The following is a 144,179-nucleotide window of genomic DNA, read 5'->3' as shown; positions in this document are numbered from 1 at the left end:
CTGGACCTCCAAATAATATTCCTTTACGTGCTAAGGGGAATCTAGAGAGTGGGATAGGTTTAATAACTACACTAACCCTAACGCCTACCCTAACCCAACCCCTACCCTAACCCTAACACGTACCCTAATCCTAACAAATAACCTAAACCGAGCCCTAAACCTAACACTAACCCTAACCCTAACCCTAACCCATACACTACGCCGTACACGAAGCCCTCCCCGAACCCGTACCCTAAGCCTAACCCTAAGCCTAACCCTAAGCCTAACCCTAATCCTAGGCTACCGTTGACTGATTCTGCCTCCAATACATTTCCTAAGCACTAGTGTTTTAAGGAACAGCTTAAAAAGAGAATCCTAATGTGATTTCTTTGTAATGTGTGTGTTCCTTATATTATCTTAGTGTCTAAACTCTTCTCCATGGCTGGACCCCCAAATAATATTCCTTTACGTGCTAAGGGGTATCTACAGAGTGGGAGAGGTTTAATAACTACCCTAACCCTAACACGTACCCTAACCCTAACCGCTACACTAACCCTAACACGTGCCATAATCCTAACCCGTACCCTAAACCGAGCCCTAACCCTAACAGTAACCCTAACCCTAACCCTAACCCATACCCTACGCCGTACCCTAAGCCCTCCCCGAACCCGTACCCTAAGCCGTACCCTAAGCCTAACCCTAAGCCTAACCCTAACCTTAGGCTACCCTTGACTGCTTCTGCCTCCAATAGATTTCCTAAGCACTAGTGTTTTAAGGAACAGCTTAAAAAGAGAATCCTAATGTGATTTCTTTATAATGTGTGTGTTCCTTATATTATCTTAGTGTCTAAACTCTTCTCCATGGCTGGACCCCCAAATAATATTCATTACGTGCTAAGGGGTATCTACAGAGTGGGATAGGTTTAATAACTACCCTAACCCTAACGCGTACCCTAACCCTAACCCCTACCCTAACCCTAACACGTACCCTAATCCTAACCCGTACCCTAAACCGAGCCCTAACCCTAACACTAACCTAACCCTAACCCTAACACATACCCTACGCCGTACCCGAAGCCCTCCCCGAACCCGTACCCTAAGCCGTACCCTAAGCCTAACCCTAAGCCTAACGCTAACCCTAGGCTACCCTTGACTGCTTCTGCCTCCAATAGATTTCCTAAGCACTAGTGTTTTAAGGAACAGCTTAAAAAGAGAATCCTAATGTGATTTCTTTATAATGGGTGTGTTCCTTCTCTTATCCTAGTGTCTAAACTCTTCTCCATGGCTGGACCCCCAAATAATATTCCTTTACGTGCTAAGGGGTATCTAGAGAGTCGGATAGGTTTAATAACTACCCTAACCCTAACGCGTACCCTAACCCTAACCCCTACCCTAACCCTAACACGTACCCTAATCCTAACCCGTACCCTAAACCGAGCCCTAACCCTAACACTAACCCTAACCTTAACCCTAACACATACCCTACGCCGTACCCGAAGCCCTCCCCGAACCCGTACCCTAAGCCGTACCCTAAGCCTAACCCTAAGCCTAACCCTAACCCTAGGCTACCCTTGACTGCTTCTGCCTCCAATAGATTTCCTAAGCACTAGTGTTTTAAGGAACAGCTTAAAAAGAGAATCCTAATGTGATTTCTTTATAATGTGTGTGTTCCTTATCTAATCCTAGTGTCTAAACTCTTCTCCATGGCTGGACCCCCAAATAATATTCCTTTACGTGCTAAGGGGTATCTAGAGAGTGGGATAGGTTTAATCACTATCCTAACCCTAACGCGTACCCTAACCCTAACACGTACCCTAATCCTAACCCGTACCCTAAACCGAGGCCTATCCCTAACACTAACCTAACCCTAACCCTAACCCATACCCTACGCCGTACCCGAAGCCCTCCCCGAACCCGTACCCTAAGCCGTACCCTAAGCCGTACCCTAAGCCTAACCCTAACCCTAGGCTACCCTTGACTGCTTCTGCCTCCAATAGATTTCCTAAGCACTAGTGTTTTAAGGAACAGCTTAAAAAGAGAATCCTAATGTGATTTCTTTATAATGGGTGTGTTCCTTATCTTATCCTAGTGTCTAAACTCTTCTCCATGGCTGGAACCCCAAATAATATTCCTTTACGTACTAAGGGATATCTAGAGAGTGGGATAGGTTTAATAACTACCCTAACCCTAACGCGTACCCTAACCCTAACCCCTACCATAACCCTAACGCGTACCCTAATCCTAACCCGTACCCTAAACCGAGCCCTAACCCTAACACTAACCCTAACCCTAACCCTAACCCATACCCTACGCCGTACCCGAAGCCCTCCCCGAACCCGTACCCTAAGCCGTACCCTAAGCCTAACCCTAAGCCTAACCCTAAGCCTAGGCTACCCTTGACTGCTTCTGCCTCCAATAGATATCCTAAGCACTAGTGTTTTAAGGAACAGCTTAAAAAGAGAATCCTAATGTGATTTCTTTATAATGTGTGTGATCCTTATATTATCTTAGTGTCTAAACTCTTCTCCATATCTGGACCCCCAAATAATATTCCTTTACGTGCTAAGGGGTATCTAGAGAGTGGGATAGGTTTAATCACTACCCTAACCCTAACGCGTACCGTAACCCTAACCCCTACCCTAACCCTAACACGTACCCTAATCCTATCCCGTACCCTAAACGGAGCCCTAACCCTAACACTAACCTAACCCTAACCCTAACCCATACCCTACGCCGTACCCGAAGCCCTCCCCGAACCTGTACCCTAAGCCGTACCCTAAGCCGTACCCTAAGCCTAACCCTAACCCTAGGCTACCCTTGACTGCTTCTGCCTCCAATAGATTTCCTAAGCACTAGTGTTTTAAGGAACAGCTTAAAAAGAGAATCCTAATGTGATTTCTTTATAATGGGTGTGTTCCGTATCTAATCCTAGTGTGTAAACTCTTCTCCATGGCTGGACCCCCAAATAATATTCTTTTACGTGCTAAGGGATATCTAGAGAGTGGGATAGGTTTAATCAGTACCCTAACCCTAACGCGTACCCTAACCCTAACCCCTACCCTAACCCTAACACGTACCCTAATCCTAACCCGTACCCTAAACCGAGCCGTAACCCTAACACTAACCCTAACCCTAACCCTAACCCATACCCTACGCCGTACCCGAAGCCCTCCCCGAACCCATACCCTAAGCCATACCCTAAGCCTAACCCTAAGCCTAACCCTAACCCTAGGCTACCCTTGACTGCTTCTGCCTCCAATAGATTTCTTAAGCACTAGTGTTTTAAGGAACAGCTTAAAAAGAGAATCCTAATGTGATATCTTTATAATGGGTGTGTTCCTTATCTTATCCTAGTGTCTAAACTCTTCTCCATGGCTGGACCCCCAAATAATATTCCTTTACGTGCTAAGGGGTATCTAGAGAGTGGGATAGGTTTAATCACTACACTAACCCTAACGCGTACCGTAACCCTAACCCCTACCCTAACCCTAACACGTACCCTAATCCTAACCCGTACCCTAAACCGAGCCCTAACCCTAACACTAACCCTAACACTAACCCTAACCCATACCCTACGCCGTACCCGAAGCCCTCCCCGAACCCGTACCCTAAGCCGTACCCTAAGCCTAACCCTAAGCCTAACCCGAACCGTAGGCTACCCTTGACTGCTTCTGCCTCCAATAGATTTCCTAAGGACTAGTGTTTTAAGGAACAGCTTAAAAAGAGAATCCTAATGTGATTTCTTTATAATGTGTGTGTTCCTTATATTATCTTAGTGTCTAAACTCTTCTCCATGGCTGAACCCCCAAATAATATTCCTTTACGTGCTAAGGGGTATCTAGAGAGTGGGATAGGTTTAATAACTACCCTAACCCTAACGCGTACCCTAACCCTAACCCCTACCCTAACCCTAACACGTACCCTAATCCTAACCCGTACCCTAAACCGAGCTCTAACCCTAACACTAACCCTAACTAAAACCCTAACCCATACACTACGCCGTACCCGAAGGCCTCCCCGAACCCGTACCCTAAGCCGTACCCTAAGCCTAACCCTAAGCCTAACCCTAACCCTAGGCTACCCTTGACTGCTTCTGCCTCCAATAGATTTCCTAAGCACTAGTGTTTTAAGGAACAGCTTAAAAAGAGAATCCTAATGTGATTTCTTTATAATGTGTGTGTTCCTTATATTATCTTAGTGTCTAAACTCTTCTCCATGGCTGGACCCCCAAATAATATTCCTTTACGGGCTAAGGGGTATCTAGAGAGTGGGATAGGTTTAATAACTACCCTAACCCTAATGCGTACCCTAACCCTAACCCCTACCCTAACCCTAACACGTACCCTAATCCTAACCCGTACCCTAAACCGAGCCCTAACCCTAACACTACCCTAACCCTAACCCTAACCCATACCCTACGCCGTACCCGAAACCCTCCCCGAACCCGTACCCTAAGCCGTACCCTAAGCCTAACCCTAAGCCTAACGCTAACCCTAGGCTACCCTTGACTACTTCTGCCTCCAATAGATTTCCTAAGCACTAGTGTTTTAAGGAACAGCTTAAAAAGAGAATCCTAATGTGATTTCTTTATAATGGGTGTGTTCCTTCTCTTATCCTAGTGTCTAAACTCTTCTCCATGGCTGGACCCCCAAATAATATTCCTTTACGTGCTAAGGGGTATCTAGAGAGTGGGATAGGTTTAATAACTACCCTAACCCTAACGCGTACCCTAACCCTAACCCCTACCCTAACCCTAACACGTACCCTAATCCTAACCCGTACCCTAAACCGAGCCCTAACCCTAACACTAACCCTAACCTTAACCCTAACCCATAACCTACGCCGTACCCGAAGCCCTCCCCGAACCCGTACCCTAAGCCGTACCCTAAGCCTAACCCTAAGCCTAACCCTAACCCTAGGCTACCCTTGACTGCTTCTGCCTCCAATAGATTTCCTAAGCACTAGTGTTTTAAGGAACAGCTTAAAAAGAGAATCCTAATGTGATTTCTTTATAATCGGTGTGTTCCTTATCTTATCCTAGTGTCTAAACTCTTCTCCATGGCTGGAACCCCAAATAATATTCCTTTACGTACTAAGGGATATCTAGAGAGTGGGATAGGTTTAATAACTACCCTAACCCTAACGCGTACCCTAACCCTAACCCCTACCATAACCCTAACGCGTACCCTAATCCTAACCCGTACCCTAAACCGAGCCCTAACCCTAACACTAACCCTAACCCTAACCCTAACCCATACCCTACGCCGTACCCGAAGCCCTCCCCGAACCCGTACCCTAAGCCGTACCCTAAGCCTAACCCTAAGCCTAACCCTAACCCTAGGCTACCCTTGACTGCTTCTGCCTCCAATAGATATCCTAAGCACTAGTGTTTTAAGGAACAGCTTAAAAAGAGAATCCTAATGTGATTTCTTTATAATGTGTGTGATCCTTATATTATCTTAGTGTCTAAACTCTTCTCCATGGCTGGACCCCCAAATAATATTCCTTTACGTGCTAAGGGGTATCTAGAGAGTGGGATAGGTTTAATAACTACCCTAACCCTAACGCGTACCCTAACCCTAACCCCTACCCTAACCCTAACACGTACCCTAATCCTAACCCGTACCCTAAACCGAGCCCTAACCCTAACACTAACCTAACACTAACCCTAACCCATACCCTACGCCGTACCCGAAGCCCTCCCCGAACCCGTACCCTAAGCCGTACCCTAAGCCTAACCCTAAGCCTAACCCTAACCGTAGGCTACCCTTGACTGCTTCTGCCTCCAATAGATTTCCTAAGCACTAGTGTTTTAAGGAACAGCTTAAAAAGAGAATCCTAAAGTGATTTCTTTATAATGGGTGTGTTCCTTATCTTATCCTAGTGTCTAAACTCTTCTCTACGTCTGGACCCCCAAATAATATTCCTTTACGTGCTAAGGGGTATCTAGAGAGTGGGATAGGTATAATAACTACCCTAACCATAACGCGTACCCTAACCCTAACCCATACCCTAAACCTAACACGTACCCTAATCGTAACCCGTACCCTAAACCGAGCCCTAACCCTAACACTAACCCTAACCCTAACCCTAACCCATACCCTACACCGTACACGAAGCCCTCCCCGAACCCGTACCGTAAGCCGTACCCTAAGCCTAACCCTAAGCCTAACCCTACCCCTAGGCTACCCTTGACTGCTTCTGCCTCCAATAGATTTCCTAAGCACTAGTGTTTTAAGGAACAGCTTAAAAAGAGAATCCTAATGTGATTTCTTTATAATGGGTGTGTTCCTTATCTTATCCTAGTGTCTAAACTCTTCTCTACGGCTGGACCTCCAAATAATATTCCTTTACGTGCTAAGGGGAATCTAGAGAGTGGGATAGGTTTAATAACTACACTAACCCTAACGCCTACCCTAACCCAACCCCTACCCTAACCCTAACACGTACCCTAATCCTAACAAATAACCTAAACCGAGCCCTAAACCTAACACTAACCCTAACCCTAACCCTAACCCATACACTACGCCGTACACGAAGCCCTCCCCGAACCCGTACCCTAAGCCGTACCCTAAGCCTAACCCTAAGCCTAACCCTAACCGTAGGCTACCCTTGACTGCTTCTGCCTCCAATAGATTTCCTAAGCACTAGTGTTTTAAGGAACAGCTTAAAAAGAGAATCCTAAAGTGATTTCTTTATAATGGGTGTGTTCCTTATCTAATCCTAGTGTCTAAACTCTTCTCCATGGCTGGACCCCCAAATAATATTCCTTTACGTGCTAAGGGGTATCTAGAGAGTGGGATAGGTTTAATCACTATCCTAACCCTAACGCGTACCCTAACCCTAACCCCTACCCTAACCGTAACACGTACCCTAATCCTAATCCGTACCCTAAACCGAGCCCTAACCCTAACACTAACCTAACCCTAACCCTAACCCATACCCTACGCCGTACCCGAAGCCCTCCCCGAACCCGTACCCTAAGCCATACCCTAAGCCGTACCCTAAGCCTAACCCTAACCCTAGGCTACCCTTGACTGCTTCTGCCTCCAATAGATTTCCTAAGCACTAGTGTTTTAAGGAACAGCTTAAAAAGGGAATCCTAATGTGATTTCTTTATAATGGGTGTGTTCCTTATCTTATCCTAGTGTCTAAACTCTTCTCCATGGCTGGAACCCCAAATAATATTCCTTTACGTACTAAGGGATATCTAGAGAGTGGGATAGGTTTAATCACTACCCTAACCCTAACGCGTACCGTAACCCTAACCCCTACCCTAACCCTAACACGTACCCTAACCCTAACCCGTACCCTAAACCGAGCCCTAACCCTAACACTAACCCTAACTAAAACCCTAACCCATACACTACGCCGTACCCGAAGCCCTCCCCGAACCCGTACCCTAAGCCGTACCCTAAGCCTAACCCTAAGCCTAACCCTAACCGTAGGCTACCCTTGACTGCTTCTGCCTCCAATAGATTTCCTAAGCACTAGTGTTTTAAGGAACAGCTTAAAAAGAGAATCCTAAAGTGATTTCTTTATAATGGGTGTGTTCCTTATCTTATCCTAGTGTCTAAACTCTTCTCTACGTCTGGACCCCCAAATAATATTCCTTTACGTGCTAAGGGGTATCTAGAGAGTGGGATAGGTATAATAACTACCCTAACCATAACGCGTACCCTAACCCTAACCCATACCCTAAACCTAACACGTACCCTAATCGTAACCCGTACCCTAAACCGAGCCCTAACCCTAACACTAACCCTAACCCTAACCCTAACCCATACCCTACACCGTACACGAAGCCCTCCCCGAACCCGTACCGTAAGCCGTACCCTAAGCCTAACCCTAAGCCTAACCCTACCCCTAGGCTACCCTTGACTGCTTCTGCCTCCAATAGATTTCCTAAGCACTAGTGTTTTAAGGAACAGCTTAAAAAGAGAATCCTAATGTGATTTCTTTATAATGGGTGTGTTCCTTATCTTATCCTAGTGTCTAAACTCTTCTCTACGGCTGGACCTCCAAATAATATTCCTTTACGTGCTAAGGGGAATCTAGAGAGTGGGATAGGTTTAATAACTACACTAACCCTAACGCCTACCCTAACCCAACCCCTACCCTAACCCTAACACGTACCCTAATCCTAACAAATAACCTAAACCGAGCCCTAAACCTAACACTAACCCTAACCCTAACCCTAACCCATACACTACGCCGTACACGAAGCCCTCCCCGAACCCGTACCCTAAGCCTAACCCTAAGCCTAACCCTAAGCCTAACCCTAATCCTAGGCTACCGTTGACTGATTCTGCCTCCAATACATTTCCTAAGCACTAGTGTTTTAAGGAACAGCTTAAAAAGAGAATCCTAATGTGATTTCTTTGTAATGTGTGTGTTCCTTATATTATCTTAGTGTCTAAACTCTTCTCCATGGCTGGACCCCCAAATAATATTCCTTTACGTGCTAAGGGGTATCTACAGAGTGGGAGAGGTTTAATAACTACCCTAACCCTAACACGTACCCTAACCCTAACCGCTACACTAACCCTAACACGTGCCATAATCCTAACCCGTACCCTAAACCGAGCCCTAACCCTAACAGTAACCCTAACCCTAACCCTAACCCATACCCTACGCCGTACCCTAAGCCCTCCCCGAACCCGTACCCTAAGCCGTACCCTAAGCCTAACCCTAAGCCTAACCCTAACCCTAGGCTACCCTTGACTGCTTCTGCCTCCAATAGATTTCCTAAGCACTAGTGTTTTAAGGAACAGCTTAAAAAGAGAATCCTAATGTGATTTCTTTATAATGTGTGTGTTCCTTATATTATCTTAGTGTCTAAACTCTTCTCCATGGCTGGACCCCCAAATAATATTCATTACGTGCTAAGGGGTATCTACAGAGTGGGATAGGTTTAATAACTACCCTAACCCTAACGCGTACCCTAACCCTAACCCCTACCCTAACCCTAACACGTACCCTAATCCTAACCCGTACCCTAAACCGAGCCCTAACCCTAACACTAACCTAACCCTAACCCTAACACATACCCTACGCCGTACCCGAAGCCCTCCCCGAACCCGTACCCTAAGCCGTACCCTAAGCCTAACCCTAAGCCTAACGCTAACCCTAGGCTACCCTTGACTGCTTCTGCCTCCAATAGATTTCCTAAGCACTAGTGTTTTAAGGAACAGCTTAAAAAGAGAATCCTAATGTGATTTCTTTATAATGGGTGTGTTCCTTCTCTTATCCTAGTGTCTAAACTCTTCTCCATGGCTGGACCCCCAAATAATATTCCTTTACGTGCTAAGGGGTATCTAGAGAGTCGGATAGGTTTAATAACTACCCTAACCCTAACGCGTACCCTAACCCTAACCCCTACCCTAACCCTAACACGTACCCTAATCCTAACCCGTACCCTAAACCGAGCCCTAACCCTAACACTAACCCTAACCTTAACCCTAACACATACCCTACGCCGTACCCGAAGCCCTCCCCGAACCCGTACCCTAAGCCGTACCCTAAGCCTAACCCTAAGCCTAACCCTAACCCTAGGCTACCCTTGACTGCTTCTGCCTCCAATAGATTTCCTAAGCACTAGTGTTTTAAGGAACAGCTTAAAAAGAGAATCCTAATGTGATTTCTTTATAATGTGTGTGTTCCTTATCTAATCCTAGTGTCTAAACTCTTCTCCATGGCTGGACCCCCAAATAATATTCCTTTACGTGCTAAGGGGTATCTAGAGAGTGGGATAGGTTTAATCACTATCCTAACCCTAACGCGTACTCTAACCCTAACACGTACCCTAATCCTAACCCGTACCCTAAACCGAGGCCTATCCCTAACACTAACCTAACCCTAACCCTAACCCATACCCTACGCCGTACCCGAAGCCCTCCCCGAACCCGTACCCTAAGCCGTACCCTAAGCCGTACCCTAAGCCTAACCCTAACCCTAGGCTACCCTTGACTGCTTCTGCCTCCAATAGATTTCCTAAGCACTAGTGTTTTAAGGAACAGCTTAAAAAGAGAATCCTAATGTGATTTCTTTATAATGGGTGTGTTCCTTATCTTATCCTAGTGTCTAAACTCTTCTCCATGGCTGGAACCCCAAATAATATTCCTTTACGTACTAAGGGATATCTAGAGAGTGGGATAGGTTTAATAACTACCCTAACCCTAACGCGTACCCTAACCCTAACCCCTACCATAACCCTAACGCGTACCCTAATCCTAACCCGTACCCTAAACCGAGCCCTAACCCTAACACTAACCCTAACCCTAACCCTAACCCATACCCTACGCCGTACCCGAAGCCCTCCCCGAACCCGTACCCTAAGCCGTACCCTAAGCCTAACCCTAAGCCTAACCCTAAGCCTAGGCTACCCTTGACTGCTTCTGCCTCCAATAGATATCCTAAGCACTAGTGTTTTAAGGAACAGCTTAAAAAGAGAATCCTAATGTGATTTCTTTATAATGTGTGTGATCCTTATATTATCTTAGTGTCTAAACTCTTCTCCATGTCTGGACCCCCAAATAATATTCCTTTACGTGCTAAGGGGTATCTAGAGAGTGGGATAGGTTTAATCACTACCCTAACCCTAACGCGTACCGTAACCCTAACCCCTACCCTAACCCTAACACGTACCCTAATCCTATCCCGTACCCTAAACGGAGCCCTAACCCTAACACTAACCTAACCCTAACCCTAACCCATACCCTACGCCGTACCCGAAGCCCTCCCCGAACCTGTACCCTAAGCCGTACCCTAAGCCGTACCCTAAGCCTAACCCTAACCCTAGGCTACCCTTGACTGCTTCTGCCTCCAATAGATTTCCTAAGCACTAGTGTTTTAAGGAACAGCTTAAAAAGAGAATCCTAATGTGATTTCTTTATAATGGGTGTGTTCCGTATCTAATCCTAGTGTGTAAACTCTTCTCCATGGCTGGACCCCCAAATAATATTCTTTTACGTGCTAAGGGATATCTAGAGAGTGGGATAGGTTTAATCAGTACCCTAACCCTAACGCGTACCCTAACCCTAACCCCTACCCTAACCCTAACACGTACCCTAATCCTAACCCGTACCCTAAACCGAGCCGTAACCCTAACACTAACCCTAACCCTAACCCTAACCCATACCCTACGCCGTACCCGAAGCCCTCCCCGAACCCATACCCTAAGCCATACCCTAAGCCTAACCCTAAGCCTAACCCTAACCCTAGGCTACCCTTGACTGCTTCTGCCTCCAATAGATTTCTTAAGCACTAGTGTTTTAAGGAACAGCTTAAAAAGAGAATCCTAATGTGATATCTTTATAATGGGTGTGTTCCTTATCTTATCCTAGTGTCTAAACTCTTCTCCATGGCTGGACCCCCAAATAATATTCCTTTACGTGCTAAGGGGTATCTAGAGAGTGGGATAGGTTTAATCACTACACTAACCCTAACGCGTACCGTAACCCTAACCCCTACCCTAACCCTAACACGTACCCTAATCCTAACCCGTACCCTAAACCGAGCCCTAACCCTAACACTAACCCTAACACTAACCCTAACCCATACCCTACGCCGTACCCGAAGCCCTCCCCGAACCCGTACCCTAAGCCGTACCCTAAGCCTAACCCTAAGCCTAACCCGAACCGTAGGCTACCCTTGACTGCTTCTGCCTCCAATAGATTTCCTAAGGACTAGTGTTTTAAGGAACAGCTTAAAAAGAGAATCCTAATGTGATTTCTTTATAATGTGTGTGTTCCTTATATTATCTTAGTGTCTAAACTCTTCTCCATGGCTGAACCCCCAAATAATATTCCTTTACGTGCTAAGGGGTATCTAGAGAGTGGGATAGGTTTAATAACTACCCTAACCCTAACGCGTACCCTAACCCTAACCCCTACCCTAACCCTAACACGTACCCTAATCCTAACCCGTACCCTAAACCGAGCTCTAACCCTAACACTAACCCTAACTAAAACCCTAACCCATACACTACGCCGTACCCGAAGGCCTCCCCGAACCCGTACCCTAAGCCGTACCCTAAGCCTAACCCTAAGCCTAACCCTAACCCTAGGCTACCCTTGACTGCTTCTGCCTCCAATAGATTTCCTAAGCACTAGTGTTTTAAGGAACAGCTTAAAAAGAGAATCCTAATGTGATTTCTTTATAATGTGTGTGTTCCTTATATTATCTTAGTGTCTAAACTCTTCTCCATGGCTGGACCCCCAAATAATATTCCTTTACGGGCTAAGGGGTATCTAGAGAGTGGGATAGGTTTAATAACTACCCTAACCCTAATGCGTACCCTAACCCTAACCCCTACCCTAACCCTAACACGTACCCTAATCCTAACCCGTACCCTAAACCGAGCCCTAACCCTAACACTACCCTAACCCTAACCCTAACCCATACCCTACGCCGTACCCGAAACCCTCCCCGAACCCGTACCCTAAGCCGTACCCTAAGCCTAACCCTAAGCCTAACGCTAACCCTAGGCTACCCTTGACTACTTCTGCCTCCAATAGATTTCCTAAGCACTAGTGTTTTAAGGAACAGCTTAAAAAGAGAATCCTAATGTGATTTCTTTATAATGGGTGTGTTCCTTCTCTTATCCTAGTGTCTAAACTCTTCTCCATGGCTGGACCCCCAAATAATATTCCTTTACGTGCTAAGGGGTATCTAGAGAGTGGGATAGGTTTAATAACTACCCTAACCCTAACGCGTACCCTAACCCTAACCCCTACCCTAACCCTAACACGTACCCTAATCCTAACCCGTACCCTAAACCGAGCCCTAACCCTAACACTAACCCTAACCTTAACCCTAACCCATACCCTACGCCGTACCCGAAGCCCTCCCCGAACCCGTACCCTAAGCCGTACCCTAAGCCTAACCCTAAGCCTAACCCTAACCCTAGGCTACCCTTGACTGCTTCTGCCTCCAATAGATTTCCTAAGCACTAGTGTTTTAAGGAACAGCTTAAAAAGAGAATCCTAATGTGATTTCTTTATAATCGGTGTGTTCCTTATCTTATCCTAGTGTCTAAACTCTTCTCCATGGCTGGAACCCCAAATAATATTCCTTTACGTACTAAGGGATATCTAGAGAGTGGGATAGGTTTAATAACTACCCTAACCCTAACGCGTACCCTAACCCTAACCCCTACCATAACCCTAACGCGTACCCTAATCCTAACCCGTACCCTAAACCGAGCCCTAACCCTAACACTAACCCTAACCCTAACCCTAACCCATACCCTACGCCGTACCCGAAGCCCTCCCCGAACCCGTACCCTAAGCCGTACCCTAAGCCTAACCCTAAGCCTAACCCTAACCCTAGGCTACCCTTGACTGCTTCTGCCTCCAATAGATATCCTAAGCACTAGTGTTTTAAGGAACAGCTTAAAAAGAGAATCCTAATGTGATTTCTTTATAATGTGTGTGATCCTTATATTATCTTAGTGTCTAAACTCTTCTCCATGGCTGGACCCCCAAATAATATTCCTTTACGTGCTAAGGGGTATCTAGAGAGTGGGATAGGTTTAATAACTACCCTAACCCTAACGCGTACCCTAACCCTAACCCCTACCCTAACCCTAACACGTACCCTAATCCTAACCCGTACCCTAAACCGAGCCCTAACCCTAACACTAACCTAACACTAACCCTAACCCATACCCTACGCCGTACCCGAAGCCCTCCCCGAACCCGTACCCTAAGCCGTACCCTAAGCCGTACCCTAAGCCTAACCCTAACCCTAGGCTACCCTTGACTGCTTCTGCCTCCAATAGATTTCCTAAGCACTAGTGTTTTAAGGAACAGCTTAAAAAGAGAATCCTAATGTGATTTCTTTATAATGGGTGTGTTCCTTATCTTATCCTAGTGTCTAAACTCTTCTCCATGGCTGGAACCCCAAATAATATTCCTTTACGTACTAAGGGATATCTAGAGAGTGGGATAGGTTTAATCACTACCCTAACCCTAACGCGTACCGTAACCCTAACCCCTACCCTAACCCTAACACGTACCCTAACCCTAACCCGTACCCTAAACCGAGCCCTAACCCTAACACTAACCCTAACTAAAACCCTAACCCATACACTACGCCGTACCCGAAGCCCTCCCCGAACCCGTACCCTAAGCCGTACCCTAAGCCTAACCCTAAGCCTAACCCTAACCGTAGGCTACCCTTGACTGCTTCTGCCTCCAATAGATTTCCTAAGCACTAGTGTTTTAAGGAACAGCTTAAAAAGAGAATCCTAAAGTGATTTCTTTATAATGGGTGTGTTCCTTATCTTATCCTAGTGTCTAAACTCTTCTCTACGTCTGGACCCCCAAATAATATTCCTTTACGTGCTAAGGGGTATCTAGAGAGTGGGATAGGTATAATAACTACCCTAACCATAACGCGTACCCTAACCCTAACCCATACCCTAAACCTAACACGTACCCTAATCGTAACCCGTACCCTAAACCGAGCCCTAACCCTAACACTAACCCTAACCCTAACCCTAACCCATACCCTACACCGTACACGAAGCCCTCCCCGAACCCGTACCGTAAGCCGTACCCTAAGCCTAACCCTAAGCCTAACCCTACCCCTAGGCTACCCTTGACTGCTTCTGCCTCCAATAGATTTCCTAAGCACTAGTGTTTTAAGGAACAGCTTAAAAAGAGAATCCTAATGTGATTTCTTTATAATGGGTGTGTTCCTTATCTTATCCTAGTGTCTAAACTCTTCTCTACGGCTGGACCTCCAAATAATATTCCTTTACGTGCTAAGGGGAATCTAGAGAGTGGGATAGGTTTAATAACTACACTAACCCTAACGCCTACCCTAACCCAACCCCTACCCTAACCCTAACACGTACCCTAATCCTAACAAATAACCTAAACCGAGCCCTAAACCTAACACTAACCCTAACCCTAACCCTAACCCATACACTACGCCGTACACGAAGCCCTCCCCGAACCCGTACCCTAAGCCTAACCCTAAGCCTAACCCTAAGCCTAACCCTAATCCTAGGCTACCGTTGACTGATTCTGCCTCCAATACATTTCCTAAGCACTAGTGTTTTAAGGAACAGCTTAAAAAGAGAATCCTAATGTGATTTCTTTGTAATGTGTGCGTTCCTTATATTATCTTAGTGTCTAAACTCTTCTCCATGGCTGGACCCCCAAATAATATTCCTTTACGTGCTAAGGGGTATCTACAGAGTGGGAGAGGTTTAATAACTACCCTAACCCTAACACGTACCCTAACCCTAACCGCTACACTAACCCTAACACGTGCCATAATCCTAACCCGTACCCTAAACCGAGCCCTAACCCTAACAGTAACCCTAACCCTAACCCTAACCCATACCCTACGCCGTACCCTAAGCCCTCCCCGAACCCGTACCCTAAGCCGTACCCTAAGCCTAACCCTAAGCCTAACCCTAACCCTAGGCTACCCTTGACTGCTTCTGCCTCCAATAGATTTCCTAAGCACTAGTGTTTTAAGGAACAGCTTAAAAAGAGAATCCTAATGTGATTTCTTTATAATGTGTGTGTTCCTTATATTATCTTAGTGTCTAAACTCTTCTCCATGGCTGGACCCCCAAATAATATTACTTTACGGGCTAAGGGGTATCTAGAGAGTGGGATAGGTTTAATAACTACCCTAACCCTAACGCGTACCCTAACCCTAACCCCTACCCTAACCCTAACACGTACCCTAATCCTAACCCGTACCCTAAACCGAGCCCTAACCCTAACACTAACCTAACCCTAACCCTAACACATACCCTACGCCGTACCAGAAGCCCTCCCCGAACCCGTACCCTAAGCCGTACCCTAAGCCTAACCCTAAGCCTAACGCTAACCCTAGGCTACCCTTGACTGCTTCTGCCTCCAATAGATTTCCTAAGCACTAGTGTTTTAAGGAACAGCTTAAAAAGAGAATCCTAATGTGATTTCTTTATAATGGGTGTGTTCCTTCTCTTATCCTAGTGTCTAAACTCTTCTCCATGGCTGGACCCCCAAATAATATTCCTTTACGTGCTAAGGGGTATCTAGAGAGTCGGATAGGTTTAATAACTACCCTAACCCTAACGCGTACCCTAACCCTAACCCCTACCCTAACCCTAAAACGTACCCTAATCCTAACCCGTACCCTAAACCGAGCCCTAACCCTAACACTAACCCTAACCTTAACCCTAACCCATACCCTACGCCGTACCCGAAGCCCTCCCCGAACCCGTACCCTAAGCCGTACCCTAAGCCGTACCCTAAGCCTAACCCTAACCCTAGGCTACCCTTGACTGCTTCTGCCTCCAATAGATTTCCTAAGCACTAGTGTTTTAAGGAACAGCTTAAAAAGAGAATCCTAATGTGATTTCTTTATAATGGGTGTGTTCCTTATCTTATCCTAGTGTCTAAACTCTTCTCCATGGCTGGAACCCCAAATAATATTCCTTTACGTACTAAGGGATATCTAGAGAGTGGGATAGGTTTAATCACTACCCTAACCCTAACGCGTACCGTAACCCTAACCCCTACCCTAACCCTAACACGTACCCTAACCCTAACCCGTACCCTAAACCGAGCCCTAACCCTAACACTAACCCTAACTAAAACCCTAACCCATACACTACGCCGTACCCGAAGCCCTCCCCGAACCCGTACCCTAAGCCGTACCCTAAGCCTAACCCTAAGCCTAACCCTAACCGTAGGCTACCCTTGACTGCTTCTGCCTCCAATAGATTTCCTAAGCACTAGTGTTTTAAGGAACAGCTTAAAAAGAGAATCCTAAAGTGATTTCTTTATAATGGGTGTGTTCCTTATCTTATCCTAGTGTCTAAACTCTTCTCTACGTCTGGACCCCCAAATAATATTCCTTTACGTGCTAAGGGGTATCTAGAGAGTGGGATAGGTATAATAACTACCCTAACCATAACGCGTACCCTAACCCTAACCCATACCCTAAACCTAACACGTACCCTAATCGTAACCCGTACCCTAAACCGAGCCCTAACCCTAACACTAACCCTAACCCTAACCCTAACCCATACCCTACACCGTACACGAAGCCCTCCCGGAACCCGTACCGTAAGCCGTACCCTAAGCCTAACCCTAAGCCTAACCCTACCCCTAGGCTACCCTTGACTGCTTCTGCCTCCAATAGATTTCCTAAGCACTAGTGTTTTAAGGAACAGCTTAAAAAGAGAATCCTAATGTGATTTCTTTATAATGGGTGTGTTCCTTATCTTATCCTAGTGTCTAAACTCTTCTCTACGGCTGGACCTCCAAATAATATTCCTTTACGTGCTAAGGGGAATCTAGAGAGTGGGATAGGTTTAATAACTACACTAACCCTAACGCCTACCCTAACCCAACCCCTACCCTAACCCTAACACGTACCCTAATCCTAACAAATAACCTAAACCGAGCCCTAAACCTAACACTAACCCTAACCCTAACCCTAACCCATACACTACGCCGTACACGAAGCCCTCCCCGAACCCGTACCCTAAGCCTAACCCTAAGCCTAACCCTAAGCCTAACCCTAATCCTAGGCTACCGTTGACTGATTCTGCCTCCAATACATTTCCTAAGCACTAGTGTTTTAAGGAACAGCTTAAAAAGAGAATCCTAATGTGATTTCTTTGTAATGTGTGCGTTCCTTATATTATCTTAGTGTCTAAACTCTTCTCCATGGCTGGACCCCCAAATAATATTCCTTTACGTGCTAAGGGGTATCTACAGAGTGGGAGAGGTTTAATAACTACCCTAACCCTAACACGTACCCTAACCCTAACCGCTACACTAACCCTAACACGTGCCATAATCCTAACCCGTACCCTAAACCGAGCCCTAACCCTAACAGTAACCCTAACCCTAACCCTAACCCATACCCTACGCCGTACCCTAAGCCCTCCCCGAACCCGTACCCTAAGCCGTACCCTAAGCCTAACCCTAAGCCTAACCCTAACCCTAGGCTACCCTTGACTGCTTCTGCCTCCAATAGATTTCCTAAGCACTAGTGTTTTAAGGAACAGCTTAAAAAGAGAATCCTAATGTGATTTCTTTATAATGTGTGTGTTCCTTATATTATCTTAGTGTCTAAACTCTTCTCCATGGCTGGACCCCCAAATAATATTACTTTACGGGCTAAGGGGTATCTAGAGAGTGGGATAGGTTTAATAACTACCCTAACCCTAACGCGTACCCTAACCCTAACCCCTACCCTAACCCTAACACGTACCCTAATCCTAACCCGTACCCTAAACCGAGCCCTAACCCTAACACTAACCTAACCCTAACCCTAACACATACCCTACGCCGTACCCGAAGCCCTCCCCGAACCCGTACCCTAAGCCGTACCCTAAGCCTAACCCTAAGCCTAACGCTAACCCTAGGCTACCCTTGACTGCTTCTGCCTCCAATAGATTTCCTAAGCACTAGTGTTTTAAGGAACAGCTTAAAAAGAGAATCCTAATGTGATTTCTTTATAATGTGTGTGTTCCTTATCTAATCCTAGTGTCTAAACTCTTCTCCATGGCTGGACCCCCAAATAATATTCCTTTACGTGCTAAGGGGTATCTAGAGAGTGGGATAGGTTTAATCACTATCCTAACCCTAACGCGTACCCTAACCCTAACCCCTACCCTAACCCTAACACGTACCCTAATCCTAACCCTTACCCTAAACCGAGCCCTAACCCTAACTCTAACCTAACACTAACCCTAACCCATACCCTACGCCGTACCCGAAGCCCTCCCCGAACCCGTACCCTAAGCCGTACCCTAAGCCGTACCCTAAGCCTAACCCTAACCCTAGGCTACCCTTGACTGCTTCTGCCTCCAATAGATTTCCTAAGCACTAGTGTTTTAAGGAACAGCTTAAAAAGACAATCCTAATGTGATTTCTTTATAATGGGTGTGTTCCGTATCTAATCCTAGTGTGTAAACTCTTCTCCATGGCTGGACCCCCAAATAATATTCTTTTACGTGCTAAGGGGTATCTAGAGAGTGGGATAGGTTTAATCTGTACCCTAACCCTAACGCGTACCCTAACCCTAACTCCTACCCTAACCCTAACACGTACCCTAATACTAACCCGTACCCTAAACCGAGCCGTAACCCTAACACTAACCCTAACCCTAACCCTAACCCATACCCTACGCCGTACCCGAAGCCCTCCCCGAACCCGTACCCTAAGCCATACCCTAAGCCTAACCCTAAGCCTAACCCTAACCCTAGTCTACCCTTGACTGCTTCTGCCTCCAATAGATTTCTTAAGCACTAGTGTTTTAAGGAACAGCTTAAAAAGGGAATCCTAATGTGATATCTTTATAATGGGTGTGTTCCTTGTCTTATCCTAGTGTCTAAACTCTTCTCCATGGCTGGACCCCCAAATAATATTCCTTTACGTGCTAAGGGGTATCTACAGAGTGGGAGAGGTTTAATAACTACCCTAACCCTAACACGTACCCTAACCCTAACCGCTACACTAACCCTAACACGTGCCATAATCCTAACCCGTACCCTAAACCGAGCCCTAACCCTAACAGTAACCCTAACCCTAACCCTAACCCATACCCTACGCCGTACCCGAAGCCCTCCCCGAACCCGTACCCTAAGCCGTACCCTAAGCCGTACCCTAAGCCTAACCCTAACCCTAGGCTACCCTTGACTGCTTCTGCCTCCAATAGATTTCCTAAGCACTAGTGTTTTAAGGAACAGCTTAAAAAGACAATCCTAATGTGATTTCTTTATAATGGGTGTGTTCCGTATCTAATCCTAGTGTGTAAACTCTTCTCCATGGCTGGACCCCCAAATAATATTCTTTTACGTGCTAAGGGGTATCTAGAGAGTGGGATAGGTTTAATCTGTACCCTAACCCTAACGCGTACCCTAACCCTAACTCCTACCCTAACCCTAACACGTACCCTAATACTAACCCGTACCCTAAACCGAGCCGTAACCCTAACACTAACCCTAACCCTAACCCTAACCCATACCCTACGCCGTACCCGAAGCCCTCCCCGAACCCGTACCCTAAGCCATACCCTAAGCCTAACCCTAAGCCTAACCCTAACCCTAGTCTACCCTTGACTGCTTCTGCCTCCAATAGATTTCTTAAGCACTAGTGTTTTAAGGAACAGCTTAAAAAGGGAATCCTAATGTGATATCTTTATAATGGGTGTGTTCCTTATCTTATCCTAGTGTCTAAACTCTTCTCCATGGCTGGACCCCCAAATAATATTCCTTTACGTGCTAAGGGGTATCTACAGAGTGGGAGAGGTTTAATAACTACCCTAACCCTAACACGTACCCTAAACCTAACCGCTACACTAACCCTAACACGTGCCATAATCCTAACCCGTACCCTAAACCGAGCCCTAACCCTAACAGTAACCCTAACCCTAACCCTAACCCATACCCTACGCCGTACCCTAAGCCCTCCCCGAACCCGTACCCTAAGCCGTACCCTAAGCCTAACCCTAAGCCTAACCCTAACCCTAGGCTACCCTTGACTGCTTCTGCCTCCAATAGATTTCCTAAGCACTAGTGTTTTAAGGAACAGCTTAAAAAGAGAATCCTAATGTGATTTCTTTATAATGGGTGTGTTCCGTATCTAATCCTAGTGTGTAAGCTCTTCTCCATGGCTGGACCCCCAAATAATATTCTTTTACGTGCTAAGGGATATCTAGAGAGTGGGATAGGTTTAATCAGTACCCTAACCCTAACGCGTACCCTAACCCTAACCCCTACCCTAACCCTAACACGTACCCTAATCCTAACCCGTACCCTAAACCGAGCCGTAACCCTAACACTAACCCTAACCCTAACCCTAACCCATACCCTACGCCGTACCCGAAGCCCTCCCCGAACCCATACCCTAAGCCATACCCTAAGCCTAACCCTAAGCCTAACCCTAACCCTAGGCTACCCTTGACTGCTTCTGCCTCCAATAGATTTCTTAAGCACTAGTGTTTTAAGGAACAGCTTAAAAAGAGAATCCTAATGTGATATCTTTATAATGGGTGTGTTCCTTATCTTATCCTAGTGTCTAAACTCTTCTCCATGGCTGGACCCCCAAATAATATTCCTTTACGTGCTAAGGGGTATCTAGAGAGTGGGATAGGTTTAATCACTACACTAACCCTAACGCGTACCGTAACCCTAACCCCTACCCTAACCCTAACACGTACCCTAATCCTAACCCGTACCCTAAACCGAGCCCTAACCCTAACACTAACCCTAACACTAACCCTAACCCATACCCTACGCCGTACCCGAAGCCCTCCCCGAACCCGTACCCTAAGCCGTACCCTAAGCCTAACCCTAAGCCTAACCCGAACCGTAGGCTACCCTTGACTGCTTCTGCCTCCAATAGATTTCCTAAGGACTAGTGTTTTAAGGAACAGCTTAAAAAGAGAATCCTAATGTGATTTCTTTATAATGTGTGTGTTCCTTATATTATCTTAGTGTCTAAACTCTTCTCCATGGCTGGACCCCCAAATAATATTCCTTTACGTGCTAAGGGGTATCTAGAGAGTGGGATAGGTTTAATAACTACCCTAACCCTAACGCGTACCCTAACCCTAACCCCTACCCTAACCCTAACACGTACCCTAATCCTAACCCGTACCCTAAACCGAGCCCTAACCCTAACACTAACCCTAACTAAAACCCTAACCCATACACTACGCCGTACCCGAAGCCCTCCCCGAACCCGTACCCTAAGCCGTACCCTAAGCCTAACCCTAAGCCTAACCCTAACCCTAGGCTACCCTTGACTGCTTCTGCCTCCAATAGATTTCCTAAGCACTAGTGTTTTAAGGAACAGCTTAAAAAGAGAATCCTAATGTGATTTCTTTATAATGTGTGTGTTCCTTATATTATCTTAGTGTCTAAACTCTTCTCCATGGCTGGACCCCCAAATAATATTCCTTTACGGGCTAAGGGGTATCTAGAGAGTGGGATAGGTTTAATAACTACCCTAACCCTAATGCGTACCCTAACCCTAACCCCTATCCTAACCCTAACACGTACCCTAATCCTAACCCGTACCCTAAACCGAGCCCTAACCCTAACACTACCCTAACCCTAACCCTAACCCATACCCTACGCCGTACCCGAAACCCTCCCCGAACCCGTACCCTAAGCCGTACCCTAAGCCTAACCCTAAGCCTAACGCTAACCCTAGGCTACCCTTGACTACTTCTGCCTCCAATAGATTTCCTAAGCACTAGTGTTTTAAGGAACAGCTTAAAAAGAGAATCCTAATGTGATTTCTTTATAATGGGTGTGTTCCTTCTCTTATCCTAGTGTCTAAACTCTTCTCCATGGCTGGACCCCCAAATAATATTCCTTTACGTGCTAAGGGGTATCTAGAGAGTGGGATAGGTTTAATAACTACCCTAACCCTAACGAGTACCCTAACCCTAACCCCTACCCTAACCCTAACACGTACCCTAATCCTAACCCGTACCCTAAACCGAGCCCTAACCCTAACACTAACCCTAACCTTAACCCTAACCCATACCCTACGCCGTACCCGAAGCCCTCCCCGAACCCGTACCCTAAGCCATACCCTAAGCCTGACCCTAAGCCTAACCCTAACCCTAGGCTACCCTTGACTGCTTCTGCCTCCAATAGATTTCCTAAGCACTAGTGTTTTAAGGAACAGCTTAAAAAGAGAATCCTAATGTGATTTCTTTATAATCGGTGTGTTCCTTATCTTATCCTAGTGTCTAAACTCTTCTCCATGGCTGGAACCCCAAATAATATTCCTTTACGTACTAAGGGATATCTAGAGAGTGGGATAGGTTTAATAACTACCCTAACCCTAACGCGTACCCTAACCCTAACCCCTACCATAACCCTAACGCGTACCCTAATCCTAACCCGTACCCTAAACCGAGCCCTAACCCTAACACTAACCCTAACCCTAACCCTAACCCATACCCTACGCCGTACCCGAAGCCCTCCCCGAACCCGTACCCTAAGCCGTACCCTAAGCCTAACCCTAAGCCTAACCCTAACCCTAGGCTACCCTTGACTGCTTCTGCCTCCAATAGATATCCTAAGCACTAGTGTTTTAAGGAACAGCTTAAAAAGAGAATCCTAATGTGATTTCTTTATAATGTGTGTGATCCTTATATTATCTTAGTGTCTAAACTCTTCTCCATGGCTGGACCCCCAAATAATATTCCTTTACGTGCTAAGGGGTATCTAGAGAGTGGGATAGGTTTAATAACTACCCTAACCCTAACGCGTACCCTAACCCTAACCCCTACCCTAACCCTAACACGTACCCTAATCCTAACCCGTACCCTAAACGGAGCCCTAACCCTAACACTAACCTAACCCTAACCCTAACCCATACCCTACGCCGTACCCGAAGCCCTCCCCGAACCCGTACCCTAAGCCGTACCCTAAGCCGTACCCTAAGCCTAACCCTAACCCTAGGCTACCCTTGACTGCTTCTGCCTCCAATAGATTTCCTAAGCACTAGTGTTTTAAGGAACAGCTTAAAAAGACAATCCTAATGTGATTTCTTTATAATGGGTGTGTTCCGTATCTAATCCTAGTGTGTAAACTCTTCTCCATGGCTGGACCCCCAAATAATATTCTTTTACGTGCTAAGGGATATCTAGAGAGTGGGATAGGTTTAATCAGTACCCTAAACCTAACGCGTACCCTAACCCTAACCCCTACCCTAACCCTAACACGTACCCTAATCCTAACCCGTACCCTAAACTGAGCCGTAACCCTAACACTAACCCTAACCCTAACCCTAACCCATACCCTACGCCATACCCGAAGCCCTCCCCGAACCCATACCCTAAGCCATACCCTAAGCCTAACCCTAAGCCTAACCCTAACCCTAGGCTACCCTTGACTGCTTCTGCCTCCAATAGATTTCTTAAGCACTAGTGTTTTAAGGAACAGCTTAAAAAGAGAATCCTAATGTGATATCTTTATAATGGGTGTGTTCCTTATCTTATCCTAGTGTCTAAACTCTTCTCCATGGCTGGACCCCCAAATAATATTCCTTTACGTGCTAAGGGGTATCTAGAGAGTGGGATAGGTTTAATCACTACCCTAACCCTAACGCGTACCCTAACCCTAACCCCTACCCTAACCCTAACACGTACCCTAATCCTAACCCGTACCCTAAACCGAGCCCTAACCCTAACACTAACCCTAACCCTAACCCTAACCCTTACCCTACGCCGTACCCGAAGCCCTCCCCGAACCCGTACCCTAAGCCGTACCCTAAGCCTAACCCTAAGCCTAACCCTAACCCTAGGGTACCCTTGACTGCTTCTGCCTCCAATAGATATCCTAAGCACTAGTGTTTTAAGGAACAGCTTAAAAAGAGAATCCTAATGTGATTTCTTTATAATGTGTGTGATCCTTATATTATCTTAGTGTCTAAACTCTTCTCCATGGCTGGACCCCCAAATAATATTCCTTTACGTGCTAAGGGGTATGTAGAGAGTGGGATAGGTTTAATAACTACCCTAACCCTAACGCGTACCCTAACCCTAACTCCTACACTAACCCTAACACGTACCCTATTCCTAACCCGTACCCTAAACGGAGCCCTAACCCTAACACTAACCTAACCCTAACCCTAACCCATACCCTACGCCGTACCCGAAGCCCTCCCCGAACCCGTACCCTAAGCCGTACCCTAAGCCGTACCCTAAGCCTAACCCTAAGCCTAACCCTAACCCTAGGCTACCCTTGACTGCTTCTGCCTCCAATAGATTTCCTAAGCACTAGTGTTTTAAGGAACAGCTTAAAAAGACAATCCTAATGTGATTTCTTTATAATGGGTGTGTTCCGTATCTAATCCTAGTGTGTAAACTCTTCTCCATGGCTGGACCCCCAAATAATATTCTTTTACGTGCTAAGGGATATCTAGAGAGTGGGATAGGTTTAATCAGTACCCTAACCCTAACGCGTACCCTAACCCTAACCCCTACCCTAACCCTAACACGTACCCTAATCCTAACCCGTACCCTAAACCGAGCCGTAACCCTAACACTAACCCTAACCCTAACCCTAACTCATACCCTACGCCATACGCGAAGCCCTCCCCGAACCCATACCCTAAGCCATACCCTAAGCCTAACCCTAAGCCTAACCCTAACCCTAGGCTACCCTTGACTGCTTCTGCCTCCAATAGATTTCTTAAGCACTAGTGTTTTAAGGAACAGCTTAAAAAGAGAATCCTAATGTGATATCTTTATAATGGGTGTGTTCCTTATCTTATCCTAGTGTCTAAACTCTTCTCCATGGCTGGACCCCCAAATAATATTCCTTTACGTGCTAAGGGGTATCTAGAGAGTGGGATAGGTTTAATCACTACCCTAACCCTAACGCGTACCCTAACCCTAACCCCTACCCTAACCCTAACACGTACCCTAATCCTAACCCGTACCCTAAACCGAGCCCTAACCCTAACACTAACCCTAACCCTAACCCTAACCCTTACCCTACGTCGTACCCGAAGCCCTCCCCGAACCCGTACCCTAAGCCGTACCCTAAGCCTAACCCTAAGCCTAACCCTAACCCTAGGGTACCCTTGACTGCTTCTGCCTCCAATAGATATCCTAAGCACTAGTGTTTTAAGGAACAGCTTAAAAAGAGAATCCTAATGTGATTTCTTTATAATGTGTGTGATCCTTATATTATCTTAGTGTCTAAACTCTTCTCCATGGCTGGACCCCCAAATAATATTCCTTTACGTGCTAAGGGGTATCTAGAGAGTGGGATAGGTTTAATAACTACCCTAACCCTAACGCGTACCCTAACCCTAACCCCTACACTAACCCTAAAACGTACCCTAATCCTAACCCGTACCCTAAACGGAGCCCTAACCCTAACACTAACCTAACCCTAACCCTAACCCATACCCTACGCCGTACCCGAAGCCCTCCCCGAACCCGTACCCTAAGCCGTACCCTAAGCCGTACCCTAAGCCTAACCCTAACCCTAGGCTACCCTTGACTGCTTCTGCCTCCAATAGATTTCCTAAGCACTAGTGTTTTAAGGAACAGCTTAAAAAGAGAATCCTAATGTGATTTCTTTATAATGGGTGTGTTCCGTATCTAATCCTAGTGTGTAAACTCTTCTCCATGGCTGGACCCCCAAATAATATTCTTTTACGTGCTAAGGGGTATCTAGAGAGTGGGATAGGTTTAATCAGTACCCTAACCCTAACGCGTACCATAACCCTAACCCCTACGCTAACCCTAACACGTACCCTAATCCTAACCCGTACCCTAAACCGAGCCGTAACCCTAACACTAACCCTAACCCTAACCCTAACCCATACCCTACGCCGTACCCGAAGCCCTCCCCGAACCCATACCCTAAGCCATACCCTAAGCCTAACCCTAAGCCTAACCCTAACCCTAGGCTACCCTTGACTGCTTCTGCCTCCAATAGATTTCTTAAGCACTAGTGTTTTAAGGAACAGCTTAAAAAGAGAATCCTAATGTGATATCTTTATAATGGGTGTGTTCCTTATCTTATCCTAGTGTCTAAACTCTTCTCCATGGCTGGACCCCCAAATAATATTCCTTTACGTGCTAAGGGGTATCTAGAGAGTGGGATAGGTTTAATCACTACCGTAACCCTAACGCGTACCGTAACCCTAACCCCTACCCTAACCCTAACACGTACCCTAATCGTAACCCGTACCCTAAACCGAGCCCTAACCCTAACACTAAACCTAACCCTAACCCTAACCCATACCCTACGCCGTACCCGAAGCCCTCCCCGAACCCGTACCCTAAGCCGTACCCTAAGCCTAACCCTAAGCCTAACCCTAACCGTAGGCTACCCTTGACTGCTTCTGCCTCCAATAGATTTCCTAAGCACTAGTGTTTTAAGGAACAGGTTAAAAAGATAATCCTAATGTGATTTCTTTCTAATGGGTGTGTTCCTTATCTTATCCTAGTGTCTAAACTCTTCTCCATGGCTGGACCCCCAAATAATATTGCTTTACGTGCTAAGGGATATCTAGAGAGTGGGATAGGTTTAATAACTACCCTAACCCTAACGCATACCCTAAGCCTAACCCCTACCATAACCCTAACTCGTACCCTAACCCTAACCCGTACCCTAAACCGAGCCGTAACCCTAACCCTAACCCTTACCCTAACCCATACCCTACGCCGTACCCGAAACCCTCACCGAACCCGTACCCTAAGCCGTACCCTAAGCCTAACCGTAAGCCTAACCCTAACCCTAGGCTACCCTTGACTGCTTCTGCCTCCAATAGATTTCCTAAGCACTAGTGTTTTAAGGAACAGCTTAAAAAGAGAATCCTAATGTGATTTCTTTATAATGGGTGTGTTCCTTATCTTATCCTAGTGTCTAAACTCTTCTCTACGGCTGGACCTCCAAATAATATTCCTTTACGTGCTAAGGGGAATCTAGAGAGTGGGATAGGTTTAATAACTACACTAACCCTAACGCCTACCCTAACCCAACCTCTACCCTAACCCTAACACGTACCCTAATCCTAACAAATAACCTAAACCGAGCCCTAAACCTAACACTAACCCTAACCCTAACCCTAACCCATACACTACGCCGTACACGAAGCCCTCCCCGAACCCGTACCCTAAGACTAACCCTAAGCCTAACCCTAAGCCTAACCCTAATCCTAGGCTACCGTTGACTGATTCTGCCTCCAATACATTTCCTAAGCACTAGTGTTTTAAGGAACAGCTTAAAAAGAGAATCCTAATGTGATTTCTTTGTAATGTGTGTGTTCCTTATATTATCTTAGTGTCTAAACTCTTCTCCATGGCTGGACCCCCAAATAATATTCCTTTACGTGCTAAGGGGTATCTACAGAGTGGGAGAGGTTTAATAACTACACTAACCCTAACACGTACCCTAACCCTAACCGCTACACTAACCCTAACACGTGCCATAATCCTAACCCGTACCCTAAACCGAGCCCTAACCCTAACAGTAACCCTAACCCTAACCCTAACCCATACCCTACGCCGTACCCTAAGCCCTCCCCGAACCCGTACCCTAAGCCGTACCCTAAGCCTAACCCTAAGCCTAACCCTAACCCTAGGCTACCCTTGACTGCTTCTGCCTCCAATAGATTTCCTAAGCACTAGTGTTTTAAGGAACAGCTTAAAAAGAGAATCCTAATGTGATTTCTTTATAATGTGTGTGTTCCTTATATTATCTTAGTGTCTAAACTCTTCTCCATGGCTGGACCCCCAAATAATATTACTTTACGGGCTAAGGGGTATCTAGAGAGTGGGATAGGTTTAATAACTACCCTAACCCTAACGCGTACCCTAACCCTAACCCCTACCCTAACCCTAACACGTACCCTAATCCTAACCCGTACCCTAAACCGAGCCCTAACCCTAACACTAACCTAAACCTAACCCTAACACATACCCTACGCCGTACCCGAAGCCCTCCCCGTACCCGTACCCTAAGCCGTACCCTAAGCCTAACCCTAAGCCTAACGCTAACCCTAGGCTACCCTTGACTGCTTCTGCCTCCAATAGATTTCCTAAGCACTAGTGTTTTAAGGAACAGCTTAAAAAGAGAATCCTAATGTGATTTCTTTATAATGGGTGTGTTCCTTCTCTTATCCTAGTGTCTAAACTCTTCTCCATGGCTGGACCCCCAAATAATATTCCTTTACGTGCTAAGGGGTATCTAGAGAGTCGGATAGGTTTAATAACTACCCTAACCCTAACGCGTACCCTAACCCTAACCCCTACCCTAACCCTAAAACGTACCCTAATCCTAACCCGTACCCTAAACCGAGCCCTAACCCTAACACTAACCCTAACCTTAACCCTAACCCATACCCTACGCCGTACCCGAAGCCCTCCCCGAACCCATACCCTAAGCCATACCCTAAGCCTAACCCTAAGCCTAACCCTAACCCTAGGCTACCCTTGACTGCTTCTGCCTCCAATAGATTTCTTAAGCACTAGTGTTTTAAGGAACAGCTTAAAAAGAGAATCCTAATGTGATATCTTTATAATGGGTGTGTTCCTTATCTTATCCTAGTGTCTAAACTCTTCTCCATGGCTGGACCCCCAAATAATATTCCTTTACGTGCTAAGGGGTATCTAGAGAGTGGGATAGGTTTAATCACTACCGTAACCCTAACGCGTACCGTAACCCTAACCCCTACCCTAACCCTAACACGTACCCTAATCCTAACCCGTACCCTAAACCGAGCCCTAACCCTAACACTAAACCTAACCCTAACCCTAACCCATACCCTACGCCGTACCCGAAGCCCTCCCCGAACCCGTACCCTAAGCCGTACCCTAAGCCTAACCCTAAGCCTAACCCTAACCGTAGGCTACCCTTGACTGCTTCTGCCTCCAATAGATTTCCTAAGCACTAGTGTTTTAAGGAACAGGTTAAAAAGATAATCCTAATGTGATTTCTTTATAATGGGTGTGTTCCTTATCTTATCCTAGTGTCTAAACTCTTCTCCATGGCTGGACCCCCAAATAATATTGCTTTACGTGCTAAGGGATATCTAGAGAGTGGGATAGGTTTAATAACTACCCTAACCCTAACGCATACCCTAAGCCTAACCCCTACCATAACCCTAACTCGTACCCTAACCCTAACCCGTACCCTAAACCGAGCCGTAACCCTAACCCTAACCCTTACCCTAACCCATACCCTACGCCGTACCCGAAGCCCTCACCGAACCCGTACCCTAAGCCGTACCCTAAGCCTAACCGTAAGCCTAACCCTAACCCTAGGCTACCCTTGACTGCTTCTGCCTCCAATAGATTTCCTAAGCACTAGTGTTTTAAGGAACAGCTTAAAAAGAGAATCCTAATGTGATTTCTTTATAATGGGTGTGTTCCTTATCTTATCCTAGTGTCTAAACTCTTCTCTACGGCTGGACCTCCAAATAATATTCCTTTACGTGCTAAGGGGAATCTAGAGAGTGGGATAGGTTTAATAACTACACTAACCCTAACGCCTACCCTAACCCAACCTCTACCCTAACCCTAACACGTACCCTAATCCTAACAAATAACCTAAACCGAGCCCTAAACCTAACACTAACCCTAACCCTAACCCTAACCCATACACTACGCCGTACACGAAGCCCTCCCCGAACCCGTACCCTAAGACTAACCCTAAGCCTAACCCTAAGCCTAACCCTAATCCTAGGCTACCGTTGACTGATTCTGCCTCCAATACATTTCCTAAGCACTAGTGTTTTAAGGAACAGCTTAAAAAGAGAATCCTAATGTGATTTCTTTGTAATGTGTGTGTTCCTTATATTATCTTAGTGTCTAAACTCTTCTCCATGGCTGGACCCCCAAATAATATTCCTTTACGTGCTAAGGGGTATCTACAGAGTGGGAGAGGTTTAATAACTACCCTAACCCTAACACGTACCCTAACCCTAACCGCTACACTAACCCTAACACGTGCCATAATCCTAACCCGTACCCTAAACCGAGCCCTAACCCTAACAGTAACCCTAACCCTAACCCTAACCCATACCCTACGCCGTACCCTAAGCCCTCCCCGAACCCGTACCCTAAGCCGTACCCTAAGCCTAACCCTAAGCCTAACCCTAACCCTAGGCTACCCTTGACTGCTTCTGCCTCCAATAGATTTCCTAAGCACTAGTGTTTTAAGGAACAGCTTAAAAAGAGAATCCTAATGTGATTTCTTTATAATGTGTGTGTTCCTTATATTATCTTAGTGTCTAAACTCTTCTCCATGGCTGGACCCCCAAATAATATTACTTTACGGGCTAAGGGGTATCTAGAGAGTGGGATAGGTTTAATAACTACCCTAACCCTAACGCGTACCCTAACCCTAACCCCTACCCTAACCCTAACACGTACCCTAATCCTAACCCGTACCCTAAACCGAGCCCTAACCCTAACACTAACCTAACCCTAACCCTAACACATACCCTACGCCGTACCCGAAGCCCTCCCCGAACCCGTACCCTAAGCCGTACCCTAAGCCTAACCCTAAGCCTAACGCTAACCCTAGGCTACCCTTGACTGCTTCTGCCTCCAATAGATTTCCTAAGCACTAGTGTTTTAAGGAACAGCTTAAAAAGAGAATCCTAATGTGATTTCTTTATAATGGGTGTGTTCCTTCTCTTATCCTAGTGTCTAAACTCTTCTCCATGGCTGGACCCCCAAATAATATTCCTTTACGTGCTAAGGGGTATCTAGAGAGTCGGATAGGTTTAATAACTACCCTAACCCTAACGCGTACCCTAACCCTAACCCCTACCCTAACCCTAAAACGTACCCTAATCCTAACCCGTACCCTAAACCGAGCCCTAACCCTAACACTAACCCTAACCTTAACCCTAACCCATACCCTACGCCGTACCCGAAGCCGTCCCCGAACCCGTACCCTAAGCCGTACCCTAAGCCTAACCCTAAGCCTAACCCTAACCCTAGGCTACCCTTGACTGCTTCTGCCTCCAATAGATTTCCTAAGCACTAGTGTTTTAAGGAACAGCTTAAAAAGAGAATCCTAATGTGATTTCTTTATAATGTGTGTGTTCCTTATCTAATCCTAGTGTCTAAACTCTTCTCCATGGCTGGACCCCCAAATAATATTCCTTTACGTGCTAAGGGGTATCTAGAGAGTGGGATAGGTTTAATCACTATCCTAACCCTAACGCGTACCCTAACCCTAACCCCTACCCTAACCCTAACACGTACCCTAATCCTAACCCGTACCCTAAACCGAGCCCTAACCCTAACACTAACCTAACACTAACCCTAACCCATACCCTACGCCGTACCCGAAGCCCTCCCCGAACCCGTACCCTAAGCCGTACCCTAAGCCGTACCCTAAGCCTAACCCTAACCCTAGGCTACCCTTGACTGCTTCTGCCTCCAATAGATTACCTAAGCACTAGTGTTTTAAGGAACAGCTTAAAAAGAGAATCCTAATGTGATTTCTTTATAATGGGTGTGTTCCTTATCTTATCCTAGTGTCTAAACTCTTCTCCATGGCTGGAACCCCAAATAATATTCCTTTACGTACTAAGGGATATCTAGAGAGTGGGATAGGTTTAATCACTACCCTAACCCTAACGCGTACCGTAACCCTAACCCCTACCCTAACCCTAACACGTACCCTAACCCTAACCCGTACCCTAAACCGAGCCCTAACCCTAACACTAACCCTAACTAAAACCCTAACCCATACACTACGCCGTACCCGAAGCCCTCCCCGAACCCGTACCCTAAGCCGTACCCTAAGCCTAACCCTAAGCCTAACCCTAACCGTAGGCTACCCTTGACTGCTTCTGCCTCCAATAGATTTCCTAAGCACTAGTGTTTTAAGGAACAGCTTAAAAAGAGAATCCTAAAGTGATTTCTTTATAATGGGTGTGTTCCTTATCTTATCCTAGTGTCTAAACTCTTCTCTACGTCTGGACCCCCAAATAATATTCCTTTACGTGCTAAGGGGTATCTAGAGAGTGGGATAGGTATAATAACTACCCTAACCATAACGCGTACCCTAACCCTAACCCATACCCTAAACCTAACACGTACCCTAATCGTAACCCGTACCCTAAACCGAGCCCTAACCCTAACACTAACCCTAACCCTAACCCTAACCCATACCCTACACCGTACACGAAGCCCTCCCCGAACCCGTACCGTAAGCCGTACCCTAAGCCTAACCCTAAGCCTAACCCTACCCCTAGGCTACCCTTGACTGCTTCTGCCTCCAATAGATTTCCTAAGCACTAGTGTTTTAAGGAACAGCTTAAAAAGAGAATCCTAATGTGATTTCTTTATAATGGGTGTGTTCCTTATCTTATCCTAGTGTCTAAACTCTTCTCTACGGCTGGACCTCCAAATAATATTCCTTTACGTGCTAAGGGGAATCTAGAGAGTGGGATAGGTTTAATAACTACACTAACCCTAACGCCTACCCTAACCCAACCCCTACCCTAACCCTAACACGTACCCTAATCCTAACAAATAACCTAAACCGAGCCCTAAACCTAACACTAACCCTAACCCTAACCCTAACCCATACACTACGCCTTACACGAAGCCCTCCCCGAACCCGTACCCTAAGCCTAACCCTAAGCCTAACCCTAAGCCTAACCCTAATCCTAGGCTACCGTTGACTGATTCTGCCTCCAATACATTTCCTAAGCACTAGTGTTTTAAGGAACAGCTTAAAAAGAGAATCCTAATGTGATTTCTTTGTAATGTGTGCGTTCCTTATATTATCTTAGTGTCTAAACTCTTCTCCATGGCTGGACCCCCAAATAATATTCCTTTACGTGCTAAGGGGTATCTACAGAGTGGGAGAGGTTTAATAACTACCCTAACCCTAACACGTACCCTAACCCTAACCGCTACACTAACCCTAACACGTGCCATAATCCTAACCCGTACCCTAAACCGAGCCCTAACCCTAACAGTAACCCTAAACCTAACCCTAACCCATACCCTACGCCGTACCCTAAGCCCTCCCCGAACCCGTACCCTAAGCCGTACCCTAAGCCTAACCCTAAGCCTAACCCTAACCCTAGGCTACCCTTGACTGCTTCTGCCTCCAATAGATTTCCTAAGCACTAGTGTTTTAAGGAACAGCTTAAAAAGAGAATCCTAATGTGATTTCTTTATAATGTGTGTGTTCCTTATATTATCTTAGTGTCTAAACTCTTCTCCATGGCTGGACCCCCAAATAATATTACTTTACGGGCTAAGGGGTATCTAGAGAGTGGGATAGGTTTAATAACTACCCTAACCCTAACGCGTACCCTAACCCTAACCCCTACCCTAACCCTAACACGTACCCTAATCCTAACCCGTACCCTAAACCGAGCCCTAACCCTAACACTAACCTAAACCTAACCCTAACACATACCCTACGCCGTACCCGAAGCCCTCCCCGAACCCGTACCCTAAGCCGTACCCTAAGCCTAACCCTAAGCCTAACGCTAACCCTAGGCTACCCTTGACTGCTTCTGCCTCCAATAGATTTCCTAAGCACTAGTGTTTTAAGGAACAGCTTAAAAAGAGAATCCTAATGTGATTTCTTTATAATGGGTGTGTTCCTTCTCTTATCCTAGTGTCTAAACTCTTCTCCATGGCTGGACCCCCAAATAATATTCCTTTACGTGCTAAGGGGTATCTAGAGAGTCGGATAGGTTTAATAACTACCCTAACCCTAACGCGTACCCTAACCCTAACCCCTACCCTAACCCTAAAACGTACCCTAATCCTAACCCGTACCCTAAACCGAGCCCTAACCCTAACACTAACCCTAACCTTAACCCTAACCCATACCCTACGCCGTACCCGAAGCCCTCCCCGAACCCGTACCCTAAGCCGTACCCTAAGCCTAACCCTAAGCCTAACCCTAACCCTAGGCTACCCTTGACTGCTTCTGCCTCCAATAGATTTCCTAAGCACTAGTGTTTTAAGGAACAGCTTAAAAAGAGAATCCTAATGTGATTTCTTTATAATGTGTGTGTTCCTTATCTAATCCTAGTGTCTAAACTCTTCTCCATGGCTGGACCCCCAAATAATATTCCTTTACGTGCTAAGGGGTATCTAGAGAGTGGGATAGGTTTAATCACTATCCTAACCCTAACGCGTACCCTAACCCTAACCCCTACCCTAACCCTAACACGTACCCTAATCCTAATCCGTACCCTAAACCGAGCCCTAACCCTAACACTAACCTAACCCTAACCCTAACCCATACCCTACGCCGTACCCGAAGCCCTCCCCGAACCCGTACCCTAAGCCATACCCTAAGCCGTACCCTAAGCCTAACCCTAACCCTAGGCTACCCTTGACTGCTTCTGCCTCCAATAGATTTCCTAAGCACTAGTGTTTTAAGGAACAGCTTAAAAAGAGAATCCTAATGTGATTTCTTTATAATGGGTGTGTTCCTTATCTTATCCTAGTGTCTAAACTCTTCTCCATGGCTGGAACCCCAAATAATATTCCTTTACGTACTAAGGGATATCTAGAGAGTGGGATAGGTTTAATCACTACCCTAACCCTAACGCGTACCGTAACCCTAACCCCTACCCTAACCCTAACACGTACCCTAACCCTAACCCGTACCCTAAACCGAGCCCTAACCCTAACACTAACCCTAACTAAAACCCTAACCCATACACTACGCCGTACCCGAAGCCCTCCCCGAACCCGTACCCTAAGCCGTACCCTAAGCCTAACCCTAAGCCTAACCCTAACCGTAGGCTACCCTTGACTGCTTCTGCCTCCAATAGATTTCCTAAGCACTAGTGTTTTAAGGAACAGCTTAAAAAGAGAATCCTAAAGTGATTTCTTTATAATGGGTGTGTTCCTTATCTTATCCTAGTGTCTAAACTCTTCTCTACGTCTGGACCCCCAAATAATATTCCTTTACGTGCTAAGGGGTATCTAGAGAGTGGGATAGGTATAATAACTACCCTAACCATAACGCGTACCCTAACCCTAACCCATACCCTAAACCTAACACGTACCCTAATCGTAACCCGTACCCTAAACCGAGCCCTAACCCTAACACTAACCCTAACCCTAACCCTAACCCATACCCTACACCGTACACGAAGCCCTCCCCGAACCCGTACCGTAAGCCGTACCCTAAGCCTAACCCTAAGCCTAACCCTACCCCTAGGCTACCCTTGACTGCTTCTGCCTCCAATAGATTTCCTAAGCACTAGTGTTTTAAGGAACAGCTTAAAAAGAGAATCCTAATGTGATTTCTTTATAATGGGTGTGTTCCTTATCTTATCCTAGTGTCTAAACTCTTCTCTACGGCTGGACCTCCAAATAATATTCCTTTACGTGCTAAGGGGAATCTAGAGAGTGGGATAGGTTTAATAACTACACTAACCCTAACGCCTACCCTAACCCAACCCCTACCCTAACCCTAACACGTACCCTAATCCTAACAAATAACCTAAACCGAGCCCTAAACCTAACACTAACCCTAACCCTAACCCTAACCCATACACTACGCCGTACACGAAGCCCTCCCCGAACCCGTACCCTAAGCCTAACCCTAAGCCTAACCCTAAGCCTAACCCTAATCCTAGGCTACCGTTGACTGATTCTGCCTCCAATACATTTCCTAAGCACTAGTGTTTTAAGGAACAGCTTAAAAAGAGAATCCTAATGTGATTTCTTTGTAATGTGTGTGTTCCTTATATTATCTTAGTGTCTAAACTCTTCTCCATGGCTGGACCCCCAAATAATATTCCTTTACGTGCTAAGGGGTATCTACAGAGTGGGAGAGGTTTAATAACTACCCTAACCCTAACACGTACCCTAACCCTAACCGCTACACTAACCCTAACACGTGCCATAATCCTAACCCGTACCCTAAACCGAGCCCTAACCCTAACAGTAACCCTAACCCTAACCCTAACCCATACCCTACGCCGTACCCTAAGCCCTCCCCGAACCCGTACCCTAAGCCGTACCCTAAGCCTAACCCTAAGCCTAACCCTAACCCTAGGCTACCCTTGACTGCTTCTGCCTCCAATAGATTTCCTAAGCACTAGTGTTTTAAGGAACAGCTTAAAAAGAGAATCCTAATGTGATTTCTTTATAATGTGTGTGTTCCTTATATTATCTTAGTGTCTAAACTCTTCTCCATGGCTGGACCCCCAAATAATATTACTTTACGGGCTAAGGGGTATCTAGAGAGTGGGATAGGTTTAATAACTACCCTAACCCTAACGCGTACCCTAACCCTAACCCCTACCCTAACCCTAACACGTACCCTAATCCTAACCCGTACCCTAAACCGAGCCCTAACCCTAACACTAACCTAACCCTAACCCTAACACATACCCTACGCCGTACCCGAAGCCCTCCCCGAACCCGTACCCTAAGCCGTACCCTAAGCCTAACCCTAAGCCTAACGCTAACCCTAGGCTACCCTTGACTGCTTCTGCCTCCAATAGATTTCCTAAGCACTAGTGTTTTAAGGAACAGCTTAAAAAGAGAATCCTAATGTGATTTCTTTATAATGCGTGTGTTCCTTCTCTTATCCTAGTGTCTAAACTCTTCTCCATGGCTGGACCCCCAAATAATATTCCTTTACGTGCTAAGGGGTATCTAGAGAGTCGGATAGGTTTAATAACTACCCTAACCCTAACGCGTACCCTAACCCTAACCCCTACCCTAACCCTAAAACGTACCCTAATCCTAACCCGTACCCTAAACCGAGCCCTAACCCTAACACTAACCCTAACCTTAACCCTAACCCATACCCTACGCCGTACCCGAAGCCCTCCCCGAACCCGTACCCTAAGCCGTACCCTAAGCCTAACCCTAAGCCTAACCCTAACCCTAGGCTACCCTTGACTGCTTCTGCCTCCAATAGATTTCCTAAGCACTAGTGTTTTAAGGAACAGCTTAAAAAGAGAATCCTAATGTGATTTCTTTATAATGTGTGTGTTCCTTATCTAATCCTAGTGTCTAAACTCTTCTCCATGGCTGGACCCCCAAATAATATTCCTTTACGTGCTAAGGGGTATCTAGAGAGTGGGATAGGTTTAATCACTATCCTAACCCTAACGCGTACCCTAACCCTAACCCCTACCCTAACCCTAACACGTACCCTAATCCTAATCCGTACCCTAAACCGAGCCCTAACCCTAACACTAACCTAACCCTAACCCTAACCCATACCCTACGCCGTACCCGAAGCCCTCCCCGAACCCGTACCCTAAGCCATACCCTAAGCCGTACCCTAAGCCTAACCCTAACCCTAGGCTACCCTTGACTGCTTCTGCCTCCAATAGATTTCCTAAGCACTAGTGTTTTAAGGAACAGCTTAAAAAGAGAATCCTAATGTGATTTCTTTATAATGGGTGTGTTCCTTATCTTATCCTAGTGTCTAAACTCTTCTCCATGGCTGGAACCCCAAATAATATTCCTTTACGTACTAAGGGATATCTAGAGAGTGGGATAGGTTTAATCACTACCCTAACCCTAACGCGTACCGTAACCCTAACCCCTACCCTAACCCTAACACGTACCCTAACCCTAACCCGTACCCTAAACCGAGCCCTAACCCTAACACTAACCCTAACTAAAACCCTAACCCATACACTACGCCGTACCCGAAGCCCTCCCCGAACCCGTACCCTAAGCCGTACCCTAAGCCTAACCCTAAGCCTAACCCTAACCGTAGGCTACCCTTGACTGCTTCTGCCTCCAATAGATTTCCTAAGCACTAGTGTTTTAAGGAACAGCTTAAAAAGAGAATCCTAAACTGATTTCTTTATAATGGGTGTGTTCCTTATCTTATCCTAGTGTCTAAACTCTTCTCTACGTCTGGACCCCCAAATAATATTCCTTTACGTGCTAAGGGGTATCTAGAGAGTGGGATAGGTATAATAACTACCCTAACCATAACGCGTACCCTAACCCTAACCCATACCCTAAACCTAACACGTACCCTAATCGTAACCCGTACCCTAAACCGAGCCCTAACCCTAACACTAACCCTAACCCTAACCCTAACCCATACCCTACACCGTACACGAAGCCCTCCCCGAACCCGTACCGTAAGCCGTACCCTAAGCCTAACCCTAAGCCTAACCCTACCCCTAGGCTACCCTTGACTGCTTCTGCCTCCAATAGATTTCCTAAGCACTAGTGTTTTAAGGAACAGCTTAAAAAGAGAATCCTAATGTGATTTCTTTATAATGGGTGTGTTCCTTATCTTATCCTAGTGTCTAAACTCTTCTCTACGGCTGGACCTCCAAATAATATTCCTTTACGTGCTAAGGGGAATCTAGAGAGTGGGATAGGTTTAATAACTACACTAACCCTAACGCCTACCCTAACCCAACCCCTACCCTAACCCTAACACGTACCCTAATCCTAACAAATAACCTAAACCGAGCCCTAAACCTAACACTAACCCTAACCCTAACCCTAACCCATACACTACGCCGTACACGAAGCCCTCCCCGAACCCGTACCCTAAGCCTAACCCTAAGCCTAACCCTAAGCCTAACCCTAATCCTAGGCTACCGTTGACTGATTCTGCCTCCAATACATTTCCTAAGCACTAGTGTTTTAAGGAACAGCTTAAAAAGAGAATCCTAATGTGATTTCTTTGTAATGTGTGTGTTCCTTATATTATCTTAGTGTCTAAACTCTTCTCCATGGCTGGACCCCCAAATAATATTCCTTTACGTGCTAAGGGGTATCTACAGAGTGGGAGAGGTTTAATAACTACCCTAACCCTAACACGTACCCTAACCCTAACCGCTACACTAACCCTAACACGTGCCATAATCCTAACCCGTACCCTAAACCGAGCCCTAACCCTAACAGTAACCCTAACCCTAACCCTAACCCATACCCTACGCCGTACCCTAAGCCCTCCCCGAACCCGTACCCTAAGCCGTACCCTAAGCCTAACCCTAAGCCTAACCCTAACCCTAGGCTACCCTTGACTGCTTCTGCCTCCAATAGATTTCCTAAGCACTAGTGTTTTAAGGAACAGCTTAAAAAGAGAATCCTAATGTGATTTCTTTATAATGTGTGTGTTCCTTATATTATCTTAGTGTCTAAACTCTTCTCCATGGCTGGACCCCCAAATAATATTACTTTACGGGCTAAGGGGTATCTAGAGAGTGGGATAGGTTTAATAACTACCCTAACCCTAACGCGTACCCTAACCCTAACCCCTACCCTAACCCTAACACGTACCCTAATCCTAACCCGTACCCTAAACCGAGCCCTAACCCTAACACTAACCTAACCCTAACCCTAACACATACCCTACGCCGTACCCGAAGCCCTCCCCGAACCCGTACCCTAAGCCGTACCCTAAGCCTAACCCTAAGCCTAACGCTAACCCTAGGCTACCCTTGACTGCTTCTGCCTCCAATAGATTTCCTAAGCACTAGTGTTTTAAGGAACAGCTTAAAAAGAGAATCCTAATGTGATTTCTTTATAATGCGTGTGTTCCTTCTCTTATCCTAGTGTCTAAACTCTTCTCCATGGCTGGACCCCCAAATAATATTCCTTTACGTGCTAAGGGGTATCTAGAGAGTCGGATAGGTTTAATAACTACCCTAACCCTAACGCGTACCCTAACCCTAACCCCTACCCTAACCCTAAAACGTACCCTAATCCTAACCCGTACCCTAAACCGAGCCCTAACCCTAACACTAACCCTAACCTTAACCCTAACCCATACCCTACGCCGTACCCGAAGCCCTCCCCGAACCCGTACCCTAAGCCGTACCCTAAGCCTAACCCTAAGCCTAACCCTAACCCTAGGCTACCCTTGACTGCTTCTGCCTCCAATAGATTTCCTAAGCACTAGTGTTTTAAGGAACAGCTTAAAAAGAGAATCCTAATGTGATTTCTTTATACTGTGTGTGTTCCTTATCTAATCCTAGTGTCTAAACTCTTCTCCATGGCTGGACCCCCAAATAATATTCCTTTACGTGCTAAGGGGTATCTAGAGAGTGGGATAGGTTTAATCACTATCCTAACCCTAACGCGTACCCTAACCCTAACCCCTACCCTAACCCTAACACGTACCCTAATCCTAATCCGTACCCTAAACCGAGCCCTAACCCTAACACTAACCTAACCCTAACCCTAACCCATACCCTACGCCGTACCCGAAGCCCTCCCCGAACCCGTACCCTAAGCCATACCCTAAGCCGTACCCTAAGCCTAACCCTAACCCTAGGCTACCCTTGACTGCTTCTGCCTCCAATAGATTTCCTAAGCACTAGTGTTTTAAGGAACAGCTTAAAAAGTGAATCCTAATGTGATTTCTTTATAATGGGTGTGTTCCTTATCTTATCCTAGTGTCTAAACTCTTCTCCATGGCTGGAACCCCAAATAATATTCCTTTACGTACTAAGGGATATCTAGAGAGTGGGATAGGTTTAATCACTACCCTAACCCTAACGCGTACCGTAACCCTAACCCCTACCCTAACCCTAACACGTACCCTAACCCTAACCCGTACCCTAAACCGAGCCCTAACCCTAACACTAACCCTAACTAAAACCCTAACCCATACACTACGCCGTACCCGAAGCCCTCCCCGAACCCGTACCCTAAGCCGTACCCTAAGCCTAACCCTAAGCCTAACCCTAACCGTAGGCTACCCTTGACTGCTTCTGCCTCCAATAGATTTCCTAAGCACTAGTGTTTTAAGGAACAGCTTAAAAAGAGAATCCTAAAGTGATTTCTTTATAATGGGTGTGTTCCTTATCTTATCCTAGTGTCTAAACTCTTCTCTACGTCTGGACCCCCAAATAATATTCCTTTACGTGCTAAGGGGTATCTAGAGAGTGGGATAGGTATAATAACTACCCTAACCATAACGCGTACCCTAACCCTAACCCATACCCTAAACCTAACACGTACCCTAATCGTAACCCGTACCCTAAACCGAGCCCTAACCCTAACACTAACCCTAACCCTAACCCTAACCCATACCCTACACCGTACACGAAGCCCTCCCCGAACCCGTACCGTAAGCCGTACCCTAAGCCTAACCCTAAGCCTAACCCTACCCCTAGGCTACCCTTGACTGCTTCTGCCTCCAATAGATTTCCTAAGCACTAGTGTTTTAAGGAACAGCTTAAAAAGAGAATCCTAATGTGATTTCTTTATAATGGGTGTGTTCCTTATCTTATCCTAGTGTCTAAACTCTTCTCTACGGCTGGACCTCCAAATAATATTCCTTTACGTGCTAAGGGGAATCTAGAGAGTGGGATAGGTTTAATAACTACACTAACCCTAACGCCTACCCTAACCCAACCCCTACCCTAACCCTAACACGTACCCTAATCCTAACAAATAACCTAAACCGAGCCCTAAACCTAACACTAACCCTAACCCTAACCCTAACCCATACACTACGCCGTACACGAAGCCCTCCCCGAACCCGTACCCTAAGCCTAACCCTAAGCCTAACCCTAAGCCTAACCCTAATCCTAGGCTACCGTTGACTGATTCTGCCTCCAATACATTTCCTAAGCACTAGTGTTTTAAGGAACAGCTTAAAAAGAGAATCCTAATGTGATTTCTTTGTAATGTGTGTGTTCCTTATATTATCTTAGTGTCTAAACTCTTCTCCATGGCTGGACCCCCAAATAATATTCCTTTACGTGCTAAGGGGTATCTACAGAGTGGGAGAGGTTTAATAACTACCCTAACCCTAACACGTACCCTAACCCTAACCGCTACACTAACCCTAACACGTGCCATAATCCTAACCCGTACCCTAAACCGAGCCCTAACCCTAACAGTAACCCTAACCCTAACCCTAACCCATACCCTACGCCGTACCCTAAGCCCTCCCCGAACCCGTACCCTAAGCCGTACCCTAAGCCTAACCCTAAGCCTAACCCTAACCCTAGGCTACCCTTGACTGCTTCTGCCTCCAATAGATTTCCTAAGCACTAGTGTTTTAAGGAACAGCTTAAAAAGAGAATCCTAATGTGATTTCTTTATAATGTGTGTGTTCCTTATATTATCTTAGTGTCTAAACTCTTCTCCATGGCTGGACCCCCAAATAATATTACTTTACGGGCTAAGGGGTATCTAGAGAGTGGGATAGGTTTAATAACTACCCTAACCCTAACGCGTACCCTAACCCTAACCCCTACCCTAACCCTAACACGTACCCTAATCCTAACCCGTACCCTAAACCGAGCCCTAACCCTAACACTAACCTAACCCTAACCCTAACACATACCCTACGCCGTACCCGAAGCCCTCCCCGAACCCGTACCCTAAGCCGTACCCTAAGCCTAACCCTAAGCCTAACGCTAACCCTAGGCTACCCTTGACTGCTTCTGCCTCCAATAGATTTCCTAAGCACTAGTGTTTTAAGGAACAGCTTAAAAAGAGAATCCTAATGTGATTTCTTTATAATGCGTGTGTTCCTTCTCTTATCCTAGTGTCTAAACTCTTCTCCATGGCTGGACCCCCAAATAATATTCCTTTACGTGCTAAGGGGTATCTAGAGAGTCGGATAGGTTTAATAACTACCCTAACCCTAACGCGTACCCTAACCCTAACCCCTACCCTAACCCTAAAACGTACCCTAATCCTAACCCGTACCCTAAACCGAGCCCTAACCCTAACACTAACCCTAACCTTAACCCTAACCCATACCCTACGCCGTACCCGAAGCCCTCCCCGAACCCGTACCCTAAGCCGTACCCTAAGCCTAACCCTAAGCCTAACCCTAACCCTAGGCTACCCTTGATTGCTTCTGCCTCCAATAGATTTCCTAAGCACTAGTGTTTTAAGGAACAGCTTAAAAAGAGAATCCTAATGTGATTTCTTTATAATGTGTGTGTTCCTTATCTAATCCTAGTGTCTAAACTCTTCTCCATGGCTGGACCCCCAAATAATATTCCTTTACGTGCTAAGGGGTATCTAGAGAGTGGGATAGGTTTAATCACTATCCTAACCCTAACGCGTACCCTAACCCTAACCCCTACCCTAACCCTAACACGTACCCTAATCCTAACCCGTACCCTAAACCGAGCCCTAACCCTAACACTAACCTAACCCTAACCCTAACCCATACCCTACGCCGTACACGAAGCCCTCCCCGAACCCGTACCCTAAGCCGTACCCTAAGCCGTACCCTAAGCCTAACCCTAACCCTAGGCTACCCTTGACTGCTTCTGCCTCCAATAGATTTCCTAAGCACTAGTGTTTTAAGGAACAGCTTAAAAAGAGAATCCTAATGTGATTTCTTTATAATGGGTGTGTTCCTTATCTTATCCTAGTGTCTAAACTCTTCTCTACAGCTGGACCTCCAAATAATATTCCTTTACGTGCTAAGGGGAATCTAGAGAGTGGGATAGGTTTAATAACTACACTAACCCTAACGCCTACCCTAACCCAACCCCTACCCTAACCCTAACACGTACCCTAATCCTAACAAATAACCTAAACCGAGCCCTAAACCTAACACTAACCCTAACCCTAACCCTAACCCATACACTACGCCGTACACGAAGCCCTCCCCGAACCCGTACCCTAAGCCTAACCCTAAGCCTAACCCTAAGCCTAACCCTAATCCTAGGCTACCGTTGACTGATTCTGCCTCCAATACATTTCCTAAGCACTAGTGTTTTAAGGAACAGCTTAAAAAGAGAATCCTAATGTGATTTCTTTGTAATGTGTGTGTTCCTTATATTATCTTAGTGTCTAAACTCTTCTCCATGGCTGGACCCCCAAATAATATTCCTTTACGTGCTAAGGGGTATCTACAGAGTGGGAGAGGTTTAATAACTACCCAAACCCTAACACGTACCCTAACCCTAACCGCTACACTAACCCTAACACGTGCCATAATCCTAACCCGTACCCTAAACCGAGCCCTAACCCTAACAGTAACCCTAACCCTAACCCTAACCCATACCCTACGCCGTACCCTAAGCCCTCCCCGAACCCGTACCCTAAGCCGTACCCTAAGCCTAACCCTAAGCCTAACCCTAACCCTAGGCTACCCTTGACTGCTTCTGCCTCCAATAGATTTCCTAAGCACTAGTGTTTTAAGGAACAGCTTAAAAAGAGAATCCTAATGTGATTTCTTTATAATGTGTGTGTTCCTTATATTATCTTAGTGTCTAAACTCTTCTCCATGGCTGGACCCCCAAATAATATTACTTTACGGGCTAAGGGGTATCTAGAGAGTGGGATAGGTTTAATAACTACCCTAACCCTAACGCGTACCCTAACCCTAACCCCTACCCTAACCCTAACACGTACCCTAATCCTAACCCGTACCCTAAACCGAGCCCTAACCCTAACACTAACCTAACCCTAACCCTAACACATACCCTACGCCGTACCCGAAGCCCTCCCCGAACCCGTACCCTAAGCCGTACCCTAAGCCTAACCCTAAGCCTAACGCTAACCCTAGGCTACCCTTGACTGCTTCTGCCTCCAATAGATTTCCTAAGCACTAGTGTTTTAAGGAACAGCTTAAAAAGAGAATCCTAATGTGATTTCTTTATAATGCGTGTGTTCCTTCTCTTATCCTAGTGTCTAAACTCTTCTCCATGGCTGGACCCCCAAATAATATTCCTTTACGTGCTAAGGGGTATCTAGAGAGTCGGATAGGTTTAATAACTACCCTAACACTAACGCGTACCCTAACCCTAACCCCTACCCTAACCCTAAAACGTACCCTAATCCTAACCCGTACCCTAAACCGAGCCCTAACCCTAACACTAACCCTAACCTTAACCCTAACCCATACCCTACGCCGTACCCGAAGCCCTCCCCGAACCCGTACCCTAAGCCGTACCCTAAGCCTAACCCTAAGCCTAACCCTAACCCTAGGCTACCCTTGACTGCTTCTGCCTCCAATAGATTTCCTAAGCACTAGTGTTTTAAGGAACAGCTTAAAAAGAGAATCCTAATGTGATTTCTTTATAATGTGTGTGTTCCTTATCTAATCCTAGTGTCTAAACTCTTCTCCATGGCTGGACCCCCAAATAATATTCCTTTACGTGCTAAGGGGTATCTAGAGAGTGGGATAGGTTTAATCACTATCCTAACCCTAACGCGTACCCTAACCCTAACCCCTACCCTAACCCTAACACGTACCCTAATCCTAATCCGTACCCTAAACCGAGCCCTAACCCTAACACTAACCTAACCCTAACCCTAACCCATACCCTACGCCGTACCCGAAGCCCTCCCCGAACCCGTACCCTAAGCCATACCCTAAGCCGTACCCTAAGCCTAACCCTAACCCTAGGCTACCCTTGACTGCTTCTGCCTCCAATAGATTTCCTAAGCACTAGTGTTTTAAGGAACAGCTTAAAAAGTGAATCCTAATGTGATTTCTTTATAATGGGTGTGTTCCTTATCTTATCCTAGTGTCTAAACTCTTCTCCATGGCTGGAACCCCAAATAATATTCCTTTACGTACTAAGGGATATCTAGAGAGTGGGATAGGTTTAATCACTACCCTAACCCTAACGCGTACCGTAACCCTAACCCCTACCCTAACCCTAACACGTACCCTAACCCTAACCCGTACCCTAAACCGAGCCCTAACCCTAACACTAACCCTAACTAAAACCCTAACCCATACACTACGCCGTACCCGAAGCCCTCCCCGAACCCGTACCCTAAGCCGTACCCTAAGCCTAACCCTAAGCCTAACCCTAACCGTAGGCTACCCTTGACTGCTTCTGCCTCCAATAGATTTCCTAAGCACTAGTGTTTTAAGGAACAGCTTAAAAAGAGAATCCTAAAGTGATTTCTTTATAATGGGTGTGTTCCTTATCTTATCCTAGTGTCTAAACTCTTCTCTACGTCTGGACCCCCAAATAATATTCCTTTACGTGCTAAGGGGTATCTAGAGAGTGGGATAGGTATAATAACTACCCTAACCATAACGCGTACCCTAACCCTAACCCATACCCTAAACCTAACACGTACCCTAATCGTAACCCGTACCCTAAACCGAGCCCTAACCCTAACACTAACCCTAACCCTAACCCTAACCCATACCCTACACCGTACACGAAGCCCTCCCCGAACCCGTACCGTAAGCCGTACCCTAAGCCTAACCCTAAGCCTAACCCTACCCCTAGGCTACCCTTGACTGCTTCTGCCTCCAATAGATTTCCTAAGCACTAGTGTTTTAAGGAACAGCTTAAAAAGAGAATCCTAATGTGATTTCTTTATAATGGGTGTGTTCCTTATCTTATCCTAGTGTCTAAACTCTTCTCTACGGCTGGACCTCCAAATAATATTCCTTTACGTGCTAAGGGGAATCTAGAGAGTGGGATAGGTTTAATAACTACACTAACCCTAACGCCTACCCTAACCCAACCCCTACCCTAACCCTAACACGTACCCTAATCCTAACAAATAACCTAAACCGAGCCCTAAACCTAACACTAACCCTAACCCTAACCCTAACCCATACACTACGCCGTACACGAAGCCCTCCCCGAACCCGTACCCTAAGCCTAACCCTAAGCCTAACCCTAAGCCTAACCCTAATCCTAGGCTACCGTTGACTGATTCTGCCTCCAATACATTTCCTAAGCACTAGTGTTTTAAGGAACAGCTTAAAAAGAGAATCCTAATGTGATTTCTTTGTAATGTGTGTGTTCCTTATATTATCTTAGTGTCTAAACTCTTCTCCATGGCTGGACCCCCAAATAATATTCCTTTACGTGCTAAGGGGTATCTACAGAGTGGGAGAGGTTTAATAACTACCCTAACCCTAACACGTACCCTAACCCTAACCGCTACACTAACCCTAACACGTGCCATAATCCTAACCCGTACCCTAAACCGAGCCCTAACCCTAACAGTAACCCTAACCCTAACCCTAACCCATACCCTACGCCGTACCCTAAGCCCTCCCCGAACCCGTACCCTAAGCCGTACCCTAAGCCTAACCCTAAGCCTAACCCTAACCCTAGGCTACCCTTGACTGCTTCTGCCTCCAATAGATTTCCTAAGCACTAGTGTTTTAAGGAACAGCTTAAAAAGAGAATCCTAATGTGATTTCTTTATAATGTGTGTGTTCCTTATATTATCTTAGTGTCTAAACTCTTCTCCATGGCTGGACCCCCAAATAATATTACTTTACGGGCTAAGGGGTATCTAGAGAGTGGGATAGGTTTAATAACTACCCTAACCCTAACGCGTACCCTAACCCTAACCCCTACCCTAACCCTAACACGTACCCTAATCCTAACCCGTACCCTAAACCGAGCCCTAACCCTAACACTAACCTAACCCTAACCCTAACACATACCCTACGCCGTACCCGAAGCCCTCCCCGAACCCGTACCCTAAGCCGTACCCTAAGCCTAACCCTAAGCCTAACGCTAACCCTAGGCTACCCTTGACTGCTTCTGCCTCCAATAGATTTCCTAAGCACTAGTGTTTTAAGGAACAGCTTAAAAAGAGAATCCTAATGTGATTTCTTTATAATGCGTGTGTTCCTTCTCTTATCCTAGTGTCTAAACTCTTCTCCATGGCTGGACCCCCAAATAATATTCCTTTACGTGCTAAGGGGTATCTAGAGAGTCGGATAGGTTTAATAACTACCCTAACCCTAACGCGTACCCTAACCCTAACCCCTACCCTAACCCTAAAACGTACCCTAATCCTAACCCGTACCCTAAACCGAGCCCTAACCCTAACACTAACCCTAACCTTAACCCTAACCCATACCCTACGCCGTACCCGAAGCCCTCCCCGAACCCGTACCCTAAGCCGTACCCTAAGCCTAACCCTAAGCCTAACCCTAACCCTAGGCTACCCTTGATTGCTTCTGCCTCCAATAGATTTCCTAAGCACTAGTGTTTTAACGAACAGCTTAAAAAGAGAATCCTAATGTGATTTCTTTATAATGTGTGTGTTCCTTATCTAATCCTAGTGTCTAAACTCTTCTCCATGGCTGGACCCCCAAATAATATTCCTTTACGTGCTAAGGGGTATCTAGAGAGTGGGATAGGTTTAATCACTATCCTAACCCTAACGCGTACCCTAACCCTAACCCCTACCCTAACCCTAACACGTACCCTAATCCTAACCCGTACCCTAAACCGAGCCCTAACCCTAACACTAACCTAACCCTAACCCTAACCCATACCCTACGCCGTACACGAAGCCCTCCCCGAACCCGTACCCTAAGCCGTACCCTAAGCCGTACCCTAAGCCTAACCCTAACCCTAGGCTACCCTTGACTGCTTCTGCCTCCAATAGATTTCCTAAGCACTAGTGTTTTAAGGAACAGCTTAAAAAGAGAATCCTAATGTGATTTCTTTATAATGGGTGTGTTCCTTATCTTATCCTAGTGTCTAAACTCTTCTCCATGGCTGGAACCCCAAATAATATTCCTTTACGTACTAAGGGATATCTAGAGAGTGGGATAGGTTTAATAACTACCCTAACCCTAACGCGTACCCTAACCCTAACCCCTACCATAACCCTAACGCGTACCCTAATCCTAACCCGTACCCTAAACCGAGCCCTAACCCTAACACTAACCCTAACCCTAACCCTAACCCATACCCTACGCCGTACCCGAAGCCCTCCCCGAACCCGTACCCTAAGCCGTACCCTAAGCCTAACCCTAAGCCTAACCCTAAGCCTAGGCTACCCTTGACTTCTTCTGCCTCCAATAGATATCCTAAGCACTAGTGTTTTAAGGAACAGCTTAAAAAGAGAATCCTAATGTGATTTCTTTATAATGTGTGTGATCCTTATATTATCTTAGTGTCTAAACTCTTCTCCATGGCTGGACCCCCAAATAATATTCCTTTACGTGCTAAGGGGTATCTAGAGAGTGGGATAGGTTTAATAACTACCCTAACCCTAACGCGTACCCTAACCCTAACCCCTACCCTAACCCTAACACGTACCCTAATCCTAAACCGTACCCTAAACGGAGCCCTAACCCTAACACTAACCTAACCCTAACCCTAACCCATACCCTACGCCGTACCCGAAGCCCTCCCCGAACCCGTACCCTAAGCCGTACCCTAAGCCGTACCCTAAGCCTAACCCTAACCCTAGGCTACCCTTGACTTCTTCTGCCTCCAATAGATTTCCTAAGCACTAGTGTTTTAAGGAACAGCTTAAAAAGAGAATCCTAATGTGATTTCTTTATAATGGGTGTGTTCCTTATCTTATCCTAGTGTCTAAACTCTTCTCCATGGCTGGAACCCCAAATAATATTCCTTTACGTACTAAGGGATATCTAGAGAGTGGGATACGTTTAATAACTACCCTAACCCTAACGCGTACCCTAACCCTAACCCCTACCATAACCCTAACGCGTACCCTAATCCTAACCCGTACCCTAAACCGAGCCCTAAACCTAACACTAACCCTAACCCTAACCCTAACCCATACACTACGCCGTACACGAAGCCCTCCCCGAACCCGTACCCTAAGCCTAACCCTAAGCCTAACCCTAAGCCTAACCCTAATCCTAGGCTACCGTTGACTGATTCTGCCTCCAATACATTTCCTAAGCACTAGTGTTTTAAGGAACAGCTTAAAAAGAGAATCCTAATGTGATTTCTTTGTAATGTGTGTGTTCCTTATATTATCTTAGTGTCTAAACTCTTCTCCATGGCTGGACCCCCAAATAATATTCCTTTACGTGCTAAGGGGTATCTACAGAGTGGGAGAGGTTTAATAACTACCCTAACCCTAACACGTACCCTAACCCTAACCGCTACACTAACCCTAACACGTGCCATAATCCTAACCCGTACCCTAAACCGAGCCCTAACCCTAACAGTAACCCTAACCCTAACCCTAACCCATACCCTACGCCGTACCCTAAGCCCTCCCCGAACCCGTACCCTAAGCCGTACCCTAAGCCTAACCCTAAGCCTAACCCTAACCCTAGGCTACCCTTGACTGCTTCTGCCTCCAATAGATTTCCTAAGCACTAGTGTTTTAAGGAACAGCTTAAAAAGAGAATCCTAATGTGATTTCTTTATAATGTGTGTGTTCCTTATATTATCTTAGTGTCTAAACTCTTCTCCATGGCTGGACCCCCAAATAATATTACTTTACGGGCTAAGGGGTATCTAGAGAGTGGGATAGGTTTAATAACTACCCTAACCCTAACGCGTACCCTAACCCTAACCCCTACCCTAACCCTAACACGTACCCTAATCCTAACCCGTACCCTAAACCGAGCCCTAACCCTAACACTAACCTAACCCTAACCCTAACACATACCCTACGCCGTACCCGAAGCCCTCCCCGAACCCGTACCCTAAGCCGTACCCTAAGCCTAACCCTAAGCCTAACGCTAACCCTAGGCTACCCTTGACTGCTTCTGCCTCCAATAGATTTCCTAAGCACTAGTGTTTTAAGGAACAGCTTAAAAAGAGAATCCTAATGTGATTTCTTTATAATGGGTGTGTTCCTTCTCTTATCCTAGTGTCTAAACTCTTCTCCATGGCTGGACCCCCAAATAATATTCCTTTACGTGCTAAGGGGTATCTAGAGAGTCGGATAGGTTTAATAACTACCCTAACCCTAACGCGTACCCTAACCCTAACCCCTGCCCTAACCCTAAAACGTACCCTAATCCTAACCCGTACCCTAAACCGAGCCCTAACCCTAACACTAACCCTAACCTTAACCCTAACCCATACCCTACGCCGTACCCGAAGCCCTCCCCGAACCCGTACCCTAAGCCGTACCCTAAGCCTAACCCTAAGCCTAACCCTAACCCTAGGCTACCCTTGACTGCTTCTGCCTCCAATAGATTTCCTAAGCACTAGTGTTTTAAGGAACAGCTTAAAAAGAGAATCCTAATGTGATTTCTTTATAATGGGTGTGTTCCTTATCTTATCCTAGTGTCTAAACTCTTCTCCATGGCTGGACCCCCAAATAATATTCCTTTACGTGCTAAGGGGTATCTAGAGAGTGGGATAGGTTTAATCACTACCCTAACCCTAACGCGTACCCTAACCCTAACCCCTACCCTAACCCTAACACGTACCCTAATCCTAACCCGTACCCTAAACCGAGCCCTAACCCTAACACTAACCCTAACCCTAACCCTAACCCTTACCCTACGCCGTACCCGAAGCCCTCCCCGAACCCGTACCCTAAGCCGTACCCTAAGCCTAACCCTAAGCCTAACCCTAACCCTAGGGTACCCTTGACTGCTTCTGCCTCCAATAGATATCCTAAGCACTAGTGTTTTAAGGAACAGCTTAAAAAGAGAATCCTAATGTGATTTCTTTATAATGTGTGTGATCCTTATATTATCTTAGTGTCTAAACTCTTCTCCATGGCTGGACCCCCAAATAATATTCCTTTACGTGCTAAGGGGTATCTAGAGAGTGGGATAGGTTTAATAACTACCCTAACCCTAACGCGTACCCTAACCCTAACCCCTACACTAACCCTAACACGTACCCTAATCCTAACCCGTACCCTAAACGGAGCCCTAACCCTAACACTAACCTAACCCTAACCCTAACCCATACCCTACGCCGTACCCGAAGCCCTCCCCGAACCCGTACCCTAAGCCGTACCCTAAGCCGTACCCTAAGCCTAACCCTAACCCTAGGCTACCCTTGACTGCTTCTGCCTCCAATAGATTTCCTAAGCACTAGTGTTTTAAGGAACAGCTTAAAAAGAGAATCCTAATGTGATTTCTTTATAATGGGTGTGTTCCGTATCTAATCCTAGTGTGTAAACTCTTCTCCATGGCTGGACCCCCAAATAATATTCTTTTACGTGCTAAGGGGTATCTAGAGAGTGGGATAGGTTTAATCAGTACCCTAACCCTAACGCGTACCATAACCCTAACCCCTACCCTAACCCTAACACGTACCCTAATCCTAACCCGTACCCTAAACCGAGCCGTAACCCTAACACTAACCCTAACCCTAACCCTAACCCATACCCTACGCCGTACCCGAAGCCCTCCCCGAACCCATACCCTAAGCCATACCCTAAGCCTAACCCTAAGCCTAACCCTAACCCTAGGCTACCCTTGACTGCTTCTGCCTCCAATAGATTTCTTAAGCACTAGTGTTTTAAGGAACAGCTTAAAAAGAGAATCCTAATGTGATATCTTTATAATGGGTGTGTTCCTTATCTTATCCTAGTGTCTAAACTCTTCTCCATGCCTGGACCCCCAAATAATATTCCTTTACGTGCTAAGGGGTATCTAGAGAGTGGGATAGGTTTAATCACTACCGTAACCCTAACGCGTACCGTAACCCTAACCCCTACCCTAACCCTAACACGTACCCTAATCCTAACCCGTACCCTAAACCGAGCCCTAACCCTAACACTAAACCTAACCCTAACCCTAACCCATACCCTACGCCGTACCCGAAGCCCTCCCCGAACCCGTACCCTAAGCCGTACCCTAAGCCTAACCCTAAGCCTAACCCTAACCGTAGGCTACCCTTGACTGCTTCTGCCTCCAATAGATTTCCTAAGCACTAGTGTTTTAAGGAACAGGTTAAAAAGATAATCCTAATGTGATTTCTTTCTAATGGGTGTGTTCCTTATCTTATCCTAGTGTCTAAACTCTTCTCCATGGCTGGACCCCCAAATAATATTGCTTTACGTGCTAAGGGATATCTAGAGAGTGGGATAGGTTTAATAACTACCCTAACCCTAACGCATACCCTAAGCCTAACCACTACCATAACCCTAACTCGTACCCTAACCCTAACCCGTACCCTAAACCGAGCCGTAACCCTAACCCTAACCCTTACCCTAACCCATACCCTACGCCGTACCCGAAGCCCTCACCGAACCCGTACCCTAAGCCGTACCCTAAGCCTAACCGTAAGCCTAACCCTAACCCTAGGCTACCCTTGACTGCTTCTGCCTCCAATAGATTTCCTAAGCACTAGTGTTTTAAGGAACAGCTTAAAAAGAGAATCCTAATGTGATTTCTTTTTAATGGGTGTGTTCCTTATCTTATCCTAGTGTCTAAACTCTTCTCTACGGCTGGACCTCCAAATAATATTCCTTTACGTGCTAAGGGGAATCTAGAGAGTGGGATAGGTTTAATAACTACACTAACCCTAACGCCTACCCTAACCCAACCTCTACCCTAACCCTAACACGTACCCTAATCCTAACAAATAACCTAAACCGAGCCCTAAACCTAACACTAACCCTAACCCTAACCCTAACCCATACACTACGCCGTACACGAAGCCCTCCCCGAACCCGTACCCTAAGACTAACCCTATGCCTAACCCTAAGCCTAACCCTAATCCTAGGCTACCGTTGACTGATTCTGCCTCCAATACATTTCCTAAGCACTAGTGTTTTAAGGAACAGCTTAAAAAGAGAATCCTAATGTGATTTATTTGTAATGTGTGTGTTCCTTATATTATCTTAGTGTCTAAACTCTTCTCCATGGCTGGACCCCCAAATAATATTCCTTTACGTGCTAAGGGGTATCTACAGAGTGGGAGAGGTTTAATAACTACCCTAACCCTAACACGTACCCTAACCCTAACCGCTACACTAACCCTAACACGTGCCATAATTCTAACCCGTACCCTAAACCGAGCCCTAACCCTAACAGTAACCCTAACCCTAACCCTAACCCATACCCTACGCCGTACCCTAAGCCCTCCCCGAACCCGTACCCTAAGCCGTACCCTAAGCCTAACCCTAAGCCTAACCCTAACCCTAGGCTACCCTTGACTGCTTCTGCCTCCAATAGATTTCCTAAGCACTAGTGTTTTAAGGAACAGCTTAAAAAGAGAATCCTAATGTGATTTCTTTATAATGTGTGTGTTCCTTATATTATCTTAGTGTCTAAACTCTTCTCCATGGCTGGACCCCCAAATAATATTACTTTACGGGCTAAGGGGTATCTAGAGAGTGGGATAGGTTTAATAACTACCCTAACCCTAACGCGTACCCTAACCCTAACCCCTACCCTAACCCTAACACGTACCCTAATCCTAACCCGTACCCTAAACCGAGCCCTAACCCTAACACTAACCTAAACCTAACCCTAACACATACCCTACGCCGTACCCGAAGCCCTCCCCGAACCCGTACCCTAAGCCGTACCCTAAGCCTAACCCTAAGCCTAACGCTAACCCTAGGCTACCCTTGACTGCTTCTGCCTCCAATAGATTTCCTAAGCACTAGTGTTTTAAGGAACAGCTTAAAAAGAGAATCCTAATGTGATTTCTTTATAATGGGTGTGTTCCTTCTCTTATCCTAGTGTCTAAACTCTTCTCCATGGCTGGACCCCCAAATAATATTCCTTTACGTGCTAAGGGGTATCTAGAGAGTCGGATAGGTTTAATAACTACCCTAACCCTAACGCGTACCCTAACCCTAACCCCTACCCTAACCCTAAAACGTACCCTAATCCTAACCCGTACCCTAAACCGAGCCCTAACCCTAACACTAACCCTAACCTTAACCCTAACCCATACCCTACGCCGTACCCGAAGCCCTCCCCGAACCCATACCCTAAGCCATACCCTAAGCCTAACCCTAAGCCTAACCCTAACCCTAGGCTACCCTTGACTGCTTCTGCCTCCAATAGATTTCTTAAGCACTAGTGTTTTAAGGAACAGCTTAAAAAGAGAATCCTAATGTGATATCTTTATAATGGGTGTGTTCCTTATCTTATCCTAGTGTCTAAACTCTTCTCCATGGCTGGACCCCCAAATAATATTGCTTTACGTGCTAAGGGATATCTAGAGAGTGGGATAGGTTTAATAACTACCCTAACCCTAACGCATACCCTAAGCCTAACCCCTACCATAACCCTAACTCGTACCCTAACCCTAACCCGTACCCTAAACCGAGCCCTAACCCTAACACTAACCCTTACCCTAACCCATACCCTACGCCGTACCCGAAGCCCTCACCGAACCCGTACCCTAAGCCGTACCCTAAGCCTAACCGTAAGCCTAACCCTAACCCTAGGCTACCCTTGACTGCTTCTGCCTCCAATAGATTTCCTAAGCACTAGTGTTTTAAGGAACAGCTTAAAAAGAGAATCCTAATGTGATTTCTTTATAATGGGTGTGTTCCTTATCTTATCCTAGTGTCTAAACTCTTCTCTACGGCTGGACCTCCAAATAATATTCCTTTACGTGCTAAGGGGAATCTAGAGAGTGGGATAGGTTTAATAACTACACTAACCCTAACGCCTACCCTAACCCAACCTCTACCCTAACCCTAACACGTACCCTAATCCTAACAAATAACCTAAACCGAGCCCTAAACCTAACACTAACCCTAACCCTAACCCTAACCCATACACTACGCCGTACACGAAGCCCTCCCCGAACCCGTACCCTAAGACTAACCCTAAGCCTAACCCTAAGCCTAACCCTAATCCTAGGCTACCGTTGACTGATTCTGCCTCCAATACATTTCCTAAGCACTAGTGTTTTAAGGAACAGCTTAAAAAGAGAATCCTAATGTGATTTCTTTGTAATGTGTGTGTTCCTTATATTATCTTAGTGTCTAAACTCTTCTCCATGGCTGGACCCCCAAATAATATTCCTTTACGTGCTAAGGGGTATCTACAGAGTGGGAGAGGTTTAATAACTACCCTAACCCTAACACGTACCCTAACCCTAACCGCTACACTAACCCTAACACGTGCCATAATCCTAACCCGTACCCTAAATCGAGCCCTAACCCTAACAGTAACCCTAACCCTAACCCTAACCCATACCCTACGCCGTACCCTAAGCCCTCCCCGAACCCGTACCCTAAGCCGTACCCTAAGCCTAACCCTAAGCCTAACCCTAACCCTAGGCTACCCTTGACTGCTTCTGCCTCCAATAGATTTCCTAAGCACTAGTGTTTTAAGGAACAGCTTAAAAAGAGAATCCTAATGTGATTTCTTTATAATGTGTGTGTTCCTTATATTATCTTAGTGTCTAAACTCTTCTCCATGGCTGGACCCCCAAATAATATTACTTTACGGGCTAAGGGGTATCTAGAGAGTGGGATAGGTTTAATAACTACCCTAACCCTAACGCGTACCCTAACCCTAACCCCTACCCTAACCCTAACACGTACCCTAATCCTAACCCGTACCCTAAACCGAGCCCTAACCCTAACACTAACCTAAACCTAACCCTAACACATACTCTACGCCGTACCCGAAGCCCTCCCCGAACCCGTACCCTAAGCCGTACCCTAAGCCTAACCCTAAGCCTAACGCTAACCCTAGGCTACCCTTGACTGCTTCTGCCTCCAATAGATTTCCTAAGCACTAGTGTTTTAAGGAACAGCTTAAAAAGAGAATCCTAATGTGATTTCTTTATAATGGGTGTGTTCCTTCTCTTATCCTAGTGTCTAAACTCTTCTCCATGGCTGGACCCCCAAATAATATTCCTTTACGTGCTAAGGGGTATCTAGAGAGTCGGATAGGTTTAATAACTACCCTAACCCTAACGCGTACCCTAACCCTAACCCCTATCCTAACCCTAAAACGTACCCTAATCCTAACCCGTACCCTAAACCGAGCCCTAACCCTAACACTAACCCTAACCTTAACCCTAACCCATACCCTACGCCGTACCCGAAGCCCTCCCCGAACCCGTACCCTAAGCCGTACCCTAAGCCTAACCCTAAGCCTAACCCTAACCCTAGGCTACCCTTGACTGCTTCTGCCTCCAATAGATTTCCTAAGCACTAGTGTTTTAAGGAACAGCTTAAAAAGAGAATCCTAATGTGATTTCTTTATAATGTGTGTGTTCCTTATCTAATCCTAGTGTCTAAACTCTTCTCCATGGCTGGACCCCCAAATAATATTCCTTTACGTGCTAAGGGGTATCTAGAGAGTGGGATAGGTTTAATCACTATCCTAACCCTAACGCGTACCCTAACCCTAACCCCTACCCTAACCCTAACACGTACCCTAATCCTAACCCGTACCCTAAACCGAGCCCTAACCCTAACACTAACCTAACACTAACCCTAACCCATACCCTACGCCGTACCCGAAGCCCTCCCCGAACCCGTACCCTAAGCCGTACCCTAAGCCGTACCCTAAGCCTAACCCTAACCCTAGGCTACCCTTGACTGCTTCTGCCTCCAATAGATTTCCTAAGCACTAGTGTTTTAAGGAACAGCTTAAAAAGAGAATCCTAATGTGATTTCTTTATAATGGGTGTGTTCCTTATCTTATCCTAGTGTCTAAACTCTTCTCCATGGCTGGAACCCCAAATAATATTCCTTTACGTACTAAGGGATATCTAGAGAGTGGGATAGGTTTAATCACTATCCTAACCCTAACGCGTACCGTAACCCTAACCCCTACCCTAACCCTAACACGTACCCTAACCCTAACCCGTACCCTAAACCGAGCCCTAACCCTAACACTAACCCTAACTAAAACCCTAACCCATACACTACGCCGTACCCGAAGCCCTCCCCGAACCCGTACCCTAAGCCGTACCCTAAGCCTAACCCTAAGCCTAACCCTAACCGTAGGCTACCCTTGACTGCTTCTGCCTCCAATAGATTTCCTAAGCACTAGTGTTTTAAGGAACAGCTTAAAAAGAGAATCCTAAAGTGATTTCTTTATAATGGGTGTGTTCCTTATCTTATCCTAGTGTCTAAACTCTTCTCTACGTCTGGACCCCCAAATAATATTCCTTTACGTGCTAAGGGGTATCTAGAGAGTGGGATAGGTATAATAACTACCCTAACCATAACGCGTACCCTAACCCTAACCCATACCCTAAACCTAACACGTACCCTAATCGTAACCCGTACCCTAAACCGAGCCCTAACCCTAACACTAACCCTAACCCTAACCCTAACCCATACCCTACACCGTACACGAAGCCCTCCCCGAACCCGTACCGTAAGCCGTACCCTAAGCCTAACCCTAAGCCTAACCCTACCCCTAGGCTACCCTTGACTGCTTCTGCCTCCAATAGATTTCCTAAGCACTAGTGTTTTAAGGAACAGCTTAAAAAGAGAATCCTAATGTGATTTCTTTATAATGGGTGTGTTCCTTATCTTATCCTAGTGTCTAAACTCTTCTCTACGGCTGGACCTCCAAATAATATTCCTTTACGTGCTAAGGGGAATCTAGAGAGTGGGATAGGTTTAATAACTACACTAACCCTAACGCCTACCCTAACCCAACCCCTACCCTAACCCTAACACGTACCCTAATCCTAACAAATAACCTAAACCGAGCCCTAAACCTAACACTAACCCTAACCCTAACCCTAACCCATACACTACGCCGTACACGAAGCCCTCCCCGAACCCGTACCCTAAGCCTAACCCTAAGCCTAACCCTAAGCCTAACCCTAATCCTAGGCTACCGTTGACTGATTCTGCCTCCAATACATTTCCTAAGCACTAGTGTTTTAAGGAACAGCTTAAAAAGAGAATCCTAATGTGATTTCTTTGTAATGTGTGTGTTCCTTATATTATCTTAGTGTCTAAACTCTTCTCCATGGCTGGACCCCCAAATAATATTCCTTTACGTGCTAAGGGGTATCTACAGAGTGGGAGAGGTTTAATAACTACCCTAACCCTAACACGTACCCTAACCCTAACCGCTACACTAACCCTAACACGTGCCATAATCCTAACCCGTACCCTAAACCGAGCCCTAACCCTAACAGTAACCCTAACCCTAACCCTAACCCATACCCTACGCCGTACCCTAAGCCCTCCCCGAACCCGTACCCTAAGCCGTACCCTAAGCCTAACCCTAAGCCTAACCCTAACCCTAGGCTACCCTTGACTGCTTCTGCCTCCAATAGATTTCCTAAGCACTAGTGTTTTAAGGAACAGCTTAAAAAGAGAATCCTAATGTGATTTCTTTATAATGTGTGTGTTCCTTATATTATCTTAGTGTCTAAACTCTTCTCCATGGCTGGACCCCCAAATAATATTACTTTACGGGCTAAGGGGTATCTAGAGAGTGGGATAGGTTTAATAACTACCCTAACCCTAACGCGTACCCTAACCCTAACCCCTACCCTAACCCTAACACGTACCCTAATCCTAACCCGTACCCTAAACCGAGCCCTAACCCTAACACTAACCTAACCCTAACCCTAACACATACCCTACGCCGTACCCGAAGCCCTCCCCGAACCCGTACCCTAAGCCGTACCCTAAGCCTAACCCTAAGCCTAACGCTAACCCTAGGCTACCCTTGACTGCTTCTGCCTCCAATAGATTTCCTAAGCACTAGTGTTTTAAGGAACAGCTTAAAAAGAGAATCCTAATGTGATTTCTTTATAATGGGTGTGTTCCTTCTCTTATCCTAGTGTCTAAACTCTTCTCCATGGCTGGACCCCCAAATAATATTCCTTTACGTGCTAAGGGGTATCTAGAGAGTCGGATAGGTTTAATAACTACCCTAACCCTAACGCGTACCCTAACCCTAACCCCTACCCTAACCCTAAAACGTACCCTAATCCTAACCCGTACCCTAAACCGAGCCCTAACCCTAACACTAACCCTAACCTTAACCCTAACCCATACCCTACGCCGTACCCGAAGCCCTCCCCGAACCCGTACCCTAAGCCGTACCCTAAGCCTAACCCTAAGCCTAACCCTAACCCTAGGCTACCCTTGACTGCTTCTGCCTCCAATAGATTTCCTAAGCACTAGTGTTTTAAGGAACAGCTTAAAAAGAGAATCCTAATGTGATTTCTTTATAATGTGTGTGTTCCTTATCTAATCCTAGTGTCTAAACTCTTCTCCATGGCTGGACCCCCAAATAATATTCCTTTACGTGCTAAGGGGTATCTAGAGAGTGGGATAGGTTTAATCACTATCCTAACCCTAACGCGTACCCTAACCCTAACCCCTACCCTAACCCTAACACGTACCCTAATCCTAACCCATACCCTAAACCGAGCCCTAACCCTAACACTAACCTAACCCTAACCCTAACCCATACCCTACGCCGTACACGAAGCCCTCCCCGAACCCGTACCCTAAGCCGTACCCTAAGCCGTACCCTAAGCCTAACCCTAACCCTAGGCTACCCTTGACTGCTTCTGCCTCCAATAGATTTCCTAAGCACTAGTGTTTTAAGGAACAGCTTAAAAAGAGAATCCTAATGTGATTTCTTAATAATGGGTGTGTTCCTTATCTTATCCTAGTGTCTAAACTCTTCTCCATGGCTGGAACCCCAAATAATATTCCTTTACGTACTAAGGGATATCTAGAGAGTGGGATAGGTTTAATAACTACCCTAACCCTAACGCGTACCCTAACCCTAACCCCTACCATAACCCTAACGCGTACCCTAATCCTAACCCGTACCCTAAACCGAGCCCTAACCCTAACACTAACCCTAACCCTAACCCTAACCCATACCCTACGCCGTACCCGAAGCCCTCCCCGAACCCGTACCCTAAGCCATACCCTAAGCCTAACCCTAAGCCTAACCCTAAGCCTAGGCTACCCTTGACTGCTTCTGCCTCCAATAGATATCCTAAGCACTAGTGTTTTAAGGAACAGCTTAAAAAGAGAATCCTAATGTGATTTCTTTATAATGTGTGTGATCCTTATATTATCTTAGTGTCTAAACTCTTCTCCATGGCTGGACCCCCAAATAATATTCCTTTACGTGCTAAGGGGTATCTAGAGAGTGGGATAGGTTTAATAACTACCCTAACCCTAACGCGTACCCTAACCCTAACCCCTACCCTAACCCTAACACGTACCCTAATCCTAAACCGTACCCTAAACGGAGCCCTAACCCTAACACTAACCTAACCCTAACCCTAACCCATACCCTACGCCGTACCCGAAGCCCTCCCCGAACCCGTACCCTAAGCCGTACCCTAAGCCGTACCCTAAGCCTAACCCTAACCCTAGGCTACCCTTGACTTCTTCTGCCTCCAATAGATTTCCTAAGCACTAGTGTTTTAAGGAACAGCTTAAAAAGAGAATCCTAATGTGATTTCTTTATAATGGGTGTGTTCCTTATCTTATCCTAGTGTCTAAACTCTTCTCCATGGCTGGAACCCCAAATAATATTCCTTTACGTACTAAGGGATATCTAGAGAGTGGGATAGGTTTAATAACTACCCTAACCCTAACGCGTACCCTAACCCTAACCCCTACCATAACCCTAACGCGTACCCTAATCCTAACCCGTACCCTAAACCGAGCCCTAAACCTAACACTAACCCTAACCCTAAACCTAACCCATACACTACGCGGTACCCGAAGCCCTCCCCGAACCCGTACCCTAAGCCGTACCCTAAGCCTAACCCTAAGCCTAACCCTAAGCCTAGGCTACCCTTGACTGCTTCTGCCTCCAATAGATATCCTAAGCACTAGTGTTTTAAGGAACAGCTTAAAAAGAGAATCCTAATGTGATTTCTTTATAATGTGTGTGATCCTTATATTATCTTAGTGTCTAAACTCTTCTCCATGGCTGGACCCCCAAATAATATTCCTTTACGTGCTAAGGGGTATCTAGAGAGTGGGATAGGTTTAATAACTACCCTAACCCTAACGCGTACCCTAACCCTAACCCCTACCCTAACCCTAACACGTACCCTAATCCTAACCCGTACCCTAAACGGAGCCCTAACCCTAACACTAACCTAACCCTAACCCTAACCCATACCCTACGCCGTACCCGAAGCCCTCCCCGAACCCGTACCCTAAGCCGTACCCTAAGCCGTACCCTAAGCCTAACCCTAACCCTAGGCTACCCTTGACTGCTTCTGCCTCCAATAGATTTCCTAAGCACTAGTGTTTTAAGGAACAGCTTAAAAAGAGAATCCTAATGTGATTTCTTTATAATGGGTGTGTTCCTTATCTTATCCTAGTGTCTAAACTCTTCTCCATGGCTGGAACCCCAAATAATATTCCTTTACGTACTAAGGGATATCTAGAGAGTGGGATAGGTTTAATCACTACCCTAACCCTAACGCGTACCGTAACCCTAACCCCTACCCTAACCCTAACACGTACCCTAACCCTAACCCGTACCCTAAACCGAGCCCTAACCCTAACACTAACCCTAACTAAAACCCTAACCCATACACTAAGCCGTACCCGAAGCCCTCCCCGAACCCGTACCCTAAGCCGTAACCTAAGCCTAACCCGAAGCCTAACCCTAACCGTAGGCTACCCTTGACTGCTTCTGCCTCCAATAGATTTCCTAAGCACTAGTGTTTTAAGGAACAGCTTAAAAAGAGAATCCTAATGTGATTTCTTTATAATGTGTGTGTTCCTTATCTAATCCTAGTGTCTAAACTCTTCTCCATGGCTGGACCCCCAAATAATATTCCTTTACGTGCTAAGGGGTATCTAGAGAGTGGGATAGGTATAATAACTACCCTAACCATAACGCGTACCCTAACCCTAACCCATACCCTAAACCTAACACGTACCCTAATCGTAACCCGTACCCTAAACCGAGCCCTAACCCTAACACTAACCCTAACCCTAACCCTAACCCATACCCTACACCGTACACGAAGCCCTCCCCGAACCCGTACCGTAAGCCGTACCCTAAGCCTAACCCTAAGCCTAACCCTACCCCTAGGCTACCCTTGACTGCTTCTGCCTCCAATAGATTTCCTAAGCACTAGTGTTTTAAGGAACAGCTTAAAAAGAGAATCCTAATGTGATTTCTTTATAATGGGTGTGTTCCTTATCTTATCCTAGTGTCTAAACTCTTCTCTACGGCTGGACCTCCAAATAATATTCCTTTACGTGCTAAGGGGAATCTAGAGAGTGGGATAGGTTTAATAACTACACTAACCCTAACGCCTACCCTAACCCAACCCCTACCCTAACCCTAACACGTACCCTAATCCTAACAAATAACCTAAACCGAGCCCTAAACCTAACACTAACCCTAACCCTAACCCTAAACCATACACTACGCCGTACACGAAGCCCTCCCCGAACCCGTACCCTAAGCCTAACCCTAAGCCTAACCCTAAGCCTAACCCTAATCCTAGGCTACCGTTGACTGATTCTGCCTCCAATACATTTCCTAAGCACTAGTGTTTTAAGGAACAGCTTAAAAAGAGAATCCTAATGTGATTTCTTTGTAATGTGTGTGTTCCTTATATTATCTTAGTGTCTAAACTCTTCTCCATGGCTGGACCCCCAAATAATATTCCTTTACGTGCTAAGGGGTATCTACAGAGTGGGAGAGGTTTAATAACTACCCTAACCCTAACACGTACCCTAACCCTAACCGCTACACTAACCCTAACACGTGCCATAATCCTAACCCGTACCCTAAACCGAGCCCTAACCCTAACAGTAACCCTAACCCTAACCCTAACCCATACCCTACGCCGTACCCTAAGCCCTCCCCGAACCCGTACCCTAAGCCGTACCCTAAGCCTAACCCTAAGCCTAACCCTAACCCTAGGCTACCCTTGACTGCTTCTGCCTCCAATAGATTTCCTAAGCACTAGTGTTTTAAGGGACAGCTTAAAAAGAGAATCCTAATGTGATTTCTTTATAATGTGTGTGTTCCTTATCTAATCCTAGTGTCTAAACTCTTCTCCATGGCTGGACCCCCAAATAATATTCCTTTACGTGCTAAGGGGTATCTAGAGAGTGGGATAGGTTTAATCACTACCCTAACCCTAACGCGTACCGTAACCCTAACCCCTACCCTAACCCTAACACCTACCCTAACCCTAACCCGTACCCTAAACCGAGCCCTAACCCTAACACTAACCCTAACTAAAACCCTAACCCATACACTACGCCGTACCCGAAGCCCTCCCCGAACCCGTACCCTAAGCCGTACCCTAAGCCTAACCCTAAGCCTAACCCTAACCGTAGGCTACCCTTGACTGCTTCTGCCTCCAATAGATTTCCTAAGCACTAGTGTTTTAAGGAACAGCTTAAAAAGAGAATCCTAAAGTGATTTCTTTATAATGGGTGTGTTCCTTATCTTATCCTAGTGTCTAAACTCTTCTCTACGTCTGGACCCCCAAATAATATTCCTTTACGTGCTAAGGGGTATCTAGAGAGTGGGATAGGTATAATAACTACCCTAACCATAACGCGTACCCTAACCCTAACCCATACCCTAAACCTAACACGTACCCTAATCGTAACCCGTACCCTAAACCGAGCCCTAACCCTAACACTAACCCTAACCCTAACCCTAACCCATACCCTACACCGTACACGAAGCCCTCCCCGAACCCGTACCGTAAGCCGTACCCTAAGCCTAACCCTAAGCCTAACCCTACCCCTAGGCTACCCTTGACTGCTTCTGCCTCCAATAGATTTCCTAAGCACTAGTGTTTTAAGGAACAGCTTAAAAAGAGAATCCTAATGTGATTTCTTTATAATGGGTGTGTTCCTTATCTTATCCTAGTGTCTAAACTCTTCTCTACGGCTGGACCTCCAAATAATATTCCTTTACGTGCTAAGGGGAATCTAGAGAGTGGGATAGGTTTAATAACTACACTAACCCTAACGCCTACCCTAACCCAACCCCTACCCTAACCCTAACACGTACCCTAATCCTAACAAATAACCTAAACCGAGCCCTAAACCTAACACTAACCCTAACCCTAACCCTAACCCATACACTACGCCGTACACGAAGCCCTCCCCGAACCCGTACCCTAAGCCGTACCCTAAGCCTAACCCTAAGCCTAACCCTAACCCTAGGCTACCCTTGACTGCTTCTGCCTCCAATAGATTTCCTAAGCACTAGTGTTTTAAGGAACAGCTTAAAAAGAGAATCCTAATGTGATTTCTTTATAATGGGTGTGTTCCTTCTCTTATCCTAGTGTCTAAACTCTTCTCCATGGCTGGACCCCCAAATAATATTCCTTTACGTGCTAAGGGGTATCTAGAGAGTCGGATAGGTTTAATAACTACCCTAACCCTAACGCGTACCCTAACCCTAACCCCTACCCTAACCCTAAAACGTACCCTAATCCTAACCCGTACCCTAAACCGAGCCCTAACCCTAACACTAACCCTAACCTTAACCCTAACCCATACCCTACGCCGTACCCGAAGCCCTCCCCGAACCCGTACCCTAAGCCGTACCCTAAGCCTAACCCTAAGCCTAACCCTAACCCTAGGCTACCCTTGACTGCTTCTGCCTCCAATAGATTTCCTAAGCACTAGTGTTTTAAGGAACAGCTTAAAAAGAGAATCCTAATGTGATTTCTTTATAATGTGTGTGTTCCTTATCTAATCCTAGTGTCTAAACTCTTCTCCATGGCTGGACCCCCAAATAATATTCCTTTACGTGCTAAGGGGTATCTAGAGAGTGGGATAGGTTTAATCACTATCCTAACCCTAACGCGTACCCTAACCCTAACCCCTACCCTAACCCTAACACGTACCCTAATCCTAACCCGTACCCTAAACCGAGCCCTAACCCTAACACTAACCTAACCCTAACCCTAACCCATACCCTACGCCGTACCCGAAGCCCTCCCCGAACCCGTACCCTAAGCCGTACCCTAAGCCGTACCCTAAGCCTAACCCTAACCCTAGGCTACCCTTGACTGCTTCTGCCTCCAATAGATTTCCTAAGCACTAGTGTTTTAAGGAACAGCTTAAGAAGAGAATCCTAATGTGATTTCTTTATAATGGGTGTGTTCCTTATCTTATCCTAGTGTCTAAACTCTTCTCCATGGCTGGAACCCCAAATAATATTCCTTTACGTACTAAGGGATATCTAGAGAGTGGGATAGGTTTAATCACTACCCTAACCCTAACGCGTACCGTAACCCTAACCCCTACCCTAACCCTAACACGTACCCTAACCCTAACCCGTACCCTAAACCGAGCCCTAACCCTAACACTAACCCTAACTAAAACCCTAACCCATACACTAAGCCGTACCCGAAGCCCTCCCCGAACCCGTACCCTAAGCCGTAACCTAAGCCTAACCCGAAGCCTAACCCTAACCGTAGGCTACCCTTGACTGCTTCTGCCTCCAATAGATTTCCTAAGCACTAGTGTTTTAAGGAACAGCTTAAAAAGAGAATCCTAATGTGATTTCTTTATAATGTGTGTGTTCCTTATCTAATCCTAGTGTCTAAACTCTTCTCCATGGCTGGACCCCCAAATAATATTCCTTTACGTGCTAAGGGGTATCTAGAGAGTGGGATAGGTATAATAACTACCCTAACCATAACGCGTACCCTAACCCTAACCCATACCCTAAACCTAACACGTACCCTAATCGTAACCCGTACCCTAAACCGAGCCCTAACCCTAACACTAACCCTAACCCTAACCCTAACCCATACCCTACACCGTACACGAAGCCCTCCCCGAACCCGTACCGTAAGCCGTACCCTAAGCCTAACCCTAAGCCTAACCCTACCCCTAGGCTACCCTTGACTGCTTCTGCCTCCAATAGATTTCCTAAGCACTAGTGTTTTAAGGAACAGCTTAAAAAGAGAATCCTAATGTGATTTCTTTATAATGGGTGTGTTCCTTATCTTATCCTAGTGTCTAAACTCTTCTCTACGGCTGGACCTCCAAATAATATTCCTTTACGTGCTAAGGGGAATCTAGAGAGTGGGATAGGTTTAATAACTACACTAACCCTAACGCCTACCCTAACCCAACCCCTACCCTAACCCTAACACGTACCCTAATCCTAACAAATAACCTAAACCGAGCCCTAAACCTAACACTAACCCTAACCCTAACCCTAAACCATACACTACGCCGTACACGAAGCCCTCCCCGAACCCGTACCCTAAGCCTAACCCTAAGCCTAACCCTAAGCCTAACCCTAATCCTAGGCTACCGTTGACTGATTCTGCCTCCAATACATTTCCTAAGCACTAGTGTTTTAAGGAACAGCTTAAAAAGAGAATCCTAATGTGATTTCTTTGTAATGTGTGTGTTCCTTATATTATCTTAGTGTCTAAACTCTTCTCCATGGCTGGACCCCCAAATAATATTCCTTTACGTGCTAAGGGGTATCTACAGAGTGGGAGAGGTTTAATAACTACCCTAACCCTAACACGTACCCTAACCCTAACCGCTACACTAACCCTAACACGTGCCATAATCCTAACCCGTACCCTAAACCGAGCCCTAACCCTAACAGTAACCCTAACCCTAACCCTAACCCATACCCTACGCCGTACCCTAAGCCCTCCCCGAACCCGTACCCTAAGCCGTACCCTAAGCCTAACCCTAAGCCTAACCCTAACCCTAGGCTACCCTTGACTGCTTCTGCCTCCAATAGATTTCCTAAGCACTAGTGTTTTAAGGGACAGCTTAAAAAGAGAATCCTAATGTGATTTCTTTATAATGTGTGTGTTCCTTATCTAATCCTAGTGTCTAAACTCTTCTCCATGGCTGGACCCCCAAATAATATTCCTTTACGTGCTAAGTGGTATCTAGAGAGTGGGATAGGTTTAATCACTACCCTAACCCTAACGGGTACCGTAACCCTAACCCCTACCCTAACCCTAACACCTACCCTAACCCTAACCCGTACCCTAAACCGAGCCCTAACCCTAACACTAACCCTAACTAAAACCCTAACCCATACACTACGCCGTACCCGAAGCCCTCCCCGAACCCGTACCCTAAGCCGTACCCTAAGCCTAACCCTAAGCCTAACCCTAACCGTAGGCTACCCTTGACTGCTTCTGCCTCCAATAGATTTCCTAAGCACTAGTGTTTTAAGGAACAGCTTAAAAAGAGAATCCTAAAGTGATTTCTTTATAATGGGTGTGTTCCTTATCTTATCCTAGTGTCTAAACTCTTCTCTACGTCTGGACCCCCAAATAATATTCCTTTACGTGCTAAGGGGTATCTAGAGAGTGGGATAGGTATAATAACTACCCTAACCATAACGCGTACCCTAACCCTAACCCATACCCTAAACCTAACACGTACCCTAATCGTAACCCGTACCCTAAACCGAGCCCTAACCCTAACACTAACCCTAACCCTAACCCTAACCCATACCCTACACCGTACACGAAGCCCTCCCCGAACCCGTACCGTAAGCCGTACCCTAAGCCTAACCCTAAGCCTAACCCTACCCCTAGGCTACCCTTGACTGCTTCTGCCTCCAATAGATTTCCTAAGCACTAGTGTTTTAAGGAACAGCTTAAAAAGAGAATCCTAATGTGATTTCTTTATAATGGGTGTGTTCCTTATCTTATCCTAGTGTCTAAACTCTTCTCTACGGCTGGACCTCCAAATAATATTCCTTTACGTGCTAAGCGGAATCTAGAGAGTGGGATAGGTTTAATAACTACACTAACCCTAACGCCTACCCTAACCCAACCCCTACCCTAACCCTAACACGTACCCTAATCCTAACAAATAACCTAAACCGAGCCCTAAACCTAACACTAACCCTAACCCTAACCCTAACCCATACACTACGCCGTACACGAAGCCCTCCCCGAACCCGTACCCTAAGCCGTACCCTAAGCCTAACCCTAAGCCTAACCCTAACCCTAGGCTACCCTTGACTGCTTCTGCCTCCAATAGATTTCCTAAGCACTAGTGTTTTAAGGAACAGCTTAAAAAGAGAATCCTAATGTGATTTCTTTATAATGGGTGTGTTCCTTCTCTTATCCTAGTGTCTAAACTCTTCTCCATGGCTGGACCCCCAAATAATATTCCTTTACGTGCTAAGGGGTATCTAGAGAGTCGGATAGGTTTAATAACTACCCTAACCCTAACGCGTACCCTAACCCTAACCCCTACCCTAACCCTAAAACGTACCCTAATCCTAACCCGTACCCTAAACCGAGCCCTAACCCTAACACTAACCCTAACCTTAACCCTAACCCATACCCTACGCCGTACCCGAAGCCCTCCCCGAACCCGTACCCTAAGCCGTACCCTAAGCCTAACCCTAAGCCTAACCCTAACCCTAGGCTACCCTTGACTGCTTCTGCCTCCAATAGATTTCCTAAGCACTAGTGTTTTAAGGAACAGCTTAAAAAGAGAATCCTAATGTGATTTCTTTATAATGTGTGTGTTCCTTATCTAATCCTAGTGTCTAAACTCTTCTCCATGGCTGGACCCCCAAATAATATTCCTTTACGTGCTAAGGGGTATCTAGAGAGTGGGATAGGTTTAATCACTATCCTAACCCTAACGCGTACCCTAACCCTAACCCCTACCCTAACCCTAACACGTACCCTAATCCTAACCCGTACCCTAAACCGAGCCCTAACCCTAACACTAACCTAACCCTAACCCTAACCCATACCCTACGCCGTACCCGAAGCCCTCCCCGAACCCGTACCCTAAGCCGTACCCTAAGCCGTACCCTAAGCCTAACCCTAACCCTAGGCTACCCTTGACTGCTTCTGCCTCCAATAGATTTCCTAAGCACTAGTGTTTTAAGGAACAGCTTAAAAAGAGAATCCTAATGTGATTTCTTTATAATGGGTGTGTTCCTTATCTTATCCTAGTGTCTAAACTCTTCTCCATGGCTGGAACCCCAAATAATATTCCTTTACGTACTAAGGGATATCTAGAGAGTGGGATAGGTTTAATCACTACCCTAACCCTAACGCGTACCGTAACCCTAACCCCTACCCTAACCCTAACACGTACCCTAACCCTAACCCGTACCCTAAACCGAGCCCTAACCCTAACACTAACCCTAACTAAAACCCTAACCCATACACTAAGCCGTACCCGAAGCCCTCCCCGAACCCGTACCCTAAGCCGTAACCTAAGCCTAACCCGAAGCCTAACCCTAACCGTAGGCTACCCTTGACTGCTTCTGCCTCCAATAGATTTCCTAAGCACTAGTGTTTTAAGGAACAGCTTAAAAAGAGAATCCTAATGTGATTTCTTTATAATGTGTGTGTTCCTTATCTAATCCTAGTGTCTAAACTCTTCTCCATGGCTGGACCCCCAAATAATATTCCTTTACGTGTTAAGGGGTATCTAGAGAGTGGGATAGGTATAATAACTACCCTAACCATAACGCGTACCCTAACCCTAACCCATACCCTAAACCTAACACGTACCCTAATCGTAACCCGTACCCTAAACCGAGCCCTAACCCTAACACTAACCCTAACCCTAACCCTAACCCATACCCTACACCGTACACGAAGCCCTCCCCGAACCCGTACCGTAAGCCGTACCCTAAGCCTAACCCTAAGCCTAACCCTACCCCTAGGCTACCCTTGACTGCTTCTGCCTCCAATAGATTTCCTAAGCACTAGTGTTTTAAGGAACAGCTTAAAAAGAGAATCCTAATGTGATTTCTTTATAATGGGTGTGTTCCTTATCTTATCCTAGTGTCTAAACTCTTCTCTACGGCTGGACCTCCAAATAATATTCCTTTACGTGCTAAGGGGAATCTAGAGAGTGGGATAGGTTTAATAACTACACTAACCCTAACGCCTACCCTAACCCAACCCCTACCCTAACCCTAACACGTACCCTAATCCTAACAAATAACCTAAACCGAGCCCTAAACCTAACACTAACCCTAACCCTAACCCTAAACCATACACTACGCCGTACACGAAGCCCTCCCCGAACCCGTACCCTAAGCCTAACCCTAAGCCTAACCCTAAGCCTAACCCTAATCCTAGGCTACCGTTGACTGATTCTGCCTCCAATACATTTCCTAAGCACTAGTGTTTTAAGGAACAGCTTAAAAAGAGAATCCTAATGTGATTTCTTTGTAATGTGTGTGTTCCTTATATTATCTTAGTGTCTAAACTCTTCTCCATGGCTGGACCCCCAAATAATATTCCTTTACGTGCTAAGGGGTATCTACAGAGTGGGAGAGGTTTAATAACTACCCTAACCCTAACACGTACCCTAACCCTAACCGCTACACTAACCCTAACACGTGCCATAATCCTAACCCGTACACTAAACCGAGCCCTAACCCTAACAGTAACCCTAACCCTAACCCTAACCCATACCCTACGCCGTACCCTAAGCCCTCCCCGAACCCGTACCCTAAGCCGTACCCTAAGCCTAACCCTAAGCCTAACCCTAACCCTAGGCTACCCTTGACTGCTTCTGCCTCCAATAGATTTCCTAAGCACTAGTGTTTTAAGGGACAGCTTAAAAAGAGAATCCTAATGTGATTTCTTTATAATGTGTGTGTTCCTTATCTAATCCTAGTGTCTAAACTCTTCTCCATGGCTGGACCCCCAAATAATATTCCTTTACGTGCTAAGGGGTATCTAGAGAGTGGGATAGGTTTAATCACTACCCTAACCCTAACGCGTACCGTAACCCTAACCCCTACCCTAACCCTAACACCTACCCTAACCCTAACCCGTACCCTAAACCGAGCCCTAACCCTAACACTAACCCTAACTAAAACCCTAACCCATACACTACGCCGTACTCGAAGCCCTCCCCGAACCCGTACCCTAAGCCGTACCCTAAGCCTAACCCTAAGCCTAACCCTAACCGTAGGCTACCCTTGACTGCTTCTGCCTCCAATAGATTTCCTAAGCACTAGTGTTTTAAGGAACAGCTTAAAAAGAGAATCCTAAAGTGATTTCTTTATAATGGGTGTGTTCCTTATCTTATCCTAGTGTCTAAACTCTTCTCTACGTCTGGACCCCCAAATAATATTCCTTTACGTGCTAAGGGGTATCTAGAGAGTGGGATAGGTATAATAACTACCCTAACCATAACGCGTACCCTAACCCTAACCCATACCCTAAACCTAACACGTACCCTAATCGTAACCCGTACCCTAAACCGAGCCCTAACCCTAACACTAACCCTAACCCTAACCCTAACCCATACCCTACACCGTACACGAAGCCCTCCCCGAACCCGTACCGTAAGCCGTACCCTAAGCCTAACCCTAAGCCTAACCCTACCCCTAGGCTACCCTTGACTGCTTCTGCCTCCAATAGATTTCCTAAGCACTAGTGTTTTAAGGAACAGCTTAAAAAGAGAATCCTAATGTGATTTCTTTATAATGGGTGTGTTCCTTATCTTATCCTAGTGTCTAAACTCTTCTCTACGGCTGGACCTCCAAATAATATTCCTTTACGTGCTAAGCGGAATCTAGAGAGTGGGATAGGTTTAATAACTACACTAACCCTAACGCCTACCCTAACCCAACCCCTACCCTAACCCTAACACGTACCCTAATCCTAACAAATAACCTAAACCGAGCCCTAAACCTAACACTAACCCTAACCCTAACCCTAACCCATACACTACGCCGTACACGAAGCCCTCCCCGAACCCGTACCCTAAGCCGTACCCTAAGCCTAACCCTAAGCCTAACCCTAACCCTAGGCTACCCTTGACTGCTTCTGCCTCCAATAGATTTCCTAAGCACTAGTGTTTTAAGGAACAGCTTAAAAAGAGAATCCTAATGTGATTTCTTTATAATGGGTGTGTTCCTTCTCTTATCCTAGTGTCTAAACTCTTCTCCATGGCTGGACCCCCAAATAATATTCCTTTACGTGCTAAGGGGTATCTAGAGAGTCGGATAGGTTTAATAACTACCCTAACCCTAACGCGTACCCTAACCCTAACCCCTACCCTAACCCTAAAACGTACCCTAATCCTAACCCGTACCCTAAACCGAGCCCTAACCCTAACACTAACCCTAACCTTAACCCTAACCCATACCCTACGCCGTACCCGAAGCCCTCCCCGAACCCGTACCCTAAGCCGTACCCTAAGCCTAACCCTAAGCCTAACCCTAACCCTAGGCTACCCTTGACTGCTTCTGCCTCCAATAGATTTCCTAAGCACTAGTGTTTTAAGGAACAGCTTAAAAAGAGAATCCTAATGTGATTTCTTTATAATGTGTGTGTTCCTTATCTAATCCTAGTGTCTAAACTCTTCTCCATGGCTGGACCCCCAAATAATATTCCTTTACGTGCTAAGGGGTATCTAGAGAGTGGGATAGGTTTAATCACTATCCTAACCCTAACGCGTACCCTAACCCTAACCCCTACCCTAACCCTAACACGTACCCTAATCCTAACCCGTACCCTAAACCGAGCCCTAACCCTAACACTAACCTAACCCTAACCCTAACCCATACCCTACGCCGTACCCGAAGCCCTCCCCGAACCCGTACCCTAAGCCGTACCCTAAGCCGTACCCTAAGCCTAACCCTAACCCTAGGCTACCCTTGACTGCTTCTGCCTCCAATAGATTTCCTAAGCACTAGTGTTTTAAGGAACAGCTTAAAAAGAGAATCCTAATGTGATTTCTTTATAATGGGTGTGTTCCTTATCTTATCCTAGTGTCTAAACTCTTCTCCATGGCTGGAACCCCAAATAATATTCCTTTACGTACTAAGGGATATCTAGAGAGTGGGATAGGTTTAATCACTACCCTAACCCTAACGCGTACCGTAACCCTAACCCCTACCCTAACCCTAACACGTACCCTAACCCTAACCCGTACCCTAAACCGAGCCCTAACCCTAACACTAACCCTAACTAAAACCCTAACCCATACACTAAGCCGTACCCGAAGCCCTCCCCGAACCCGTACCCTAAGCCGTAACCTAAGCCTAACCCGAAGCCTAACCCTAACCGTAGGCTACCCTTGACTGCTTCTGCCTCCAATAGATTTCCTAAGCACTAGTGTTTTAAGGAACAGCTTAAAAAGAGAATCCTAATGTGATTTCTTTATAATGTGTGTGTTCCTTATCTAATCCTAGTGTCTAAACTCTTCTCCATGGCTGGACCCCCAAATAATATTCCTTTACGTGTTAAGGGGTATCTAGAGAGTGGGATAGGTATAATAACTACCCTAACCATAACGCGTACCCTAACCCTAACCCATACCCTAAACCTAACACGTACCCTAATCGTAACCCGTACCCTAAACCGAGCCCTAACCCTAACACTAACCCTAACCCTAACCCTAACCCATACCCTACACCGTACACGAAGCCCTCCCCGAACCCGTACCGTAAGCCGTACCCTAAGCCTAACCCTAAGCCTAACCCTACCCCTAGGCTACCCTTGACTGCTTCTGCCTCCAATAGATTTCCTAAGCACTAGTGTTTTAAGGAACAGCTTAAAAAGAGAATCCTAATGTGATTTCTTTATAATGGGTGTGTTCCTTATCTTATCCTAGTGTCTAAACTCTTCTCTACGGCTGGACCTCCAAATAATATTCCTTTACGTGCTAAGGGGAATCTAGAGAGTGGGATAGGTTTAATAACTACACTAACCCTAACGCCTACCCTAACCCAACCCCTACCCTAACCCTAACACGTACCCTAATCCTAACAAATAACCTAAACCGAGCCCTAAACCTAACACTAACCCTAACCCTAACCCTAAACCATACACTACGCCGTACACGAAGCCCTCCCCGAACCCGTACCCTAAGCCTAACCCTAAGCCTAACCCTAAGCCTAACCCTAATCCTAGGCTACCGTTGACTGATTCTGCCTCCAATACATTTCCTAAGCACTAGTGTTTTAAGGAACAGCTTAAAAAGAGAATCCTAATGTGATTTCTTTGTAATGTGTGTGTTCCTTATATTATCTTAGTGTCTAAACTCTTCTCCATGGCTGGACCCCCAAATAATATTCCTTTACGTGCTAAGGGGTATCTACAGAGTGGGAGAGGTTTAATAACTACCCTAACCCTAACACGTACCCTAACCCTAACCGCTACACTAACCCTAACACGTGCCATAATCCTAACCCGTACACTAAACCGAGCCCTAACCCTAACAGTAACCCTAACCCTAACCCTAACCCATACCCTACGCCGTACCCTAAGCCCTCCCCGAACCCGTACCCTAAGCCGTACCCTAAGCCTAACCCTAAGCCTAACCCTAACCCTAGGCTACCCTTGACTGCTTCTGCCTCCAATAGATTTCCTAAGCACTAGTGTTTTAAGGGACAGCTTAAAAAGAGAATCCTAATGTGATTTCTTTATAATGTGTGTGTTCCTTATCTAATCCTAGTGTCTAAACTCTTCTCCATGGCTGGACCCCCAAATAATATTCCTTTACGTGCTAAGGGGTATCTAGAGAGTGGGATAGGTTTAATCACTACCCTAACCCTAACGCGTACCGTAACCCTAACCCCTACCCTAACCCTAACACCTACCCTAACCCTAACCCGTACCCTAAACCGAGCCCTAACCCTAACACTAACCCTAACTAAAACCCTAACCCATACACTACGCCGTACTCGAAGCCCTCCCCGAACCCGTACCCTAAGCCGTACCCTAAGCCTAACCCTAAGCCTAACCCTAACCGTAGGCTACCCTTGACTGCTTCTGCCTCCAATAGATTTCCTAAGCACTAGTGTTTTAAGGAACAGCTTAAAAAGAGAATCCTAAAGTGATTTCTTTATAATGGGTGTGTTCCTTATCTTATCCTAGTGTCTAAACTCTTCTCTACGTCTGGACCCCCAAATAATATTCCTTTACGTGCTAAGGGGTATCTAGAGAGTGGGATAGGTATAATAACTACCCTAACCATAACGCGTACCCTAACCCTAACCCATACCCTAAACCTAACACGTACCCTAATCGTAACCCGTACCCTAAACCGAGCCCTAACCCTAACACTAACCCTAACCCTAACCCTAACCCATACCCTACACCGTACACGAAGCCCTCCCCGAACCCGTACCGTAAGCCGTACCCTAAGCCTAACCCTAAGCCTAACCCTACCCCTAGGCTACCCTTGACTGCTTCTGCCTCCAATAGATTTCCTAAGCACTAGTGTTTTAAGGAACAGCTTAAAAAGAGAATCCTAATGTGATTTCTTTATAATGGGTGTGTTCCTTATCTTATCCTAGTGTCTAAACTCTTCTCTACGGCTGGACCTCCAAATAATATTCCTTTACGTGCTAAGGGGAATCTAGAGAGTGGGATAGGTTTAATAACTACACTAACCCTAACGCCTACCCTAACCCAACCCCTACCCTAACCCTAACACGTACCCTAATCCTAACAAATAACCTAAACCGAGCCCTAAACCTAACACTAACCCTAACCCTAACCCTAACCCATACACTACGCCGTACACGAAGCCCTCCCCGAACCCGTACCCTAAGCCGTACCCTAAGCCTAACCCTAAGCCTAACCCTAACCCTAGGCTACCCTTGACTGCTTCTGCCTCCAATAGATTTCCTAAGCACTAGTGTTTTAAGGAACAGCTTAAAAAGAGAATCCTAATGTGATTTCTTTATAATGGGTGTGTTCCTTCTCTTATCCTAGTGTCTAAACTCTTCTCCATGGCTGGACCCCCAAATAATATTCCTTTACGTGCTAAGGGGTATCTAGAGAGTCGGATAGGTTTAATAACTACCGTAACCCTAACGCGTACCCTAACCCTAACCCCTACCCTAACCCTAAAACGTACCCTAATCCTAACCCGTACCCTAAACCGAGCCCTAACCCTAACACTAACCCTAACCTTAACCCTAACCCATACCCTACGCCGTACCCGAAGCCCTCCCCGAACCCGTACCCTAAGCCGTACCCTAAGCCTAACCCTAAGCCTAACCCTAACCCTAGGCTACCCTTGACTGCTTCTGCCTCCAATAGATTTCCTAAGCACTAGTGTTTTAAGGAACAGCTTAAAAAGAGAATCCTAATGTGATTTCTTTATAATGTGTGTGTTCCTTATCTAATCCTAGTGTCTAAACTCTTCTCCATGGCTGGACCCCCAAATAATATTCCTTTACGTGCTAAGGGGTATCTAGAGAGTGGGATAGGTTTAATCACTATCCTAACCCTAACGCGTACCCTAACCCTAACCCCTACCCTAACCCTAACACGTACCCTAATCCTAACCCGTACCCTAAACCGAGCCCTAACCCTAACACTAACCTAACCCTAACCCTAACCCATACCCTACGCCGTACCCGAAGCCCTCCCCGAACCCGTACCCTAAGCCGTACCCTAAGCCGTACCCTAAGCCTAACCCTAACCCTAGGCTACCCTTGACTGCTTCTGCCTCCAATAGATTTCCTAAGCACTAGTGTTTTAAGGAACAGCTTAAAAAGAGAATCCTAATGTGATTTCTTTATAATGGGTGTGTTCCTTATCTTATCCTAGTGTCTAAACTCTTCTCCATGGCTGGAACCCCAAATAATATTCCTTTACGTACTAAGGGATATCTAGAGAGTGGGATAGGTTTAATCACTACCCTAACCCTAACGCGTACCGTAACCCTAACCCCTACCCTAACCCTAACACGTACCCTAACCCTAACCCGTACCCTAAACCGAGCCCTAACCCTAACACTAACCCTAACTAAAACCCTAACCCATACACTAAGCCGTACCCGAAGCCCTCCCCGAACCCGTACCCTAAGCCGTAACCTAAGCCTAACCCGAAGCCTAACCCTAACCGTAGGCTACCCTTGACTGCTTCTGCCTCCAATAGATTTCCTAAGCACTAGTGTTTTAAGGAACAGCTTAAAAAGAGAATCCTAATGTGATTTCTTTATAATGTGTGTGTTCCTTATCTAATCCTAGTGTCTAAACTCTTCTCCATGGCTGGACCCCCAAATAATATTCCTTTACGTGCTAAGGGGTATCTAGAGAGTGGGATAGGTATAATAACTACCCTAACCATAACGCGTACCCTAACCCTAACCCATACCCTAAACCTAACACGTACCCTAATCGTAACCCGTACCCTAAACCGAGCCCTAACCCTAACACTAACCCTAACCCTAACCCTAACCCATACCCTACACCGTACACGAAGCCCTCCCCGAACCCGTACCGTAAGCCGTACCCTAAGCCTAACCCTAAGCCTAACCCTACCCCTAGGCTACCCTTGACTGCTTCTGCCTCCAATAGATTTCCTAAGCACTAGTGTTTTAAGGAACAGCTTAAAAAGAGAATCCTAATGTGATTTCTTTATAATGGGTGTGTTCCTTATCTTATCCTAGTGTCTAAACTCTTCTCTACGGCTGGACCTCCAAATAATATTCCTTTACGTGCTAAGGGGAATCTAGAGAGTGGGATAGGTTTAATAACTACACTAACCCTAACGCCTACCCTAACCCAACCCCTACCCTAACCCTAACACGTACCCTAATCCTAACAAATAACCTAAACCGAGCCCTAAACCTAACACTAACCCTAACCCTAACCCTAAACCATACACTACGCCGTACACGAAGCCCTCCCCGAACCCGTACCCTAAGCCTAACCCTAAGCCTAACCCTAAGCCTAACCCTAATCCTAGGCTACCGTTGACTGATTCTGCCTCCAATACATTTCCTAAGCACTAGTGTTTTAAGGAACAGCTTAAAAAGAGAATCCTAATGTGATTTCTTTGTAATGTGTGTGTTCCTTATATTATCTTAGTGTCTAAACTCTTCTCCATGGCTGGACCCCCAAATAATATTCCTTTACGTGCTAAGGGGTATCTACAGAGTGGGAGAGGTTTAATAACTACCCTAACCCTAACACGTACCCTAACCCTAACCGCTACACTAACCCTAACACGTGCCATAATCCTAACCCGTACCCTAAACCGAGCCCTAACCCTAACAGTAACCCTAACCCTAACCCTAACCCATACCCTACGCCGTACCCTAAGCCCTCCCCGAACCCGTACCCTAAGCCGTACCCTAAGCCTAACCCTAAGCCTAACCCTAACCCTAGGCTACCCTTGACTGCTTCTGCCTCCAATAGATTTCCTAAGCACTAGTGTTTTAAGGGACAGCTTAAAAAGAGAATCCTAATGTGATTTCTTTATAATGTGTGTGTTCCTTATCTAATCCTAGTGTCTAAACTCTTCTCCATGGCTGGACCCCCAAATAATATTCCTTTACGTGCTAAGGGGTATCTAGAGAGTGGGATAGGTTTAATCACTATCCTAACCCTAACGCATACCCTAACCCTAACCCCTACCCTAACCCTAACACGTACCCTAATCCTAACCCGTACCCTAAACCGAGCCCTAACCCTAACACTAACCTAACCCTAACCCTAACCCATACCCTACGCCGTACCCGAAGCCCTCCCCGAACCCGTACCCTAAGCCGTACCCTAAGCCGTACCCTAAGCCTAACCCTAACCCTAGGCTACCCTTGACTTCTTCTGCCTCCAATAGATTTCCTAAGCACTAGTGTTTTAAGGAACAGCTTAAAAAGAGAATCCTAATGTGATTTCTTTATAATGGGTGTGTTCCTTATCTTATCCTAGTGTCTAAACTCTTCTCCATGGGTGGAACCCCAAATAATATTCCTTTACGTACTAAGGGATATCTAGAGAGTGGGATAGGTTTAATAACTACCCTAACCCTAACGCGTACCCTAACCCTAACCCCTACCATAACCCTAACGCGTACCCTAATCCTAACCCGTACCCTAAACCGAGCCCTAACCCTAACACTAACCCTAACCCTAACCCTAACCCATACCCTACGCGGTACCCGAAGCCCTCCCCGAACCCGTACCCTAAGCCGTACCCTAAGCCTAACCCTAAGCCTAACCCTAAGCCTAGGCTACCCTTGACTGCTTCTGCCTCCAATAGATATCCTAAGCACTAGTGTTTTAAGGAACAGCTTAAAAAGAGAATCCTAATGTGATTTCTTTATAATGTGTGTGATCCTTATATTATCTTAGTGTCTAAACTCTTCTCCATGGCTGGACCCCCAAATAATATTCCTTTACGTGCTAAGGGGTATCTAGAGAGTGGGATAGGTTTAATAACTACCCTAACCCTAACGCGTACCCTAACCCTAACCCCTACCCTAACCCTAACACGTACCCTAATCCTAACCCGTACCCTAAACGGAGCCCTAACCCTAACACTAACCTAACCCTAACCCTAACCCATACCCTACGCCGTACCCGAAGCCCTCCCCGAACCCGTACCCTAAGCCGTACCCTAAGCCGTACCCTAAGCCTAACCCTAACCCTAGGCTACCCTTGACTGCTTCTGCCTCCAATAGATTTCCTAAGCACTAGTGTTTTAAGGAACAGCTTAAAAAGAGAATCCTAATGTGATTTCTTTATAATGGGTGTGTTCCTTATATTATCTTAGTGTCTAAACTCTTCTCCATGGCTGGACCCCCAAATAATATTCCTTTACGTGCTAAGGGGTATCTAGAGAGTGGGATAGGTTTAATAACTACCCTAACCCTAACGCGTACCCTAACCCTAACCCCTACCCTAACCCTAACACGTACCCTAATCCTAACCCGTACCCTAAACCGAGCCCTAACCCTAACACTAACCTAACACTAACCCTAACCCATACCCTACGCCGTACCCGAAGCCCTCCCCGTACCCATACCCTAAGCCGTACCCTAAGCCGTACCCGAAGCCATACCCTAACCCTAGGCTACCCTTGACTGCTTCTGCCTCCAATACATTTCCTAAGCACTAGTGTTTTAAGGAACAGCTTAAAAAGAGAATCCTAATGTGATTTCTTTATAATGGGTGTGTTCTGTATCTAATCCTAGTGTGTAAACTCTTCTCCATGGCTGGACCCCCAAATAATATTCTTTTACGTGCTAAGGGGTATCTAGAGAGTGCGATAGGTTTAATCAGTACCCTAACCCTAACGCGTACCCTAACCCTAACTCCTACCCTAACCCTAACACGTACCCTAATCCTAACCCGTACCCTAAACCGAGCCGTAACCCTAACACTAACCCTAACACTAACCCTAACCTATACCCTACGCCGTACCCGAAGCCCTCCCCGAACCCGTACCCTAAGCCGTACCCTAAGCCGTACCCTAAGCCTAACCCTAACCCTAGGCTACCCTTGACTTCTTCTGCCTCCAATAGATTTCCTAAGCACTAGTGTTTTAAGGAACAGCTTAAAAAGAGAATCCTAATGTGATTTCTTTATAATGGGTGTGTTCCTTATCTTATCCTAGTGTCTAAACTCTTCTCCATGGCTGGAACCCCAAATAATATTCCTTTACGTACTAAGGGATATCTAGAGAGTGGGATAGGTTTAATAACTACCCTAACCCTAACGCGTACCCTAACCCTAACCCCTACCATAACCCTAACGCGTACCCTAATCCTAACCCGTACCCTAAACCGAGCCCTAACCCTAACACTAACCCTAACCCTAACCCTAACCCATACCCTACGCGGTACCCGAAGCCCTCCCCGAACCCGTACCCTAAGCCGTACCCTAAGCCTAACCCTAAGCCTAACCCTAAGCCTAGGCTACCCTTGACTGCTTCTGCCTCCAATAGATATCCTAAGCACTAGTGTTTTAAGGAACAGCTTAAAAAGAGAATCCTAATGTGATTTCTTTATAATGTGTGTGATCCTTATATTATCTTAGTGTCTAAACTCTTCTCCATGGCTGGACCCCCAAATAATATTCCTTTACGTGCTAAGGGGTATCTAGAGAGTGGGATAGGTTTAATAACTACCCTAACCCTAACGCGTACCCTAACCCTAACCCCTACCCTAACCCTAACACGTACCCTAATCCTAACCCGTACCCTAAACCGAGCCTTAACCCTAACACTAACCCTAACCCTAACCCTAACCCATACCCTACGCCGTACCCGAAGCCCTCCCCGAACCCATACCCTAAGCCATACCCTAAGCCTAACCCTAAGCCTAACCCTAACCCTAGGCTACCCTTGACTGCTTCTGCCTCCAATAGATTTCTTAAGCACTAGTGTTTTAAGGAACAGCTTAAAAAGATAATCCTAATGTGATATCTTTATAATGGGTGTGTTCCTTATCTTATCCTAGTGTCTAAACTCTTCTCCATGGCTGGACCCCCAAATAATATTCCTTTACGTGCTAAGGGGTATCTAGAGAGTGGGATAGGTTTAATCACTACACTAACCCTAACGCGTACCGTAACCCTAACCCCTACCCTAACCCTAACACGTACCCTAATCCTAACCCGTACCCTAAACCGAGCCCTAACCCTAACACTAACCCTAACCCTAACCCTAACCCATACCCTACGCCGTACCCCAAGCCCTCCCCGAACCCGTACCCTAAGCCGTACCCTAAGCCTAACCCTAAGCCTAACCCTAACCGTAGGCTACCCTTGACTGCTTCTGCCTCCAATAGATTTCCTAAGGACTAGTGTTTTAAGGAACAGCTTAAAAAGAGAATCCTAATGTGATTTCTTTATAATGTGTGTGTTCCTTATATTATCTTAGTGTCTAAACTCTTCTCCATGGCTGGACCCCCAAATAATATTCCTTTACGTGCTAAGGGGTATCTAGAGAGTGGGATAGGTTTAATAACTACCCTAACCCTAACGCGTACCCTAACCCTAACCCCTACCCTAACCCTAACACGTACCCTAATCCTAACCCGTACCCTAAACCGAGCCCTAACCCTAACACTAACCTAACACTAACCCTAACCCATACCCTACGCCGTACCCGAAGCCCTCCCCGTACCCATACCCTAAGCCGTACCCTAAGCCGTACCCGAAGCCATACCCTAACCCTAGGCTACCCTTGACTGCTTCTGCCTCCAATACATTTCCTAAGCACTAGTGTTTTAAGGAACAGCTTAAAAAGAGAATCCTAATGTGATTTCTTTATAATGGGTGTGTTCTGTATCTAATCCTAGTGTGTAAACTCTTCTCCATGGCTGGACCCCCAAATAATATTCTTTTACGTGCTAAGGGGTATCTAGAGAGTGCGATAGGTTTAATCAGTACCCTAACCCTAACGCGTACCCTAACCCTAACTCCTACCCTAACCCTAACACGTACCCTAATCCTAACCCGTACCCTAAACCGAGCCGTAACCCTAACACTAACCCTAACCCTAACCCTAACCTATACCCTACGCCGTACCCGAAGCCCTCCCCGAACCCGTACCCTAAGCCATACCCTAAGCCTAACCCTAAGCCTAACCCTAACCCTAGTCTACCCTTGACTGCTTCTGCCTCCAATAGATTTCTTAAGCACTAGTGTTTTAAGGAACAGCTTAAAAAGGCAATCCTAATGTGATATCTTTATAATGGGTGTGTTCCTTATCTTATCCTAGTGTCTAAAGTCTTCTCCATGGCTGGACCCCCAAATAATATTCCTTTACGTGCTAAGGGGTATCTAGAGAGTGGGATAGGTTTAATCACTACCCTAACCCTAATGCGTACCCTAACCCTAACCCCTACCCTAACCCTAACACGTACCCTAACCCTAACCCGTACCCTAAACCGAGCCCTAACCCTAACACTAACCCTAACTAAAACCCTAACCCATACACTACACCGTACCCGAAGCCCTCCCCGAACCCGTACCCTAAGCCGTACCCTAAGCCTAACCCTAAGCCTAACCCTAACCCTAGGCTACCCTTGACTGCTTCTGCCTCCAATAGATTTCCTAAGCACTAGTGTTTTAAGGAACAGCTTAAAAAGAGAATCCTAATGTGATTTCTTTATAATGGGTGTGTTCCTTATCTTATCGTAGTGTCTAAACTCTTCTCCATGGCTGGAGCCCCAAATAATATTCCTTTACGTGCTAAGGGGTATCTAGAGAGTGGGATAGGTTTAATAACTACCCTAACCCTAACGCGTACCCTAACCCTAACCCCTACACTAACCCTAACACGTGCCCTAATCCTAACCCGTACCCTAAACCGAGCCCTAACCCTAACAGTAACCCTAAACCTAACCCTAACCCATACCCTACGCCGTACCCTAAGTCCTCCCCGAACCCGTACCCTAAGCCGTACCCTAAGCCTAACCCTAAGCCTAACCCTAACCCTAGGCTACCCTTGACTGCTTCTGCCTCCCATAGATTTCCTAAGCACTAGTGTTTTAAGGAACAGCTTAAAAAGAGAATCCTAATGTGATTTCTTTATAATGTGTTTTCCTTATATTATCTTAGTGTCTAAACTCTTCTCCATGGCTGGACCCCCAAATAATATTACTTTACGGGCTAAGGGGTATCTAGAGAGTGGGATAGGTTTAATAACTACCCTAACCCTAACGCGTACCCTAACCCTAACCCCTACCCTAACCCTAACACGTACCCTAATCCTAACCCGTACCCTAAACGGAGCCCTAACCCTAACACTAACCTAACCCTAACCCTAACCCATACCATACGCCATACCCGAAGCCCTCCCCGAACCCGTACCCTAAGCCGTACCCTAAGCCGTACCCTAAGCCTAACCCTAACCGTAGGCTACCCTTGACTGCTTCTGCCTCCAATAGATTTCCTAAGCACTAGTGTTTTAAGGAACAGCTTAAAAAGAGAATCCTAATGTGATTTCTTTATAATGGGTGTGTTCCTTATCTTATCCTAGTGTCTAAACTCTTCTCCATGGCTGGACCCCCAAATAATATTGCTTTACGTGCTAAGGGGTATCTAGAGAGTGGGATAGGTTTAATAACTACCCTAACCCTAACGCATACCCTAAGCCTAACCCCTACCATAACCCTAACTCGTACCCTAACCCTAACCCGTACCCTAAACCGAGCCGTAACCCTAACCCTAACACTTACCCTAACCCATACCCTACGCCGTACCCGAAGCCCTCCCCGAACCCGTACCCTAAGCCGTACCCTAAGCCTAACCGTAAGCCTAACCCTAACCCTAGGCTACCCTTGACTGCTTCTGCCTCCAATAGATATCCTAAGCACTAGTGTTTTAAGGAACAGCTTAAAAAGAGAATCCTAATGTGATTTCTTTATAATGTGTGTGTTCCTTATATTATCTTAGTGTCTAAACTCTTCTCCATGGCTGGACCCCCAAATAATACTCCTTTACGTGCTAAGGGGTATCTAGAGAGTGGGATAGGTTTAATAACTACCCTAACCCTAACGCGTACCCTAACCCTAACCCCTACCCTAACCCTAACACGTACCCTAATCCTAACCCGTACCCTAAACGGAGCCCTAACCCTAACACTAACCTAACCCTAACCCTAACCCATACCCTACGCCGTACCCGAAGCCCTCCCCGAACCCGTACCCTAAGCCGTACCCTAAGCCGTACCCTAAGCCTAACCCTAACCCTAGGCTACCCTTGACTGCTTCTGCCTCCAATAGATTTCCTAAGCACTAGTGTTTTAAGGAACAGCTTAAAAAGAGAATCCTAATGTGATTTCTTTATAATGGGTGTGTTCCGTATCTAATCCTAGTGTGTAAACTCTTCTCCATGGCTGGACCCCCAAATAATATTCTTTTACGTGCTAAGGGGTATCTAGAGAGTGGGATAGGTTTAATCAGTACCCTAACCCTAACGCGTACCATAACCCTAACCCCTACCCTAACCCTAACACGTACCCTAATCCTAACCCGTACCCTAAACCGAGCCCTAACCCTAACACTAACCCTAACTTTAACCCTAACCCATACCCTACGCCGTACCCGAAGCCCTCCCCGAACCCGTACCCTAAGCCGTACCCTAAGCCTAACCCTAAGCCTAACCCTAACCCTAGGCTACCCTTGACTGCTTCTGCCTCCAATAGATTTCCTAAGCACTAGTGTTTTAAGGAACAGCTTAAAAAGAGAATCCTAATGTGATTTCTTTATAATGTGTGTGTTCCTTATCTAATCCTAGTGTCTAAACTCTTCTCCATGGCTGGACCCCCAAATAATATTCCTTTACGTGCTAAGGGGTATCTAGAGAGTGGGATAGGTTTAATCACTATCCTAACCCTAACGCGTACCCTAACCCTAACCCCTACCCTAACCCTAACACGTACCCTAATCCTAACCCATACCCTAAACCGAGCCCTAACCCTAACACTAACCTAACCCTAACCCTAACCCATACCCTACGCCGTACACGAAGCCCTCCCCGAACCCGTACCCTAAGCCGTACCCTAAGCCGTACCCTAAGCCTAACCCTAACCCTAGGCTACCCTTGACTGCTTCTGTCTCCAATAGATTTCCTAAGCACTAGTGTTTTAAGGAACAGCTTAAAAAGAGAATCCTAATGTGATTTCTTTATAATGGGTGTGTTCCTTATCTTATCCTAGTGTCTAAACTCTTCTCCATGGCTGGAACCCCAAATAATATTCCTTTACGTACTAAGGGATATCTAGAGAGTGGGATAGGTTTAATAACTACCCTAACCCTAACGCGTACCCTAACCCTAACCCCTACCATAACCCTAACGCGTACCCTAATCCTAACCCGTACCCTAAACCGAGCCCTAACCCTAACACTAACCCTAACCCTAACCCTAACCCATACCCTACGCCGTACCCGAAGCCCTCCCCGAACCCGTACCCTAAGCCGTACCCTAAGCCTAACCCTAAGCCTAACCCTAAGCCTAGGCTACCCTTGACTGCTTCTGCCTCCAATAGATATCCTAAGCACTAGTGTTTTAAGGAACAGCTTAAAAAGAGAATCCTAATGTGATTTCTTTATAATGTGTGTGATCCTTATATTATCTTAGTGTCTAAACTCTTCTCCATGGCTGGACCCCCAAATAATATTCCTTTACGTGCTAAGGGGTATCTAGAGAGTGGGATAGGTTTAATAACTACCCTAACCCTAACGCGTACCCTAACCCTAACCCCTACCCTAACCCTAACACGTACCCTAATCCTAAACCGTACCCTAAACGGAGCCCTAACCCTAACACTAACCTAACCCTAACCCTAACCCATACCCTACGCCGTACACGAAGCCCTCCCCGAACCCGTACCCTAAGCCGTACCCTAAGCCGTACCCTAAGCCTAACCCTAACCCTAGGCTACCCTTGACTTCTTCTGCCTCCAATAGATTTCCTAAGCACTAGTGTTTTAAGGAACAGCTTAAAAAGAGAATCCTAATGTGATTTCTTTATAATGGGTGTGTTCCTTATCTTATCCTAGTGTCTAAACTCTTCTCCATGGCTGGAACCCCAAATAATATTCCTTTACGTACTAAGGGATATCTAGAGAGTGGGATAGGTTTAATAACTACCCTAACCCTAACGCGTACCCTAACCCTAACCCCTACCATAACCCTAACGCGTACCCTAATCCTAACCCGTACCCTAAACCGAGCCCTAAACCTAACACTAACCCTAACCCTAACCCTAACCCATACACTACGCGGTACCCGAAGCCCTCCCCGAACCCGTACCCTAAGCCGTACCCTAAGCCTAACCCTAAGCCTAACCCTAAGCCTAGGCTACCCTTGACTGCTTCTGCCTCCAATAGATATCCTAAGCACTAGTGTTTTAAGGAACAGCTTAAAAAGAGAATCCTAATGTGATTTCTTTATAATGTGTGTGATCCTTATATTATCTTAGTGTCTAAACTCTTCTCCATGGCTGGACCCCCAAATAATATTCCTTTACGTGCTAAGGGGTATCTAGAGAGTGGGATAGGTTTAATAACTACCCTAACCCTAACGCGTACCCTAACCCTAACCCCTACCCTAACCCTAACACGTACCCTAATCCTAACCCGTACCCTAAACGGAGCCCTAACCCTAACACTAACCTAACCCTAACCCTAACCCATACCCTACGCCGTACCCGAAGCCCTCCCCGAACCCGTACCCTAAGCCGTACCCTAAGCCGTACCCTAAGCCTAACCCTAACCCTAGGCTACCCTTGACTGCTTCTGCCTCCAATAGATTTCCTAAGCACTAGTGTTTTAAGGAACAGCTTAAAAAGAGAATCCTAATGTGATTTCTTTATAATGGGTGAGTTCCGTATCTAATCCTAGTGTGTAAACTCTTCTCCATGGCTGGACCCCCAAATAATATTCTTTTACGTGCTAAGGGGTATCTAGAGAGTGGGATAGGTTTAATCTGTACCCTAACCCTAACGCGTACCCTAACCCTAACTCCTACCCTAACCCTAACACGTACCCTAATCCTAACCCGTACCCTAAACCGAGCCGTAACCCTAACACTAACCCTAACCCTAACCCTAACCCATACCCTACGCCGTACCCGAAGCCCTCCCCGAACCCGTACCCTAAGCCATACCCTAAGCCTAACCCTAAGCCTAACCCTAACCCTAGTCTACCCTTGACTGCTTCTGCCTCCAATAGATTTCTTAAGCACTAGTGTTTTAAGGAACAGCTTAAAAAGGGAATCCTAATGTGATATCTTTATAATGGGTGTGTTCCTTATCTTATCCTAGTGTCTAAAGTCTTCTCCATGGCTGGACCCCCAAATAATATTCCTTTACGTGCTAAGGGGTATCTAGAGAGTGGGAGAGGTTTAATCACTACCCTAACCCTAACGCGTACCGTAACCCTAACCCCTACCCTAACCCTAACACGTACCCTAACCCTAACCCGTACCCTAAACCGAGCCCTAACCCTAACACTAACCCTAACTAAAACCCTAACCCATACACTACGCCGTACCCGAAGCCCTCCCCGAACCCGTACCCTAAGCCGTACCCTAAGCCTAACCCTAAGCCTAACCCTAACCGTAGGCTACCCTTGACTGCTTCTGCCTCCAATAGATTTCCTAAGCACTAGTGTTTTAAGGAACAGCTTAAAAAGAGAATCCTAAAGTGATTTCTTTATAATGGGTGTGTTCCTTATCTTATCCTAGTGTCTAAACTCTTCTCTACGTCTGGACCCCCAAATAATATTCCTTTACGTGCTAAGGGGTATCTAGAGAGTGGGATAGGTATAATAACTACCCTAACCATAACGCGTACCCTAACCCTAACCCATACCCTAAACCTAACACGTACCCTAATCGTAACCCGTACCCTAAACCGAGCCCTAACCCTAACACTAACACTAACCCTAACCCTAACCCATACCCTACACCGTACACGAAGCCCTCCCCGAACCCGTACCGTAAGCCGTACCCTAAGCCTAACCCTAAGCCTAACCCTACCCCTAGGCTACCCTTGACTGCTTCTGCCTCCAATAGATTTCCTAAGCACTAGTGTTTTAAGGAACAGCTTAAAAAGAGAATCCTAATGTGATTTCTTTATAATGGGTGTGTTCCTTATCTTATCCTAGTGTCTAAACTCTTCTCTACGGCTGGACCTCCAAATAATATTCCTTTACGTGCTAAGGGGAATCTAGAGAGTGGGATAGGTTTAATAACTACACTAACCCTAACGCCTACCCTAACCCAACCCCTACCCTAACCCTAACACGTACCCTAATCCTAACAAATAACCTAAACCGAGCCCTAAACCTAACACTAACCCTAACCCTAACCCTAACCCATACACTACGCCGTACACGAAGCCCTCCCCGAACCCGTACCCTAAGCCGTACCCTAAGCCTAACCGTAAGCCTAACCCTAACCCTAGGCTACCCTTGACTGCTTCTGCCTCCAATAGATATCCTAAGCACTAGTGTTTTAAGGAACAGCTTAAAAAGAGAATCCTAATGTGATTTCTTTATGATGTGTGTGTTCCTTATATTATCTTAGTGTCTAAACTCTTCTCCATGGCTGGACCCCCAAATAATACTCCTTTACGTGCTAAGGGGTATCTAGAGAGTGGGATAGGTTTAATAACTACCCTAACCCTAACGCGTACCCTAACCCTAACCCCTACCCTAACCCTAACACGTACCCTAATCCTAACCCGTACCCTAAACGGAGCCCTAACCCTAACACTAACCTAACCCTAACCCTAACCCATACCCTACGCCGTACCCGAAGCCCTCCCCGAACCCGTACCCTAAGCCGTACCCTAAGCCGTACCCTAAGCCTAACCCTAACCCTAGGCTACCCTTGACTGCTTCTGCCTCCAATAGATTTCCTAAGCACTAGTGTTTTAAGGAACAGCTTAAAAAGAGAATCCTAATGTGATTTCTTTATAATGGGTGTGTTCCGTATCTAATCCTAGTGTGTAAACTCTTCTCCATGGCTGGACCCCCAAATAATATTCTTTTACGTGCTAAGGGGTATCTAGAGAGTGGGATAGGTTTAATCAGTACCCTAACCCTAACGCGTACCATAACCCTAACCCCTACCCTAACCCTAACACGTACCCTAATCCTAACCCGTACCCTAAACCGAGCCCTAACCCTAACACTAACCCTAACTTTAACCCTAACCCATACCCTACGCCGTACCCGAAGCCCTCCCCGAACCCGTACCCTAAGCCGTACCCTAAGCCTAACCCTAAGCCTAACCCTAACCCTAGGCTACCCTTGACTGCTTCTGCCTCCAATAGATTTCCTAAGCACTAGTGTTTTAAGGAACAGCTTAAAAAGAGAATCCTAATGTGATTTCTTTATAATGTGTGTGTTCCTTATCTAATCCTAGTGTCTAAACTCTTCTCCATGGCTGGACCCCCAAATAATATTCCTTTAAGTGCTAAGGGGTATCTAGAGAGTGGGATAGGTTTAATCACTATCCTAACCCTAACGCGTACCCTAACCCTAACCCCTACCCTAACCCTAACACGTACCCTAATCCTAACCCATACCCTAAACCGAGCCCTAACCCTAACACTAACCTAACCCTAACCCTAACCCATACCCTACGCCGTACACGAAGCCCTCCCCGAACCCGTACCCTAAGCCGTACCCTAAGCCGTACCCTAAGCCTAACCCTAACCCTAGGCTACCCTTGACTGCTTCTGTCTCCAATAGATTTCCTAAGCACTAGTGTTTTAAGGAACAGCTTAAAAAGAGAATCCTAATGTGATTTCTTTATAATGGGTGTGTTCCTTATCTTATCCTAGTGTCTAAACTCTTCTCCATGGCTGGAACCCCAAATAATATTCCTTTACGTACTAAGGGATATCTAGAGAGTGGGATAGGTTTAATAACTACCCTAACCCTAACGCGTACCCTAACCCTAACCCCTACCATAACCCTAACGCGTACCCTAATCCTAACCCGTACCCTAAACCGAGCCCTAACCCTAACACTAACCCTAACCCTAACCCTAACCCATACCCTACGCCGTACCCGAAGCCCTCCCCGAACCCGTACCCTAAGCCGTACCCTAAGCCTAACCCTAAGCCTAACCCTAAGCCTAGGCTACCCTTGACTGCTTCTGCCTCCAATAGATATCCTAAGCACTAGTGTTTTAAGGAACAGCTTAAAAAGAGAATCCTAATGTGATTTCTTTATAATGTGTGTGATCCTTATATTATCTTAGTGTCTAAACTCTTCTCCATGGCTGGACCCCCAAATAATATTCCTTTACGTGCTAAGGGGTATCTAGAGAGTGGGATAGGTTTAATAACTACCCTAACCCTAACGCGTACCCTAACCCTAACCCCTACCCTAACCCTAACACGTACCCTAATCCTAAACCGTACCCTAAACGGAGCCCTAACCCTAACACTAACCTAACCCTAACCCTAACCCATACCCTACGCCGTACCCGAAGCCCTCCCCGAACCCGTACCCTAAGCCGTACCCTAAGCCGTACCCTAAGCCTAACCCTAACCCTAGGCTACCCTTGACTTCTTCTGCCTCCAATAGATTTCCTAAGCACTAGTGTTTTAAGGAACAGCTTAAAAAGAGAATCCTAATGTGATTTCTTTATAATGGGTGTGTTCCTTATCTTATCCTAGTGTCTAAACTCTTCTCCATGGCTGGAACCCCAAATAATATTCCTTTACGTACTAAGGGATATCTAGAGAGTGGGATAGGTTTAATAACTACCCTAACCCTAACGCGTACCCTAACCCTAACCCCTACCATAACCCTAACGCGTACCCTAATCCTAACCCGTACCCTAAACCGAGCCCTAAACCTAACACTAACCCTAACCCTAACCCTAACCCATACACTACGCGGTACCCGAAGCCCTCCCCGAACCCGTACCCTAAGCCGTACCCTAAGCCTAACCCTAAGCCTAACCCTAAGCCTAGGCTACCCTTGACTGCTTCTGCCTCCAATAGATATCCTAAGCACTAGTGTTTTAAGGAACAGCTTAAAAAGAGAATCCTAATGTGATTTCTTTATAATGTGTGTGATCCTTATATTATCTTAGTGTCTAAACTCTTCTCCATGGCTGGACCCCCAAATAATATTCCTTTACGTGCTAAGGGGTATCTAGAGAGTGGGATAGGTTTAATAACTACCCTAACCCTAACGCGTACCCTAACCCTAACCCCTACCCTAACCCTAACACGTACCCTAATCCTAACCCGTACCCTAAACGGAGCCCTAACCCTAACACTAACCTAACCCTAACCCTAACCCATACCCTACGCCGTACCCGAAGCCCTCCCCGAACCCGTACCCTAAGCCGTACCCTAAGCCGTACCCTAAGACTAACCCTAACCCTAGGCTACCCTTGACTGCTTCTGCCTCCAATAGATTTCCTAAGCACTAGTGTTTTAAGGAACAGCTTAAAAAGAGAATCCTAATGTGATTTCTTTATAATGGGTGAGTTCCGTATCTAATCCTAGTGTGTAAACTCTTCTCCATGGCTGGACCCCCAAATAATATTCTTTTACGTGCTAAGGGGTATCTAGAGAGTGGGATAGGTTTAATCTGTACCCTAACCCTAACGCGTACCCTAACCCTAACTCCTACCCTAACCCTAACACGTACCCTAATCCTAACCCGTACCCTAAACCGAGCCGTAACCCTAACACTAACCCTAACCCTAACCCTAACCCATACCCTACGCCGTACCCGAAGCCCTCCCCGAACCCGTACCCTAAGCCATACCCTAAGCCTAACCCTAAGCCTAACCCTAACCCTAGTCTACCCTTGACTGCTTCTGCCTCCAATAGATTTCTTAAGCACTAGTGTTTTAAGGAACAGCTTAAAAAGGGAATCCTAATGTGATATCTTTATAATGGGTGTGTTCCTTATCTTATCCTAGTGTCTAAAGTCTTCTCCATGGCTGGACCCCCAAATAATATTCCTTTACGTGCTAAGGGGTATCTAGAGAGTGGGAGAGGTTTAATCACTACCCTAACCCTAACGCGTACCGTAACCCTAACCCCTACCCTAACCCTAACACATACCCTAACCCTAACCCGTACCCTAAACCGAGCCCTAACCCTAACACTAACCCTAACTAAAACCCTAACCCATACACTACGCCGTACCCGAAGCCCTCCCCGAACCCGTACCCTAAGCCGTACCCTAAGCCTAACCCTAAGCCTAACCCTAACCGTAGGCTACCCTTGACTGCTTCTGCCTCCAATAGATTTCCTAAGCACTAGTGTTTTAAGGAACAGCTTAAAAAGAGAATCCTAAAGTGATTTCTTTATAATGGGTGTGTTCCTTATCTTATCCTAGTGTCTAAACTCTTCTCTACGTCTGGACCCCCAAATAATTTTCCTTTACGTGCTAAGGGGTATCTAGAGAGTGGGATAGGTATAATAACTACCCTAACCATAACGCGTACCCTAACCCTAACCCATACCCTAAACCTAACACGTACCCTAATCGTAACCCGTACCCTAAACCGAGCCCTAACCCTAACACTAACACTAACCCTAACCCTAACCCATACCCTACACCGTACACGAAGCCCTCCCCGAACCCGTACCGTAAGCCGTACCCTAAGCCTAACCCTAAGCCTAACCCTACCCCTAGGCTACCCTTGACTGCTTCTGCCTCCAATAGATTTCCTAAGCACTAGTGTTTTAAGGAACAGCTTAAAAAGAGAATCCTAATGTGATTTCTTTATAATGGGTGTGTTCCTTATCTTATCCTAGTGTCTAAACTCTTCTCTACGGCTGGACCTCCAAATAATATTCCTTTACGTGCTAAGGGGAATCTAGAGAGTGGGATAGGTTTAATAACTACACTAACCCTAACGCCTACCCTAACCCAACCCCTACCCTAACCCTAACACGTACCCTAATCCTAACAAATAACCTAAACCGAGCCCTAAACCTAACACTAACCCTAACCATAACCCTAACCCATACACTACGCCGTACACGAAGCCCTCCCCGAACCCGTACCCTAAGCCTAACCCTAAGCCTAACCCTAAGCCTAACCCTAATCCTAGGCTACCGTTGACTGATTCTGCCTCCAATACATTTCCTAAGCACTAGTGTTTTAAGGAACAGCTTAAAAAGAGAATCCTAATGTGATTTCTTTGTAATGTGTGTGTTCCTTATATTATCTTAGTGTCTAAACTCTTCTCCATGGCTGGAACCCCAAATAATATTCCTTTACGTGCTAAGGGGTATCTACAGAGTGGGAGAGGTTTAATAACTACCCTAACCCTAACACGTACCCTAACCCTAACCGCTACACTAACCCTAACACGTGCCATAATCCTAACCCGTACCCTAAACCGAGCCCTAACCCTAACACTAACCCTAACCTTAACCCTAACCCATACCCTACGCCGTACCCGAAGCCCTCCCCGAACCCGTACCCTAAGCCGTACCCTAAGCCTAACCCTAAGCCTAACCCTAACCCTAGGCTACCCTTGACTGCTTCTGCCTCCAATAGATTTCCTAAGCACTAGTGTTTTAAGGGACAGCTTAAAAAGAGAATCCTAATGTGATTTCTTTATAATGTGTGTGTTCCTTATCTAATCCTAGTGTCTAAACTCTTCTCCATGGCTGGACCCCCAAATAATATTCCTTTACGTGCTAAGGGGTATCTAGAGAGTGGGATAGGTTTAATCACTACCCTAACCCTAACGCGTACCGTAACCCTAACCCCTACCCTAACCCTAACACCTACCCTAACCCTAACCCGTACCCTAAACCGAGCCCTAACCCTAACACTAACCCTAACTAAAACCCTAACCCATACACTACGCCGTACCCGAAGCCCTCCCCGAACCCGTACCCTAAGCCGTACCCTAAGCCTAACCCTAAGCCTAACCCTAACCGTAGGCTACCCTTGACTGCTTCTGCCTCCAATAGATTTCCTAAGCACTAGTGTTTTAAGGAACAGCTTAAAAAGAGAATCCTAAAGTGATTTCTTTATAATGGGTGTGTTCCTTATCTTATCCTAGTGTCTAAACTCTTCTCTACGTCTGGACCCCCAAATAATATTCCTTTACGTGCTAAGGGGTATCTAGAGAGTGGGATAGGTATAATAACTACCCTAACCATAACGCGTACCCTAACCCTAACCCATACCCTAAACCTAACACGTACCCTAATCGTAACCCGTACCCTAAACCGAGCCCTAACCCTAACACTAACCCTAACCCTAACCCTAACCCATACCCTACACCGTACACGAAGCCCTCCCCGAACCCGTACCGTAAGCCGTACCCTAAGCCTAACCCTAAGCCTAACCCTACCCCTAGGCTACCCTTGACTGCTTCTGCCTCCAATAGATTTCCTAAGCACTAGTGTTTTAAGGAACAGCTTAAAAAGAGAATCCTAATGTGATTTCTTTATAATGGGTGTGTTCCTTATCTTATCCTAGTGTCTAAACTCTTCTCTACGGCTGGACCTCCAAATAATATTCCTTTACGTGCTAAGGGGAATCTAGAGAGTGGGATAGGTTTAATAACTACACTAACCCTAACGCCTACCCTAACCCAACCCCTACCCTAACCCTAACACGTACCCTAATCCTAACAAATAACCTAAACCGAGCCCTAAACCTAACACTAACCCTAACCCTAACCCTAACCCATACACTACGCCGTACACGAAGCCCTCCCCGAACCCGTACCCTAAGCCGTACCCTAAGCCTAACCCTAAGCCTAACCCTAACCCTAGGCTACCCTTGACTGCTTCTGCCTCCAATAGATTTCCTAAGCACTAGTGTTTTAAGGAACAGCTTAAAAAGAGAATCCTAATGTGATTTCTTTATAATGGGTGTGTTCCTTCTCTAATCCTAGTGTCTAAACTCTTCTCCATGGCTGGACCCCCAAATAATATTCCTTTACGTGCTAAGGGGTATCTAGAGAGTGGGATAGGTTTAATCACTATCCTAACCCTAACGCGTACCCTAACCCTAACCCCTACCCTAACCCTAACACGTACCCTAATCCTAACCCGTACCCTAAACCGAGCCCTAACCCTAACACTAACCTAACCCTAACCCTAACCCATACCCTACGCCGTACCCGAAGCCCTCCCCGAACCCGTACCCTAAGCCGTACCCTAAGCCGTACCCTAAGCCTAACCCTAACCCTAGGCTACCCTTGACTGCTTCTGCCTCCAATAGATTTCCTAAGCACTAGTGTTTTAAGGAACAGCTTAAAAAGAGAATCCTAATGTGATTTCTTTATAATGGGTGTGTTCCTTATCTTATCCTAGTGTCTAAACTCTTCTCCATGGCTGGAACCCCAAATAATATTCCTTTACGTACTAAGGGATATCTAGAGAGTGGGATAGGTTTAATCACTACCCTAACCCTAACGCGTACCGTAACCCTAACCCCTACCCTAACCCTAACACGTACCCTAACCCTAACCCGTACCCTAAACCGAGCCCTAACCCTAACACTAACCCTAACTAAAACCCTAACCCATACACTAAGCCGTACCCGAAGCCCTCCCCGAACCCGTACCCTAAGCCGTAACCTAAGCCTAACCCGAAGCCTAACCCTAACCGTAGGCTACCCTTGACTGCTTCTGCCTCCAATAGATTTCCTAAGCACTAGTGTTTTAAGGAACAGCTTAAAAAGAGAATCCTAATGTGATTTCTTTATAATGTGTGTGTTCCTTATCTAATCCTAGTGTCTAAACTCTTCTCCATGGCTGGACCCCCAAATAATATTCCTTTACGTGCTAAGGGGTATCTAGAGAGTGGGATAGGTATAATAACTACCCTAACCATAACGCGTACCCTAACCCTAACCCATACCCTAAACCTAACACGTACCCTAATCGTAACCCGTACCCTAAACCGAGCCCTAACCCTAACACTAACCCTAACCCTAACCCTAACCCATACCCTACACCGTACACGAAGCCCTCCCCGAACCCGTACCGTAAGCCGTACCCTAAGCCTAACCCTAAGCCTAACCCTACCCCTAGGCTACCCTTGACTGCTTCTGCCTCCAATAGATTTCCTAAGCACTAGTGTTTTAAGGAACAGCTTAAAAAGAGAATCCTAATGTGATTTCTTTATAATGGGTGTGTTCCTTATCTTATCCTAGTGTCTAAACTCTTCTCTACGGCTGGACCTCCAAATAATATTCCTTTACGTGCTAAGGGGAATCTAGAGAGTGGGATAGGTTTAATAACTACACTAACCCTAACGCCTACCCTAACCCAACCCCTACCCTAACCCTAACACGTACCCTAATCCTAACAAATAACCTAAACCGAGCCCTAAACCTAACACTAACCCTAACCCTAACCCTAACCCATACACTACGCCGTACACGAAGCCCTCCCCGAACCCGTACCCTAAGCCGTACCCTAAGCCTAACCCTAAGCCTAACCCTAACCCTAGGCTACCCTTGACTGCTTCTGCCTCCAATAGATTTCCTAAGCACTAGTGTTTTAAGGAACAGCTTAAAAAGAGAATCCTAATGTGATTTCTTTATAATGGGTGTGTTCCTTCTCTAATCCTAGTGTCTAAACTCTTCTCCATGGCTGGACCCCCAAATAATATTCCTTTACGTGCTAAGGGGTATCTAGAGAGTGGGATAGGTTTAATCACTATCCTAACCCTAACGCGTACCCTAACCCTAACCCCTACCCTAACCCTAACACGTACCCTAATCCTAACCCGTACCCTAAACCGAGCCCTAACCCTAACACTAACCTAACCCTAACCCTAACCCATACCCTACGCCGTACCCGAAGCCCTCCCCGAACCCGTACCCTAAGCCGTACCCTAAGCCGTACCCTAAGCCTAACCCTAACCCTAGGCTACCCTTGACTGCTTCTGCCTCCAATAGATTTCCTAAGCACTAGTGTTTTAAGGAACAGCTTAAAAAGAGAATCCTAATGTGATTTCTTTATAATGGGTGTGTTCCTTATCTTATCCTAGTGTCTAAACTCTTCTCCATGGCTGGAACCCCAAATAATATTCCTTTACGTACTAAGGGATATCTAGAGAGTGGGATAGGTTTAATCACTACCCTAACCCTAACGCGTACCGTAACCCTAACCCCTACCCTAACCCTAACACGTACCCTAACCCTAACCCGTACCCTAAACCGAGCCCTAACCCTAACACTAACCCTAACTAAAACCCTAACCCATACACTAAGCCGTACCCGAAGCCCTCCCCGAACCCGTACCCTAAGCCGTAACCTAAGCCTAACCCGAAGCCTAACCCTAACCGTAGGCTACCCTTGACTGCTTCTGCCTCCAATAGATTTCCTAAGCACTAGTGTTTTAAGGAACAGCTTAAAAAGAGAATCCTAATGTGATTTCTTTATAATGTGTGTGTTCCTTATCTAATCCTAGTGTCTAAACTCTTCTCCATGGCTGGACCCCCAAATAATATTCCTTTACGTGCTAAGGGGTATCTAGAGAGTGGGATAGGTATAATAACTACCCTAACCATAACGCGTACCCTAACCCTAACCCATACCCTAAACCTAACACGTACCCTAATCGTAACCCGTACCCTAAACCGAGCCCTAACCCTAACACTAACCCTAACCCTAACCCTAACCCATACCCTACACCGTACACGAAGCCCTCCCCGAACCCGTACCGTAAGCCGTACCCTAAGCCTAACCCTAAGCCTAACCCTACCCCTAGGCTACCCTTGACTGCTTCTGCCTCCAATAGATTTCCTAAGCACTAGTGTTTTAAGGAACAGCTTAAAAAGAGAATCCTAATGTGATTTCTTTATAATGGGTGTGTTCCTTATCTTATCCTAGTGTCTAAACTCTTCTCTACGGCTGGACCTCCAAATAATATTCCTTTACGTGCTAAGGGGAATCTAGAGAGTGGGATAGGTTTAATAACTACACTAACCCTAACGCCTACCCTAACCCAACCCCTACCCTAACCCTAACACGTACCCTAATCCTAACAAATAACCTAAACCGAGCCCTAAACCTAACACTAACCCTAACCCTTACCCTAACCCATACCCTACGCCGTACCCGAAGCCCTCCCCGAACCCGTACCCTAAGCCGTACCCTAAGCCTAACCCTAAGCCTAACCCTAAGCCTAGGCTACCCTTGACTGCTTCTGCCTCCAATAGATATCCTAAGCACTAGTGTTTTAAGGAACAGCTTAAAAAGAGAATCCTAATGTGATTTCTTTATAATGTGTGTGATCCTTATATTATCTTAGTGTCTAAACTCTTCTCCATGGCTGGACCCCCAAATAATATTCCTTTACGTGCTAAGGGGTATCTAGAGAGTGGGATAGGTTTAATAACTACCCTAACCCTAACGCGTACCCTAACCCTAACCCCTACCCTAACCCTAACACGTACCCTAATCCTAACCCGTACCCTAAACGGAGCCCTAACCCTAACACTAACCTAACCCTAACCCTAACCCATACCCTACGCCGTACCCGAAGCCCTCCCCGAACCCGTACCCTAAGCCGTACCCTAAGCCGTACCCTAAGCCTAACCCTAACCCTAGGCTACCCTTGACTTCTTCTGCCTCCAATAGATTTCCTAAGCACTAGTGTTTTAAGGAACAGCTTAAAAAGAGAATCCTAATGTGATTTCTTTATAATGGGTGTGTTCCTTATCTTATCCTAGTGTCTAAACTCTTCTCCATGGGTGGAACCCCAAATAATATTCCTTTACGTACTAAGGGATATCTAGAGAGTGGGATAGGTTTAATAACTACCCTAACCCTAACGCGTACCCTAACCCTAACCCCTACCATAACCCTAACGCGTACCCTAATCCTAACCCGTACCCTAAACCGAGCCCTAACCCTAACACTAACCCTAACCCTAACCCTAACCCATACCCTACGCGGTACCCGAAGCCCTCCCCGAACCCGTACCCTAAGCCGTACCCTAAGCCTAACCCTAAGCCTAACCCTAAGCCTAGGCTACCCTTGACTGCTTCTGCCTCCAATAGATATCCTAAGCACTAGTGTTTTAAGGAACAGCTTAAAAAGAGAATCCTAATGTGATTTCTTTATAATGTGTGTGATCCTTATATTATCTTAGTGTCTAAACTCTTCTCCATGGCTGGACCCCCAAATAATATTCCTTTACGTGCTAAGGGGTATCTAGAGAGTGGGATAGGTTTAATAACTACCCTAACCCTAACGCGTACCCTAACCCTAACCCCTACCCTAACCCTAACACGTACCCTAATCCTAAACCGTACCCTAAACGGAGCCCTAACCCTAACACTAACCTAACCCTAACCCTAACCCATACCCTACGCCGTACCCGAAGCCCTCCCCGAACCCGTACCCTAAGCCGTACCCTAAGCCGTACCCTAAGCCTAACCCTAACCCTAGGCTACCCTTGACTGCTTCTGCCTCCAATAGATTTCCTAAGCAATAGTGTTTTAAGGAACAGCTTAAAAAGAGAATCCTAATGTGATTTCTTTATAATGGGTGTGTTCCTTATATTATCTTAGTGTCTAAACTCTTCTCCATGGCTGGACCCCCAAATAATATTCCTTTACGTGCTAAGGGGTATCTAGAGAGTGGGATAGGTTTAATAACTACCCTAACCCTAACGCGTACCCTAACCCTAACCCCTACCCTAACCCTAACACGTACCCTAATCCTAACCCGTACCCTAAACCGAGCCCTAACCCTAACACTAACCTAACACTAACCCTAACCCATACCCTACGCCGTACCCGAAGCCCTCCCCGTACCCATACCCTAAGCCGTACCCTAAGCCGTACCCGAAGCCATACCCTAACCCTAGGCTACCCTTGACTGCTTCTGCCTCCAATACATTTCCTAAGCACTAGTGTTTTAAGGAACAGCTTAAAAAGAGAATCCTAATGTGATTTCTTTATAATGGGTGTGTTCTGTATCTAATCCTAGTGTGTAAACTCTTCTCCATGGCTGGACCCCCAAATAATATTCTTTTACGTGCTAAGGGGTATCTAGAGAGTGCGATAGGTTTAATCAGTACCCTAACCCTAACGCGTACCCTAACCCTAACTCCTACCCTAACCCTAACACGTACCCTAATCCTAACCCGTACCCTAAACCGAGCCGTAACCCTAACACTAACCCTAACACTAACCCTAACCTATACCCTACGCCGTACCCGAAGCCCTCCCCGAACCCGTACCCTAAGCCGTACCCTAAGCCGTACCCTAAGCCTAACCCTAACCCTAGGCTACCCTTGACTTCTTCTGCCTCCAATAGATTTCCTAAGCACTAGTGTTTTAAGGAACAGCTTAAAAAGAGAATCCTAATGTGATTTCTTTATAATGGGTGTGTTCCTTATCTTATCCTAGTGTCTAAACTCTTCTCCATGGCTGGAACCCCAAATAATATTCCTTTACGTACTAAGGGATATCTAGAGAGTGGGATAGGTTTAATAACTACCCTAACCCTAACGCGTACCCTAACCCTAACCCCTACCATAACCCTAACGCGTACCCTAATCCTAACCCGTACCCTAAACCGAGCCCTAACCCTAACACTAACCCTAACCCTAACCCTAACCCATACCCTACGCGGTACCCGAAGCCCTCCCCGAACCCGTACCCTAAGCCGTACCCTAAGCCTAACCCTAAGCCTAACCCTAAGCCTAGGCTACCCTTGACTGCTTCTGCCTCCAATAGATATCCTAAGCACTAGTGTTTTAAGGAACAGCTTAAAAAGAGAATCCTAATGTGATTTCTTTATAATGTGTGTGATCCTTATATTATCTTAGTGTCTAAACTCTTCTCCATGGCTGGACCCCCAAATAATATTCCTTTACGTGCTAAGGGGTATCTAGAGAGTGGGATACGTTTAATAACTACCCTAACCCTAACGCGTACCCTAACCCTAACCCCTACCCTAACCCTAACACGTACCCTAATCCTAACCCGTACCCTAAACCGAGCCTTAACCCTAACACTAACCCTAACCCTAACCCTAACCCATACCCTACGCCGTACCCGAAGCCCTCCCCGAACCCATACCCTAAGCCATACCCTAAGCCTAACCCTAAGCCTAACCCTAACCCTAGGCTACCCTTGACTGCTTCTGCCTCCAATAGATTTCTTAAGCACTAGTGTTTTAAGGAACAGCTTAAAAAGATAATCCTAATGTGATATCTTTATAATGGGTGTGTTCCTTATCTTATCCTAGTGTCTAAACTCTTCTCCATGGCTGGACCCCCAAATAATATTCCTTTACGTGCTAAGGGGTATCTAGAGAGTGGGATAGGTTTAATCACTACACTAACCCTAACGCGTACCGTAACCCTAACCCCTACCCTAACCCTAACACGTACCCTAATCCTAACCCGTACCCTAAACCGAGCCCTAACCCTAACACTAACCCTAACCCTAACCCTAACCCATACCCTACGCCGTACCCCAAGCCCTCCCCGAACCCGTACCCTAAGCCGTACCCTAAGCCTAACCCTAAGCCTAACCCTAACCGTAGGCTACCCTTGACTGCTTCTGCCTCCAATAGATTTCCTAAGGACTAGTGTTTTAAGGAACAGCTTAAAAAGAGAATCCTAATGTGATTTCTTTATAATGTGTGTGTTCCTTATATTATCTTAGTGTCTAAACTCTTCTCCATGGCTGGACCCCCAAATAATATTCCTTTACGTGCTAAGGGGTATCTAGAGAGTGGGATAGGTTTAATAACTACCCTAACCCTAACGCGTACCCTAACCCTAACCCCTACCCTAACCCTAACACGTACCCTAATCCTAACCCGTACCCTAAACCGAGCCCTAACCCTAACACTAACCTAACACTAACCCTAACCCATACCCTACGCCGTACCCGAAGCCCTCCCCGTACCCATACCCTAAGCCGTACCCTAAGCCGTACCCGAAGCCATACCCTAACCCTAGGCTACCCTTGACTGCTTCTGCCTCCAATACATTTCCTAAGCACTAGTGTTTTAAGGAACAGCTTAAAAAGAGAATCCTAATGTGATTTCTTTATAATGGGTGTGTTCTGTATCTAATCCTAGTGTGTAAACTCTTCTCCATGGCTGGACCCCCAAATAATATTCTTTTACGTGCTAAGGGGTATCTAGAGAGTGCGATAGGTTTAATCAGTACCCTAACCCTAACGCGTACCCTAACCCTAACTCCTACCCTAACCCTAACACGTACCCTAATCCTAACCCGTACCCTAAACCGAGCCGTAACCCTAACACTAACCCTAACCCTAACCCTAACCTATACCCTACGCCGTACCCGAAGCCCTCCCCGAACCCGTACCCTAAGCCATACCCTAAGCCTAACCCTAAGCCTAACCCTAACCCTAGTCTACCCTTGACTGCTTCTGCCTCCAATAGATTTCTTAAGCACTAGTGTTTTAAGGAACAGCTTAAAAAGGCAATCCTAATGTGATATCTTTATAATGGGTGTGTTCCTTATCTTATCCTAGTGTCTAAAGTCTTCTCCATGGCTGGACCCCCAAATAATATTCCTTTACGTGCTAAGGGGTATCTAGAGAGTGGGATAGGTTTAATCACTACCCTAACCCTAACGCGTACCCTAACCCTAACCCCTACCCTAACCCTAACACGTACCCTAACCCTAACCCGTACCCTAAACCGAGCCCTAACCCTAACACTAACCCTAACTAAAACCCTAACCCATACACTACACCGTACCCGAAGCCCTCCCCGAACCCGTACCCTAAGCCGTACCCTAAGCCTAACCCTAAGCCTAACCCTAACCCTAGGCTACCCTTGACTGCTTCTGCCTCCAATAGATTTCCTAAGCACTAGTGTTTTAAGGAACAGCTTAAAAAGAGAATCCTAATGTGATTTCTTTATAATGGGTGTGTTCCTTATCTTATCGTAGTGTCTAAACTCTTCTCCATGGCTGGAGCCCCAAATAATATTCCTTTACGTGCTAAGGGGTATCTAGAGAGTGGGATAGGTTTAATAACTACCCTAACCCTAACGCGTACCCTAACCCTAACCCCTACACTAACCCTAACACGTGCCCTAATCCTAACCCGTACCCTAAACCGAGCCCTAACCCTAACAGTAACCCTAAACCTAACCCTAACCCATACCCTACGCCGTACCCTAAGTCCTCCCCGAACCCGTACCCTAAGCCGTACCCTAAGCCTAACCCTAAGCCTAACCCTAACCCTAGGCTACCCTTGACTGCTTCTGCCTCCCATAGATTTCCTAAGCACTAGTGTTTTAAGGAACAGCTTAAAAAGAGAATCCTAATGTGATTTCTTTATAATGTGTTTTCCTTATATTATCTTAGTGTCTAAACTCTTCTCCATGGCTGGACCCCCAAATAATATTACTTTACGGGCTAAGGGGTATCTAGAGAGTGGGATAGGTTTAATAACTACCCTAACCCTAACGCGTACCCTAACCCTAAACCCTACCCTAACCCTAACACGTACCCTAATCCTAAACCGTACCCTAAACGGAGCCCTAACCCTAACACTAACCTAACCCTAACCCTAACCCATACCATACGCCATACCCGAAGCCCTCCCCGAACCCGTACCCTAAGCCGTACCCTAAGCCGTACCCTAAGCCTAACCCTAACCGTAGGCTACCCTTGACTGCTTCTGCCTCCAATAGATTTCCTAAGCACTAGTGTTTTAAGGAACAGCTTAAAAAGAGAATCCTAATGTGATTTCTTTATAATGGGTGTGTTCCTTATCTTATCCTAGTGTCTAAACTCTTCTCCATGGCTGGACCCCCAAATAATATTGCTTTACGTGCTAAGGGGTATCTAGAGAGTGGGATAGGTTTAATAACTACCCTAACCCTAACGCATACCCTAAGCCTAACCCCTACCATAACCCTAACTCGTACCCTAACCCTAACCCGTACCCTAAACCGAGCCGTAACCCTAACCCTAACACTTACCCTAACCCATACCCTACGCCGTACCCGAAGCCCTCCCCGAACCCGTACCCTAAGCCGTACCCTAAGCCTAACCCTAAGCCTAACCCTAACCCTAGGCTACCCTTGACTGCTTCTGCCTCCAATAGATATCCTAAGCACTAGTGTTTTAAGGAACAGCTTAAAAAGAGAATCCTAATGTGATTTCTTTATAATGTGTGTGTTCCTTATATTATCTTAGTGTCTAAACTCTTCTCCATGGCTGGACCCCCAAATAATACTCCTTTACGTGCTAAGGGGTATCTAGAGAGTGGGATAGGTTTAATAACTACCCTAACCCTAACGCGTACCCTAACCCTAACCCCTACCCTAACCCTAACACGTACCCTAATCCTAACCCGTACCCTAAACGGAGCCCTAACCCTAACACTAACCTAACCCTAACCCTAACCCATACCCTACGCCGTACCCGAAGCCCTCCCCGAACCCGTACCCTAAGCCGTACCCTAAGCCGTACCCTAAGCCTAACCCTAACCCTAGGCTACCCTTGACTGCTTCTGCCTCCAATAGATTTCCTAAGCACTAGTGTTTTAAGGAACAGCTTAAAAAGAGAATCCTAATGTGATTTCTTTATAATGGGTGTGTTCCGTATCTAATCCTAGTGTGTAAACTCTTCTCCATGGCTGGACCCCCAAATAATATTCTTTTACGTGCTAAGGGGTATCTAGAGAGTGGGATAGGTTTAATCAGTACCCTAACCCTAACGCGTACCATAACCCTAACCCCTACCCTAACCCTAACACGTACCCTAATCCTAACCCATACCCTAAACCGAGCCGTAACCCTAACACTAACCCTAACCCTAACCCTAACCCATACCCTACGCCGTACCCGAAGCCCACCCCGAACCCATACCCTAAGCCATACCCTAAGCCTAACCTTAAGCCTAACCCTAACCCTAGGCTACCCTTGACTGCTTCTGCCTCCAATAGATTTCTTAAGCACTAGTGTTTTAAGGAACAGCTTAAAAAGAGAATCCTAATGTGATATCTTTATAATGGGTGTGTTCCTTATCTTATCCTAGTGTCTAAACTCTTCTCCATGGCTGGACCCCCAAATAATATTCCTTTACGTGCTAAGGGGTATCTAGAGAGTGGGATAGGTTTAATCACTACCCTAACCCTAACGCGTACCGTAACCCTAACCCCTACCCTAACCCTAACACGTACCCTAATCCTAACCCGTACCCTAAACCGAGCCCTAACCCTAACACTAACCCTAACCCTAACCCTAACCCATACCCTACGCCGTACCCGAAGCCCTCCCCGAACCCGTACCCTAAGCCGTACCCTAAGCCCAACCCTAAGCCTAACCCTAACCGTAGGGTACCCTTGACTGCTTCTGCCTCCAATAGATTTCCTAAGCACTAGTGTTTTAAGGAACAGCTTAAAAAGATAATCCTAATGTGATTTCTTTATAATGGGTGTGTTCCTTATCTTATCCTAGTGTCTAAACTCTTCTCCATGGCTGGACCCCCAAATAATATTGCTTTACGTGCTAAGGGGTATCTAGAGAGTGGGATAGGTTTAATAACTACCCTAACCCTAACGCATACCCTAAGCCTAACCCCTACCATAACCCTAACTCGTACCCTAACCCTAACCCGTACCCTAAACCGAGCCGTAACCCTAACCCTAACCCTTACCCTAACCCATACCCTACGCCGTACCCGAAGCCCTCCCCGAACCCGTACCCTAAGCCGTACCCTACGCCTAACCGTAAGCCTAACCCTAACCCTAGGCTACCCTTGACTGCTTCTGCCTCCAATAGATATCCTAAGCACTAGTGTTTTAAGGAACAGCTTAAAAAGAGAATCCTAATGTGATTTCTTTATAATGTGTGTGTTCCTTATATTATGTTAGTGTCTAAACTCTTCTCCATGGCTGGACCCCCAAATAATACTCCTTTACGTGCTAAGGGGTATCTAGAGAGTGGGATAGGTTTAATAACTACCCTAACCCTAATGCGTACCCTAACCCTAACCCCTACCCTAACCCTAACACGTACCCTAATCCTAACCCGTACCCTAAACGGAGCCCTAACCCTAACACTAACCTAACCCTAACCCTAACCCATACCCTACGCCGTACCCGAAGCCCTCCCCGAACCCGTACCCTAAGCCGTACCCTAAGCCGTACCCTAAGCCTAACCCTAACCCTAGGCTACCCTTGACTGCTTCTGCCTCCAATAGATTTCCTAAGCACTAGTGTTTTAAGGAACAGCTTAAAAAGAGAATCCTAATGTGATTTCTTTATAATGGGTGTGTTCCGGATCTAATCCTAGTGTGTAAACTCTTCTCCATGGCTGGACCCCCAAATAATATTCTTTTACGTGCTAAGGGGTATCTAGAGAGTGGGATAGGTTTAATCACTACCCTAACCCTAACGCGTACCGTAACCCTAACCCCTACCCTAACCCTAACACGTACCCTAATCCTAACCCGTACCCTAAACCGAGCCCTAACCCTAACACTAACCCTAACCCTAACCCTAACCCATACCCTACGCCGTACCCGAAGCCCTCCCCGAACCCGTACCCTAAGCCGTACCCTAAGCCTAACCGTAAGCCTAACCCTAACCCTAGGCTACCCTTGACTGCTTCTGCCTCCAATAGATTTCCTAAGGACTAGTGTTTTAAGGAACAGCTTAAAAAGAGAATCCTAATGTGATTTCTTTATAATGTGTGTGTTCCTTATATTATCTTAGTGTCTAAACTCTTCTCCATGGCTGGACTCCCAAATAATATTCCTTTACGTGCTAAGGGGTATCTAGAGAGTGGGATAGGTTTAATAACTACCCTAACCCTAACGCGTACCCTAACCCTAACCCCTACCCTAACCCTAACACGTACCCTAATCCTAACCCGTACCCTAAACCGAGCCCTAACCCTAACACTAACCTAACACTAACCCTAACCCATACCCTACGCCGTACCCGAAGCCCTCCCCGTACCCGTACCCTAAGCCGTACCCTAAGCCGTACCCTAAGCCATACCCTAACCCTAGGCTACCCTTGACTGCTTCTGCCTCCAATACATTTCCTAAGCACTAGTGTTTTAAGGAACAGCTTAAAAAGAGAATCCTAATGTGATTTCTTTATAATGGGTGTGTTCCGTATCTAATCCTAGTGTGTAAACTCTTCTCCATGGCTGGACCCCCAAATAATATTCTTTTACGTGCTAAGGGGTATCTAGAGAGTGGGATAGGTTTAATCAGTACCCTAACCCTAACGCGTACCCTAACCCTAACTCCTACCCTAACCCTAACACGTACCCTAATCCTAACCCGTACCCTAAACCGAGCCGTAACCCTAACACTAACCCTAACCCTAACCCTAACCCATACCCTACGCCGTACCCGAAGCCCTCCCCGAACCCGTACCCTAAGCCATACCCTAAGCCTAACCCTAAGCCTAACCCTAACCCTAGTCTACCCTTGACTGCTTCTGCCTCCAATAGATTTCTTAAGCACTAGTGTTTTAAGGAACAGCTTAAAAAGGGAATCCTAATGTGATATCTTTATAATGGGTGTGTTCCTTATCTTATCCTAGTGTCTAAAGTCTTCTCCATGGCTGGACCCCCAAATAATATTCCTTTACGTGCTAAGGGGTATCTAGAGAGTGGGATAGGTTTAATCACTACCCTAACCCTAACGCGTACCCTAACCCTAACCCCTACCCTAACCCTAACACGTACCCTAACCCTAACCCGTACCCTAAACCGAGCCCTAACCCTAACACTAACCCTAACTAAAACCCTAACCCATACACTACGCCGTACCCGAAGCCCTCCCCGAACCCGTACCCTAAGCCGTACCCTAAGCCTAACCCTAAGCCTAACCCTAACCCTAGGCTACCCTTGACTGCTTCTGACTCCAATAGATTTCCTAAGCACTAGTGTTTTAAGGAACAGCTTAAAAAGAGAATCCTAATGTGATTTCTTTATAATGTGTGTGTTCCTTATATTATCTTAGTGTCTAAACTCTTCTCCATGGCTGGACCCCCAAATAATATTCCTTTACGGGCTAAGGTGTATCTAGAGAGTGGGATAGGTTTAATAACTACCCTAACCCTAACGCGTACCCTAACCCTAACCCCTACCGTAACCCTAACACGTACCCTAATCCTAACCCGTACCCTAAACCGAGCCCTAACCCTAACACTACCCTAACCCTAACCCTAACCCATACCCTACGCCGTACCCGAAACCCTCCCCGAACCCGTACCCTAAGCCGTACCCTAAGCCTAACCCTAAGCCTAACGCTAACCCTAGGCTACCCTTGACTACTTCTGCCTCCAATAGATTTCCTAAGCACTAGTGTTTTAAGGAACAGCTTAAAAAGAGAATCCTAATGTGATTTCTTTATAATGGGTGTGTTCCTTCTCTTATCCTAGTGTCTAAACTCTTCTCCATGGCTGGACCCCCAAATAATATTGCTTTACGTGCTAAGGGGTATCTAGAGAGTGGGATAGGTTTAATAACTACCCTAACCCTAACGCATACCCTAAGCCTAACCCCTACCATAACCCTAACTCGTACCCTAACCCTAACCCGTACCCTAAACCGAGCCGTAACCCTAACCCTAACCCTTACCCTAACCCATACCCTACGCCGTACCCGAAGCCCTCCCCGAACCCGTACCCTAAGCCGTACCCTAAGCCTAACCGTAAGCCTAACCCTAACCCTAGGCTACCCTTGACTGCTTCTGCCTCCAATAGATATCCTAAGCACTAGTGTTTTAAGGAACAGCTTAAAAAGAGAATCCTAATGTGATTTCTTTATAATGTGTGTGTTCCTTATATTATGTTAGTGTCTAAACTCTTCTCCATGGCTGGACCCCCAAATAATACTCCTTTACGTGCTAAGGGGTATCTAGAGAGTGGGATAGGTTTAATAACTACCCTAACCCTAACGCGTACCCTAACCCTAACCCCTACCCTAACCCTAACACGTACCCTAATCCTAACCCGTACCCTAAACGGAGCCCTAACCCTAACACTAACCTAACCCTAACCCTAACCCATACCCTACGCCGTACCCGAAGCCCTCCCCGAACCCGTACCCTAAGCCGTACCCTAAGCCGTACCCTAAGCCTAACCCTAACCCTAGGCTACCCTTGACTGCTTCTGCCTCCAATAGATTTCCTAAGCACTAGTGTTTTAAGGAACAGCTTAAAAAGAGAATCCTAATGTGATTTCTTTATAATGGGTGTGTTCCGTATCTAATCCTAGTGTGTAAACTCTTCTCCATGGCTGGACCCCCAAATAATATTCTTTTACGTGCTAAGGGGTATCTAGAGAGTGGGATAGGTTTAATAACTACCCTAACCCTAACGCGTACCATAACCCTAACCCCTACCCTAACCCTAACACGTACCCTAATCCTAACCCGTACCCTAAACCGAGCCGTAACCCTAACACTAACCCTAACCCTAACCCTAACCCATACCCTACGCCGTACCCGAAGCCCTCCCCGAACCCATACCCTAAGCCATACCCTAAGCCTAACCCTAAGCCTAACCCTAACCCTAGGCTACCCTTGACTGCTTCTGCCTCCAATAGATTTCTTAAGCACTAGTGTTTTAAGGAACAGCTTAAAAAGAGAATCCTAATGTGATATCTGTATAATGGGTGTGTTCCTTATCTTATCCTAGTGTCTAAACTCTTCTCCATGGCTGGACCCCCAAATAATATTCCTTTACGTGCTAAGGGGTATCTAGAGAGTGGGATAGGTTTAATCACTACCCTAACCCTAACGCGTACCGTAACCCTAACCCCTACCCTAACCCTAACACGTACCCTAATCCTAACCCGTACCCTAAACCGAGCCCTAACCCTAACACTAACCCTAACCCTAACCCTAACCCATACCCTACGCCGTACCCGAAGCCCTCCCCGAACCCGTACCCTAAGCCGTACCCTAAGCCTAACCCTAAGCCTAACCCTAACCGTAGGCTACCCTTGACTGCTTCTGCCTCCAATAGATTTCCTAAGCACTAGTGTTTTAAGGAACAGCTTAAAAAGAGAATCCTAATGTGATTTCTTTATAATGGGTGTGTTCCTTATCTTATCCTAGTGTCTAAACTCTTCTCCATGGCTGGACCCCCAAATAATATTGCTTTACGTGCTAAGGGGTATCTAGAGAGTGGGATAGGTTTAATAACTACCCTAACCCTAACGCATACCCTAAGCCTAACCCCTACCATAACCCTAACTCGTACCCTAACCCTAACCCGTACCCTAAACCGAGCCGTAACCCTAACCCTAACCCTTACCCTAACCCATACCCTACGCCGTACCCGAAGCCCTCACCCAACCCGTACCCTAAGCCGTACCCTAAGCCTAACCGTAAGCCTAAGCCTAACCCTAGGCTACCCTTGACTGCTTCTGCCTCCAATAGATTTCCTAAGGACTAGTGTTTTAAGGAACAGCTTAAAAAGAGAATCCTAATGTGATTTCTTTATAATGTGTGTGTTCCTTATATTATCTTAGTGTCTAAACTCTTCTCCATGGCTGGACCCCCAAATAATATTCCTTTACGTGCTAAGGGGTATCTAGAGAGTGGGATAGGTTTAATAACTACCCTAACCCTAACGCGTACCCTAACCCTAACCCCTACCCTAACCCTAACACGTACCCTAATCCTAACCCGTACCCTAAACCGAGCCCTAACCCTAACACTAACCTAACACTAACCCTAACCCATACCCTACGCCGTACCCGAAGCCCTCCCCGTACCCGTACCCTAAGCCGTACCCTAAGCCGTACCCTAAGCCATACCCTAACCCTAGGCTACCCTTGACTGCTTCTGCCTCCAATACATTTCCTAAGCACTAGTGTTTTAAGGAACAGCTTAAAAAGAGAATCCTAATGTGATTTCTTTATAATGGGTGTGTTCCGTATCTAATCCTAGTGTGTAAACTCTTCTCCATGGCTGGACCCCCAAATAATATTCTTTTACGTGCTAAGGGGTATCTAGAGAGTGGGATAGGTTTAATCAGTACCCTAACCCTAACGCGTACCCTAACCCTAACTCCTACCCTAACCCTAACACGTACCCTAATCCTAACCCGTACCCTAAACCGAGCTGTAACCCTAACACTAACCCTAACCCTAACCCTAACCCATACCCTACGCCGTACCCGAAGCCCTCCCCGAACCCGTACCCTAAGCCATACCCTAAGCCTAACCCTAAGCCTAACCCTAACCCTAGTCTACCCTTGACTGCTTCTGCCTCCAATAGATTTCTTAAGCACTAGTGTTTTAAGGAACAGCTTAAAAAGGGAATCCTAATGTGATATCTTTATAATGGGTGTGTTCCTTATCTTATCCTAGTGTCTAAAGTCTTCTCCATGGCTGGACCCCCAAATAATATTCCTTTACGTGCTAAGGGGTATCTAGAGAGTGGGATAGGTTTAATCACTACCCTAACCCTAACGCGTACCCTAACCCTAACCCCTACCCTAACCCTAACACGTACCCTAACCCTAACCCGTACCCTAAACCGAGCCCTAACCCTAACACTAACCCTAACTAAAACCCTAACCCATACACTACGCCGTACCCGAAGCCCTCCCCGAACCCGTACCCTAAGCCGTACCCTAAGCCTAACCCTAAGCCTAACCCTAACCCTAGGCTACCCTTGACTGCTTCTGCCTCCAATAGATTTCCTAAGCACTAGTGTTTTAAGGAACAGCTTAAAAAGAGAATCCTAATGTGATTTCTTTATAATGTGTGTTTTCCTTATATTATCTTAGTGTCTAAACTCTTCTCCATGGCTGGACCCCCAAATAATATTCCTTTACGGGGTAAGGGGTATCTAGAGAGTGGGATAGGTTTAATAACTACCCTAACCCTAACGCGTACCCTAACCCTAACCCCTACCCTAACCCTAACACGTACCCTAATCCTAACCCGTACCCTAAACCGAGCCCTAACCCTAACACTACCCTAACCCTAACCCTAACCCATACCCTACGCCGTACCCGAAACCCTCCCCGAACCCGTACCCTAAGCCGTACCCTAAGCCTAACCCTAAGCCTAACGCTAACCCTAGGCTACCCTTGACTACTTCTGCCTCCAATAGATTTCCTAAGCACTAGTGTTTTAAGGAACAGCTTAAAAAGAGAATCCTAATGTGATTTCTTTATAATGGGTGTTTTCCTTCTCTTATCCTAGTGTCTAAACTCTTCTCCATGGCTGGACCCCCAAATAATATTCCTTTACGTGCTAAGCGGTATCTAGAGAGTGGGATAGGTTTAATAACTACCCTAACCCTATCGCGTACCCTAACCCTAACCCCTACCCTAACCATAACACGTACCCTAATCCTAACCCGTACCCTAAACCGAGCCCTAACCCTAACACTAACCCTAACCTTAACCCTAACCCATACCCTACGCCGTACCCAAAGCCCTCCCCGAACCCGTACCCTAAGCCGTACCCTAAGCCTGACCCTAAGCCTAACCCTAACCCTAGGCTACCCTTGACTGCTTCTGCCTCCAATAGATTTCCTAAGCACTAGTGTTTTAAGGAACAGCTTAAAAAGAGAATCCTAATGTGATTTCTTTATAATGGGTGTGTTCCTTATCTTATCCTAGTGTCTAAACTCTTCTCCATGGCTGGAACCCCAAATAATATTCCTTTACGTACTAAGGGATATCTAGAGAGTGGGATAGGTTTAATAACTACCCTAACCCTAACGCGTACCCTAACCCTAACCCCTACCATAACCCTAACGCGTACCCTAATCCTAACCCGTACCCTAAACCGAGCCCTAACCCTAACACTAACCCTAACCCTAACCCTAACCCATACCCTACGCCGTACCCGAAGCCCTCCCCGAACCCGTACCCTAAGCCGTACCCTAAGCCTAACCCTAAGCCTAACCCTAACCCTAGGCTACCCTTGACTGCTTCTGCTTCCAATAGATATCCTAAGCACTAGTGTTTTAAGGAACAGCTTAAAAAGAGAATCCTAATGTGATTTCTTTATAATGTGTGTGATCCTTATATTATCTTAGTGTCTAAACTCTTCTCCATGGCTGGACCCCCAAATAATATTCCTTTACGTGCTAAGGGGTATCTAGAGAGTGGGATAGGTTTAATAACTACCCTAACCCTAACGCGTACCCTAACCCTAACCCCTACCCTAACCCTAACACGTACCCTAATCCTAACCCGTACCCTAAACGGAGCCCTAACCCTAACACTAACCTAACCCTAACCCTAACCCATACCCTACGCCGTACCCGAAGCCCTCCCCGAACCCGTACCCTAAGCCGTACCCTAAGCCGTACCCTAAGCCTAACCCTAATCCTAGGCTACCCTTAACTGCTTCTGCCTCCAATAGATTTCCTAAGCACTAGTGTTTTAAGGAACAGCTTAAAAAGAGAATCCTAATGTGATTTCTTTATAGTGGGTGTGTTCCGTATCTAATCCTAGTGTGTAAACTCTTCTCCATGGCTGGACCCCCAAATAATATTCTTTTACGTGCTAAGGGGTATCTAGAGAGTGGGATAGGTTTAATCAGTACCCTAACCCTAACGCGTACCCTAACCCTAACCCCTACCCTAACCCTAACACGTACCCTAATCCTAACCCGTACCCTAAACCGAGCCGTAACCCTAACACTAACCCTAACCCTAACCCTAACCCATACCCTACGCCATACCCGAAGCCCTCCCCGAACCCGTACCCTAAGCCATACCCTAAGCCTAACCCTAAGCCTAACCCTAACCCTAGGCTACCCTTGACTGCTTCTGCCTCCAATAGATTTCTTAAGCACTAGTGTTTTAAGGAACAGCTTAAAAAGAGAATCCTAATGTGATTTCTTTATAATGTGTGTGTTCCTTATATTATCTTAGTGTCTAAACTCTTCTCCATGGCTGGACCCCCAAATAATATTCCTTTACGGGCTAAGGGGTATCTAGAGAGTGGGATAGGTTTAATAACTACCCTAACCCTAACGCGTACCCTAACCCTAACCCCTACCCTAACCCTAACACGTACCCTAATCCTAACCCGTACCCTAAACCGAGCCCTAACCCTAACACTACCCTAACCCTAACCCTAACCCATACCCTACGCCGTACCCGAAACCCGCCCCGAACCCGTACCCTAAGCCGTACCCTAAGCCTAACCCTAAGCCTAACCCTAACCCTAGGCTACCCTTGACTGCTTCTGCCTCCAATAGATTTCCTAAGCACTAGTGTTTTAAGGAACAGCTTAAAAAGAGAATCCTAATGTGATTTCTTTATAATGTGTGTTTTCCTTATATTATCTTAGTGTCTAAACTCTTCTCCATGGCTGGACCCCCAAATAATATTCCTTTACGGGGTAAGGGGTATCTAGAGAGTGGGATAGGTTTAATAACTACCCTAACCCTAACGCGTACCCTAACCCTAACCCCTACCCTAACCCTAACACGTACCCTAATCCTAACCCGTACCCTAAACCGAGCCCTAACCCTAACACTACCCTAACCCTAACCCTAACCCATACCCTACGCCGTACCCGAAACCATCCCCGAACCCGTACCCTAAGCCGTACCCTAAGCCTAACCCTAAGCCTAACGCTAACCCTAGGCTACCCTTGACTACTTCTGCCTCCAATAGATTTCCTAAGCACTAGTGTTTTAAGGAACAGCTTAAAAAGAGAATCCTAATGTGATTTCTTTATAATGGGTGTGTTCCTTCTCTTATCCTAGTGTCTAAACTCTTCTCCATGGCTGGACCCCCAAATAATATTCCTTTACGTGCTAAGCGGTATCTAGAGAGTGGGATAGGTTTAATAACTACCCTAACCCTATCGCGTACCCTAACCCTAACCCCTACCCTAACCATAACACGTACCCTAATCCTAACCCGTACCCTAAACCGAGCCCTAACCCTAACACTAACCCTAACCTTAACCCTAACCCATACCCTACGCCGTACCCGAAGCCCTCCCCGAACCCGTACCCTAAGCCGTACCCTAAGCCTGACCCTAAGCCTAACCCTAACCCTAGGCTACCCTTGACTGCTTCTGCCTCCAATAGATTTCCTAAGCACTAGTGTTTTAAGGAACAGCTTAAAAAGAGAATCCTAATGTGATTTCTTTATAATGGGTGTGTTCCTTATCTTATCCTAGTGTCTAAACTCTTCTCCATGGCTGGAACCCCAAATAATATTCCTTTACGTACTAAGGGATATCTAGAGAGTGGGATAGGTTTAATAACTACCCTAACCCTAACGCATACCCTAACCCTAACCCCTACCATAACCCTAACGCGTACCCTAATCCTAACCCGTACCCTAAACCGAGCCCTAACCCTAACACTAACCCTAACCCTAACCCTAACCCATACCCTACGCCGTACCCGAAGCCCTCCGCGAACCCGTACCCTAAGCCGTACCCTAAGCCTAACCCTAAGCCTAACCCTAACCCTAGGCTACCCTTGACTGCTTCTGCTTCCAATAGATATCCTAAGCACTAGTGTTTTAAGGAACAGCTTAAAAAGAGAATCCTAATGTGATTTCTTTATAATGTGTGTGATCCTTATATTATCTTAGTGTCTAAACTCTTCTCCATGGCTGGACCCCCAAATAATATTCCTTTACGTGCTAAGGGGTATCTAGAGAGTGGGATAGGTTTAATAACTACCCTAACCCTAACGCGTACCCTAACCCTAACCCCTACCCTAACCCTAACACGTACCCTAATCCTAACCCGTACCCTAAACGGAGCCCTAACCCTAACACTAACCTAACCCTAACCCTAACCCATACCCTACGCCGTACCCGAAGCCCTCCCCGAACCCGTACCCTAAGCCGTACCCTAAGCCGTACCCTAAGCCTAACCCTAATCCTAGGCTACCCTTGACTGCTTCTGCCTCCAATAGATTTCCTAAGCACTAGTGTTTTAAGGAACAGCTTAAAAAGAGAATCCTAATGTGATTTCTTTATAGTGGGTGTGTTCCGTATCTAATCCTAGTGTGTAAACTCTTCTCCATGGCTGGACCCCCAAATAATATTCTTTTACGTGCTAAGGGGTATCTAGAGAGTGGGATAGGTTTAATCACTACCCTAACCCTAACGCGTACCGTAACCCTAACCCCTACCCTAACCCTAACACGTACCCTAACCCTAACCCGTACCCTAAACCGAGCCCTAACCCTAACACTAACCCTAACTAAAACCCTAACCCATACACTACGCCGTACCCGAAGCCCTCCCCGAACCCGTACCCTAAGCCGTACCCTAAGCCTAACCCTAAGCCTAACCCTAACCGTAGGCTACCCTTGACTGCTTCTGCCTCCAATAGATTTCCTAAGCACTAGTGTTTTAAGGAACAGCTTAAAAAGAGAATCCTAAAGTGATTTCTTTATAATGGGTGTGTTCCTTATCTTATCCTAGTGTCTAAACTCTTCTCTACGTCTGGACCCCCATATAATATTCCTTTACGTGCTAAGGGGTATCTAGAGAGTGGGATAGGTTTAATAACTACCCTAACCATAACGCGTACCCTAACCCTAACCCATACCCTAAACCTAACACGTACCCTAATCGTAACCCGTACCCTAAACCGAGCCCTAACCCTAACACTAACCCTAACCCTAACCCTAACCCATACCCTACACCGTACACGAAGCCCTCCCCGAACCCGTACCGTAAGCCGTACCCTAAGCCTAACCCTAAGCCTAACCCTACCCCTAGGCTACCCTTGACTGCTTCTGCCTCCAATAGATTTCCTAAGCACTAGTGTTTTAAGGAACAGCTTAAAAAGAGAATCCTAATGTGATTTCTTTATAATGGGTGTGTTCCTTATCTTATCCTAGTGTCTAAACTCTTCTCTACGGCTGGACCTCCAAATAATATTCCTTTACGTGCTAAGGGGAATCTAGAGAGTCGGATAGGTTTAATAACTACCCTAACCCTAACGCCTACCCTAACCCAACCCCTACCCTAACCCTAACACGTACCCTAATCCTAACAAATAACCTAAACCGAGCCCTAAACCTAACACTAACCCTAACCCTAACCCTAACCCATACACTACGCCGTACACGAAGCCCTCCCCGAACCCGTACCCTAAGCCTAACCCTAAGCCTAACCCTAAGCCTAACCCTAATCCTAGGCTACCGTTGACTGATTCTGCCTCCAATACATTTCCTAAGCACTAGTGTTTTAAGGAACAGCTTAAAAAGAGAATCCTAATGTGATTTCTTTGTAATGTGTGTGTTCCTTATATTATCTTAGTGTCTAAACTCTTCTCCATGGCTGGACCCCCAAATAATATTCCTTTACGTGCTAAGGGGTATCTACAGAGTGGGAGAGGTTTAATAACTACCCTAACCCTAACACGTACCCTAACCCTAACCGCTACACTAACCCTAACACGTGCCATAATCCTAACCCGTACCCTAAACCGAGCCCTAACCCTAACAGTAACCCTAACCCTAACCCTAACCCATACCCTACGCCGTACCCTAAGCCCTCCCCGAACCCGTACCCTAAGCCGTACCCTAAGCCTAACCCTAAGCCTAACCCTAACCCTAGGCTACCCTTGACTGCTTCTGCCTCCAATAGATTTCCTAAGCACTAGTGTTTTAAGGAACAGCTTAAAAAGAGAATCCTAATGTGATTTCTTTATAATGTGTGTGTTCCTTATATTATCTTAGTGTCTAAACTCTTCTCCATGGCTGGACCCACAAATAATATTACTTTACGGGCTAAGGGGTATCTAGAGAGTGGGATAGGTTTAATAACTACCCTAACCCTAACGCGTACCCTAACCCTAACCCCTACCCTAACCCTAACACGTACCCTAATCCTAACCCGTACCCTAAACCGAGCCCTAACCCTAACACTAACCTAACCCTAACCCTAACACATACCCTACGCCGTACCCGAAGCCCTCCCCGAACCCGTACCCTAAGCCGTACCCTAAGCCTAACCCTAAGCCTAACGCTAACCCTAGGCTACCCTTGACTGCTTCTGCCTCCAATAGATTTCCTAAGCACTAGTGTTTTAAGGAACAGCTTAAAAAGAGAATCCTAATGTGATTTCTTTATAATGGGTGTGTTCCTTCTCTTATCCTAGTGTCTAAACTCTTCTCCATGGCTGGACCCCCAAATAATATTCCTTTACGTGCTAAGGGGTATCTAGAGAGTCGGATAGGTTTAATAACTACCCTAACCCTAACGCGTACCCTAACCCTAACCCCTACCCTAACCCTAAAACGTACCCTAATCCTAACCCGTACCCTAAACCGAGCCCTAACCCTAACACTAACCCTAACCTTAACCCTAACCCATACCCTACGCCGTACCCGAAGCCCTCCCCGATCCCGTACCCTAAGCCGTACCCTAAGCCTAACCCTAAGCCTAACCCTAACCCTAGGCTACCCTTGACTGCTTCTGCCTCCAATAGATTTCCTAAGCACTAGTGTTTTAAGGAAGAGCTTAAAAAGAGAATCCTAATGTGATTTCTTTATAATGTGTGTGTTCCTTATCTAATCCTAGTGTCTAAACTCTTCTCCGTGGCTGGACCCCCAAATAATATTCCTTTACGTGCTAAGGGGTATCTAGAGAGTGGGATAGGTTTAATCACTATCCTAACCCTAACGCGTACCCTAACCCTAACCCCTACCCTAACCCTAACACGTACCCTAATCCTAACCCGTACCCTAAACCGAGCCCTAACCCTAACACTAACCTAACCCTAACCCTAACCCATACCCTACGCCGTACCCGAAGCCCTCCCCGAACCCGTACCCTAAGCCGTACCCTAAGCCGTACCCTAAGCCTAACCCTAACCCTAGGCTACCCTTGACTGCTTCTGCCTCCAATAGATTTCCTAAGCACTAGTGTTTTAAGGAACAGCTTAAAAAGAGAATCCTAAAGTGATTTCTTTATAATGGGTGTGTTCCTTATCTTATCCTAGTGTCTAAACTCTTCTCCATGGCTGGAACCCCAAATAATATTCCTTTACGTACTAAGGGATATCTAGAGAGTGGGATAGGTTTAATAACTACCCTAACCCTAACGCGTACCCTAACCCTAACCCCTACCATAACCCTAACGCGTACCCTAATCCTAACCCGTACCCTAAACCGAGCCCTAACCCTAACACTAACCCTAACCCTAACCCTAACCCATACCCTACGCCGTACCCGAAGCCCTCCCCGAACCCGTACCCGAAGCCGTACCCTAAGCCTAACCCTAAGCCTAACCCTAAGCCTAGGCTACCCTTGACTGCTTCTGCCTCCAATAGATATCCTAAGCACTAGTGTTTTAAGGAACAGCTTAAAAAGAGAATCCTAATGTGATTTCTTTATAATGTGTGTGATCCTTATATTATCTTAGTGTCTAAACTCTTCTCCATGGCTGGACCCCCAAATAATATTCCTTTACGTGCTAAGGGGTATCTAGAGAGTGGGATAGGTTTAATAACTACCCTAACCCTAACGCGTACCCTAACCCTAACCCCTACCCTAACCCTAACACGTACCCTAATCCTAACCCGTACCCTAAACGGAGCCCTAACCCTAACACTAACCTAACCCTAACCCTAACCCATACCCTACGCCGTACCCGAAGCCCTCCCCGAACCCGTACCCTAAGCCGTACCCTAAGCCTAACCCTAAGCCTAACGCTAACCCTAGGCTACCCTTGACTGCTTCTGCCTCCAATAGATTTCCTAAGCACTAGTGTTTTAAGGAACAGCTTAAAAAGAGAATCCTAATGTGATTTCTTTATAATGGGTGTGTTCCTTCTCTTATCCTAGTGTCTAAACTCTTCTCCATGGCTGGACCCCCAAATAATATTCCTTTACGTGCTAAGGGGTATCTAGAGAGTCGGATAGGTTTAATAACTACCCTAACCCTAACGCGTACCCTAACCCTAACCCCTACCCTAACCCTAAAACGTACCCTAATCCTAACCCGTACCCTAAACCGAGCCCTAACCCTAACACTAACCCTAACCTTAACCCTAACCCATACCCTACGCCGTACCCGAAGCCCTCCCCGAACCCGTACCCTAAGCCGTACCCTAAGCCTAACCCTAAGCCTAACCCTAACCCTAGGCTACCCTTGACTGCTTCTGCCTCCAATAGATTTCCTAAGCACTAGTGTTTTAAGGAACAGCTTAAAAAGAGAATCCTAATGTGATTTCTTTATAATGTGTGTGTTCCTTATCTAATCCTAGTGTCTAAACTCTTCTCCATGGCTGGACCCCCAAATAATATTCCTTTACGTGCTAAGGGGTATCTAGAGAGTGGGATAGGTTTAATCACTATCCTAACCCTAACGCGTACCCTAACCCTAACCCCTACCCTAACCCTAACACGTACCCTAATCCTAACCCGTACCCTAAACCGAGCCCTAACCCTAACACTAACCTAACCCTAACCCTAACCCATACCCTACGCCGTACCCGAAGCCCTCCCCGAACCCGTACCCTAAGCCGTACCCTAAGCCGTACCCTAAGCCTAACCCTAACCCTAGGCTACCCTTGACTGCTTCTGCCTCCAATAGATTTCCTAAGCACTAGTGTTTTAAGGAACAGCTTAAAAAGAGAATCCTAAAGTGATTTCTTTATAATGGGTGTGTTCCTTATCTTATCCTAGTGTCTAAACTCTTCTCCATGGCTGGAACCCCAAATAATATTCCTTTACGTACTAAGGGATATCTAGAGAGTGGGATAGGTTTAATAACTACCCTAACCCTAACGCGTACCCTAACCCTAACCCCTACCATAACCCTAACGCGTACCCTAATCCTAACCCGTACCCTAAACCGAGCCCTAACCCTAACACTAACCCTAACCCTAACCCTAACCCATACCCTACGCCGTACCCGAAGCCCTCCCCGAACCCGTACCCTAAGCCGTACCCTAAGCCTAACCCTAAGCCTAACCCTAAGCCTAGGCTACCCTTGACTGCTTCTGCCTCCAATAGATATCCTAAGCACTAGTGTTTTAAGGAACAGCTTAAAAAGAGAATCCTAATGTGATTTCTTTATAATGTGTGTGATCCTTATATTATCTTAGTGTCTAAACTCTTCTCCATGGCTGGACCCCCAAATAATATTCCTTTACGTGCTAAGGGGTATCTAGAGAGTGGGATAGGTTTAATAACTACCCTAACCCTAACGCGTACCCTAACCCTAACCCCTACCCTAACCCTAACACGTACCCTAATCCTAACCCGTACCCTAAACGGAGCCCTAACCCTAACACTAACCTAACCCTAACCCTAACCCATACCCTACGCCGTACCCGAAGCCCTCCCCGAACCCGTACCCTAAGCCGTACCCTAAGCCGTACCCTAAGCCTAACCCTAACCCTAGGCTACCCTTGACTTCTTCTGCCTCCAATAGATTTCCTAAGCACTAGTGTTTTAAGGAACAGCTTAAAAAGAGAATCCTAATGTGATTTCTTTATAATGGGTGTGTTCCTTATCTTATCCTAGTGTCTAAACTCTTCTCCATGGCTGGAACCCCAAATAATATTCCTTTACGTACTAAGGGATATCTAGAGAGTGGGATAGGTTTAATAACTACCCTAACCCTAACGCGTACCCTAACCCTAACCCCTACCATAACCCTAACGCGTACCCTAATCCTAACCCGTACCCTAAACCGAGCCCTAACCCTAACACTAACCCTAACCCTAACCCTAACCCATACCCTACGCGGTACCCGAAGCCCTCCCCGAACCCGTACCCTAAGCCGTACCCTAAGCCTAACCCTAAGCCTAACCCTAAGCCTAGGCTACCCTTGACTGCTTCTGCCTCCAATAGATATCCTAAGCACTAGTGTTTTAAGGAACAGCTTAAAAAGAGAATCCTAATGTGATTTCTTTATAATGTGTGTGATCCTTATATTATCTTAGTGTCTAAACTCTTCTCCATGGCTGGACCCCCAAATAATATTCCTTTACGTGCTAAGGGGTATCTAGAGAGTGGGATAGGTTTAATAACTACCCTAACCCTAACGCGTACCCTAACCCTAACCCCTACCCTAACCCTAACACGTACCCTAATCCTAACCCGTACCCTAAACGGAGCCCTAACCCTAACACTAACCTAACCCTAACCCTAACCCATACCCTACGCCGTACCCGAAGCCCTCCCCGAACCCGTACCCTAAGCCGTACCCTAAGCCGTACCCTAAGCCTAACCCTAACCCTAGGCTACCCTTGACTGCTTCTGCCTCCAATAGATTTCCTAAGCACTAGTGTTTTAAGGAACAGCTTAAAAAGAGAATCCTAATGTGATTTCTTTATAATGGGTGTGTTCCGTATCTAATCCTAGTGTGTAAACTCTTCTCCATGGATGGACCCCCAAATAATATTCTTTTACGTGCTAAGGGGTATCTAGAGAGTGGGATAGGTTTAATCAGTACCCTAACCCTAACGCGTACCCTAACCCTAACCCCTACCCTAACCCTAACACGTACCCTAATCCTAACCCGTACCCTAAACCGAGCCTTAACCCTAACACTAACCCTAACCCTAACCCTAACCCATACCCTACGCCGTACCCGAAGCCCTCCCCGAACCCATACCCTAAGCCATACCCTAAGCCTAACCCTAAGCCTAACCCTAACCCTAGGCTACCCTTGACTGCTTCTGCCTCCAATAGATTTCTTAAGCACTAGTGTTTTAAGGAACAGCTTAAAAAGAGAATCCTAATGTGATATCTTTATAATGGGTGTGTTCCTTATCTTATCCTAGTGTCTAAACTCTTCTCCATGGCTGGACCCCCAAATAATATTCCTTTACGTGCTAAGGGGTATCTAGAGAGTGGGATAGGTTTAATCACTACACTAACCCTAACGCGTACCGTAACCCTAACCCCTACCATAACCCTAACGCGTACCCTAATCCTAACCCGTACCCTAAACCGAGCCCTAACCCTAACACTAACCCTAACCCTAACCCTAACCCATACCCTACGCCGTACCCGAAGCCCTCCCCGAACCCGTACCCTAAGCCGTACCCTAAGCCTAACCCTAAGCCTATCCCTAACCGTAGGCTACCCTTGACTGCTTCTGCCTCCAATAGATTTCCTAAGGACTAGTGTTTTAAGGAACAGCTTAAAAAGAGAATCCTAATGTGATTTCTTTATAATGTGTGTGTTCCTTATATTATCTTAGTGTCTAAACTCTTCTCCATGGCTGGACCCCCAAATAATATTCCTTTACGTGCTAAGGGGTATCTAGAGAGTGGGATAGGTTTAATAACTACCCTAACCCTAACGCGTACCCTAACCCTAACCCCTACCCTAACCCTAACACGTACCCTAATCCTAACCCGTACCCTAAACCGAGCCCTAACCCTAACACTAACCTAACACTAACCCTAACCCATACCCTACGCCGTACCCGAAGCCCTCCCCGTACCCGTACCCTAAGCCGTACCCTAAGCCGTACCCGAAGCCATACCCTAACCCTAGGCTACCCTTGACTGCTTCTGCCTCCAATACATTTCCTAAGCACTAGTGTTTTAAGGAACAGCTTAAAAAGAGAATCCTAATGTGATTTCTTTATAATGGGTGTGTTCCGTATCTAATCCTAGTGTGTAAACTCTTCTCCATGGCTGGACCCCCAAATAATATTCTTTTACGTGCTAAGGGGTATCTAGAGAGTGCGATAGGTTTAATCAGTACCCTAACCCTAACGCGTACCCTAACCCTAACTCCTACCCTAACCCTAACACGTACCCTAATCCTAACCCGTACCCTAAACCGAGCCGTAACCCTAACACTAACCCTAACCCTAACCCTAACCCATACCCTACGCCGTACCCGAAGCCCTCCCCGAACCCGTACCCTAAGCCATACCCTAAGCCTAACCCTAAGCCTAACCCTAACCCTAGTCTACCCTTGACTGATTCTGCCTCCAATAGATTTCTTAAGCACTAGTGTTTTAAGGAACAGCTTAAAAAGGCAATCCTAATGTGATATCTTTATAATGGGTGTGTTCCTTATCTTATCCTAGTGTCTAAAGTCTTCTCCATGGCTGGACCCCCAAATAATATTCCTTTACGTGCTAAGGGGTATCTAGAGAGTGGGATAGGTTTAATCACTACCCTAACCCTAACGCGTACCCTAACCCTAACCCCTACCCTAACCCTAACACGTAACCTAACCCTAACCCGTACCCTAAACCGAGCCCTAACCCTAACACTAACCCTAACTAAACCCTAACCCATACACTACACCGTACCCGAAGCCCTCCCCGAACCCGTACCCTAAGCCGTACCCTAAGCCTAACCCTAAGCCTAACCCTAACCCTAGGCTACCCTTGACTGCTTCTGCCTCCAATAGATTTCCTAAGCACTAGTGTTTTAAGGAACAGCTTGAAAAGAGAATCCTAATGTGATTTCTTTATAATGGGTGTGTTCCTTATCTTATCGTAGTGTCTAAACTCTTCTCCATGGCTGGACCCCCAAATAATATTCCTTTACGTGCTAAGGGGTATCTAGAGAGTGGGATAGGTTTAATAACTACCCTAACCCTAACGCGTACCCTAACCCTAACCCCTACACTAACCCTAACACGTGCCCTAATCCTAACCCGTACCCTAAACCGAGCCCTAACCCTAACAGTAACCCTAAACCTAACCCTAACCCATACCCTACGCCGTACCCTAAGTCCTCCCCGAACCCGTACCCTAAGCCGTACCCTAAGCCTAACCCTAAGCCTAACCCTAACCCTAGGCTACCCTTGACTGCTTCTGCCTCCAATAGATTTCCTAAGCACTAGTGTTTTAAGGAACAGCTTAAAAAGAGAATCCTAATGTGATTTCTTTATAATGTGTGTGTTCCTTATATTATCTTAGTGTCTAAACTCTTCTCCATGGCTGGACCCCCAAATAATATTACTTTACGGGCTAAGGGGTATCTAGAGAGTGGGATAGGTTTAATAACTACCCTAACCCTAACGCGTACCCTAACCCTAACCCCTACGCTAACCCTAACACGTACCCTAATCCTAACCCGTACCCTAAACGGAGCCCTAACCCTAACACTAACCTAACCCTAACCCTAACCCATACCCTACGCCATACCCGAAGCCCTCCCCGAACCCGTACCCTAAGCCGTACCCTAAGCCGTACCCTAAGCCTAACCCTAACCCTAGGCTACCCTTGACTGCTTCTGCCTCCAATAGATTTCCTAAGCACTAGTGTTTTAAGGAACAGCTTAAAAAGAGAATCCTAATGTGATTTCTTTATAATGGGTGTGTTCCGTATCTAATCCTAGTGTGTAAACTCTTCTCCATGGCTGGACCCCCAAATATTATTCTTTTACGTGCTAAGGGGTATCTAGAGAGTGGGATAGGTTTAATCAGTACCCTAACCCTAACGCGTACACTAACCCTATCCCCTACCCTAACCCTAACACGTACCCTAATCCTAACCCGTACCCTAAACCGAGCCGCAACCCTAACACTAACCCTAACCCTAACCCTAACCCATACCCTACGCCGTACCCGAAGCCCTCCCCGAACCCATACCCTAAGCCATACCCTAAGCCTAACCCTAAGCCTAACCCTAACCCTAGGCTACCCTTGACTGCTTCTGCCTCCAATAGATTTCTTAAGCACTAGTGTTTTAAGGAACAGCTTAAAAAGAGAATCCTAATGTGATATCTTTATAATGGGTGTGTTCCTTATCTTATCCTAGTGTCTAAACTCTTCTCCATGGCTGGACCCCCAAATAATATTCCTTTACGTGCTAAGGGGTATCTAGAGAGTGGGATAGGTTTAATCACTACCCTAACCCTAACGCGTACCGTAACCCTAACCCCTACCCTAACCCTAACACGTACCCTAATCCTAACCCGTACCCTAAACCGAGCCGTAACCCTAACACTAACCCTAACCCTAACCCTAACCCATACCCTACGCCGTACCCGAAGCCCTCCCCGAACCCGTACCCTAAGCCGTACCCTAAGCCCAACCCTAAGCCTAACCCTAACCGTAGGCTACCCTTGACTGCTTCTGCCTCCAATAGATTTCCTAAGCACTAGTGTTTTAAGGAACAGCTTAAAAAGATAATCCTAATGTGATTTCTTTATAATGGGTGTGTTCCTTATCTTATCCTAGTGTCTAAACTCTTCTCCATGGCTGGACCCCCAAATAATATTGCTTTACGTGCTAAGGGTTATCTAGAGAGTGGGATAGGTTTAATAACTACCCTAACCCTAACGCATACCCTAAGCCTAACCCCTACCATAACCCTAACTCGTACCCTAACCCTAACCCGTACCCTAAACCGAGCCGTAACCCTAACCCTAACCCTTACCCTAACCCATACCCTACGCCGTACCCGAAGCCCTCCCCGAACCCGTACCCTAAGCCGTACCCTAAGCCTAACCGTAAGCCTAACCCTAACCCTAGGCTACCCTTGACTGCTTCTGCCTCCAATAGATATCCTAAGCACTAGTGTTTTAAGGAACAGCTTAAAAAGAGAATCCTAATGTGATTTCTTAATAATGTGTGTGTTCCTTATATTATCTTAGTGTCTAAACTCTTCTCCATGGCTGGACCCCCAAATAATATTCCTTTACGTGCTAAGGGGTATCTAGAGAGTGAGATAGGTTTAATAACTACCCTAACCCTAACGCGTACCCTAACCCTAACCCCTACCCTAACCCTAACACGTACCCTAATCCTAACCCGTACCCTAAACGGAGCCCTAACCCTAACACTAACCTAACCCTAACCCTAACCAATACCCTACGCCGTACCCGAAGCCCTCCCCGAACCCGTACCCTAAGCCGTACCCTAAGCCGTACCCTAAGCCTAACCCTAACCCTAGGCTACCCTTGACTGCTTCTGCCTCCAGTAGATTTCCTAAGCACTAGTGTTTTAAGGAACAGCTTAAAAAGAGAATCCTAATGTGATTTCTTTATAATGGGTGTGTTCCGTATCTAATCCTAGTGTGTAAACTCTTCTCCATGGCTGGACCCCCAAATAATATTCTTTTACGTGCTAAGGGGTATCTAGAGAGTGGGATAGGTTTAATCAGTACCATAACCCTAACGCGTACCATAACCCTAACCCCTACCCTAACCCTAACACGTACCCTAATCCTAACCCGTACCCTAAACCGAGCCGTAACCCTAACACTAACCCTAACCCTAACCCTAACCCATACCCTACGCCGTACCCGAAGCCCTCCCCGAACCCATACCCTAAGCCATACCCTAAGCCTAACCCTAAGCCTAACCCTAACCCTAGGCTACCCTTGACTGCTTCTGCCTCCAATAGATTTCTTAAGCACTAGTGTTTTAAGGAACAGCTTAAAAAGAGAATCCTAATGTGATATCTTTATAATGGGTGTGTTCCTTATCTTATCCTAGTGTCTAAACTCTTCTCCATGGCTGGAAACCCAAATAATATTCCTTTACGTGCTAAGGGGTATCTAGAGAGTGGGATAGGTTTAATCACTACCCTAACCCTAACGCGTACCGTAACCCTAACCCCTACCCTAACCCTAACACGTACCCTAATCCTAACCCGTACCCTAAACCGAGCCCTAACCCTAACACTAACCCTAACCCTAACCCTAACCCATACCCTATGCCGTACCCGAAGCCCTCCCCGAACCCGTACCCTAAGCCGTACCCTAAGCCTAACCCTAAGCCTAACCCTAACCGTAGGCTACCCTTGACTGCTTCTGCCTCCAATAGATTTCCTAAGCACTAGTGTTTTAAGGAACAGCTTTAAAAGAGAATCCTAATGTGATTTCTTTATAATGGGTGTGTTCCTTATCTTATCCTAGTTTCTAAACTCTTCTCCATGGCTGGACCCCCAAATAATATTGCTTTACGTGCTAAGGGGTATCTAGAGAGTGGGATAGGTTTAATAACTACCCTAACCCTAACGCATACCCTAAGCCTAACCCCTACCATAACCCTAACTCGTACCCTAACCCTAACCCGTACCATAAACCGAGCCGTAACCCTAACCCTAACCCTTACCCTAACCCATACCCTACGCCGTACCCGAAGCCCTCACCGAACCCGTACCCTAAGCCGTACCCTAAGCCTAACCGTAAGCCTAACCCTAACCCTAGGCTACCCTTGACTGCTTCTGCCTCCAATAGATTTCCTAAGCACTAGTGTTTTAAGGAACAGCTTAAAAAGAGAATCCTAATGTGATTTCTTTATAATGTGTGTGTTCCTTATATTATCTTAGTGTCTAAACTCTTCTCCATGGCTGGACCCCCAAATAATATTCCTTTACGTGCTAAGGGGTATCTACAGAGTGGGATAGGTTTAATAACTACCCTAACCCTAACGAGTACCCTAACCCTAACCCCTACCCTAACCCTAACACGTACCCTAATCCTAACCCGTACCCTAAACCGAGCCCTAACCCTAACACTAACCTAACACTAACCCTAACCCATACCCTACGCCGTACCCGAAGCCCTCCCCGTACCCGTACCCTAAGCCGTACCCTAAGCCGTACCCTAAGCCTAACCCTAACCCTAGGCTACCCTTGACTTCTTCTGCCTCCAATACATTTCCTAAGCACTAGTGTTTTAAGGAACAGCTTAAAAAGAGAATCCTAATGTGATTTCTTTATAATGGGTGTGTTCCGTATCTAATCCTAGTGTGTAAACTCTTCTCCATGGCTGGACCCCCAAATAATATTTTTTTACGTGCTAAGGGGTATTTAGAGAGTGGGATAGGTTTAATCTGTACCCTAACCCTAACGCGTACCCTAACCCTAACTCCTACCCTAACCCTAACACGTACCCTAATCCTAACCCGTACCCTAAACCGAGCCGTAACCCTAACACTAACCCTAACCCTAACCCTAACCCATACCCTACGCCGTACCCGAAGCCCTCCCCGAACCCGTACCCTAAGCCATACCCTAAGCCTAACCCTAAGCCTAACCCTAACCCTAGTCTACCCTTGACTGCTTCTGCCTCCAATAGATTTCTTAAGCACTAGTGTTTTAAGGAACAGCTTAAAAAGGGAATCCTAATGTGATATCTTTATAATGGGTGTGTTCCTTATCTTATCCTAGTGTCTAAAGTCTTCTCCATGGCTGGACCCACAAATAATATTCCTTTACGTGCTAAGGGGTATCTAGAGAGTGGGATAGGTTTAATCACTACCCTAACCCTAACGCGTACCGTAACCCTAACCCCTACCCTAACCCTAACACGTACCCTAACCCTAACCCGTACCCTAAACCGAGCCCTAACCCTAACACTAACCCTAACTAAAACCCTAACCCATACATTACGCCGTACCCGAAGCCCTCCCCGAACCCGTACCCTAAGCCGTACCCTAAGCCTAGCCCTAAGCCTAACCCTAACCGTAGGCTACCCTTGACTGCTTCTGCCTCCAATAGATTTCCTAAGCACTAGTGTTTTAAGGAACAGCTTAAAAAGAGAATCCTAAAGTGATTTCTTTATAATGGGTGTGTTCCTTATCTTATCCTAGTGTCTAAACTCTTCTCTACGTCTGGACCCCCAAATAATATTCCTTTACGTGCTAAGGGGTATCTAGAGAGTGGGATAGGTTTAATAACTACCCTAAACATAACGCGTACCCTAACCCTAACCCATACCCTAAACCTAACACGTACCCTAATCGTAACCCGTACCCTAAACCGAGCCCTAACCCTAACACTAACCCTAACCCTAACCCTAACCCATACCCTACACCGTACACGAAGCCCTCCCCGAACCCGTACCGTAAGCCGTACCCTAAGCCTAACCCTAAGCCTAACCCTACCCCTAGGCTACCCTTGACTGCTTCTGCCTCCAATAGATTTCCTAAGCACTAGTGTTTTAAGGAACAGCTTAAAAAGAGAATCCTAATGTGATTTCTTTATAATGGGTGTGTTCCTTATCTTATCCTAGTGTCTAAACTCTTCTCTACGGCTGGACCTCCAAATAATATTCCTTTATGTGCTAAGGGGAATCTAGAGAGTGGGATAGGTTTAATAACTACACTAACCCTAACGCCTACCCTAACCCAACCCCTATCCTAACCCTAACACGTACCCTAATCCTAACAAATAACCTAAACCGAACCCTAAACCTAACACTAACCCTAACCCTAACCCTAACCCATACACTACGCCGTACACGAAGCCCTCCCCGAACCCGTACCCTAAGCCTAACCCTAAGCCTAACCCTAAGCCTAACCCTAATCCTAGGCTACCGTTGACTGATTCTGCCTCCAATACATTTCCTAAGCACTAGTGTTTTAAGGAACAGCTTAAAAAGAGAATCCTAATGTGATTTCTTTGTAATGTGTGTGTTCCTTATATTATCTTAGTGTCTAAACTCTTCTCCATGGCTGGACCCCCAAATAATATTCCTTTACGTGCTAAGGGGTATCTACAGAGTGGGAGAGGTTTAATAACTACCCTAACCCTAACACGTACCCTAACCCTAACCGCTACACTAACCCTAACACGTGCCATAATCCTAACCCGTACCCTAAACCGAGCCCTAACCCTAACAGTAACCCTAACCCTAACCCTAACCCATACCCTACGCCGTACCCTAAGCCCTCCCCGAACCCGTACCCTAAGCCGTACCCTAAGCCTAACCCTAAGCCTAACCCTAACCCTAGGCTACCCTTGACTGCTTCTGCCTCCAATAGATTTCCTAAGCACTAGTGTTTTAAGGAACAGCTTAAAAAGAGAATCCTAATGTGATTTCTTTATAATGTGTGTGTTCCTTATATTATCTTAGTGTCTAAACTCTTCTCCATGGCTGGACCCCCAAATAATATTACTTTACGGGCTAAGGGGTATCTAGAGAGTGGGATAGGTTTAATAACTACCCTAACCCTAACGCGTACCCTAACCCTAACCCCTACCCTAACCCTAACACGTACCCTAATCCTAACCCTTACCCTAAACCGAGCCCTAACCCTAACACTAACCTAACCCTAACCCTAACACATACCCTACGCCGTACCCGAAGCCCTCCCCGAACCCATACCCTAAGCCGTACCCTAAGCCTAACCCTAAGCCTAACGCTAACCCTAGGCTACCCTTGACTGCTTCTGCCTCCAATAGATTTCCTAAGCACTAGTGTTTTAAGGAACAGCTTAAAAAGAGAATCCTAATGTGATTTCTTTATAATGGGTGTGTTCCTTCTCTTATCCTAGTGTCTAAACTCTTCTCCATGGCTGGACCCCCAAATAATATTCCTTTACGTGCTAAGGGGTATCTAGAGAGTCGGATAGGTTTAATAACTACCCTAACCCTAACGCGTACCCTAACCCTAACCCCTACCCTAACCCTAACACGTACCCTAATCCTAACCCGTACCCTAAACCGAGCCCTAACCCTAACACTAACCCTAACCTTAACCCTAAACCATACCCTACGCCGTACCCGAAGCCCTCCCCGAACCCGTACCCTAAGCCGTACCCTAAGCCTAACCCTAAGCCTAACCCTAACCCTACGCTACCCTTGACTGCTTCTGCCTCCAATAGATTTCCTAAGCACTAGTGTTTTAAGGAACAGCTTAAAAAGAGAATCCTAATGTGATTTCTTTATAATGGGTGTGTTCCTTATCTAATCCTAGTGTCTAAACTCTTCTCCATGGCTGGACCCCCAAATAATATTCCTTTACGTGCTAAGGGGTATCTAGAGAGTGGGATAGGTTTAATAACTACCCTAACCCTAACGCGTACCCTAACCCTAACCCCTACACTAACCCTAACACGTGCCCTAATCCTAACCCGTACCCTAAACCGAGCCCTAACCCTAACAGTAACCCTAAACCTAACCCTAACCCATACCCTACGCCGTACCCTAAGTCCTCCACGAACCCGTACCCTAAGCCGTACCCTAAGCCTAACCCTAAGCCTAACCCTAACCCTAGGCTACCCTTGACTGCTTCTGCCTCCAATAGATTTCCTAAGCACTAGTGTTTTAAGGAACAGCTTAAAAAGAGAATCCTAATGTGATTTCTTTATAATGTGTGTGTTCCTTATATTATCTTAGTGTCTAAACTCTTCTCCATGGCTGGACCCCCAAATAATATTACTTTACGGGCTAAGGGGTATCTAGAGAGTGGGATAGGTTTAATAACTACCCTAACCCTAACGCGTACCCTAACCCTAACCCCTACCCTAACCCTAACACGTACCCTAATCCTAACCCGTACCCTAAACGGAGCCCTAACCCTAACACTAACCTAACCCTAACCCTAACCCATACCCTACGCCGTACCCGAAGCCCTCCCCGAACCCGTACCCTAAGCCGTACCCTAAGCCGTACCCTAAGCCTAACCCTAACCCTAGGCTACCCTTGACTGCTTCTGCCTCCAATAGATTTCCTAAGCACTAGTGTTTTAAGGAACAGCTTAAAAAGAGAATCCTAATGTGATTTCTTTATAATGGGTGTGTTCCGTATCTAATCCTAGTGTGTAAACTCTTCTCCATGGCTGGACCCCCAAATAATATTCTTTTACGTGCTAAGGGGTATCTAGAGAGTGGGATAGGTTTAATCAGTACCCTAACCCTAACGCGTACCCTAACCCTAACCCCTACCCTAACCCTAACACGTACCCTAATCCTAACCCGTACCCTAAACCGAGCCCTAACCCTAACACTAACCCTAACCCTAACCCTAACCCATACCCTACGCCGTACCCGAAGCCCTCCCCGAACCCATACCCTAAGCCATACCCTAAGCCTAACCCTAAGCCTAACCCTAACCCTAGGCTACCCTTGACTGCTTCTGCCTCCAATAGATTTCTTAAGCACTAGTATTTTAAGGAACAGCTTAAAAAGAGAATCCTAATGTGATATCTTTATAATGGGTGTGTTCCTTATCTTATCCTAGTGTCTAAACTCTTCTCCATGGCTGGACCCCCAAATAATATTCCTTTACGTGCTAAGGGGTATCTAGAGAGTGGGATAGGTTTAATCACTACCCTAACCCTAACGCGTACCGTAACCCTAACCCCTACCCTAACCCTAACACGTACCCTAATCCTAACCCGTACCCTAAACCGAGCCCTAACCCTAACACTAACCCTAACCCTAACCCTAACCCATACCCTACGCCGTACCCGAAGCCCTCCCCGAACCCGTACCCTAAGCCGTACCGTAAGCCCAACCCTAAGCCTAACCCTAACCGTAGGCTACCCTTGACTGCTTCTGCCTCCAATAGATTTCCTAAGCACTAGTGTTTTAAGGAACAGCTTAAAAAGATAATCCTAATGTGATTTCTTTATAATGGGTGTGTTCCTTATCTTATCCTAGTGTCTAAACTCTTCTCCATGGCTGGACCCCCAAATAATATTGCTTTACGCGCTAAGGGGTATCTAGAGAGTGGGATAGGTTTAATAACTACCCTAACCCTAACGCATACCGTAAGCCTAACCCCTACCATAACCCTAACTCGTACCCTAACCCTAACCCGTACCCTAAACCGAGCCGTAACCCTAACCCTAACCCTTACCCTAACCCATACCCTACGCCGTACCCGAAGCCCTCACCGAACCCGTACCCTAAGCCGTACCCTAAGCCTAACCGTAAGCCTAACCCTAACCCTAGGCTACCCTTGACTGCTTCTGCCTCCAATAGATTTCCTAAGCACTAGTGTTTTAAGGAACAGCTTAAAAAGAGAATCCTAATGTGATTTCTTTATAATGTGTGTGTTCCTTATATTATCTTAGTGTCTAAACTCTTCTCCATGGCTGGACCCCCAAATAATATTCCTTTACGTGCTAAGGGGTATCTAGAGAGTGGGATAGGTTTAATAACTACACTAACCCTAACGCGTACCCTAACCCAACCCCTACCCTAACCCTAACACATACCCTAATCCTAACCAATAACCTAAACCGAGCCCTAAACCTAACACTAACCCTAACCCTAACCCTAACCCATACACTTCGCCGTACACGAAGCCCTCCCCGAACCCGTACCCTAAGCCTAACCCTAAGCCTAACCCTAAGCCTAACCCTAATCCTAGGCTACCGTTGACTGATTCTGCCTCCAATACATTTCCTAAGCACTAGTGTTTTAAGGAACAGCTTAAAAAGAGAATCCTAATGTGATTTCTTTGTAATGTGTGTGTTCCTTATATTATCTTAGTGTCTAAACTCTTCTCCATGGCTGGACCCCCAAATAATATTCCTTTACGTGCTAAGGGGTATCTACAGAGTGGGAGAGGTTTAATAACTACCCTAACCCTAACACGTACCCTAACCCTAACCGCTACACTAACCCTAACACGTGCCCTAATCCTAACCCGTACCCTAAACCGAGCCCTAACCCTAACAGTAACCCTAACCCTAACCCTAACCCATACCCTACGCCGTACCCTAAGCCCTCCCCGAACCCGTACCCTAAGCCGTACCCTAAGCCTAACCCTAAGCCTAACCCTAACCCTAGGCTACCCTTGACTGCTTCTGCCTCCAATAGATTTCCTAAGCACTAGTGTTTTAAGGAACAGCTTAAAAAGAGAATCCTAATGTGATTTCCTTATAATGTGTGTGTTCCTTATATTATCTTAGTGTCTAAACTCTTCTCCATGGCTGGACCCCCAAATAATATTACTTTACGGGCTAAGGGGTATCTAGAGAGTGGGATAGGTTTAATAACTACCCTAACACTAACGCGTACCCTAACCCTAACCCCTACCCTAACACTAACACGTATCCTAATCCTAACCCGTACCCTAAACCGAGCCGTAACCCTAACACTAACCCTAACCTTAACCCTAACCCATACCCTACGCCGTACCCGAAGCCCTCCCCGAACCCGTACCCTAAGCCGTACCCTAAGCCTAACCCTAAGCCTAACCCTAACCCTAGGCTACCCTTGACTGCTTCTGCCTCCAATAGATTTCCTAAGCACTAGTGTTTTAAGGAACAGCTTAAAAAGAGAATCCTAATGTGATTTCTTTATAATGTGTGTGTTCCTTATCTAATCCTAGTGTCTAAACTGTTCTCCATGGCTGGACCCCCAAATAATATTCCTTTACGTGCTAAGGGGTATCTAGAGAGTGGGATAGGTTTAATCACTATCCTAACCCTAACGCGTACCCTAACCCTAACCCCTACCCTAACCCTAACACGTACCCTAATCCTAACCCGTACCCTAAACCGAGCCCTAACCCTAACACTAACCTAACCCTAACCCTAACCCATACCCTACGCCGTACCCGAAGCCCTCCCCGAACCCGTACCCTAAGCCGTACCCTAAGCCGTACCCTAAGCCTAACCCTAACCCTAGGCTACCCTCGACTGCTTCTGCCTCCAATAGATTTCCTAAGCACTAGTGTTTTAAGGAACAGCTTAAAAAGAGAATCCTAATGTGATTTCTTTATAATGGGTGTGTTCCTTCTCTTATCCTAGTGTCTAAACTCTTCTCCATGACTGGAACCCCAAATAATATTCCTTTACGTACTAAGGGATATCTAGAGAATGGGATAGGTTTAATAACTACCCTAACCCTAACGCGTACCCTAACCCTAACCCCTACCATAACCCTAACGCGTACCCTAATCCTAACCCGTACCCTAAACCGAGCCCTAACCCTAACACTAACCCTAACCCTAACCCATACCCTACGCCGTACCCGAAGCCCTCCCCGAACCCGTACCCTAAGCCGTACCCTAAGCCTAACCCTAAGCCTAACCCTAACCCTAGGCTACCCTTGACTGCTTCTGCCTCCAATAGATATCCTAAGCACTAGTGTTTTAAGGAACAGCTTAAAAAGAGAATCCTAATGTGATTTCTTTATAATGTGTGTGTTCCTTATATTATCTTAGTGTCTAAACTCTTCTCCATGGCTGGACCCCCAAATAATATTACTTTACGGGCTAAGGGGTATCTAGAGAGTGGGATAGGTTTAATAACTACCCTAACACTAACGCGTACCCTAACCCTAACCCCTACCCTAACACTAACACGTACCCTAATCCTAACCCGTACCCTAAACCGAGCCCTAACCCTAACACTAACCTAACACTAACCCTAACCCTTGACTGCTTCTGCCTCCAATACATTTCCTAAGCACTAGTGTTTTAAGGAACAGCTTAAAAAGAGAATCCTAATGTGATTTCTTTATAATGGGTGTGTTCCGTATCTAATCCTAGTGTGTAAACTCTTCTCCATGGCTGGACCCCCAAATAATATTCTTTTACGTGCTAAGGGGTATCTAGAGAGTGGGATAGTTTTAATCAGTACCCTAACCCTAACGCGTACCCTAACCCTAACTCCTACCCTAACCCTAACACGTACCCTAATCCTAACCCTTACCCTAAACCAAGCCGTAACCCTAACACTAACCCTAACCCTAACCCTAACCCATACCCTACGCCGTACCCGAAGCCCTCCCCGAACCCGTACACTAAGCCATACCCTAAGCCTAACCCTAAGCCTAACCCTAACCCTAGTCTACCCTTGACTGCTTCTGCCTCCAATAGATTTCTTAAGCACTAGTGTTTTAAGGAACAGCTTAAAAAGGGAATCCTAATGTGATATCTTTATAATGGGTGTGTTCCTTATCTTATCCTAGTGTCTAAAGTCTTCTCCATGGCTGGACCCCCAAATAATATTCCTTTACGTGCTAAGGGGTATCTAGAGAGTGGGATAGGTTTAATCACTACCCTAACCCTAACGCGTACCCTAACCCTAACCCCTACCCTAACCCTAACACGTACCCTAACCCTAACCCGTACCCTAAACGGAGCCCTAACCCTAACACTAACCCTAACTAAAACCCTAACCCATACACTACGCCGTACCCGAAGCCCTCCCCGAACCCGTACCCTAAGCCGTACCCTAAGCCTAACCCTAAGCCTAACACTAACCCTAGGCTACCCTTGACTGCTTCTGCCTCCAATAGATTTCCTAAGCACTAGTGTTTTAAGGAACAGCTTAAAAAGAGAATCCTAATGTGATTTCTTTATAATGGGTGTGTTCCTTATCTTATCGTAGTGTCTAAACTCTTCTCCATGGCTGGACCCCCAAATAATATTCCTTTACGTGCTATGGGGTATCTAGAGAGTGGGATAGGTTTAATAACTACCCTAACCCTAACGCGTACCCTAACCCTAACCCCTACCCTAACCCTAACACGTATCCTAATCCTAACCTGTACCCTAAACCGAGCCCTAACCCTAACACTAACCTAACCCTAACCCTAACCCATACCCTACGCCGTACCCGAAGCCCTCCCCAAACCCGTACCCTAAGCCATACCCTAAGCCTAACCCTAAGCCTAACGCTAACCCTAGGCTACCCTTGACTGCTTCTGCCTCCAATAGATTTCCTAAGCACTAGTGTTTTAAGGAACAGCTTAAAAAGAGAATCCTAATGTGATTTCTTTATAATGGGTGTGTTCCTTCTCTTATCCTAGTGTCTAAACTCTTTTCCATGGCTGGACCCCCAAATAATATTCCTTTATGTGCTAAGGGGTATCTAGAGAGTGGGATAGGTTTAATAACTACCCTAACCCTAATCCGTACCCTAACCCTAACCCCTACCCTAACCCTAACACGTACCCTAATCCTAACCCGTACCCTAAACCGAGCCCTAACCCTAACACTAACCTAACACTAACCCTAACCCATACCCTACGCCGTACCCGAAGCCCTCCCCGTACCCGTACCCTAAGCCGTACCCTAAGCCGTACCCTAAGCCTAACCCTAACCCTAGGCTACCCTTGACTGCTTCTGCCTCCAATACATTTCCTAAGCACTAGTGTTTTAAGGAACAGCTTAAAAAGAGAATCCTAATGTGATTTCTTTATAATGGGTGTGTTCCGTATCTAATCCTAGTGTGTAAACTCTTCTCCATGGCTGGACCCCCAAATAATATTCTTTTACGTGCTAATGGGTATCTAGAGAGTGGGATAGGTTTAATCAGTACCCTAACCCTAACGCGTACCCTAACCCTAACTCCTACCCTAACCCTAACACGTACCCTAATCCTAACCCGTACCCTAAACCGAGCCGTAACCCTAACACTAACCCTAACCCTAACCCTAACCCCTACCCTAACCGTAACACGTACCCTAAGCCTAACCCGTACCCTAAACCGAGCCCTAACCCTAACACTAACCCTAACTAAAACCCTAACCCATACACTACGCCGTACCCGAAGCCCTCCCCGAACCCGTACCCTAAGCCGTACCCTAAGCCTAACCCTAAGCCTAACCCTAACCCTAGGCTACCCTTGACTTCTTCTGCCTCCAATAGATTTCCTAAGCATTAGTGTTTTAAGGAACAGCTTAAAAAGAGAATCCTAATGTGATTTCTTTATAATGTGTGTGTTCCTTATCTAATCCTAGTGTCTAAACTGTTCTCCATGGCTGGACCCCCAAATAATATTCCTTTACGTGCTAAGGGGTATCTAGAGAGTGGGATAGGTTTAATCACTACCCTAACCCTAACGCGTACCCTAACCCTAACCCCTACCCTAACCCTAACACGTACCCTAATCCTAACCCGTACCCTAAACCGAGCCCTAACCCTAACACTAACCTAACCCTAACCCTAACCCATACCCTACGCCGTACCCGAAGCCCTCCCCGAACCCGTACCCTAAGCCGTACCCTAAGCCGTACCCTAAGCCTAACCCTAACCCTAGGCTACCCTCGACTGCTTCTGCCTCCAATAGATTTCCTAAGCACTAGTGTTTTAAGGAACAGCTTAAAAAGAGAATCCTAATGTGATTTCTTTATAATGGGTGTGTTCCTTCTCTTATCCTAGTGTCTAAACTCTTCTCCATGACTGGAACCCCAAATAATATTCCTTTACGTACTAAGGGATATCTAGAGAATGGGATAGGTTTAATAACTACCCTAACCCTAACGCGTACCCTAACCCTAACCCCTACCATAACCCTAACGCGTACCCTAATCCTAACCCGTACCCTAAACCGAGCCCTAACCCTAACACTAACCCTAACCCTAACCCATACCCTACGCCGTACCCGAAGCCCTCCCCGAACCCGTACCCTAAGCCGTACCCTAAGCCTAACCCTAAGCCTAACCCTAACCCTAGGCTACCCTTGACTGCTTCTGCCTCCAATAGATATCCTAAGCACTAGTGTTTTAAGGAACAGCTTAAAAAGAGAATCCTAATGTGATTTCTTTATAATGTGTGTGTTCCTTATATTATCTTAGTGTCTAAACTCTTCTCCATGGCTGGACCCCCAAATAATATTACTTTACGGGCTAAGGGGTATCTAGAGAGTGGGATAGGTTTAATAACTACCCTAACACTAACGCGTACCCTAACCCTAACCCCTACCCTAACACTAACACGTACCCTAATCCTAACCCGTACCCTAAACCGAGCCCTAACCCTAACACTAACCTAACACTAACCCTAACCCTTGACTGCTTCTGCCTCCAATACATTTCCTAAGCACTAGTGTTTTAAGGAACAGCTTAAAAAGAGAATCCTAATGTGATTTCTTTATAATGGGTGTGTTCCGTATCTAATCCTAGTGTGTAAACTCTTCTCCATGGCTGGACCCCCAAATAATATTCTTTTACGTGCTAAGGGGTATCTAGAGAGTGGGATAGTTTTAATCAGTACCCTAACCCTAACGCGTACCCTAACCCTAACTCCTACCCTAACCCTAACACGTACCCTAATCCTAACCCTTACCCTAAACCAAGCCGTAACCCTAACACTAACCCTAACCCTAACCCTAACCCATACCCTACGCCGTACCCGAAGCCCTCCCCGAACCCGTACACTAAGCCATACCCTAAGCCTAACCCTAAGCCTAACCCTAACCCTAGTCTACCCTTGACTGCTTCTGCCTCCAATAGATTTCTTAAGCACTAGTGTTTTAAGGAACAGCTTAAAAAGGGAATCCTAATGTGATATCTTTATAATGGGTGTGTTCCTTATCTTATCCTAGTGTCTAAAGTCTTCTCCATGGCTGGACCCCCAAATAATATTCCTTTACGTGCTAAGGGGTATCTAGAGAGTGGGATAGGTTTAATCACTACCCTAACCCTAACGCGTACCCTAACCCTAACCCCTACCCTAACCCTAACACGTACCCTAACCCTAACCCGTACCCTAAACGGAGCCCTAACCCTAACACTAACCCTAACTAAAACCCTAACCCATACACTACGCCGTACCCGAAGCCCTCCCCGAACCCGTACCCTAAGCCGTACCCTAAGCCTAACCCTAAGCCTAACACTAACCCTAGGCTACCCTTGACTGCTTCTGCCTCCAATAGATTTCCTAAGCACTAGTGTTTTAAGGAACAGCTTAAAAAGAGAATCCTAATGTGATTTCTTTATAATGGGTGTGTTCCTTATCTTATCGTAGTGTCTAAACTCTTCTCCATGGCTGGACCCCCAAATAATATTCCTTTACGTGCTATGGGGTATCTAGAGAGTGGGATAGGTTTAATAACTACCCTAACCCTAACGCGTACCCTAACCCTAACCCCTACCCTAACCCTAACACGTATCCTAATCCTAACCTGTACCCTAAACCGAGCCCTAACCCTAACACTAACCTAACCCTAACCCTAACCCATACCCTACGCCGTACCCGAAGCCCTCCCCAAACCCGTACCCTAAGCCATACCCTAAGCCTAACCCTAAGCCTAACGCTAACCCTAGGCTACCCTTGACTGCTTCTGCCTCCAATAGATTTCCTAAGCACTAGTGTTTTAAGGAACAGCTTAAAAAGAGAATCCTAATGTGATTTCTTTATAATGGGTGTGTTCCTTCTCTTATCCTAGTGTCTAAACTCTTTTCCATGGCTGGACCCCCAAATAATATTCCTTTATGTGCTAAGGGGTATCTAGAGAGTGGGATAGGTTTAATAACTACCCTAACCCTAATCCGTACCCTAACCCTAACCCCTACCCTAACCCTAACACGTACCCTAATCCTAACCCGTACCCTAAACCGAGCCCTAACCCTAACACTAACCTAACACTAACCCTAACCCATACCCTACGCCGTACCCGAAGCCCTCCCCGTACCCGTACCCTAAGCCGTACCCTAAGCCGTACCCTAAGCCTAACCCTAACCCTAGGCTACCCTTGACTGCTTCTGCCTCCAATACATTTCCTAAGCACTAGTGTTTTAAGGAACAGCTTAAAAAGAGAATCCTAATGTGATTTCTTTATAATGGGTGTGTTCCGTATCTAATCCTAGTGTGTAAACTCTTCTCCATGGCTGGACCCCCAAATAATATTCTTTTACGTGCTAATGGGTATCTAGAGAGTGGGATAGGTTTAATCAGTACCCTAACCCTAACGCGTACCCTAACCCTAACTCCTACCCTAACCCTAACACGTACCCTAATCCTAACCCGTACCCTAAACCGAGCCGTAACCCTAACACTAACCCTAACCCTAACCCTAACCCCTACCCTAACCGTAACACGTACCCTAAGCCTAACCCGTACCCTAAACCGAGCCCTAACCCTAACACTAACCCTAACTAAAACCCTAACCCATACACTACGCCGTACCCGAAGCCCTCCCCGAACCCGTACCCTAAGCCGTACCCTAAGCCTAACCCTAAGCCTAACCCTAACCCTAGGCTACCCTTGACTTCTTCTGCCTCCAATAGATTTCCTAAGCATTAGTGTTTTAAGGAACAGCTTAAAAAGAGAATCCTAATGTGATTTCTTTATAATGGGTGTGTTCCTTATCTTATCGTAGTGTCTAAACTCTTCTCCATGGCTGGACCCCCAAATAATATTCCTTTACGTGCTAAGGGGTATCTAGAGAGTGGGATAGGTTTAATAACTACCCTAACCCTAACGCGTACCCTAACCCTAACCCCTACACTAACCCTAACACGTGCCCTAATCCTAACCCGTACCCTAAACCGAGCCCTAACCCTAACAGTAACCCTAAACCTAACCCTAACCCATACCCTACGCCGTACCCTAAGTCCTCCCCGAACCCGTACCCTAAGCCGTACCCTAAGCCTAACCCTAAGCCTAACCCTAACCCTAGGCTACCCTTGACTGCTTCTGCCTCCAATAGATTTCCTAAGTACTAGTGTTTTAAGGAACAGCTTAAAAAGATAATCCTAATGTGATTTCTTTATAATGTGTGTGTTCCTTATATTATCTTAGTGTCTAAACTCTTCTCCATGGCTGGACCCCCAAATAATATTACTTTACGGGCTAAGGGGTATCTAGAGAGTGGGATAGGTTTAATAACTACCCTAACCCTAACGCGTACCCTAACCCTAACCCCTACCCTAACCCTAACACGTACCCTAATCATAACCCGTACCCTAAACCGAGCCCTATCCCTAACACTAACCTAACCCTAACCCTAACCCATACCCTACGCCGTACCCGAAGCCCTCCCCGAACCCGTACCCTAAGCCATACCCTAAGCCTAACCCTAAGCCTAACGCTAACCCTAGGCTACCCTTGACTGCTTCTGCCTCCAATACATTTCCTAAGCACTATTGTTTTAAGGAACAGCTTAAAAAGAGAATCCTAATGTGATTTCTTTATAATGGGTGTGTTCCTTCTCTTATCCTAGTGTCTAAACTCTTTTCCATGGCTGGACCCCCAAATAATATTCCTTTATGTGCTAAGGGGTATCTAGAGAGTGGGATAGGTTTAATAACTCCCCTAACCCTAATCCGTACCCTAACCCTAACCCCTACCCTAACCCTAACACGTACCCTAATCCTAACCCGTACCCTAAACCGAGCCCTAACCCTAACACTAACCCTAACCTTAACCCTAACCCATACCCTACGCCGTACCCGAAGCCCTACCCGAACCCGTACCCTAAGCCGTACCCTAAGCCTAACCCTAAGCCTAACCCTAACCCTAGGCTACCCTTGACTGCTTCTGCCTCCAATAGATTTCCTAAGCATTAGTGTTTTAAGGAACAGCTTTAAAAGAGAATCCTAATGTGATTTCTTTATAATGGGTGTGTTCCTTATCTTATCCTAGTGTCTAAACTCTTCTCCATGGCTGGACCCCCAAATAATATTCCTTTACGTGCTAAGGGGTATCTAGAGAGTGGGATAGGTTTAATAACTACCCTAACCCTAACGCGTACCCTAACCCTAACCCCTACCCTA

This window comes from Balaenoptera physalus, assembly GCF_965194825.1.
Source record: "Balaenoptera physalus genome assembly, chromosome: 10".
NCBI classification, from domain to species: Eukaryota; Metazoa; Chordata; class Mammalia; order Artiodactyla; family Balaenopteridae; genus Balaenoptera; species Balaenoptera physalus.
Note: the sequence above shows the minus strand (reverse complement) of the source record.